The following is a 137,816-nucleotide window of genomic DNA, read 5'->3' as shown; positions in this document are numbered from 1 at the left end:
TGACGGACGACATCGTTTTGTAGGATGTGACCGCAATGGCTGTCCAAAAGCTGATCAGGAACAACGAAGCTGAATGGGAACGTATATTGCACGCCTTTGAGAGCAATTCGTGGCACAGGTAACATGTTTTCATCGACTGGCTGGTTCATTTTGAGGAACACACGACGGACCTCGCTCCTGGCGGTGCCCATGGTGGGACCTGTGTTTTCGGTCCATACTCGAACATTCCCTAAAAAAAAAAAAACAAGATCAGTTTCCAAATGCTTATTTCATAAAATAAACAACAGTCGATCCAAGTTGTAGGGACATCTGCAGACACTTTTTTTTTTTGGGAAAGAAAAGTGGGAATCTGACAGGGTAAAAGACTGCTGCCTAGCTGTAGCGAGGATTCGACGGGTAGACTAAGAAAACCCCCAGGGTTCTAATACGATAGACGAGAAACATACCTTCGAAAGTGATGTAAATGTCATCGAATCGGACATCGTGCTGCGGTACGATTGTGACATCTCCTTCAATTGTATCCCGGGTGGTGAAAGAGTAGGGGATCGTTTGGCCCTCCCGTTCACCCTTGAGGGTGATGGTGATGTGTGGTTTTTGGGGGAGAAGGCCTGCCCGAACCGAGTTCAGGGTATGCTGCGCCGTCGAAATGGACGAACTGTAGCGGATAGAATTATGGTCGCTCATGATGAATGATTTAATATCAGAACGGAAAAAAAGGGAGCGATGAAGACGGTGGAGATGATGATGAAAGAAGAGAAGATGAATACGAAATTACTATTAATATGAGAGGAAGGAGGAGCAGCCCGATCGTCTTTTATGTAGACGTCAGCCGTATATAACGAGATATGCCCAAGAGCCTACACCCAATACTAGTCCAAGGCCCAAGCTGGCTTGGCCCAACCGGCGATGCTTTATATAAAGGAAATGCTATCAAGATAGCAACGAGGAAGTGTCACACGCTACACTTCCACAAGACCTTAGACGAAAAAGCAGTCCCAATATCTGGCTCCTTTGAGGTCTTGGGAGCTTCGGGATACGTCGATGCAGTGCGCAGTGCAGTGACAAGCCCTTGGTGCAGGGGGATCTGCTTTTACTCCACCCCACTCCACTGGTCTCTTTTATTTATTTTTTATTTTTTCCTTCTCCTCACAGGAGCTGCAAGCGTCAAGGTCCAGGTTCGATGGGGGAACCCCTCCACTTGATCCGTTCCAACGGAGGGGGGAAAAAAAAGATAGGTCCGGTAATGTGAGGAGCTAATGCTATGTAGCTAGTGTCTTCGTCAAACGGGTGCGCAGTGCTTAGCTGGATATCGGCACGGCAGGTCGTAGGTCCGGCGACAGTATGCTTCCGGGTTAATTTTGTCACGTTCCTCTCCTCTTGAAACTGGCTATTTTGATAATAGTGGCGTCAAATGTGCGGTATTTATTCGTATACGAATGCTGTCTCTTCTAAGAAAGTCTTTCTGTAGATGTTTCTTATGGTGGTTGTGTAGATAGATGCTTGGTCGCAGTTCGGGTAATTGAATATATACGTATACGAAGCTGCATGCAATTGCTGGACACAATAGGCTGGATGGATTAAATGGATAAAAATAATAATAATCCTGGAGATCGAGAGCAAAATGTCTTCTAGAAGGCAAGCTATTAGAAAGAAGCAAGCAGTTAATCAATAAATCACTTAAGTAAGTAAGTAATTGCTGTGATCTTGAGATCTTTGTGTGATGCTATGAATTGGACCTCATTGGGACGTTCAGGATGTCCCCAGGCTTTTATACAAACCTGCGATTAAAACCTGTAAATTGCGATCCGACTCATGATTCACACTCATATTGACAATTTGCGGACGCCGGATATCACATAATCCGTAGTGTTACTAATGCAAATACACTACATACTCTACGGAGTAGATCGTTAGCCCCCGCAGCGCTGTCGCAATGGAGGCTTAATCTCAAAGGGGTTTGCGCGGGTGTGTGGGGACAGCCTGGTGAAGGATCTATGCAAGCATTCAAGGTGTGAAACTACATAGTAAAGGTAAAGGTAAAGAAGCAAAACTTCCTAGCCGTTGTCCATGTCCCAGATTCCTCAAAAAAGCATCAAAGTTAAGTTAGGGCCCGATACGGTGGACGGCAAAAGGAAAAAGCATGCGCATGGTGGTCATGTCATCCCTCCGGCTAAAGCTTTGTTTGTTCATTGAAAGAAACCCAAGGGAACGGCGTCGACAAAAAAGCTAAGATCATGAAACTAACGAAGCTAATGCGAATCTAGGGAGCTCTCGTTAAAACTACCCTGATTACAAAGATTCTTCCTGACTCATCAAAGGGAAAACCGCTCCATGCTTTGATCGTACATAGTCGATGTGGAGAATAGTCTATATCGATATCACAAGCTTTGATCCTACTATGTAAGTACAGACTTAGGTCCATACACCCTCAAGTAAACATGCATGATAACTCATGACGCCTCCACCAATCGTTTGGATCTATAACGTTAAAGGATAGAAGAGTGCCTCTTCTACTATGTAAAGTCGCCAGATATCTTCAAATAATCGCAATTCACTATGCTCTTTATTGCACTGAAATGGCGCTTGATTTATCAGCATTTATGCGGAGCCGTGCTGGCTTGGCTTTTGAAAACGACCGGCAGGGAAGGGAATTCATATCCCTTTACAGTAATCAGCCCTAGCACGTTAACCCGTAGCCATTCGGTTCCACGACGCCGCTAATGCATCTGGGGAGCTGGCTAGTTTCTGAGACCTTGTTGGTCAATTTGCTGTCGCATGTTCATTTTTCTCGTTAAACTTGTTAAAAAAATTTAGGGCGCATTTTGACATTTTGACCAAAAATTTAGCGTCGTTTTCGCATTCGAACCGGGATACTCGTGACTCGAACTCGAACTTGCACCTCCAAAGCAAAGGTTTAGATACCTCGATCGAGTTAAATTAGTAAACCACTGTGCTTACGAAAGCATAACGCTGAACGCAATCGTGCCTGCGGATTTCGAGTGAATATCATTTTCAAACCTGGCGTCATGGGCATATTCCCACGAGGATGAACCTTGGTCGAATTCGAACCGCGGAATTCAGTGGCCAAGGGTCAAATCGAGTCGAGTCAAGTCAATAACTGCCAGGAAATGACATAATCTGATCTGGGTTTGCACAGATCAGCGAGCGTTTTCGAATGGAAAAGGATGCACTTGCATTTAGCTGTCTAGTTCATCAATATCTGATAGAGATGCCGTTAGGGGATCATTTGTACGTAATCGCCTAGCCATTTGTAATTGGATCAGATAAATTATAAACTGTAACATACATCTTCTTATCTTTTGAACTTTAGACTCGGGTGAATATCGAACTTTGATGAATTGTCTTAGCTTTGGATGTCGTCGTCTTTGTGTTGACATGTCGTTCATTCCATTCTGCCGACTCGCCTAACTTGCCATCTGATCCTTCACCAATTGCAAAATTAAAGCTTCATCACCGATTCGAGCCCAGAAGCCCGAAGAATATAAAAAATGGAAAATGAAAATGAAAATTAAAATTTCAATGAGAAAAACTCGCTACGCCCTGCAGGACCGCTGTCGTCGGTTCTACTAGTTTCCAGACCCATCTCATGCAAGTCGAATCCACATCGATGGGCTCCCGGAATACACATTGGTGCCGTCGGCATGATTGCGGAGTGCACTCTTCATGCTCAAAAAGCTTTCGCCATTAAACATCGCCTGGACATCGAAGACCCACTTAGCTGAATATTTTATTTTATTTTTTTAAGCTTCGGTCGCATTAGCTCGGAAAGCGTATATAAAAAGATTTCCGTATAGTAAGTAACCATGACTCAAAGTAGTAACGATGCCTGTTATTTTACAAAATTCCGTGAAATTTTTCCCGGGAAGGAATTCCTACCCTTCGACTTCGACTTCGATTTCTCGCACAAGCCCGAACGAAACTCCGTTAAGCTTTCCCTGCGTCTGTCCAGTGAACATTGATGCTTTCAGGCACATGGTCACCTCGATTGTGAACCCCGGCTTGGGCGGGAAGCAAAGCACAAACCACCCCTAGTCCGATATCGCCATGCGCCCAGCTAGCGTTGGGTCTTTTCTACTACCACTTGCCTCTAAAGATCTAATCCTTCACGTAAAAATATCCACTATCTCAACTTTTAGGTAAAACCTCGTCTCAGAAACTCAAGCCACGAACGACGGAGATGTTTGGTGGAGTGAGAATTTTATATTAATTAACGGGAAGGGGCCCGGTGTTAAGGGTCTCCATTTCCAAGGGGCGGCTGTATGCACGCCTTACCTGTTGTCAAATTCGCGGATGTGGGTATTCTCCATGCGGAATTTCTATTATATAAAACACTGCGGACTTTGAGACCACCGGTTTTTCCGACGCGGAGCGCTGGACATCGTACATCCCATGATCCAGCTATATTTATTTCCAGGGATTTTTCTTTTTAACCCATCTTTTTTTTTAAAGGAACTCGTACGATTTTTAACCTAACTTTTGAAAGACACCAAGAATTAATTCTTCTTGGGCGACGGCAAGGAGATACGGATGTATACGAGTACGAAAGGAGAAAGGGGAGGCGACGATAATATACCGAAAAACTTAACTCATTTGACACATCCACAGTGCACAGTATCCGGAGCCCGACAATTTGGATTAACTACGATGCTCTCCCGAAACTGATTCAGAATCTCCAAAGAGAAAATGGAGCTCACCAGCTCAGAATTAATTGTATCATCAATTTTTAAAAAATTATTCTATTTTATTTATTTTTTTCCCGAAAATATACACCTATCCAAAGAACCTCTGTGACCTTATCACCACCATACAAAAATGGCGATATCCTACAATTCTTTTTATTCTGAGAACATTCAGCAATTCAGCCTTGCTCAAGTGATTATACACAATCGATCCTAATAATACACATATATACTCTGAAGCATTGACTGTGGTGGTAGCTAGTACAAGCTAGGAAACTTAACTGAATGCCCACTAATACCGCATTTAAAATTCTAGAATCTACCATACTACATATCCCAAGCTCAAGCAAACTCCGAAGACGCCGTATATATCCTTTTATCTAAAGAAGGGCTTCGTGGTATTCTTAAAGCAAACTTTGAACGAACTTGGCACTATAGTACTATAATATCGATCGATCCGTAGAAGCTCGATACGAAAGACTCATGGAAGAACCAAGTCCGAGTCAGTAATCTTATCTGTGTAGCGACAGAGAATCTAGATATCTTGGATCTTCGATATAGAGACTTTTCAATCGGCCTTCATAATAACCCTTCTAGGTTAATAAGATCCTAGGATATTCTTCCTTTTTGATATGTCTCAAAATATAAAATCTAGGGGTGTCCAAGTCTATGGGTGTCCATTCTATCATTGACCCACATGAATTACGCTTCACCAACCTGATACAAAGCCTCTCTCCAAGCCCGGCACTAGGCCCGAAGAACAGCGAAATATAATCGCGGGCCGTTTAGATAGATCTGATATCGGTTGCTAAACTTGTTTCCTTGCTTCGCTTGGTCCGGGGAACTACATTTTACGTAACTACGTTTTCGCTTCTGTGTAAGCTAGCTCGTATATATTGGCGTATAAATGCCTTTTTTAAAATTTTGGGACGGTAATTTTAACATGCGATACAATCTGATTGACCGAAAAAGATCTTAACATTGGATCAATGACAAAGGGAAAAGAAATTAACTGCAGTGCCTCGCAAACCGCAACATGAATTACTGGAGCCTGGTAAGGTAGATGTAACCTTGTAACCAAATTCGTGTTTATAGTTCTGTCACTCATTCATATTAAATGCTAATCAGAGGTAGTTTTATACGTTCGACGTGCGTATGTACAAAACATTTAGTATATTAAATACAAAGATCTTCGAACATGTGGAAGGACTTCTGCTAAAATCCTTACCATTCTTTTTTGCCATTCTAAGTATATTCTTGAAGCCTGAGCTTCGAACTCCGAAATTATGTTTGTTATCATAATGATCCAAGGGTATGAAATAGTCCGATCCCAGCCCCACATGGGCTGGAGTGATTGGCCCCAATCTAGAGTGTTGAATATATATCTGGCCCGGAGGCCGTAATTCTTTTGTAATATCTTTCGTTTAGAAAGTTACAATCCAATACTCATAAACAAGCGATAGGGTGGTAGTAATCACTTCCCGGATACTTTTTCCGCAGAGGAGTACCGATTTGTTCGGTAGAACCCTGTGAATTGATGGTGATGGTGTTCTTCGAAATACCTGTTGATATATGGCCGTGTAATGCAGTGTGAATATCATGACGATAAAGTAAACTACTTTTTCGTTATGTTATGGTGGAGCATTATTTCGGCGAAATATAGTTATGATGATAGATTGGGGTGGTCTATCATCAAAAACTAGTATTTTAGTAGTGTACATTATAGTCATGGCTACAAAGCAAACTGCTTTGCCACTATGTCGGTACTTCTGCGGTATATGTTTCTGAGAACAAAATGATCTATTTTGCTATCTTCCCCCTGAGGGGAGTTGGCTATACAGCATAACGTGCTGGGGAACCTCCCAACACGTTGACACATATATTTATGGTTGGTCAGTCTGGACTATTAGCTAAGACCACTTTTAGGGTCTTGCTATACTTCTTTTATTTCGCTTGTTATGGGTAAGCGAGTATAAATATTTGTGAGGGGTTATATCCTCTGGTGGAATAGGGTGTGGTATGGTGATGTGGGTGCTCAAGCCATATTATGCTGTTGATAATTAATAGTTATATTAGGAAGTATACCACCACGAATTTCCTCATTATCAGCCTTGGGTAGTAGTATTATGGTATGTACATACATACTTCGATGGAGAGGAAAAGAAGTATATGCTGTTATTTTACGTATTGCAGTGCACTTCGTTGAAGCTGATAAGGAGGAAATACGGTGGTATACTTCCTTACATAACTATTAACAACCATCATATAGCAGGTAATATTGCTGTTGTTTTGTAAACACACATATTGGTGGACCATGGTATGACCTAAGCCGGTTGTAGTATCTCGTCGTATTATTGATTTATGGGAATGATAGACCATAGAGAATAGGAAGAATCTGTATGCAGTATATGTATATGGTAGTTGAATTGCCGTTGTAAAGCTTGGAGTGGGGTGATATATGATGATGCTTCTAAGTGAGGATGCATCGATGGTAGCTGAAGGTTGATAGAACACGGGGAAAGCTGTGGATGTTTAAATAGTCCCAACTTCAGAAAAGGGAAAATAATATCTCCGCCTTTGCCTTTTACTTTAAAAGGTTTAGGTTCCATAGCTAACGTGCATTTCCAATAATTCTTTTTCTTATCTTTGAGCTCATTTGACCACATAACCTCAAAACCCTTAAAAAAGCGTGTTGTGTGTGGGAGAACTATACTGTTACACAAAAAGTTGCCTGTGTAACACAGGATTGACAGGGGAAAAACTTCGAATGTATCGAGATTCCCTCGTTCCGCACCGATGAGTTCTTTTGTAACACACTGGCTTTAGAAAACGGAAGTCGATAGTCGATATGTACACGCGCAAAACAGTTTCCTCTCGATATCAAGTCAGATTTTTCATTTGTAAGGCTGCACGAATCAAATCTAGTCTCTAGTATACATATCGGAAGTCAACTCGAGCTCACACCGCAATCATAAGTTGTATGGGGGTATCTAAATTATATTCTAAGCTTCCGTAGTACCCCATCACAAACCCGATGGGAAACAATCATTGGATATCATAAAAGACAGGTAGTGTTAAACTACACTTTATAAACCCTTCCCTCAATACGCCAGAGCAATGACAGACTGTTTAAAACAAATGAAATGAAAATGCAAAAGAAAGGAAGGGAAGGGAATGGAAGAAAATGAAGAAAGCAGTAGGAGGAGACACGCTAAACTAACAATTGTTTGTGCATGTCGGGAATCCAAGAATCAAAGAGCAGCCAAGTATATGGTATGACACGATCGAAAGGATTAAACCCCTCTGAAAAGAAGAACGCCTGTTCAGAATGCTCTAAGTGTCAAAACAAATTGATGAAGTAAAAGGCAGAAAAGAGGTTAGCATTAAACCAAAAACATATAAAAGAAAGTCACCTAGTCGTCGAGTAGGCTAATGATCTCAGGCATCTCCTTCTTAATTTTCGTTTTCACAACTTCAGGGGGGTCATGAGGCCTCCACATCCCATCAGAGCGTATAATAACGCTTTTCGCATTTGAGTATTGTCCGCCTGCTTGGACTTCCCTTAATTTGGAAACGGTATCTTTCATGAACCCGTCGACTATGATTGTCGCAGGGGTACACTCGCAGCTGCAGATTGGACACTTCCACGAATCCGGCACCGAGAACCCAGATGGGAATTTTGTTCGGCTAGTGAGGTATCCCTTGAGATCAAAGCAATCAAGATGCTGGCAATATTTGCCGCGGACAGGAACATCGATGAGTTGCTGAGACATGGGGCAGGTGACTGATACAGTCACAGTGTCTTCTTCGACAACGGATATATCGTCATCATTTGCGATGGCGTCAGCAGCTTTTTTCAGGCGCTTGATGATAAGCTCTTTAGCCTCACTAGAGGATAAGCTTTGGGTTTGTGTGATCAAATGGAACAGTGTATTGTAGTCTGCCACCTCAACTTCTTCCACAGCGGCGTAATATGAAGTTCCGTCAACCGGTGCGTTTTCCATCATCGCGATTTGAATGGTGTTCTCCCCATGGTCAAGCCGATCCGTAAGATCGGTTGTACAGTCTTTGCCCCAATTTCTTTTCCGTCGAAAATGTAGCCTACGCTTTTTAGCCAATTCCCTTTCTTGTGGTGTATTGTTTGGAAAGCCTGGGGTCGATTTATCATTCAACTCGGCAAAGATAGATACCGGCCAACAAGTCTCTTGACTCCTCCAAGCAGAAAAGTTTTCAGCCTTGGTGAGCTGTGTAAGATCCTGCTTTGAAGCCACACAACGCAGTCGGTATAGTTTGGACCAGTTTCGAACTGGGCGGATATTGGGAGCAGCACCCTCGACACGATTAACTTTGGGGTATGATTTGCTCAATGGATTTTCAATTAAGAAAGAGAGTTGTTGCATCCTAGCTGAGACTTTGATAACAGGGGTAACGCATCTCCTAAAATAGGTAAAGTATTCTGAAGTATCCCCTTCGGGCTTCTGAAGGTCTGCAGGTAGATATCTCCATTCTTGTATCAACTTCCAACCGGGAACTTTGCCACCCCAGTCTGTCGTAAAAATTTGAAGTGGTGTGCGCTGTGCAGGCCCAGCATCGCCGCTGGAAGAACTCTTTCTAGGAGGCAAAATTTGGGGGACTCTTCGCATAGATTGAACATGTGGTTGCTGTGGCTGTCTGGGAGCCGATGTTACTTGGTTTTGTTGCGGTTGGTGTTGGGCGGATTTGGCATGTTGCATCAACATTTGTGACAATGATACGCTGATAGTTCTTTGTAGAGACGGCGAGAGGATACCCGCGGACGCAATTAGACTGTGAGATGGACACGAGAGCTTGTTGGAGTCGCAATAGTTGTACAAAGTGTCAAATATTGGCCGAATATCCTGGAGCAGCTTGAGTGCCGCCATCATATCATCGTTGAACCCCTGAACCTTCACTCTTGCCATGCCAAGATCCATAGGGATTTGAACAAAAATGTCTAACGCTCGGGTCGAGAGGCTAGAGTTTGCAAACAAGAGTTGGGAGAGTAACTCCAAACCAAGCTTGCTACGGGGATCGTTCCAATTGAATGGATATTTGTTTTTCAGTATTGGGTGGTCAGCGTAGCAGAACAGTAAATGCAAAGCGACGAACAAATCGTCACCCTGCTTGAGAGCACCTTCAAGTAGGCTCGCTCTGAGACTATCATTTGGTTTCCATGGTTCTGTACCCGGTTGGGCCATGAGAAAGTGAAGCTTTTCAACAAACGCGTAGCTCCACGGAGATTTTGTGCGGTCATTTACAGAAGCTGAAACAACAGGCAATTGCTGTTGGGTCCGTGGTCGTGTTTGTGGGGCCTGCGCCGCTGAGTTTTGGGATGGCAGGAATTGGGTAGCCTGTTGTGGATAGTTTGTGGCAACAGGGGAGGATTGAGGCCAAGACTGGGGCGAGTGAGCTGCAGGCGTTGGGTTTTGTGCATAAAAATCCGCGTCCTGAGATGATGGGCTACGAAAATGACCAATCGACAGCATTGATTGGTGGTGGTGGTGGTGTTGGCTGTGGGGCTGGGGTGGTGGAAGCATTGTGTTAGCTGGAATAGCTCCGTGGTGTGATTGTACAGGATGTTGCTTCTCCACTGGAGATGCTGACACACGATGGTGGATTGGAGAACAGGGAGCTGATGAGACTGGGGATTGAGGGGGGTAAGCTGGCACCGAAGGCGTGCGCCGACGCAAGATATCAGAAACTAGCTCATGTGTTGATTGTACAGAGCTTTGATTAATCTGGCGCCGGATTGTGTCTAGAGCACGACTAAGCTTCGAATATCGCATCACCAGGGCTTTCTCAGGAGCTGTCAATTGCGAGTCCTTAATTTGCTGGCCCAATCTCTGAAGCTCGCCCAGTAAGAGGTTATGGTCCTCAATGGTAGGCTTCCTTAGGTCCACCCGGTGCATTTTGCACGAGCCATCAGACAGGTATTTTGGCAAATCAATGGTAGTAACCTCTGGCATCTGTGGCGAGGCTACTGGAGACGGCATAGCTGAGCTTGGGTGCGCTGACCTTAGCCCGAGGTTATCAACCCCGTTAAGAACCGTAGCGCTGACTGGTGAGGTTGACGGTGGGGGTGTAATGTTTTGCATGTAGGCGGTAGCAATGGCCGTCTGCAACGTTGGTCGCATGCGAGGCGCCGGCGCCGGCTGCTCTACACTTGAAGCTCGGGAATATAACGCTGCTCTCGGAATTCCTCCAGTCAAAGCCCTCGTCTCGACTACAGGACTTGCTCTACTCTCAGCTATACTGCTTGGAGAGTTTGTAAAATCTGGTTGTCTAACTGTTATTGGGGTAGGAACTGGAGAGGGGAGGGGAGGGGGTGGAGAATTTTCTGTGACTTGTGGCCAGGGTAATAGATTTATAGACAGGGTATTTTCCTGAGCAGAACGCGAAGTCGTCGGCAAATTTGTCATTGATATAGGATTTGAAGGCGGGTTAATAGGCGGCTGTTGCTCGATTCCCAAAACTGACGTCCGCGGCGGAGCGCTCTGCTCTTCAAGCTGAGTATCAGGAATAGTTATGACAACAGATTCAGCTGTAGGTTGATTCGGCGCAGGAGATTTCTGTGGAACGGGTGGCGACACAGCGGCGCAGGAAGCCTCTGCTTGAGGTTTTCGCTCTAAGTTCGACATCTTTGAAGGCGTCGTTTTGACTCTCTTTGGTGGGGGGGCTTTCGGGCCGTATGAAGAATTTCCTTCGGCTCCTTGTTGCATCCATGAATGTCGTCTGCCCCCCATAAACATAGAAACAGTATTATTAACATTTGCAAGACTTTAAAGAGTCCGGGGTTGTATGTTAGCGAAAAATTCAAGTAAATAGTATGCAGTCAGGGTTTGTTGGTGTGGGTAGCCAATACATACTCGATATCTACTTTTGAGCTCGAGATCGAGCTCTTACGTTTTAAAGATGGCGAGGTAAGGGAAGGACGTCCCGGGCCCGCTGATATAGAGGTATCAATTCGTACTCCCTGGTTGGTACTTGTAGGTTCAATGTCTTTGCATGCGCCGTGGGACGGCCGATCCGATTCAATTGTTGCCATTGTTTCTTCGGGCATGAAGGTCTTATTGGCACGAAGAATCGGGTAGAAATAGTGATATAAAATTTTTGGTAGACGATAGAACCCGACTTCCCGTCTGCATTGAGAGAGCAGAAAAACAAGCCTTTTTCTAGAGAGAAAAATGAACCAAATTGATGTAGCCAGGGAGTTCCCGTGAGGAGGAGGAGGAGGGGATAGTGAGACTTTGATATATGGGAACAGCTTTTCCAGCTACCCAGTTCACAGGTCTTATTCGCGGAGAGTAATTAATAAAGGGGGGGTCTTAAGCCCAACCCAGGGTTTGTCTGAAAAGAAATATATTAGCATCGGGGTTATCTTTGGTACGTCTTGGTACACTGAGTTCTCAAGGCCTCAAATGTTATTCGGAGGACGTCGTCTCGATCGCCAACAACGACTTCACTGGAGAAAGGAGGACGTTCACTTGGCTGTCAAAACAACTTGTGGGCCTTTGGTCTTTCTTCGCTTCGAGAAAAACGGTTAAGTGGTGCGTTATAGGGCTTAGAGCACACCGTTATAATCCGGAGACGACAGGCTCTTTCTCGCATGTACACCAAAAGAACCAATTGCAAGACGGTAAAGCGCGCTGGCGTGCATGATATTATGACGTGCACGTGTGGATAACACTAACTCAAGCTGGTAAACCAAAACAACTATCACATATAAATAGTGTGGGAGTACTTGCGAAGTCCCCAGTGTGCAGAGCCAGGAGCACCCTGGAGGACCTTGAGAATACTTCTCCCAAGCCCTTCAGAAGGCACCAGACTAAACTGTACAGAGTATTGCACACGAAATGGAAACAAACCAAAAAAAAAAAAAAAAATTTCACATAGAAGATGGCCGCTTTAAGTGTCACAAGCGAGCGGATCGATCGATCAAGATCCAGTCAAGACAAGACACGACAGAGCCTTATGCACTGTGCAATAAACTGATATTGCTTGGTAGCATCCGAGAACCCGATTGTGAAAAGCCACAAAATCCTGCAGCAAAGAAGTAATGCTAAGGAAATGAATCCGAAGATATATATATATACCAAACAACGACGCTGAGAGAACAACAAACGGACTTACATTTATGTGATTCGTCTTGAGCAGAGTTTTCAACAATTCTCCGCCAGGCTTCGGGGTTGACGGTCTCTAGGAATATGTACCTAGTGGAGATGTAGCATCTCGTACCGAGGCAGGTATCCAGGTACTAACAAAAATTAAATACCGAGGGTGAAACGGGAATTAGCAATTGAATATTGGAATATAATGCGACCATACGAATCATCAAAATGAATGGTAGAACATAGTGGGTAAAGGGATCCATACGGAAAGTCCAATATATATTGAACGCCAATTCCAACGGTTCAAGGAGGAAGGAGAAGACTAATCGAATGCTTGCTTAGATCGTGGCTCGAAGGTAGAAATAATATATTCCCACGTATTCGTCTAGAGATCCTGAAGCTTTTCGAATGCCGCTTGGTTGGGTATTGAGTATTCTTAATCCTGGACTTTATGTTGTTTGTCCCAAATTGGTTCATGAAATTACAGTGACGGGTGCCAAACACTGCATTAAATTCGGAAGAGCACAGATACTGTCGTAATTTTTGTTGATATGGTCTAGTCCGGTTCCGATGTAGAACAATCGACATGCAGACACGAAGACGAAGAAGCGCTATGGAGGAGGTGGTTGAAATCGAAATATCCAGAGTATCTTGTATTTTGGGTCTTGGTAGGCAGCTGTTGGGTTTTATAGATGAGCTCAGGCAGCCAGCTCCTCCAGCTCTGCGTGCACGCAGGTGAATGGGAAGAGTCAGTCCCGATGAGGAGGAGGAGGAGGAGGAGGAGGAGAAGGAGGAAGATCGATATCGATATCGATAGCAGAGCTAGAAGGAAAAAAGTTTTTTTTTCCTCTCTCGTCAAAGGCTTTCGGATCTAAGGCTGAGCTCCCAAAATAATTGCAGCGCAATCTTCTAATAGTCTCCAAGTTTGTTGATTGTGTTGGATCTGATTCAATTTCAAACTTTTGAGCCTCGTTCGACTTGCTTAAGCGAGTAGGAGCTTGCAAGCTTGTGTCTCGCAAGCAGCCAAACGGATATATATAATAGGGAGTTAAGCCAGGTCAGGTCAGGTCAGGTCTAACTAGAATGGTGATGACGATGACGATGACGGTGATGGTGATGATAAGTCAGTAGCGTATCGTATGTCGTTGGATAATTGGATAATTGGATAATTGATGGTATAAAATAATATAACGAAAAAAAAAAAAAAAAAAAAAAGGAACTTTGGTTATATTAGTATCGATATCTCCGTAGCACTTCCCTTCCTCCTAGTTGGGTAGGTACCATGGACCAAGTACTAGTATAAGTCAGTACTTAGGTAGTATAGTATAGTATAGTATAAGATACTAAACCTATCTATCGTATATCAGTATATATATATACCTAAGTATCGGTATAGTATTCAGCAAGCAAGCAGTTTCCCGTACTACCGTGAATAACGAACGATACGTGCTTCAGAGGTATGTATTATTAAGAAGTGGCGGTTGACAACCTTATATATTTTCAGGTGTCTTTTTTTAACTCGTCTTTCTCTTTTCTTTCCTTTTTCCTTCGTCTGTTCACCACCTTTTGATTATACATTCAGTCAATATGTAAGTTCCTTTTCTTTTCTTTCTTCTTCTTCTTCCCGAATATCAGCTGTGTCACACACCTACTAGTCCATCGAGGACTCTGTATGTAAGTACAGACATAAACGGGTTAGTTAAAGTTGGTTCAAATTGAAATAAACAGAACAGGGTGAGAAAAACAAAACTGGAAAGGAAGAAAGAAGAAAAAAGGAAAAAACGGGAAAAAAAGAAGAAGAAGAAGAAAATAAAATCTATAACTTTCCAACGTTCATTTTATTTACTACTCTTCAAAGCAGTTAGCTGTTGTTCGTGCTTCGAGGCTAGTTGTTGGATCAGGCATAATTCGACTCGGGACAAGTCAAGCTGCACCAAAATCACCAACCTTCATATCCAACTAATGCTTCAATCCTTGTCCGCCAACATTTCAATCCGTTCACAGACGCTTCTTTGTCGACTCTACGTTTGTCACTCGACCAGAATCTGAGAAAGCAATACTTATTAATGGATCGGTACAGATCCTGTCCATGCTGGCTCCCTTCCCGCCCCCTGCCACAAATCTGTTTGCTTTTGCGGCAAAAATCCCTCATACAAATCCCAATGTTTGCTGCTGTTATTTGTCTGGGCCTTTACAATTCTGGCGAGGTTCACATGACGGACCCACAGGATGCATGAATGTCGCGAGCAGTAATTCCGGGAAACCTTTAAAAGGCCCAAATCCCCCACTATTTTTTGCTAAGCATGCAACTGTGATAAAATGAAAGCTGCACAACAGTCGAAATCCGACCTATCAGATCTCTCCTTATACAAAAGTTCCCGAACCTCTCAAGCCCCAGGACTTGCCTCATTCCCACAAAAAGTACTTTCATGACAAGCAAGCAAGTACTTATATATATATTCGTCTGTATTGGCAAGAAATGTTGTCAACCAACCGTAGTATTCGTTAGTCTTGAACACATCGTAATTTATATGTCTGTACCACATATTCGAGAGAGAGACATAATCAGTGAGAAGGCGTTCGGGGAGACGGGTTGGCTTGTTCAATACGCCCCATAGATCTGCATTCTGCATTCCCTATATGCATCGCGATATCTTTCTTCCATCCCATATAACAAACCCCATTTTGTGACATCCTTTTTGCGCATATGTAGATTAGACCACTTTGCTTCGAATATCTACACTAAGCATGTAGATTGAGATCCATAGTCAAAAAAATCAGAGTGGATATAACTATCACGGGATTGGATGCGCATCTGTCGTGGCGTTCGCAAAAAATATTCCTATTCGGCAACAGATGTCGAAGGAGCTCTGTAGATGTTTCCGCGCCACCGCCGCTAGCCATGCAAATCCTGTAGATTCGGGTAAGTACCAGGATTGTGATAAGATAGCCTTCCTATCCCACCTTCAGTCAAAGCTTCCAGAAGAAATAGCTGCGTTCAGAAGGTGCCGCCACAAAACCAATCTGCCCGCATTCGCAACAGGAGGGGCAACTTATATCGATAATAGGCATGCGGAGCCAAACATCGTGATGCTGGTACACACTCTCCGAATCTTCGGATAAGTACCAGTTCTTTAGGACCAGACCTCGTTAGATTGTAGGGTTCGCTTCAGATGGTCACCGCATACTTTCGAAATGGGGCGGCTGGAAAAGAAGCTTCATGGTGGACCCCTAGGCCCTTAGAGAATGCTTCGATATAGCTTCGACGAAGTACGTAGTAGTACCGCGCAGTATAACAAGCCGTATCCACAAGTGTCCAGAATTTACCTAACCATTTGTCTAGAAGCGTTCAAAAATTGGAGGATCTCTAGAACTGGTTCGGTTTGGAACCAAAGCCACAGCCAAATCTTCCGTCGCAATAAGGTTTGCGCGATGTTTCTGTAGTCGAAAACTAACTTCTGTCGATTTGCTCATTGCTGCCGTCGTAGTACCCGAGGCCTGCAATATATCGATCTGACTTGACGTTTTACAATCAACAATCTTGATGCCAATATCACATGTTCAACCTTGAGGCTTTTAACCCTTTAGCCTCTTGGTGGAGTGAAGGGCCTAGTTAGTCTGCCAACAACTGTGTTCTTTGTTAGTAACCGCCACCGTATAGCACTACTACGAATCCGTCCTGAATAGGATTTCCGAGTCAAGAACCATCAAGTTCATGTCATGATCGGAGCCACAGCGACGCAAGTTCCAAAATTCAAAGACCCTCATCGATTTTTCCCACCGAGTCGCATCGGCATAGAAGCCTCTCGCAACGGCGCCGTAGTCCCGCTTTACCCACCCAAGCGAGATTGGACTTGGTTGTTTCTATCAAACTCGCTTCGCATCCATAAGCCCAAAACAGCTGGCTCTCCGCTCCGCAATCCTTACAGATTAACAACATTGTGTCGGGCGAAAACCAACAGTAACAGCTTTCTTCCTTGTGTCGATACGCGCGCCCTTCGTCGTTCCCAGAGGTCCCGCTTCTCGCGTTTTGTCGACAGATAGGAATAGGACCACGTAGCCCGTGGTCGCCCGCCGCCGCCGGCAATTTGTGCGCGATCTGGATTGAACCCAAAAAACACCCCGGAAGGGCACCTCCCTCCCTTGCTAGATAATGGCCGATCACCAAGTCGTCGACTATCTCCGGGTCCTGCACGATTTCGATGCTCGGTCGCCGGATGAGCTGACGCTTAAGAAGAATTCTAAGATCGAATTGTTGGAGCGAGATGAAGAGTACAACGATGGGTGGTATTTGGTATGTAGCCTCCGTATATCAAAATGGTTCCCCCGAATTGGGGCGTCCCCGCCAACAACATTACCCATTGCGGCCATTCTGGTTGGTTTGCGATGCCTTGGCTGCAACCGCCGTTGGTTTGCGATTTCCCTAGAGCGTCGTAGATATACCTAGTTAGATGAAATACTTTATTTGCTGATCAGTGTTAATAACAGGGGCGAGATCCGGAGAGTGGAAAGGTTGGACTGTTCCCACAAGGTGTGTTCCATTCGACGTCTTCTATAACCACAGCCCGGGAGGCCAGCAGCAACAATGGCAAGAAGATCTTCAATAGATTTCGAAGCTCTGAGAGTGAAAATCCGACAAAACATCTTATTTGGCGCTAACAATAGGCGTTCGTCTGCAGTCTACACGGCACAATGGCCACCAGAGTCAGCATTTTCACAACCAACAATCCTAGGTATGCATATATTGCGCCTGACCTCTAGTATCAAATTTCTATAACCAAGGCTAACAGCCTAGCAGAGAACCAGGTAGCGCCTGATAGTGATGTCGCTCCCCCGCCAGCATACTCGTCGGCGCCCTCGGAGCCGAAGCAGGAGATTCCAAAGAGGCTTTCGGTCACACCAAGCGAGCTGACTTTGGATGAGGCGGGAAAATATGGTGGATCTGCAAAGGATGTCACAGCCGAAACCCCACCGCTGGCTTTAGAAAACAATGTGGACAAACGGCGCGTTTCAGAGGATTTCAAGAGAGAACACCCGCAGATACAGAAGCTGAGTCGCAGCCCGGTGGTTGAAGACACGTTGAGCGACATAGAGGAGGCACTATCGGAAATTCGTACGGCACCCCGTTCCGTGGGGACACATGCTCAGAAGAACAAGCAGCCACCTCCGATCATGGAAACCCCGGAGGCTCACGCGCCTACAGAGCAAGATTTCGACGACTCTGCTTCGGATTATTCGAGAAGCGCCTTTGATAATGAAAGCTCTTTGTCTCTGGCGATTGCGAATCAGCCATCTGTCAGTGGCTATCTTGAGCCTTCCAGCCGGGCAACCTATACTGGGCGATCTCGGGAATCGATACAACGACAAAGTGATCACCCACTGCAGTATTCTCAGCAATTTGAACCGGAGTCTTCTTCAGATGAGGATGGGGATATAATAGATCCGGTATACTCGGCGGAGGAAATCCGCTGTTGGACGCCAGCCCAAGTTTCTGCCTACTTTCAGGAGCAACATTTGCCGCTGAGTATTTGCGATAAGTTCGAGGAGCAGGAGATTAACGGGGCTATCGTCCTTCAGCTCGAGATGGCTCACCTCAAAGAACTTGAACTTGGTAGCTTTGGAAAGCGGTTTGAAGTTTGGAAGGAGATTGAGAAGCTTCAGTCAATAGTGAAGAGTGCTGGGGGATCAATTAGTGAAGCTGCCAAAGAGAAGAAGGCTCGCAATAGGAGTAGCAGTACACCAGCTGGGGTCCTTCCTAGGCTACCTAGCCTCCACAATCGTCCACCTGCCCGAGGAGGCTCTTTAGCAGTACCGTCGACGCATATAGAAGAAGCGATATATGATCCGATGAATCCCATACGAGGTGAGACCTTAGTATCTTTTGTCTTTTCTTTTCCACCACTACATACAACCTGGCTCGTCAGATAGACGGCCCAGAGAAGGAAGCTTGGAGCACAGGCGCTAACCACCTTGTAGAGAGCCCTACAACCATGAGCCCATCCAGTCCTGGGCCAGTACCACCGCCGAAGTCTGATGTTGGATCCGGTAAGTTAGCAATACCAATGCCCTCGCAAAGCTGGAAGATTGGGCTATACTAACTTTGATAAAGCCGTTCATAGCGACGGACGGTCTATATCGACGGCCTCGATGGAACGGGCCTCGAGTAGTGGAGGACAGCAGCCCCAACGGGTACCCGGAGTTCATGGACGGGACCCGTCATTCGACCGGGCCTGGACGTTGAAAGGCCACAAGGCCAACGAGAGCTCTGCCAGCGGCAGGAGCAGATATACAGGTGATAGTGGCTTCGCATCGCAATCGTCATCGAGTGTATTTGCCAACGAGAGTCGTTCTTATCATAATGCAGGTGCCAGTGAAGATGGAGGCAAACGGGACCGTAATGTGCTGCACAAGAGAGCCGGCAGCTCCGGCAGCCACGGCCATCATGTCGTTCATAGCAAGAAGTCCAGCTACACCGAGGAGCAGCGGAGCCGCTCAGGTAACAACACTCCAACGTCCACTCCGTCCTCACCTCTACCGTATCCTCCTAACCCACCTCCACCTCATCCACCATCACCATCACCATCCCTGCGAGGTGTCGTCTCTAAGCAGACTTTCCCTGTTTCCGAGAGGTCGTACGAGACGGTACATCTCGCGAATGCTTATCCATACGCTCAAGCACCTAGACCATTTTCCCGAGAAAGCATTAACCAATCCTTCGTTCCTTCAGGATATTCTTCACCATCACCGGCTTCAATTGTCTACCATAATACCGTCAAAGGGCGGAAACGAAGCACTAGCGAAACCCAGATCGCGTCACTGGACAGCCGGGCCAGAGAAAGCCTTGCTGCATCTGTTATGCCAGGTGGCAAGCCTCTCAGTGTCGAAAGACCCCCACCTGTTGAGGAGAAGCACGTCCCTCCAAGTATCCAAACAAAAGCCGGACATCCTCATAGATCCATCTCTGACGGAGCAGAAAAAGCAATGTCGATGTCTCCGATGTCCCAGGATACAAATTCAACTTTGATGTCGCCGAATGGTAGTGAACATTCAGCTTCCATTAAGATTACAATTGATGCCCCTGAGAGGAAATCGGACGAGTCAAAGCAACGAAACGGTAGTAGTGGGAAGGACAAGAAACTTCGGAGCGTCGCCTCTGCATCTGGAATCAGGCAGAAGTCTAAGAAGCAACTCACGAGTGCTTACCTCGAAGGACTCAAGGAAGTCAAACCTGCCGATGCTGCCAAGGACGCGGATTTCAGTGGCTGGATGAAGAAGCGCGGCAGTAGCGCTGTCGTAGCCTCGTGGAAGACTAGGTTCTTCGTCCTTAAAGGCCGACGTCTTTCATACTTCTATTCGATGGATGATATAAAGGAACGGGGCTTGATAGACATCACTTCTCACCGCGTTCTTCCTGCCTCCGACGACAGACTCGTCTCCCTCCATGCGTCAGTTGCAGCAATAACATCGTCACCCTCCCACGCTTCTTCAGCGACACCTGGTAACGGCCAATCCGGGCCCAATCTTCCTCCGACACCACCATCAAAGGGTGGCTGGTTTACCTTCAAGCTCGTCCCCCCGCAGCCAGGGGCAGCTAAGGGAGTCATGTTTACCCCTCCCAAACTTCACTATTTCGCTACTGATTCGAAACAAATCGGACGAGAATGGATGGCTGCTTTCATGAAGGCAACTATCGACAGAGACGAAACCGCACCGGTCATTAGCACCTTCTCCGCTAATACTATTAGTTTGGCGAAGGCGCGGGCTATGAGAGCGCGGCCTCCAGGCTTTGGTGATAACAGCACCGATCCCGAACCTTCCCCAGCTCTCGGTCTTCCGATCATGAGCTCCCAAGGTAGCTTTAATGATTCTATCGAGTCTGCTCTCGCGGAACGACACCTCATCGATGACGATGCTGCCAATGCGGCCGATGATGAGCGATAGCCGCCATCTGAATCTAGATGCTAGGGCGATTTTCTTCTTTACTTCTTGCTACTTTCTTTCTTTCTTCTTTCGATTCATGGTCCATACTTCAGTCTCTACTATGACCTTTAATGCTTCCCCATTCTTTTGCCTTCTCAGCTTAGCCCTTTCTTTACCTACTTGGTTTATTGAACCGTTAACTCTGGGCATTTCTCGCGTAGTAATTGTCCCGATTTTCTCCATTACACTACATCATGTTTGTTTGCACAATTACCTTCAGTGCAATTCGTTTTCCATACAGAAACCCTCTTTGCAAATACTAGCCGTTTTTGTCTTTTTATTCTCCTTGTCCTTTTGTGACAATTCAGGTCCGCCTGAAGAAGATGTCGGTTTTTTCTTCTGTGGAGGAATCTTGAGCTTTTGCCTTTCTTACTACAACATAAATTACGGGAGATGTACGATAGCTTGGTACGAGGAGAGAAGGGGATGATATTCACACCGAAACACAATTCATGAATTACAATCCCATAATTTTAATTACATCGGGAGATTTTGTGTGAAAGCATACCCTAAAGGTTAAGGTTCACAGAGGTCTTCGACTTCCAAAATGCTTGTACGTACAGATAGGTATAGTTTTACCAAAGACCATGCGCATGAGGCTCACCTTGACTGGCCGTGAAGGTATTATCCAACCCATTAACATATCTCATCTTCTCCGGCCTGACCACCTCTTTCAAATCCTTCCCTAAACCCTTCAAGTCCAATGCCAAAACATTTACACTCAAGATTTCGCCGATATTATTGACTGGGATGTTCCCGACGATAAAGAGGTTAGTACTGCATGTTTTGCAGAAGAAGTGGCGGCCCCACTCTTCGCCCTTCTTACACTCCCCGCGGTGATAAGCTGGAGAGTAGTAAGTTAGCTCCGGGGGGAAGAGCGAGGTGTCGGTAGTGTTTGCGTATCTGGCGACTACTGGTTCGCCAGAAGGGGTATTGGTAACTGAGATATCGCCGGGTTTGAGCATCGTACCGAGCCTGGAACGGTCAGGAATGTACAATTGCAGTTGATCATGAGGTTATAGACAATAGCAAGCCACTTACTTCCCAGTGGCGGTACAGATCGTGCCTATGTTCAGCGGAATTAGAAACCACAAGTTGAAGATCAGATCACATTTATACGCTATGGACGAGCAAGCTGGTATCGGACATACAGTTGCACCTTCCAACCTTGCCTAGATCCACATTATTGGCCTTGAATTTGATTGCCCCGCAGTGGCAAGAGCCATTGATCTCATAGCTCTCAGATGGTGTTTCAGGGGCGGCGGACATTGTGTAGTCAATAGAAATAATTAACAAGCTCAAATTAATCGAAAGAAGAGTCTAGTCGAAGAGCACGATAGAGTCAAGAGTTGGTGATGTTGGATATTATGTAATAGTGCGTTGTATGGGGAAAACACAAAGAGCATTCGCGTTCAAGCTGCTTGGGTGCCTTGGTTTATATACCTGAGTACTGCGTAAGTAAGCTGTTCTAGACTAGATAAGCACCTAAATGAAAGACAAAGGATCACCAGACACATATCTAGGAAAGACCCCTCGTTTGGGGCGGAGCGAATCAAATTCCAGCCTCGAAGCAGGCGGAGAAATCCTAAAATGCCACAGTGCTTAAAGGGTTTATCAACATTATCGTGCAGCGGGTTAGCCTGCAGTCCCAACAAATAAGCCAGCACTGTAATTGCTCTAGATCGGCGAAAGTTGCAGCTTTCCCAAGAGCTAGCACACATGGAATGCATGTAAAGTTCCTTGATCTGGGTTACCGTGCTATGTAAGTAAGCATGTACAGTCATAAACTAGTCGGAGACGCTTGCCTCTGCCCTGTCATAAACCCGAGCTAGGCCGCGCCCCAGAAACGCGAAGTCCAGTGACTTGGGTCCATTACCCCACCGGGAGTTCTAAAACCCACAAACAAATATCAAGATGTCACAGGTCCGAGCGTATGGCCTTGATAATCTAATTGTTGGGCCTTTGTTAGTGTCATCTCGTCTCAGGGGTCTGCGTACAACGTCCCACAAATTGATCCTGTGAAGGCTCCTCAGAGTTCCGAGACCCGTCCTCACTTGAGCGAGATGCCTGCTTTTGGCCAATGTGACTAATCTGGCGGACTACTGCAGACGGCAAAGACCTTCATGGGTACGGCCTGTTGCAATCTTTACCCCAACACGGTTTTGTAGCCAACCGTCCGTTTCACGTTTGTAAAAGGCAAGGTTTTCGATTCGGGGTATCATCGAACCTGAATTCGCACCGTCTCCAGAGCTCTGGTCAGCATCCAAAACCTTTCGTCACGAGCGCTGCGTTTTGCCCCAGTCGACGTTTAAAAACTGGTTGTTTGTCCAGCAGCGCTCAAAGTTAAGCCCTCGCGTTGATTAGCGCTGCAAGCGCGAATTGGATCCTCCTGTATGCCTCTTTATTTGGCCAGCCCACTGATCCAGATCTCGCTGGACCTCGCCTCATATCTGCATAAGCCCGGCCAATCGAATCGTGGCTTTAACTTGTCCGACATCATCTACGGCCGGCTGCGGCTTAAAAGTACCTCGAGTCCACTTCGTTTGCCTTCCGAGTCGATTTCCATACCCTTCCCTCCCGAACCGACTAGCACCAACAGCCGATAGAATATCTTCCGTCTAATCAGGTCGTAGAATATTCGGTGAAAGTTCGAGTTAGGCTGCCATAGGCTGGCTGGTAGCCGGCGTGGATATACTATCCTTAGTGGGGCATTTAGTGTAACCTTCCCAGCTATTAAAACGGCAGCTCGCCCCTCACCAGCAAGATGAGCCAGGCACGAGGCTTTAGGATGCCGGGACAATATCCAGGATTATCGTCAGACAATAGCGACGGCGAGGCTTTTTATAGTGGAGAGAGCGACAGCCCCAGCCGTCGTACTCTGGAGGTGATTCAAACGGAACTAAGGTAAGATAGCAATCATATCAGCCTTGTCTTCTCGGGCCGGTATCACGAGATTCGCAAGACGGAGAGGATGGACGGCCGGAAGAAGGAAGAAGGAATGGGTGTATACATATAGCTACTCTCGGTTGTAGGTATCCAGTCCCGCGGCCTGGAATGGATGAGTGATGGATGTTGTAAGGCAGGACAAGGGAAAGGAGATGGAGAAGGGGAGGAGCCTAAGGTTGGCGTCACGGCAGCTCCAGCGTGTCCCCGTCTCGCGATAGCTGGGGCTTGATTGCGCTGGCTTCATAGCCCCTCTACCTGCTACCCAACCCAGAAGAACCTGCCTCCCACTTCCACCTTCGAGATTCATCTCATCTCCATCTTCATTATTTCCCCTCCATCAATCAACCTGGCGTCCATCAATTCCTCTTCTATCAACCTCACTCATCCAGCATCAACTGTTCTCACCTAGAATATCACTAATTATCTTTATCCCTCTACAGTCAAAAAACAGCGTTACTCGAGTGTCTCCCACAGGAAGATACAAACCCCTACGATTTCGATATTCTCCAAGCCCAAATCCTGAGTTTACAGGAAGAATTTAAAAGATTGGCCATGGATCAACATGATGCTAAAATGGCCGAGCTTCTCCAGGCCTACAATTCCGGCAGTGAAACGTACTCTGCAGTAGATGGCACTCCTGAATTAGGTTCACATCGGTTCAATGCCACATCATCTCGACAGGACACTACTAGGAAGAGGACATATTCTCAACTTGATCGGTCAACTCAGGATAATGAGCTTGAAAATCTTAGACGTCTCGCAGGACCTTCCCATGACTCCCCAGCTCCATCTTTTCTGTACGCGCCTTCTGCTTCATTCATGCCGATGAACCCGACTGGCCTGGGTGACGTCCAGAACGTAGATACGGTTAACAACAGCATGTACCTGCCTACAACCCAAATTTCCGGTTCTAGTAACCACCGCGGAGTATCACGACAGTCACAAATAACTAGGTATGATTGCTTTGGTTTTCAAATATTTATTGATATTTCTTTCATTCGATTGTTTTCATTAACCTAGGCTGTGTAGTGACGAAAGGCTCGCTCACTTTCTTCAACAACAAGAAGTTATTGATCTTACTGGTGATGACGACGACTATGATCCTGCTACCCTATCAACAGCCTATAATCAATTCGCGCCCAGCCAGTACGCAAGAGCCGGGCGAAGTTCGAAAAACACAACTATACCCCGAAATCTACAGCTTACCAACTCTATCCCAAAAGTCGAGCCCGAAATAGGAAACGCTAACTCTGGGGGGCTCGCGGACTGGTCATTTTATAATGAAGACCAAGACCTCATGGTCCAAAACGAACGGATCCCGCTGTTCAACGTACCCGGGCTAGGAGTATCTGATGACCCTATCGTCCTTGGCGATGACAATGATGAAAGCTACGGAGACCAAGGGTTCATGGTCCCGCCTTACGGACTTCCACATCTAAACGCGCAGCGTTTTGGTCTAGCATTCCCTCCAAGATACTTTTCCCATACCTCATTTCCAAACTTCTCCCGAAATTCTGATCCTGACATACTCTATAACGATATCAGGCATCGAGCGAGGGATGAGCAAGAGGACGTAAAAAAGCTTCTTGAGCACTTGTCAGATGACGCCGAGAATAAACGCCCGAGTGACCGCTTACAAACTCCACCAGAACTAGCAATAAAACTGATGGAGCATCAGAAAATTGGCCTCACATGGCTTGTAAAGCAAGAAGAGAGCAGCAATAAGGGCGGTATCCTCGCTGATGACATGGGTCTTGGGAAGACCATTCAAGCAATTGCATTGATCATTCATCGAAAAAGCAGCAACCCACACCACAAAACTACCCTAATCGTCTGTCCCGTTGCCCTGATGGCTCAATGGCAACGAGAAATCCAGCTCAAAGTTAAAGCCCGGCATGCTCTATCAACTTATATCTACCACGGTACCCAGCCAAAAAGATACAAAAACTTCAATGCCTTGAAGGAATTCGATGGTAAGCTACTAGAAATATGAAATAGCAGGCTACTGGCTAACCATCGTAAAAATATAGTCGTTCTAACTTCCTACGGAACGATTGCCGGAGAATTCAAGAAAAAGCAGGCCTGGATGGCTGAGAAACGGGTCAGATTCCCCGCGAATGAATTCCCTTTCTTGTCAAGTGAAAGCACTTGGTACCGGTAAGGATCCAACATCATTATATCACAAAGCTAGCTTTTGAACTGACTTGAAATTCCCATAGCGTTATACTTGACGAGAGCCAACGTAATCCCGAATCCTAAACCCCATAAAGCGTGTTGGAGCTAATTAAGATAAACTAGATATAAAAAATCATAGGACGTTAGCTAGCCGAGCCTGTACCGATCTTATGGCAACATACCGATTATGTCTCAGCGGAACCCCCATGCAGAATAACATTGATGACCTTTTTGGTGCGGTTCGATTTCTTCACCTAGCCAGGTACCGCGAATTCCGAGCTTGGAATACGGATTTCGGATCTAAGATTAGGCTTGGGAGGAGTTTTGCAGCGGACGCTATGCAAAGATTGCAAGCACTCATCAAGGCAGTAATGCTAAGACGGAAAAAGGATTCTCTGATCGATGGGGCACCTTTACTTGTCCTTCCACCAAAAAGCATTGAACTGGTCCATCCAGTTTTCAACGAAGACGAACAAGAAATCTATAACGCCGTCGAGCAGAAAGTTCAGTTGCGCTTCAATAGGTACATTGAAAACGGCTCGGTACTTCGGAATTACACGTACGTTCTCTTGCTCTTACTTCGGCTTCGCCAAGTTTGCTGCCACCCAAAGATGATCAAGGATCTCTCCGTAAAGGTCACGGATGAAGAGAAGGAGCTACAAGCCAGGTTGATCAGCCAGCTGGGCCCCGGTGTTGTTGAAAGGTTGAAGGCGGACCCTGTTGTCAGCTGTCCAGTCTGCTTAGACAGTCCCGAGAAGATGAAACTGGTATCCCCTTGTGGGCATTGTTTCTGCGAAGATTGTTTGACAAACCATATCAACCTATTAGTAGCGAACGGTGAGGATGTCAATCGACTAACTTGTCCATTTTGTCGTGGGCCTCTTCTTAACCCGTCCAATTTGATTGATTGGCAGGTATTTAAAGAAATACATTTACCAGAGGAAAATGGAATAGAGCAAGAATTGGAAGGTATAGGAAATCAACTTGATAATGTCCTCGGAGGCCAACTTTCAAGTGATTCGGATTCAGATTCGGATTCGGATTCGGACGCAGACTCGGAATTTGACTCTGACGACGAGGGATCTGATCTTGGGGGGTTTATTGTTTCAGATGGCGAAGTCGATTCAAACACAGATAGTGATGCTTCAAGCCGTGCCGGAGAAATCAGGTCACGCTTTAGCCCAGTCCCCCCCGCGAGAGTCAAGCGAGAGCCTGGGCCTTCTCGCCAGAATGGTTTTAAGAAGGAAGAAGTAGAAGACGACTTCGCCCTAACCCAAAACTCCACAGCACCTTCTAACTCAGGGTTTAAATCCGAAGATGACCTCCCTGATGATATATGGGAAGAATTCAAGGTAAATAATCAGGTAAAGGAAGAAAATGATGGAAATGATGGAAATGGACCCCATTCTATCAAAGGCAAAGCCGCAGACATTAAATTGAAGTTTGAGAAAGATAAAAAGAAGAAACCTTCAGGGAAACACAAAGATAGAGGGAAGAAACCGGGCTCGAAGAAAACCCAGAAATCAAAAAAAGCGAAGGGAAAGCAGAAGAAGAAGAAGGAGAAGCGAGTACTAAACCTTAGTGATAAAAGAGCGCTAGCTGTCCGAAACAAAAAAGCTCGTAAGAAGTACTTCCGCGAACTTGCAAAGGACTGGCATTCGAGTACCAAGATTGAGAAGGTCAGAGAGATCCTCAAAAACATTCGAGAGTAAGTCTGATAAGATAAAGACCTCTTGATTTTATTTAATCTAACATGTCTAGCAGGAACGATCCCTCAGAGAAAACAATCATATTCTCCTCTTTTACTTCGTTCCTTGATTTGCTTTCCATCCCGCTAGATCGGGAGGACAAATACAATTTCGAGAGATACGACGGATCTATGACTGCCAAAGACCGTAACGACGCCGTTCTCAATTTTACAGAAAACCCTGATATCACGGTAATGCTTGTTTCATTAAAAGCCGGAAACTCGGGTCTTAACCTCACAGTCGCCTCACACGTCATTATCATTGAGTTAGTTACCCTAATTCCCACATCTCCTTCAAAAACACGCTAATTTTAATTGCGCCTTCAGTCCATGGTGGAATCCATACGTAGAAGAACAAGCGATTGATCGTGCCCACCGAATTGGCCAAGGGCGCCCAGTCTTTGTCCATCGATTGATCATTGAAAATACTGTCGAAGACAGAATTCTCACGCTTCAGGAGCAGAAACGGGAGATAATATCTGCCGCAATGGATGAAGATGCGATCAAAGGACTCAACAGGCTTAGCGTTAATGACCTCATGTATCTTTTCACCGGATCTCGCAACCGGTAAATCCCCGAGCGCAATAATGCTTCGAGCACCAACTACAGTAGCGACTTTTTACGGCCCTTCTGCTCTCCCTTTTCTTACTCGCTTTCTTTTCCTAAACTATTCCCCACCCCTAGACCTAGATTCTAGTGTTGAAATTGTTAAGCATTATCTTTCCGTAGCCATCTTCAGACACTCGAATCCTGTACACACATTATTCCTTGTCGCTTTCTATGGAGTTGGTTGATGTTTATCCTTCTATCTCGTAACTTTCATATATACACATGTATTCGACGGGTTGCACAGGCGTTCAAGGCGAGACAAAATATCCAAACTATTTTAACTATTATTCGACTCGCTAACCCCCAGAATCATGTTAATCTTCAGGTCAATGTATTTTCGGTTGTTGCGTATCTCTTTAGTTATCCATTCCATAGACTTTCGGTGCTTTATATTGCTAGAATTCATTACAGATGGTTGAATAAAATAGGAATTCCTCGAGTTCCCATGTGGTAGTAAGCTAAACTTCTGGGTTATTCATGGCAGTGCGGCTAATACTACTCTTGGAATTCTCTCATTCGAGCATTTCGACCTGCCAAGCCGGAAACTATAAGATTTAGCCATGAAAGTCATGAATACAGATAGATACTCACTTCCATGGAGGTGTCTTTAGACCAAGTAGTCTGGTGGAGCTCTAGACCAAGCCATGGCGCCAGCACCTATTTTGTCTAATCTAGACTAAAGTGAAATCACTAGCATACGAAAAAATCGGGACTTATTATAACACGACACCGTATCCTATATAGATTACGCGCCGTTTGGTGGGGTCTGGTAGATGTGTATAAGCCGAAGGATACAAGGATTATAATTTATGCTGGTTGGTACAAGTATTGATCTAAAGCAAGATCTCAACAACAAAGATATATAAAAATTCAAGACAATAGATTTTAGATATCTCTAGACCTTGATAGTTCCGAGCTACTCTAGTAGCAACATTGATGTCTTTCTTTCTAACAAAGTTTCATGCACATAAATACAGATCGTGCATATGCATGGTCATGAAGCTATGGTTCTAGAGCGTATTCCTGTGGAAACGAATATGTATTAGATCATGTGGTATATATGTACATAAGTAAGTATATATGCATATTTTTTTATTTTTTTTTGTTTTGACATTATCAGCTACGCGCAGGATGGAATAATAGAACTTCCATCAATCCTGTCTTGAATTGAGCTCACATAGCAGCTACTGCTAAGCTAATCCCATGCACGTTTCGCACCATGTTATATATTCCGTTGTATAACTACTGCAATTATAGAAATTTGATTCATTTACAAGTATCTCTCGATGCATTTATTAAAGCTTTTGCCTGGCTGGAAGTGTAACAACATATGGGAAAACCCCTTTAACTTGATCCTAACTCCAATAGATACAATGATGCAGTTCGCCAAATGTCAATCTCAAACATGCATAAAGCAGCCCTACCAACTCTAACATGCTAATGTAACGAAGCGAGGAGTGGTAGAAGCCGCTACCCGAACGTCCGGGCAAAACCTCGTAAACTCGATCGGATTGTCCCTAAATGTTGGTTGGAAATGGAGAGGTTAATGGTAAATATATAGCGGTATATAATGGAGAACTTCGGGTAGAAACTCGTTTTCTCCTTTCGTATTAGCGTCCATAAATGGCCCGAGTCTCAAGTTATTGTGAAGTAGTCCTTGTTTAGCGCGGATTATGTGAGCTTCCCCAGTTGATATGTTTATACATGCCATATGTTGGATTTTGCCGTTTAATCCGTGTTGTGGAGGTCGATCCTAACATAGCTAACGAAGGGGCCGAGGACACCCTGTCGATGGGAGGAAACGGGAGATATTCGTGCAGGAGATTGCGTATAGGATTTTGGTTTACTAGGTTCGTTCCCTTCTTCTTCTTTCCTTTTTTTATTCGATTCCCGACTTGTTCGCTTTCCTTCCTCCAATGGTGATATATTACCCCCAACAGCATAAGCAACCAACCTTAATTCCCACTTTATGCACCTCTTCAATATGCTAGATTGCCTGTTCTCGGATTTCTAATAGATTAGTATCATTCGAGAGTGAACTTATACGGGGGAACTTCACGTTTGTGCGACCGCCTTGGCTCAAAACGAGGGACTTTTCCTATTGGTTCGATCGCACACTTTCTAACATGTGCTGTAGCGCAGCACGAGGTAGGAGTGACAGCTGCATGGTAACCGCCTGTTGTGGGTCGCACGCTTGAGTTACACAGAGCTCTTATAACAAGAGATGTTTACTGGGATGAAACCCGGGGGGCCTTTCTCCCTCATGCACTCGGCGAGGAAGTTCTCTGTTTCTGAATCATGTCGCTGGAACACCTAGGATTTTGATACATGGATGCGTGTATTATATGAAGTAGTAATATATACTGAATTTGTAATTTTTATCACCAGTTTTTCTTATCTATTCTGATGCGCAAAACTGGCCGGGTGTCTCTTAGTCCCCACACACCTCAACGTTGATTAAATACATGGCGCTTCTAATATAGTAGGGGAAAATTCAAAGTGGGGGTATTGTAAAAAGAAGAAGAAGAAAGAACGGGGAGGAGAGATGCGGCATTGGCAAATTGTCCACCGTGAGGATTGATAAAAAAGATATTGTAGTTGCAAAAAAAGAACAAAGCCCAAGATAGAAGGATTTCGCTTATAACACCGTGATATGATCGAAGATATAGACATGACCGTGAAATAGCAAGTAACGAACAGAAAGACCACTAAACAGATATCAAAGGGAAGACGTCACATAAATCCCAAGGATTTTTTTAATTTTAGAAATGTTCTTTCCAGAACGAAAACTGGACGGTCTCGCTGGACACGGATCTGCAAGCCAACTTGACAGACCGAGCTGCTACATTTGGACCGCAGAAGTAGACTCCAACCTTGGTCTTGATGCTGTGGTCTAGACCGCTGATATAACTTTGGTCGAGGATTCCGTCTCTCATCGCACCGAATAGGCGCTTGAAATCCGGACGACCGAAATTTGTTCGAGAGCGGAGTTCAGTCAATGGATCAAGCTCAGCACCAACAGAGTTGAGGACGATATTCTGGGCAGTGTCGATGTCAAGCTTCGCGGTGAGGTAGATGTGAATGCGCAAGAAATCGGCATCGGCAGAGAAACCGGCTGTTTGCGATTGGCGTTCAAGGGAGGAGAGAAGAGTGTGGAACCATTCAAATGAGGAAACCTCCTTGCAGACCCAGATGAATTCGACACGACGGAGACGAGTTGGTGGGTTTGGACCTTGACGCTTATGCCAGATACTCTTGAGGATGGACGCCCATGGGGTGACACCGATACCGGTACCGATCAGAACAGCAATTTCATTTTCAAATACATCTTCTGCTGGAGCTCCGTATGGTCCGTCAATGCGTAGAGCTGGCATTTGTGCACCGTTTCTGAGGGCGATTTCAAACATTGCGGTAGGATCCATATTGGCGAGTTCCATGGCCTTGGAGTTCTTACCGGCGCCGAGAACCTCACCGAGATCAGTAGTGAAGTCACCAACTTGGCGAACGTGTACTGAGATATATGGGTCGGATGGGCAAGAAGTAATGGTGAAAGGATGCCATTGGAAGCGGGAAATGGATGGAACGTTGAGGAAGAGCCATTGGCCAGCCTTGTATTTCATCGATGGCTTCTTAAACTGGATTTCAATGGCGTTGTATGGATGTCTGATAACCTTGGTGATTTGAGTCTCCCTACGAGCTCTAATCATGCGATAGACACGCTCGATGAAGTAGATGACACCTGGAGCCAATGTGAATCTCCAAGACTGATAACCGATGCAGTGGTCCCAGAAACGTTTTCCAGCGAATGGAGAGATGGGTGTTTTCGTGTCGGTATCTCGCACGAAACAGCCGGTGGCGTGGGTGTACAATCCAATGAAGAAGATGAGGGCCAAGTGATGGGTGTACCAGAAGACTTCGAAGGACTGATTACGAATCTTGTGGTGGGCGGTGGTGTACATCAAGAGCATGCACAACAGCATAACATGGCCCGTGATACCACCAGCATCACCGTAATGGATTTGCAAAGCGGTGAGGGGTCTAGCTTGGAGTTTCTCGACATTGAAGAAGCTACCATCGATATGTATGTTAGTCAAGTATTCCGGATGTTTAATTCATACGACTAGAGACTTGTCACTCACTTGACGTAATGTGCGGTGGTATGGACAATAGTGAAGAAGAGCATGCTGTATGCAACTTGTCTATGAAACCATTGCGATTCATCCAGAGGCAACCATCTAATCTTGGGTCTCACGACACGCAAGATGGTCCTGCACATGGGGAGCAATATCAGACCGCAATCATAGGCGAGAACCAAACCGGCACCACGAGAAATCCAGACGGAGTACTTGAGACCGTTGAGAAGAGACAGACGAGGATCCTGGGCTTGTTTGATCCTGCAAATTCACATCCAGGTTAGTATTTCACACTTTGAGTACCACAAAAAGAAGCGAGAATTGGAATTGGAGTTGGAATTGGATTGCTTACCATCCGTATGCAAAGAGGCCCCAATGCGAGCCATACCAGAATATCCAAAAGAACAGCCTCCTACTCAGGATTTCCCGATGAAATCTCGACTCTTGTTTATCTGCTGCCATTTTTGCGGTATATATCGGCGTATAACCCAAACGACAATTGAATAAAGTATTAAGTGTGCCTGAGGACGTTAATTCCGTTGACCAGCAACAGACGTTATATACTCCCACAAATTGTTTAATAAGGAGAAGAAAGAAGGCGGGGATTCGAGAGATTCAGGCAAAGGAAGGTGAGAGTGATTGCAAGATCTCCGGCTCCTCGAGAGTGTATCGTGGATTCTTGATATAATAAATCCAAACGGAACACGACGTACACAACGGAAAACGTCCACAAACTTCGTTAACTACTCTAGAAAAGAAAAGGACAAAAAATGGACGTGCCGGGGGGAGACGTGCTTGTTAAAGCTAAAGACTGGCTGGTTGGACGGCGGGGTGGGAAAAAGGAAGATAGCTGCCCTGGTCGCCCAAATAACGCTAAGGAAAGAATGTATTAGACAAGAACACGATGGGATATTTGCTCCGAAGGCAAGAGGTCCAGAGAGAGAATTGAATGGAAAGGAACGTGGAAGGCACAGCCCGGGCCCTTGTAAATCAACTAGCAGACAGCTGCAGAGCGTATGCAAGTTGTCGAATCGAAAATTGGCCAGTGTGGAGGGAAAAGAGAGAAAAAAAAGAGCCACAAGCTCGGCTTCTCTTGTGGAGACTGCCTGGAAGATAAGTGAATTGCAGCCAGCCAGCAGCCAGCCAGCGCTAAATGGCGGGATGCCATTTGGTGTGTTTGGTTGGCCCCAAGTCACGGACCCACTGGGGCGGTTCGAAACCTTGGCCAGACGCTCTGTGCATGAGGACTACCCCGGGCGAGACACTGAATCTTCAACGTAAAGGCTTCTTCGACCCAATTCGGTAAGTCCGTCCACAATTCTGCGCTGCTTTAGGCGTGATGATGGCATTTTACGATCTTGCTCCATTGACCATGTTGACCATATTATCCCTTTGATAAGTTTGTAGGGGTCGGTCAGCCTTTTCGGTGATGTTCGCTTAGGTCAGGGACCCGACTTCGAAGCTTCAAAGTTTGGCGTCGGAAACATGTTTGGTATATATTTGTTTCTTGTCTCTGAACCTGCAAACGAAACGCTGCCTGAAAGCAATTTTGAATGCTGAATCCTGTCCTTCGGTTTGATCCGTTCTGCGAATCTGTCAGCGAGCCGTCAGCCGTAACAGCTCCCTTGAGAAACGAAACGCTGTCTGATAGAGAATGGACATCTCGATCGATCGATCCTGGCTTCTGGAATACATGCAGTAACCGCTCGCTCGGTCTCCTGTTGATGAAAGATTGATTGCATTTCGATGCTTCCGGTAAGCGCTCGAGTTGCACACGCACATGCCTTACACTTATCGATTCAGAAGTCCGTGTGCAGTCGAAATTCAGGAAAACCTCGTATTCTATTCCTTTGGGGCTGCGAGATGTCTAAACTCAGCGAACGTGATTTGTTGAAGCTATTGGCACACGGCACAGCGTAGCAAATGGGCATTTGCCAGATGGGTCCTTCAAGAATGAATAGTCACGGGATGCCAACGTGATCCCGCTCGACGTGACTCGACCTGCATATCCCGGGCGGATGGGACGAAGTAATAATAACAGTTTGCTAATCTTCACGATCCCATCTCAACTTTGATTCGATTAAACTTCAACGAAGATGTCTTGATTGATTTCGACTGGTCGAACTGCGCTGTGCCGGATTACGAACAGTCTTTAGCGAGTTCCCCTGTGGATCCCATGCATTAGCAAACATAAGAATCTGGTGTTTCCGGGCGGGGCGACCAAGGTGTGGCAATCGAAGACCAAGAAGGTTCTATTTTAAGCGCTGCGGCTTGCATATATCTCGCATACAACCAATCAGACAGTCGGGGAGCTTGTTCGTCGACGGCCTCCCACCCAGGAACCAAGATCCATCCACAGGAACGTCCCAATTTTTCAACAAATAACGTTGCCAGCAAGTCCGAGTGGACTAATCAAATCCCATCGAAATTTGTAATTTGCGCGATCGAATTGGTCTTGTATGTACTATGCAAGGCTCTGCTCGGGCAGACATACTATATACTCCTGTGCCAACCGAGCTCCTTTGGTCTGGATCTTTTCATGGCGACAAGGGCGCCGGAACCTTTCGAATGGCTCTTGCAAGGTGGCGCCCCCAGCTTAGCGATCACTAACCTTAAATCACTCTCCTGAGAAATCGCGATCTTTATTCTCCTAAACCAGATATTGCAAATAAAGTGCGAACCAAGCCTTTTGGGAGGACGCATCGATCCATACATACATTGCGCAGACACACCGTCCTTGCAGCTGCTGGGTTTGCATTATTGCTTCTTTCCCCCATACTGGGCGCGAATAACGAAGGAGAGATATGGAAGATCAAAGGAAAAAGGGGGGAAAACACCAATTCATGCAAACCTGGGGTGCAGATTGGTCGAAAATATATTAATAACATCGAGACATTGTATTCGCTTTCATCGACCTCTGACGAATGCAACAAGTATCCGCACAACGAAATAGAACAATCTGACGAGAGTCATGCTAATATCAAATGATCATGGAGTCGGAATGCAATGATTGTCAGCCCACCGCCTCGTCCTACGCCTCTGGCGGACGGGATAGACGCCGTTGAGGACAAAGGCTGTTAATATTTCCGACTGATATAGGCCATACGGGGTTCGTTTGGACGGCTGAACGCTCCCTTGACCGACATCTGCGCAAAACTGTGGGTCCCAAGGTCTTAGATCTCGGCTTGTGCAAACTTTTCATAATATAGCTGTTATCAAATTTATTATAACTGGGTCGACGGGATCTGGGCGTCGATAGCCACTCTTACTTGGAAGGTTTGGCAGTCTTGAGGGCCATATTGTTTCTTGCGGATATTGGGATGGCTATCTTCGACCGTCCCTGTTTCTGATAGAAGGAAGCCGCCCCCCGGCCAGTTATGGAGTGGAGTGAATCTTATTACTAACGGCCAATACTATTTCATGATAGTGGGAACAACAAGGGGAAGATAATGATGTCAATCAGATTCAGCGTGAGGAAACGAGTGCATACATGTGGAACGGCGGGTTCAGTGTGATAATTTTGCTCTCGTTGTGAACTGGAAGAGGGCTGTGAATGTTTCCCGCCCCGTGAAACGACGTACCTTCTCCAAACAAGTCTTGCACCAGATCACGTTTCGCCAAAGCACAAAAATACAGAAGAAGATTGACGGCCGCAAGAGCGAGAGAAAAAAGAAGAAGAGAAACGACGAAAGGTACCGAACACATGGCAATGGCATGAGGGCAGTAATTGACGAGAAGAAACAAAAACTGATACATACCGTACGGTGTAGATGCTTGGCAAGGTCAGAACTACTATGTGCTTACACACATGCAGCATACATACGAGATGATATCTGCACGAGTAATGGCACGATTGCAAATTTACAAATGATTTCTCGGCAGCGTCAAAGCCGAACAGGTGTCCGGACCGGTCGATTATCCACAAATTCCTCTGCCATGAACATCGGCATCACCACCATGCGGGTTGCAAGTGGAGCCCATATGGGCCATCCGTTGAGCCATCGAGCCTTAACGAGGTAGCCCTCGATAAAACACCAATGGAAACAACAGGAAACTCCAGCTGTCTCTGAGAAGAGGGCGGACCCTTGCAGGCACACCGATCTCTGTTCAGGGAATGGCTGGACGGTGACCCCTCCCCACGATCCATGTCTTACCCCCTGCTCCGGCCAATGAGACCGACCCAAAGCACCAAGAGTATGTCGCAGGCCTGTCAAGCGCTTAAACGTGCACTACCACTGGCAGAATCATTCTGCAAGCCATCATGAGAATATAACTAATATCACATTTCTCCACCTTTCAGTGTCCGTCTGTCTGTTTTTCTCTCTGCTCAAGACCGGTTCTTTCTTTCTTTTAGCCAATTCCTTTCATAGTCTTGTCTGGCACGGACAGATCAGGTAGAAGAGCTTGCTCTCCCTGATATTCTTTCATTCTTTTAAATCTTCGACATTGTTTTATTACACCTTTTTTATTTTTTTTATTTTTTTAAACTCGCCAACCTTCTTTCTATCTTGCTTTCAACTTCTTTCCCACACCACACTGCATATCTTCTCGTGTGCCTTGCTTCTCCAAGACCTTGGTGGCGCAAAAGTCTCTCATCGTTTGCTCAACAGGTTAGTGTCTACCACATGTGCATGCCACCTTTTTTAGTTTACCAGTTCTGTGCACGAAATGTATCCCCACCAAGCGCCGGGTGGTTGGAATCTGAAGGGTATCGAGATTGGTCAACCTTTCGTGGCCCGGGTTCCTCCCCGCCCAAAACAGACTAACGTCGGCGGCTGCTCGACGGTCACGATTGATGCCCAGGCCCCACTCCAGCGCGCCCATCGGCCCAATTTCTCAAAGCTATGTCTTTACCCATTCGCTTCGTACCTGCACTGTGCAAATTCCCGGCGACTAGGGTCGATGCTTTCCTTTTTCTTCTTTGGCCCCTTCCCTTCTGCCTTTTTCTTTATTTTTGGGAGCACTTACATATAACCGTCCAACTTCCTGCAAGTTGATCGTTCTTATGTTGCTTCTTGCTCCTTGTGACATGCTTCCCTTTCCACAGCCCTGTTCAAGTTGAGCATTTGTTAAAAAAAGTTACATATTGTTCAATCTTACACATCCATCTTTTATCCAACAATTATAACCGGACCCAACCGTCATTTAAAGCTGTTTGGGGTTTCGATCATTATTCTAAAGCCTTTTTTATTTTGTTGGAACAGGTATTTTCTATATTTCGTCCGGAACGATATAGAGCTGGGGCCACCGTTCGAGTCAGTTTCGCCTTGTCAACACCCTACGACTATCTCGACTCGGGAAGCATATTTCCACGACCAAGTACAGTCACCGTACATACAAGAATAAAAACCTCCGAATCCAAAGTTATCCTTAAAGAATATCGAAAAGAAATCAAAAGGAGAGAAAAATAGAACATATATATATACATTCAAAATGGGCAAGCTCATCAAGAACCATCTTGCTCGATTGATCGTTATGACCGCTGCTGCCTGTAAGTTACACAAACCTTCAATTGATTACCGAAGGCTTACTAACAATTGCAAAATATAGACCAAATTGCAGCTGGTGTCCACGGCTACTTCTGGCCCAAGATCTTTTGGGACATGTGGACAACGACATTGAACCCGCTGGTTACACCTGCACCGATCTTGCAGACTCTCAATGTTGTCGCAGGTCTCTTCATGCTAGCATGGGAATATCCTTTCCCATTGCTCGTTCCAGGAACTGCTTTCCACCGCAGCATTGTCGCCCGTCTCGTCGCTTTGCCAATCGTTACCTTGATCGCTGTCTTATTATATCAAGGAACGAATCCAGCACTATACTATATCGTTGGAGCTGGTGTCTATCTATGGGCATTGAATGAAGGAGAGGTAAGCTATGCCCCCCCCTTTTTTTTAAAAAAAACATTGTAACCTCAAATAGAATGCTGACATAAATCTATAGGTCGTCTGCATGCCATGGAAAGTACCCACGAGAGGGAAGAGCCAGGGAGGCAGCAGAGCATAAGCTCTCGACGCCTCGCACGCTTTTTCGACACGAATTCGCTTCTTCACTTTCGTTAAAACATCTCTATAATCCTTGGGACTTTTGCTTTTACCAACGGCGTACCTGGAGACCGGGCGGTTTCTATAAAATATTGGGCAGCGATATTACATTTTGTTTTCCGATTACATGACGATTCTTCTTCTTCTTTTTTTTTCTCGATAAACTTTCGCAGCATCTCTACTACGGCTATGGGTGCGGCACTCATTTCGAAGCGACTAGAGAGGGATTTCTATTTTACCCTCCGTCTTGGATTGCAGATGGACTCCACCATTGTGCATTTGGTGGCGTAATCTTCCTTTGCACATCTCGCACTTCAGACCAGATCATTCGGATTGGGATTATTTTTGTATAGGGCCCTTTTGCTGTTGCATGATACCACATTTTTCTTTTGATATTTCTTTTCTACAACGAGAGTTCACCCGGGTCTACAAGACCTTTGGCCCTCTTACGTGTTCTATTTTGCATTGTTGATTCTTTGACGTTTAGCGGTTTATGCTTTTCGATTTCTGCATTTACTTTGTCTCCTTATTCCTACGGAACCATATTTGTTCTGGCCAATTCCCCACTCCAACCACCACTACTCACTTTATGTGTATAATCCTTCCTTCTCCGCTGCTTGCCGGTATACCGCTACCGGGAGGTGGGAAATAAGAATGACAAATGTCCGGTAGGCTGCCGAAGGGTATATCCCGAGGCAAGCCCACAGACTTGAAGACCAAAAAACAAAATATTTCATTCGTTCCTATCGTGATCCTATCATAAGGTGTAACAAATTAGGTGACAAGTATAGTGAATCCATATTTCTTCAGACATCCTATCATTGGCACACATATATAAAAGCAGGTACATATAGTTCAGTCGGAGTCGTATCGTAACAGGGACGGTTTCAAAGTCGTTCACGCGTACCTGGAAGAGAACAAATGCCTTGGCGGGCAAGGCTACGCTATCTACGTATGATTTGGAGACAGTGTCTGTATGATATTGAAACCATCGTTTCGAAACTTGAAGTCTTCAGTTTATTCTTTTTTTTTTTTTTTCCCCCATAAGACAATTATACATGTACATACGATACAAATGATAAGTGGAATTTGAAGGCATGTCATGACCATGCATAATCAAGATTTGGTGTTGGAGGGGCATTCTGGCTGTGCCACACTTGCCTTTCAAGTGCTTCGCCACAATTTGTATAACGTACATGCACATGAAGCGAACTGTAACTGTTGCTTGTCCCAGCACTCTGCATCTCATTCATTCATCATCGACTTCATCGAGTTCGCTGCCAAAGTTGCCTGTTCCTTTTGGCGCCAGGTATCATACCTTCATCCTCTTCGCGTCTCTTGATACATCTACCTACTAGCTAGATAGCACTAACCTCCGTTCTATTTCCAGCTACAACATCCTGAACATAGCAATACCCATATTCAATCATGTCCTCCTCAGAAACCCCAAAGGATGCCCCTCCCCCGGAGCAACCAGCTCCCGTCGAATCCTCGTCCTCCGTGGCTGCTGCTGATGAATCTAAAGAGGAAGAAATATCGTTTACTGTCAAGTCTATTGCCGACAATAAAATTCCCATAACTGTGAACCGCTTCATCTCTGTCGCGGACTTGAAACAAAAACTCGCAGAACCCTCTTCCATCCCCGCCGACCGCCAGAGACTAATCTACTCCGGCCGCGTGCTAAAAGACGACCAAACTCTTGACAACTACAAGATCCAAAATGGCCATACCGTTCACCTTGTCAAAGGTGCTGCTTCTACAGCCTCGGCGGCTCGAGGGGCCGTAGGTGGCAGCAGCGCGTCTACCAGCGGCGCCGGAGCAGCAGGAGGATCAACCGGAACTAGTGGAGCTACAAATCCGCCTCAGCAACTGCCTAGTATGGCAGCGGGAACAGGAATGAACCCGCTTTCTAGATACGCAAACCATATACCGTTGCCTTCTGCTGATATGTTTGGACCCGATGGTGGGGTGAGTGGGGCTCCCATGATTTTGCCGCCGAATATCTATTCACGTACATTTGCTTTCGCATCTGCATCTGCATTATATATCTCGATCCTATTGTTTATAGAAACCATTTAATGCTAACTTTGTCTTTTTTTGTCTACAGATGGGACCACCACCGAACCCTGAAGTAAGCACATATTCCTGTCGCATAGGCGTATTTATGCGGCACAGCGGGGTTTCCCCCCCCAGCTCACACCTAAATTTAACAACCCATCCCAGCTAACCGCAAAAATACTAAATCTAGCAAATGCTTTCCATGATGGAACAACCCGAAGTTCGCGCCTCCATGAATGCTCTACTCCAAAACCCAGCTCTCCTAGAATCACTAATACAGTCAAATCCAATGCTCCAATCCATGGGCCCCGAAGTCAGAAACATGATGCAGTCTGAAGAGTTTAGACGGATGATGACCGACCCTGCTATCTTTAGACAGATGACACAAATGCAACGTATGCTTGGTGTAGGCCCATTTGGAGGCGGGTTGGGAGGTGCTGGTGGCGCAGGTGCATTCCCAGCGCCTGGAGTGACCGATCAGACACCGGCTGAACAGCAGAATCAACAGCAGCAGGCAGGCAATGAAACAACGGGAACAGGTGCGGCAGGTGCTCCACCAATTAATCCCTTCGCTGCGCTCTTCAACCCCTTCGGTGCTGCTACACAGACACCCCGAGCTCCATCCGGAGCTGGATCACCAGGAAGCCCCCCACCAAACCCGTTCATGCTTTTCAACCCCGCAATCTTTGGTCAACAGCAGCCGCCTGCTGGTCAGACGCAAACACAAACACCGGGGTCAGGTGGTGAACAAACTGGCGCCGCACCTACAGGTGGAGCAGCAGCAGGAAGTCAACAGCAACCGCCGAATCCGTTCAATCCTTTCCTACCACCTGGTGGTGGTGGTGGTGCGGGGATGGATCTAAATCAATTACAAAACATGATGCAGCTCCTAGGTATGGGGCCCGGAGGTGCTGGCGGCCTTGGTGGCTTTGGAGCTCCAGCTACGCCTGTTGATAACAGGCCGCCGGAGGAAAGATATGCAGAGCAGTTGAGACAGGTTCGTTCTTCCTTATATCCAATACTATGAAGTATTCGAAGGATGGAAATGCTGATACGAACATACACTACGTGTGTGATATAGTTGAACGACATGGGCTTTTTTGACTTTGACAGAAACGTTGCGGCACTTAGAAGGAGTGGTGGTAGTGTCCAGGGTGCTATCGAGTACTTGCTGTCGGGGCCGTAGCCAGCTGATAGGAGTTTGCATTAACTAGTCGTTGTTTTCCTTGGACTTATTATCGTCATATCTAAATTCCTTTTTGAACGGGATGCGGAACTACCTGCTACTGCGAAGGTATCACATCACATTCCTTTCTGTACTTCTTTCTACATTTTGTCTTTCGTTTTTTTTTTTTTTTTTTTTTTTTTTTTTTTGTGTGCCGGGGTTTTTCTTCCATTCGTGCTATGATTCTTAAGATCGCGGAATTCAGTTATCTTCTTCTTCCTGAATAGGGGACAGACGGAAAGAAACAATTGTGTATTATCATTTCTATCATTAATGATGGCATCTAAAGTACTTGGCCTCATCTTCTCCGCCCGTTAGTATTTGTTCAGATCGATCAAGATATGAAAATATTTTTGAAGATGATACTTATTTTCTTATGGTTTCCAATAATCAGTACATACCTAGGTATCATGCATATGTCGAACTAGATCAAGGTCAGCTGTCGTCATGTCACTAATTTGGTAGGAAGGTGATTCAGAATTTAACTTTTAATCACACATATGTAAGTAATTATGGATTCAGGGTTTCCTGGCCTTGGGAGTTTAATTGGATCTAAAAGGGATTCAAGCAAACTAATTAACAGAACATAACCCGGCTAGCAAGCCTAGTTCAAACGTTCCCAGGATATATTGAACTCAAGCACCAGGTCTAGCACGTGTAACGTACTTTTAAGTATCTACAGGGTGCAGTCAAGTATATATACCTTACCAGAATATAAAGTATCCAGAAATTGGTATTGTAATTTGATGTACAATTAAATTTGTATTTGACCGGCCTCAACCGGCCCTCCTTCATGAAAAAATAAAGTAAAATAAAATAAAATAAAATATTTGTCTTTTTGGCTGCCTCATTACATTAAAAACTCTAACTCCCCTAGCCCCGCTCTAAAAGTCCCCCGAAAAGGATATAAATACATATATTTATGGGTTTATAAAAAATAAAACATAAAAAACATAAAAAAAATAAAAATTGAGCAAAGAAAGAGAAGAAGAAGAAAAAGTCTCCGAATAAGTATGATGTTTAGAGGGAGTCTAAGACTAGAGGCTAACTCTTAAGCTTATTCATAGTGTGCATGAAGAGTGGGAAATAGAAAAAGTGGTCAGGTGTCGAAAGAAAAGTAAAGGAATCATCATCAATCTAGGATATCTCTTTTTCAACGTTGATTGGATGGAAGCATGAGTGTCTTAAGTTGGCTAAGAGGTAAGCTACCTGGTCTTGGGGGAGCTAGGTAGCTAGGTAGCTAGAGCTTTGGAGCTATGGCTAGCTGCCTGCAAAATTATAGCTAGGATCGAGACGAGATTTTAGTCTCAACGCTAGGGAGGAGGAAGAAGAAGAAGAAGAAGAAAGGGACCTCAAGCTTTGAAAGAAAGAAAGGAAGAAGAAAGGAAGGGAAAGAGGAAAGGGAAAAAATCGTTTGAAAGAGAAGACGGAAGATGATGTACAATCGAAAAGTACAAGTAAGTATTAAGCACTTAAGTAGGCAGAAGAAGGAACAGAAAGGGAAGAAGAAGAAAAAAAAGATATGGGGTATTGTCCGTCTTTGACCGGTTCAAGCCAGCTAAAAAATCTTTGTTAAAATCCAAATATAAGGACCCACAGATACAAAACGCCCAGTGAACGCCGCCAAAAAAAAAAAAAAAGGACTTGGAAAATACGTAAGTTAAACCACCGCACCGATTTGGAAGACCGAGGAAGAGACAAAGGTAAATGAAGTATAGAGTGTCAATGTATGATAATGTTACAAAGGAAATTGATAGAGTTTATCAGGTGTCCAGCGGTTGGGTCGTAGATAGTATACTTATATCAAGTATAAAAATGAAGGTTATGATGAGAAGAACTGTGGTGGCACTTAAGCCAAGAGAATCGTAATCACTAGGGGTTTAGGAAATTGTCTCTGTGCTCAGCCTGAGAAGCGGAATTGGTTGGGGAGGGTGATTGACGTCGATGTTCAGTTTGTCGCCGGCGAGAGAAGTTCAATGGGCGTATATTCGCAGCCATAAGACGTGTAGTGTCTAAAATGATAGGGGCTTCCAGGGAGCGTCGTTTGGCAATGAGCTTTAATGGCGTGGAGGCAGCGCTCGCCAGCGATGTGAAGAATGACAAATCATCGTCATCATCCGAGAGTGCCTGAGCTAAAGCTGTATGGTCAATCGGACTCTCTACCACGATCTTTGGCGGCTTCGCCATCAGCAAACTGCTTTTTGACTTCCGACCTCTTCCTGGGAGGAGAATACTGGTTCGACTCCTCTTCGGTCTTTTGCACTGGCCTGGCAGAAGGAATGGTGGGACCTACTCAGCCAATACTTCTGCCAAAGATTCTTCATCGACGGGAGTCGCAAGAACGATGGGTGCGGACTTCCTAGGCATCAGACTAGTTGGTGGTTTAAGAAGTTTCTTCGATGGTGAAACGGAAATGTTTTTGATCGAGCTAGCGGCGGATTTGGTAGATCCTTCCGCGCCATTATCGCTAATGGTAGTGATGCTGCTATCATCGGTCACTTCAACGTGACGGGCCAGGCTCGATGATGCGGATTCTGGGGCTTTAGATCCAGACCCAAATCTATTCCAAAACCAAGAGCCGACCCCACGCTGTGGTTTTGGCGGTGTTGGTGGAGTTTTGGGCGCATTTGAAGAAAGAAGAAGGCGCGTGTATGTTTGCGAGCTGTACCTGGCTGGTGTATTCTGAGCTGTCGCAGGAGTTATAACTGCCTGCAGCGCATTGAATGCATTTGAGGTTGAGGTAATAGAGATTGGGGCTTTTTCTCCTTTTGGTGTGCCAAATATGTCAATAGGCTCTGTTTCGGGAGCAAGAAGAGATTCGTGTGAAGCTGAACGAACAAGTCGCCTACCGGGGATAGTAGTAGCTAGGAATGGAGAAGGCATGCTAAGTTCGAAGGCATCAGGGACATCTCCTTCCTCCTCTTCCTCTTCCTCTTCCTCCTCCTCGTTCTGTGGGGTAGAATCGATTTCGAACTGGGGTAAATCCCCAGAATCTTGCAAGGCAGGCTCGCTTTCTTCAGCAGGAGAAAGATCCCCTACTGATTCGCCCATTGACTCAACAGGTGGGTGAACGTCTTGAAATTCCTCTTCGCTCAAGACAGAGAAAGGTGGCGGGTTGAAGCTCGAATGGTTTCTCCCATGCCCTCGCCTCTTTTCGACATTAATTGGACTGATAGGCATTCCTGCCCCCATCGACCCTGCACTAGTGGGCCTTGATTCGTCGACATTAAAACTAGGGTCGAAAATTGAAGAGTCTCGATATGTTGACGGGGCGGTTTCTGAGATGACCGTATTTGGGACTGACGAATTTCGAGTATGTCCACCAAAAGCACTGGTCTGAACGGATGATCGTTTTGATGGAGTAGTTTGCTCAAAGGCAGCCCAAGCGGGAGGTAAAGGACTCGAAGATGGTGGATTCCTCGCTTGCGGAGCCTTAACCCTCCTCTTAACCTTACGTATGCTTCCCTTTTCCTTTGGTGTTAGTACGTGATGGTGGTGATGGACGTGCAGTTCCTGTGAAAGCCTCCCATAACCATCGAATTCGTACGAAAGCGGCGATCGCCCAAGTTCGTTTGGTTCCGGCCGCTGTGTAAGCAGAACTTGTTCCCTCAAAGCGCCAATCTCATCCTGGGCAATCATCAACATCTGACGCAATTCAGTCGTCCCAGCTTGTAATTGTTGGTTATCCTGAAGAATCTCCTTCATGAAATTCGATATAGCCGCGCCCTCCATCTTGTCGGCCGGGAAGTGGAGGCCCCTTATCGATTTTCTGGAAGCTATCTTGTTGGCTAACTTCTGTGTCTTGATTTTCTCCTGCATATACTCGGATTCCAATTTATTGTATTCATCCTGCAGGTCCTCGACCTGCCTCTCGGCCTTCTGCCACCTTACAGCAGCATTTCGTTCATCTTCCAGAGTTATGGAGAGGTTCCTCCTAAGGTCATCCTGTTCTGTCTCAAGGACAGTAAGTTGGGCTTCAAGGATTTCGGCACGGGCGGCCCTGGCGCTAACACGGTCAAGTTCTGCCCTGGTATCATCAAGGTCGGCTGTAAGTTCCCTAAGCCTAGAGTCGGCCTGTGTGACGGATTCGTTCAAGGTTTCTAATGACTGTTGGGTTTGTCGGACAACACATTCCGAGGGGTCAGCCCATTTCTGCACGATATTATCACACAACGGTCGAGGAATGTGACCACAACAGGCGTCGTTGAAGCCGTTGAAAGTGAGTTTGAGAGAGGGGAGAGATGAAAAGTGAGGGTTTGATAGGGAGAACTATGGTACTTACATTTAAAAGATCCCGGTTCTTTTCTATACTCGATGTATTCTGTACTTCTAACTGCTTGTTCAATTCTTCGAGTCTGTTGATTTTCGAAGCCATGTCGGACCGAATCCTTTCGGCGTCATCAGCTTGGCGTAGGAGAGCCTGGAAAATCAGTGAAGGCATGTCAGTGCCGCCGGTCTTGTTTAAGTTTGCATCTCGCAGTGGTATCCCAGCGAACTCATCGCGATGTCATAATCATAGTGAAAGAGTCTCTTCGTTGTGATCTCCTTCTGGATTTGACAACAACATTAAAGGGTTAAAGAATTTTTTTTTTTACAAATAAGAAGATGCTAGTGAATATACCCCGCGGCCCACGGCCAATCCATGGTAGAAGTTAATTTCAGAGTGCGGACTGGAAAAAAAAAAAAGGCGTCAAGTTTAGCCTGGGATGATGAAGTAAACAAGGAGATAACGGCAAATTAGCTTGCCAAAATAACGGAAGGTGGGCTGGACAGCAGAAGAAGTGGGTTTGATGGGCCAAAAAAAAACGATATTAAAAGGCCAATTGCGACCGCGCACCGTTGGAGGATTTTGACAGTCGATTGGAAAGGAGGGAGGGTTTCGACGTCAGAGGAAATTTGCTTTCAAGACTAAGCTTGACAGATTGTCATTGTAAAATTGGTGGGAGATTTGGCAGAAGCTATGCGAGATATTCAGGAACCAGGAGCCGCATGCGGCCTAGCGACCAGGCTGGAGCTGGCCAAGTACCAAGCTGGTATAGAAAATATGTGATGGGACGAGGCGACCTGCATTTGCAGATGCTCTCAAACATGCATGGTCCTATGCTCTTGTTCCTCTCAAGCCGATCGATATCCCCGTCGATAGCCATGTTCATTGGCAGGACGGTGCAGGGCATCATCCAATCGAAACCCCTTTAAGGCTGCTTCGAACCTTCTGCCGCCATCGACTTGGGCTAGTCCCGTCGGACAAACGAAAACCCCGACAAGCATCACCGGCCGGGAAGCTGTGTGCTGTGCTGTGTGCTGTGCTGTGTGCTATGTGCTGTTTGCTGTGCAATTTGTGCTGTGAACTGTGACCTGGGCTGTGGACTGATCAATTGATTGATTGATTGACCGAGTGATTGAGCTCGTCATTGCTGCGACAATGCACAGGAAATTAAACAAGCCCTTCGCCCGCTGCCACAAAAAGGGCAGGACATTCGCACAGCAATTTTCCTCCTGCCAAGGGGACGAGCTCAAAGGAAGCAGAAATTTCCAATTGGAACAAGGCGAACATGCAAATACAAAAAAATCAAATGAAAAACAAAATAACGGGAGGAGTTGTCAACGGGGGGGGGAAAAAAAAAAAAAAAGAAAAAAAAAAAAGAGAGAGAGGAGAGATGTCGCCGAAACATGTGGGAGGGTATGCATAATGTCGAGCACCTCGGGAATGTTGTTTGTCCAAGTTGATGCAAAACTTGTACATGTACGAAGCATGTATGTCAGGATGTAGGTATTTGCTCACCTGTCCAAGCTGTGCAGCGGTCTGCAAGTTCTCTTCCAATTCGGACAGCACCGAGATGTTCTTCACCCTCGCCTCGCAGGTCTTCTGGCCGCAACAACAGTGAACTTCGTGCGCCGGACTATGACTCCTTTCACCACCGTCTGCTGTGGACGCAGGACCGCTACCCCGACCGTCAAAGGATGAAGCTACTGTTGGTGTATTATACGTCGAAGGGTATTGCCTTTCACGGTCCAAGAGTTTGTTCCTTGTGTATTCGGTGATAGCGTCCAGACTGGTTCGGTCGTTGAAGGTGCGAGAGTGTAAGATTCTCCGAGGACCGATGGGTGATGACATGACGGTTTCAAAATAGGTTCCTTAATATTTGTCGGTGTGTACAACCACTCGGTCGTCCGTCCGTAGGGACAAGATTTCCTCGATGTCGGACAAGATGGTTTTATTCGTTTCCTGTGGGTGTACCCCGATATTAAACTCGGTATCACCTGAGGTTTTTGCCGGGTGGGTTCTTATAAGGATCGATCTGATCTCTGATCTCTGCTTCTCGAGTTTCCAGGTGTGTCTGTGTCCGTGTCTGTGTCTGTGTGTAGCGTGGGCGGTTATAGTTTAAGTGCGGAGCTATAGCTCGACTTTGTATCGATAGCTACCTGCTACTTAAGCTTCCTAGCTGAGTTCAAGCTACTCCGTTACAAGGCCCAGCGATTTGGTCTTGCGACAGTCAAGTACAGTACAAGACAGTACGGTACTTGTCGATCCGAAGTTTGGAGATGTCGTAATCTCGCAGGAGAATTAAGTCCACGCGTGTTCGTCGACGGGCTTTGAGGAGTTCGCCCACAGCAAACGTTAAACTGTCTACGGAATGTCTTTTTTTTTCAAAAGAAAAAAAAAAGAGAAAAGGGTGATGAGTTAGAAGTTTGAGTTTTTTTTTTTTTTTTTTACCTTTCCCCCTTGTGTGAAGCTCAAGCTCCGTGAAAGTCAAGTAACCCTGGAGCTTCTGATGTTTTTCCAGAATGGCTGGTGGATCAGGCTGGCTAGGATGAAGGGGGATTAGCTTGAACGGAAAGACAGAGTGATGATTTGGCGCGTTCGGTAAGAAGCTAAAACCGGCCGGTACTTTGGGCCCATACTACGTACTGACTGACATACATAAATTACTCCATCTCGGACATTTAAGCAGCGGGACATACATATGTACTTATTATACTCCCCTATCACATATTACTCAGCACTCAAATATTCATCATGTATATGCATGGACGGTGAGTACATACATAAGTAGGTAAGTACACTATGTAAAGGAGCAAGGGGGAAGACGATGGGATTCACGATGGTTCCGGTGCGGTTGCAGTACTGTACACCGCACTGCACTGCAGGCTGCGTCATCCAACCGTCGATGACTTCCATTGGATGGGATGCATCTGGAATGGGATATGTGATGGTTCACATGCACTGCGTCCGAACCAAAGACGGCCGCTTGCAGGCCAGCGACCGTTCGAACTAGTCTCGTCGTGGGCCTTCTATGCACGATCGAATTCAGACGAAACATCTTCCTACTGGCTGGGACCCTCTTTACATAAGAATTGTGTTGTGCGGTGTCATGTCGTATCACATGTGCCGTCGTCGATTAGAAAGAAAGAAAGTTAACTTTCGTTCGACACTTCTTTCTTTTAGCCTCATTTTTGTTCAGGGTCCAGGACGTACTAGTACATGTGTGTACATACTTACATCTACGGGACATACACGTGTACTTACCTAAGAAGAAGAAGGAGGAGGAGGAGGAGGAGAAGAAGCTAAGGAGCTAGGTAAGTAGCCCCACAGTCCACAGTCTAAGTATATACACAATACATAATGTGCCCTGTAGTATGGTAAGAATCGTTTTGGATTGTTACATTTGTGAAGCAAACTTCACTATCACGTCCAAGTATGTATGTAGTTAGCTCCTGAAATCGGATCACAAAACAGCCACGTAGTTTATCACATTCGCGGTTCACGAACAAATTTCGGATCCCAGCAGTAGCCGAACAATAATCCGGACAGTTAAAAAAAAAATTGCGCTTTGTGAGGCCTATTTGGGCTTGCGGCTGCTGTGAAAACGAAAATTCACTGGTCGAAAAAAAAAAGATTGCGGCGTTCCCCGTCCATTAAAGTCTTCATGCACGTTTATCGGGATTGGAAGCGGGTCCATGCTATGCCTAAGGCGTTGGTCACCCTCGAGCTCCGTTTCATGATTTATTGCGATCTCTCCTTTTCCTTGCCCTCCTCCTCCTTCTTCTTTTTTCCCCTTCAGCCCTACAATTGTGTGATATTATGGTAAGATATCAGAATCCATGTTGGTGTTATATAGGTACTATGTAAAGGGTAAGTAAGTACCTATATCCAATACAGAATGGATATACGCTTTTGGACCTCGTCATAACTGCAATTGCAAAGAAGTCAAGTATAAAGTATTTATTTACTCGCATACAAATTATATACTAAACTTACTATGTGAATACTAACTTACTTCTCATCATCTTCACCCTGATGCATGTATCTTCCACGTTCGTATATATGAACGGTGACACAAGTCAGCCTCTGGCATTAAGCTTAAATTTGGACCCCAGTCAGGGTAGACTGATGAAGATGAACTAGATAATTACCTACATTACACTAGCTGACAGGCCCTCGAGATGGAGGGCCAAAGCCGCAAAAATGCCTTCCCAGTCGCCTGTCCTTAATTTCGCTTGTTGAAGACCTGCCAGTCCCTTTCACAAAGTTAAAGTTCACGGCCGATGTCTGAGGCTTATACGTATTGGTACTCTGTATGGTTTACAGGTTGATCCTGCGATAACGTGACCCTGACCTCCAAATCCCATAAAGTTCCGCTTCGCCTCCCTTCCCGGACTGGGTTTCGATCACTGCGGAATCTTGTTTTTTCTTCCAAGACCTCATCCATAGCAGAGACTTGCATACCTGGTAAGGCAGCACAGCATTTGCATCGGCGCTGACGCGAATAAGCCGACCGACATTCGTTACTTGTACTTCTACTTGGACAATTTGCCAGTTCATCGACCAGGACGTTATACACTACGACCCACCGAGGGAGTAAGCAATAACATTATCCTCTTCGTGCTTCACTTCTTGACCCTCCTTACGGACATTCCGTTGACGTCTCATTCGATCCACGTCTCATTCGATTATCACACCTTCCTTGTTCTCTCTGTTCTTCCTCTCTCTCTCTTTGTTTCCTTCATTCTTTCATTCGCTTTACCCGCCAATCCGTTCAATTCGCATTTTATTTTTTTATTTTATTTTTTTTGGCTCAGCCCCCGTTAGCGACATTTTCTCTTGGGACTTCAGATCTGGTAGACGATTAGAAATAAAATCCCTTGAAAAGTAAAAACATTCCCAAAAGGATACCAACTTTTCCCAATTCTACGACGCCGACCTTGAACCTCGTGAGTGTTCTATTCGTTAGTGTAAGTCCAGAATGTTTCTTTTGAGTTCAGCCCTGCAGTGCAGTTCCACTATGAACAGGGTGTGTCCATATGTGCTGTCGAGTCCCACAAAAATGCATCGCCACTGGCTGTCTACTAAGGTGCACACCTCTTCTCCCCTTCGCCCCCGGCCTGGACTCATGAATGACTTCATCATCAGTGGTTTGTCAGTTCTGCCTTGCCCAAATCTTGCAGTTTATACATCTCTTTTAGATATAAGGCTGCATCTGTCTTCTTCCACGTTTCTTCCATTTCCTTCAGCCTTCCAGCGCGATAACTTTTTTGTTTTAATTTCATTCGTCTAAAGAGTCGCCCATCGGAACATAATCAATTTCGAGTTCCAACACATCTCATTAATATTCTTGCATAGGGTAATAACGACCATCGACCTCTACAACTATACACTTTCACCGTACAAACAGCGGCTGTCATCAGTAGCAGCCTTCAGTGACAATTCAAAATGAAGTACACAACAGTGCTCCAAGCAGCTGCAACAACAGCTCTTTTCACAGCCGGTGTTTCCGCCATTAGCCCTGTCGCTAGGGCGATCGCTCACCTCCAGCCTCTCGAGAACGCTGAAGATGTTGCCAACAGAATACATTTCAAGGAGAGGAGGGCGATTAAGCACGTCAAACCACTCGAAGACGCAGAGGCCGTTTCTCAAAGGCTTACATTCGACAAGCGATCTGTCCTAGAGAGCGCTATCAAACATACTGCACCTCTTGCAAATGCCGAGGACGTCTCGCAAAGAATAACATTCGAAAGGAGACATGACGCCGTCGCAAGACCGATCGAACAATTTAAACACCTAGAAAAGAGGAAAGGTGGCGGCGGTGGTGGAAGGGGGGGTGGCGGTGGTGGTGGTGGTGGAAAGTCTTCTTCTGGAGGTAAGAGCTCTTCCGGAGGAAAATCTAAAACTTCATCTGGTGGCAAGTCGTCTTCCGGCGGTAAGTCGTCTGGCGGCTCGTCCTGGTACAAATCGTCATCAGGATCAGGTAGTAAAACTTCAAAAGGTAGCAAATCTAGTTCCTCAGGAAGCAAAAGTAGCAATAGTAAAGGCTACAAGACCTACGGTGGCCGATACGGCGGTGGTTCGTCTACTGGGTATGTCCTTCATTCATATGCATTATCAACATCTTTTAATTCTAACACGAAATCAAAAATCGTAGATACAAGTCAGGCGGCAGATCCCCCCTAGGGTTGACTCCGTTCCTCCTCCCGCTCGCCGCAATTGCTTTGATTTTCCCTGGTCTCTGGCTTTACGCTGTTTACAGCTACCACTACAATACTCTCTACCAGTACTACAATAATTCCCTCCAGGCCATCCAGTCTATTCCAGTCCAGTGTCTGTGCATGCAGTACTCCGATTGCGCTTGCGATGACAACGGTAATACCACTTTCATTGACGAGCTCGTCGCCCTCAACCAATCGAACACCACAAGATTTGCTGTCGTCGACGGTGTCTGGACTCTGCTCATCAACGGTACTGTCGAAAATGGAACTGGTCCCGCGGCAGGAGAGACTGTAGGCGCGGGTTCCCATCTCAATGCCCTCGGCTACCTCTGGATGGTCGGCTTCACCTTCTATATGGTCTATACCATGTAACGGCTCCTAGGGTCTTTCCAGCCTTATTCGCCTACTACCCCTAAATAAAATCAAGCAAAAATCCCAAAAAAATAAACATATTACCGCCCTTTCCAGGGGGGCTAATAGCTCGGTGCGCACTTCTCTTTTCATTCTTCGCTGCTTCGATTCCAATACCCTTTTCACGGGTATCTTCGTTGCCGTTCTTTTTTTTTATTTCAATTCTATTAGCTGTTCAGCGTTATAACTTTTACTCCGCACTATATTTTATCATTCACCCAGTGGGCCTTTCTTCGTCGAGTACTCCGCTTCTTTGATAGCGTGTATGATATCATTCGGCTTATGTCTTTCTTTCCTTTTTCTTTCTTCCTTTACGAATTCAAAAACCAATCTTTCTCTGAAGGAACGAACGGGCGTTTTAGGGGTTATATTTTTTTTATTATTATTTCAGCACACATACGATGTTACATCACCACTTTATTTAGATCTACTACATTCTTACTTCTCCTTTCTATCTATGAAGAGACATGGAGCAGAATTATACGGAATTTTTATTTTATAATTACAAAACCCTACAATGTCCCGCCTTCACATCAACGTTACCTCTTCCTTAACTTAGGCGTGAAGCGACACAGGCAATGTTGAATCCAAATTTGAGGCCCAGACACACGTAAACCAATGATATAAGAACCCCATCGATATCAGATTCCAACGGAAAAAAAACTTAGCTAAAACATCATGATATCATCAACTATCTCGGTTTAGCTCGTTGTATTCAGTTTAGTTACCCCCCTGTATATGATGTCGCAGAATTTAAGCTTAAATCAATGAGATTCCACACACAAGTTAGTTTTTTTAACTTCAGCCCTGTGTTATCTTGCGCTCCAAAACCCCCGGCCCTGCAAGCGATACTGCCAAGGTGATGACGACGACTTTTTTTTCCCCCCTCTTCGTTGTGCCTTCTCTCTGCATAAAAGGTGGTCCGTGTTGCACTTCTTTCTTTTTCTTCTTCTCTTCCCTTTCGTTAACTGCATGCAAGGGCTTCTGTGTGTTCTCACACATACCATTGGGTCTAACCAGCTGCACTGCAGACTTTGGTGGTTTTGGGCACACACAAAGGAGGCTTGTTAAATCTGTTGGATTTGTTGGATTCAACGCAGGCCGAACTAAACTGAAACACTCGATTTGTATTTGACCAAGTGAGACTATATAGACTATCCGGCTTTAAACTGTGTCGTTAGTGGCGTTATGTATTCAGATACGGAAATCTGTATATATCAAACTACTTTGTGAAAAAGACGGGATGAGACGGATATAATATAGGATATCACCTAGCTGAAATTGGTATTTACTCCCTCTCATTTTGAATGTTTTATTTGGATAAGAGATCTCGAGAGAAGAAGCGTCTAGCTGGATCCGAGGAAAATGAAAATAAGGCCAAATATGTGTGAACTCGTAAAGAATAATATCAATCTTCTTCTTAGGTCAGAACATGCAAGCTTCCATGAAGTCTCCCGGGTTCTTAATCAGCGATTGTAGTTTCCAGGCGGTACTGCCGTCATCAAAAGGCGATTACTAGTACTATTTAGTTATTCCTTTACAGTTTATAAATAAAGCTATCGTTTATAATTTGCAAACTATACCCTCCGGAAATTGTATTCCGAAAAACATATCGTAGAGCGTAAAACTATCACGAGCACTAGGATATATATGGTTCCCCACCATATATATACTAGCATAGAATGCTACCTTTCTGGTGGTTTGAGCCGCAGCGAGCCGCTGTGATAATTAAAATATTAATATTTTAATATTGAACGAAACTTGTCTTTTGCGGTTTTTAACGAACTCGCATGTTACACAAAACCCGATTGTGCTAAGATAGGATACTCGAGGCATTGTCGTATGAGCTTTTGAGCTTTCGTCTACTATCGGTTTGATAGAACTTCCTAATCAATACTCCTCGTCGCAGGCTTTTGCGGTATGCTACGGAAGATATGTTAGGCTAATTGGAAGGTATTTCGAGGGGTACCTACCGTACTCACGTCTTGGAAACTCAGACCACTTAGGGACCTTTATTTCCATTTATTATGTATGTGGGACACACTTCCAAAAACCAGTGCCGGGTTAGAATGCCGTGTTGAAATGGTACCTTCACCCCAGACGAGGTGATGATATGCATGCCAGAAACTCTAACGGGTTAGGTAGGTAGAAGGCCGCATGCATGAGAGGCGGGTTTGTGACATTTTGACAAGCGACAACGCGATCCGGAGCAACCTGTCGACTCGGATCCATTCCTAAGCTTCATTTTTGTTCGCGTAGGTTAGAAAGCAGTTATTTAGCCAAGTGTAATTATATTGCTTAGAAAAATCCAGCAACTTGTCTTCCTTTATCAGTTCGGAAGCTGGTAAAATAGTAAAATACTAACTTTTAGTATAAAACTCAGGGTTTCGGGGCTTTTCACGTAGTTTGTTTATAGCTAGCTGTATATGGTGTGACGTCTCGGGTCGGAAAGGAAACCGGACTCCCCGATTTGAACACTATTACAATTCCCGGTTTTCAAGCTCCCGGAGGGACAGAATTGGATTTCGAAATATACTGCGGCTATTCGCTTTTCTTTTCGGTTCGCGTGTGGCGTGCAGCTGCAGATAATGCATATATGCAATTGTAATCATCTCCTTCTCGGTACTTCTGGAATCGCAATCGGAGCACTCGGGTGTCAGCTTTTTAGACATAATCGCCTAGTGTCCAAACCATAATGCTTAAGTTGTAGGTACTTGATGGTTTATCGGTTTATTATTAATTCGAGGTTCAAAATTCCGTTTTTGGTAAGAGATGTCATAACGTTATGGTTGTAAAGTTACACGAAGTAATATTTTCGTAGTTGGTACGTAGTCAATTTGCTCAAGATTCCTTTAGATTTAAAAAGTTGCTAAATATATTTACAAAGATAAATGATTTTCTAGCCTGCGGTTTCCTAGAGATGGAAAATAAGCCTCCAAGATGCCTCTAGATACTAGATTGAGGAATTTGCCCGTTATCATGACCAATATCTGTTCACTAACCCCATTATGCAAGTAGGAAGTCCAACTTACCCGTCGGGAGTGTGGAAGATCTTTCTGACTATAGAGCCAACTTCAAGATGTCATATGTCTGGACCAAGTCGGAGAGATATCCTAGATCAGATATGTCTATTTAAGGGCCATGGATTCTCACGAAGGATCTTCTTCTATCCTCACCACCAGCATCGCTTCTAAAGTTCTCAGCAGTTCTTCGGAATAGCAGTCTCTCCTTCATTGAATCTCTGGTTCTAAACCACAGTCTCTCATTTATCACAGCAATATCTATATTCCGAGCTTGACCCTCCGGGCAGCTTACGACCTTCATTGATCCCATCATATATCATCTGCCAAATATCTTTGACAAGTAAACACTCTTTTTCAACGATGTACTTCGTCATAAACACCCCAATACTCTTAGCGTTATTCCAAGCGGTCCTCGCGCTCCCTGGTGCTGCGGCGGCGGGAACATGCGACATCAAATCTGCAGCTTCAGGTGACATTCCAAAGGGTAGCGAAGGCGGTAGCCTTACCCTTGAAGTCCGCGCCGGCGCCGGCGCCTATAAATGTTCGCTTGATGAAACCGGTAGCGGGAATAGCTGGGCGAAGCAATTGACCGCTGCCCGTATCAACGGTAGTTTGACCGTTAGTCTTCCTAAAGACCTCGACTGCAACGGAAAATTTAAGAACTCCGACGATCTTTGCATCATCAGATGCGAGAATAGTAGTGATCCAACGGATACCATCTGCAATATCTTTGAGCAGGTAAACAACGATGATAAAGACGACGGGGATGATGGCAACGGTGGGGCAGAGAAGAAGATTAAGAAGCGCGAGCCAGAACCGGAACCAAAGAAGAAGAAGAAGAAGAGTAAGAAGGGAGGAAGGAGGAACGGGAACAATAGGAATAACAATGAGATGAATTTCTCAATGGATAGTCTGAATGTTTCAGAAGATAAGGGGAATGGAGCGTCTGTTCCGAAAACCGGTCGTAGGAACGGCAACAACAGGAATAACAATGGCATGAATTTCGCCATGGATGACGTGAAGATCGGGGAAGTGGATGACGATCTTAAAAGGCTTGCCAAGCGCGGTGATGAAGGAGAGAATGGAGTTATTGATACCACGAAGGACTCTCCTGAGCTTGAGAAGCGTGGAGCTGGTAAAAAGAAGAATAGGAAGCCAGTGGCGGCAAAGAAGGCGAAAAAGAATGGAGTCAAGAAGGCGTCAGCGAAGAAGAAGAAGAAGGGGAAGAAAGCCACCAAAAAGGTAACAAAAGGACGCAAAAATGGCAACAATAGGAATAACAATGAGCTTAACTTCGCTATGGATGATCTGGATGTTGAGGAAGAGGGTGGCGATGAGGAGGAAGAGGAGGAGGAAGAAGAGGAGGAAGAAGAGGGAGGCGACGAAGAAACCGAAACCAAGAGACTTGCAAAACGCTTCCCACAATACCCCCAAGTCCCAGAGGGTCTTAGCAAACGCTCTATGGATCTTGAACCGCGGGATCCAAAGAAGAAGAGCAAGAAGAAGAAGGGTGGCAGAAGGCCTCGCGTTCGCAAAATCAACAAGAAGAAAAACTCTGCGAATGGTGCCAAAACTGGCAGCCAGAATATCAGCTTGAGCATCACTCCAGCCGAAACCGCTCCTGAAGAAGAGACTCCTATTGATGAAGGGGAGGAGCCCGTGGAAGAAGAAGAAGAAGAATTGAAAAAGCGTTCCATCAACCTCGAACCTAGGGACCCGAAGAAGAGGAAGGGGCGTAGGGTTCGTAAGAATAAAAAGGTAAACACCGCGAATGGCGCAAAAACAGGAAGCCAGACAATCAGTTTGAATATTGGACCCGCCTCAGAGGAAGCGACAACCGCCGATGTAGAAAAGCGTTCGATCGAGCCAAGGGACCCGAAGAAAAAGGGCAGAGCTAGAGTCCGCAAGAACAAAAAGGTGAACAAAGTAAATGCGGCAAAGACTGGGAGCCAAACCATTGATATAAAAGTAACTTCACCTGCGCCTGCGGCGAAAAACACATCAACTACCAAAACCAAGACCAAGGCGAAGAAAACATCTAAAAATCCCAAGACTCCTTCCAAGCCATCTACCCCCAAAGGCGAGGAGCCAGAGGAGGAGGAAGAGGAAGGGGAGGAGGAAGAGGGGGAGGAAGAGGAAGAGGTTGTTCAGCCAAAGACTCAGCCAAAACCCTCAAAGCCAACCACCAGTACTCCGAAGGCCGACCCCCCAAAGGAAGAGCCCCAATTGGAAGAGCCAGAGGAAACAGAACCCAAGGAGGAAGAACCTAAAGCAGAAACTCCGAAGGAAGAAAGCCCAGTTACATATAAGCTTCGATTCCACAGAAGCTAGGCGCTACTTAGTCCTTGCATCGATATCACTGACCCGAAGAACATTTTAAACTCAACAATATCTCCGCCACGTTCGGCGCCTCTCGATATCGCCAAATGAATTCCCGAACCCGACAGTTTTACGAATTTCCTACACCTGATTGCGACATCGCAATGTTGTTATAGATTAGTCTGATGTTCGAAGTTAAGTATTGGTTTTTGAGTTTGGCTTTTGGTATCCAATGTATTTAGCATCAAATTGAAGAAACCCCAGTCTGAAAAATTATCGTGTCAAGGAAAATATCCTTGAACCTTGTAGTTCCATACCTTAGCTTAACTCAGCTCGCTTGCGCTTGTAATCGTGATGAATTGATATCGATATCTTTCGAGAAGTCCGCTCAGCTCATCAGATTGCGCTTTGAAATCCGAAAGTGGGGATATATTATAAATACTTAAGTACTTATATATACTTAGGTACCTACTTCTTAGTCTTTTATTAAAACGCTTTGGACATACCTACTTATATATAGCTATAGCTATATAGTCAGCTGATCAGTCTAGTCCAACTTTAAGCTTTGTACGTGTACATTCCTACGCTAAATGGGCATCTGGGAGGTATTCTGGCAGTGCAATTTGATCTAGATGATCAGAGCGAATACTTCCTAAGACTTGGTCTCAGAATACCCAGGTGCAAGTGGCATCTTTGTTCGAGTACTTCGATAATATTAGAGCGATAGCTAGACTAGATATCATCTAAATTAGCTTAGCTGTAGAGGCAATCATCCCAGTCCTTGTGATGTTGCACAGCGTTCGCTTATGTCAGTACCCAACACTACACAACGCATATCAACATATATCCGGGATTCGGTACTGCAACGTAGACCTAATTACAGAGCATTGGTCTCAATTTAATCCCGACGGCTTTTTGGGCCCGAAGGTGATCCCTTCAACTAGCCCTATGGAAATATGGTTTGCTTCTATTGTAAGCCTTAGCTCACAGCGATCAGTATTATCATGGTTTAGAGGGATGCATGGGGTAGTATCGGGTACTTGTTACCCCAAGGTAGAAAAACGGGGTGTTCTTTCCATATTCGGCAACCTATTGGATCTCTCTATAATTTGAAGTATAAACATAATATTAGCAGTGGCTACTGAGGATTGGTAGCATATAATATTGAAAGGTGGAAGCAGTTAAAGCTGTAGTATTTACATATATGTATATTAATACTTATTTACACTATAACTACACCTAGAGAGGTTATCATAAAACGACGAAGTCATCGATCGTCTTCAAGAACATATTTAAAGATCTTCTACCACTTTTTCCCAAGCCTCCGCGGTCCGATATTTCGACGTGCAGATGAAAATGGGGGCGTAGATCTCGATCTTCTATAAGCTCAATATAATCCTAATATTTTGTTAGACTTGGCTGTGAGATATTGAAGGGAGAGTACAAAGGTTACCCTAAAAGCATTAAGTGTCTGCAAATCACCGATACCCAGCTGATAGTCGGTGGCTCTTAGAATTGCGGTGTGCGGAATACTGGACAGCCATCTAGCGATTTCGGCCGTACCTGCAGATTCTAAGCAGACGTTGTTCTTAATCCCGTGGAACCCCCCCCCCCCCAAGACCGTTTCTCCCTCAGATATCCCCATGCAGTAATACAGTTTAAAAATTATATTCAAATTCGTGCCTTATCTTTCGGATAGTGATAGCATGTAGGTATACTAGACATAACACGATGCCCACCTAAACGTGGGCTAGGTTTATCACAATTTGAGTCTGACACGTCCCAACCAGAATAACTTTCTCCTCCCCTGGACGTTGTTGTAGCTTCATCGGGACAATCTACGTATCTACTCTGTACTTCAGACCACAATTGGTTACGAGGCTGACTTCAGACCTAGATGCGGTCTCGTCAACCAGACAACACACGGGTCCACCCTGGATGCCACAGCTACTAAAATACCACCTGGGTTCTGCGTTGTCATGGTTTCCCCAGATCTTGGCATAAATTAAATGCTGGCTCGGTTGGTCACAAGGCCGTACAAGATGTGGATTGCATTGCATTGGCCTTGGGTCGGGCGACACACAAGTACGAAGCAAAGCCCATATGATTCATGATGAACTCAGTTAGTTAGCTGAAGCTTGAAGTAATAACTGCCTTGAATACACTCAAATCACTTTTTTCTGCTCCGTAGTATACCGTTCCCATTCCCGGTGTACTGAGAAGATAAAAACCTGTAGGCCTCACCCTTGTCATGCGTGACGCTTTAAATACAGCAGCCATGCAACAATGCTGTGACGTCAGTGTCGACGTTCCGGGGGTGTGTCTAGCCTCTTCCAGGAACGGGCCCCGATCGACGCGGAAGAAAGAGATGGGGGGACAACTGAGGACATACGACATCATTGTTACTCCGCGCCTGGGTGTGGGGACCCTTTAAATACACCTTCAGCCCCCCCTCCTTCCTGACTACAACTTCCTTCTTACTCTTCCTCACTGAACACACAAGTACCCTCCTAATCATAATCATCCTCATACATCTTGAATCAACTTCTAAATTAACTTCAAATTTTTATTTTTAAACTTCTTTTTAAAAAGCCTTTACTTTCAAAATGCGCGGATCCGACAAAGTCAGCAAGGTCTACCTTCAAAAGAACAATGAGGACTTCATCGTTCTCGTTGAAGACAAAGAATCCCTGAACAAGTGGAAGGGTGACACTAGTGTCCCATTGACCGACGTTATTAACGGGTTCAAGGTCTTCACTACTCATCGGTATATATCCCATACGCGGTTCTAAACGGGGGTTTCCAAGAAAATATTATGACCCATATATGCTAATCAGTTCCATGTGGACATGTCTAGACAAGGAGCTCAGGGCGTTCTGGACTCCGCTTCAAATGCCATCCTTGACGCTTCGTTCGGAACACACAAAGTCGACGACATCATTCCTGTTATTCTAAGAGAAGGACAGTTGCAGGTCACCAGCGGTGTATGTACTATTCGCTACCCCCTGCATTGCATCGTCAAAACCATCAAGAAGCTAATACCATTCTCTTACAGGGCCAGGACCGTTTTTCCTCCACAAACGATTCGAAGGGTGGCATGGCAAATCACAGATAAACAAAAAATCTACGATCTTGTCTTTTTCTTCTTTGGCTGTGAGCAAGGGATTATTGTTATATTTTTTTTCATGTTCTCAATAGTAGGGAAATCGAACGCTGGGAAATAAGAAACGGAGCATTGCTGCCTGTATTGTCTTTTCAGCCTTCGAAGGGTTTGTATTACAAATAGCGACACAATAGGCTCGCTTGCTATCCCATATTTATGGAATAGCCACAATCACAATATAAAACGGAAGGCCCAACCGCCCTTCCTATCAGCCTACTCTTATGGATTCGAACTAAGACCATGCTACTAACTTGCACCGTGATCGTATACCGCATCATATTTGCCTATCCTGCATAGTATACATGCGTAAAAGAGCCCCTCGCGTCACGCCTTCAATCAAAAATGGATAGATCAAAAGAGCAGTAAAAAAGAATTAAAGCTTGCGTATAGCTGTAAAAGATTATAGCATCAAACTTCCCTAACTAGCACGCGGAGGTAAAAGCGCCATGCATGATCATATTTAATATAATCCTGAGCTGAATTCCATTCTACCTTCCACCTCTAAAAGCTTGTGAAGCAAAGAAATCGTTCATATCTTGCCCTCCGAGACCGTTGTTTGACATACTCGCGTCCCGCACAGTTCGTGCTGCGTCGATCTTGCCTTGCTACAAAATTATTAGCAGCCGCACAGTATTTATACGAGAGAGAGAGAGAGAAAATCTTACCAAGGTGTTCGAACGAACATCAATTTCTTGAAGAGCTCCGAGATGGTTGTTCAAAATCTTAACAATCGTTGCAAGCTATAATCACAAAATTTAGCGACGTCCAGTCCGGGTTGTGTAGTATGAAACGCGGTTTACTCACGGGATCCTCTGCACTACTAGTCTTGTTGATCGTGCTTGTCGCGTTGTTTATGTCTGTAATGATACTTCCTAAACCTTTGCTCATAATGTCGAGCTGTTTATCCAACTTCTCTGCCAACAAGTAGGACTTCTCTCTTTCTTGATCAGCGGGTTGCATTCCTTCGGGCCCACCGATTTGTGTCTGGAAGATATCGTCAACTTGTTTCTCGTATAATTCGAGAGCAACTGCGAGTTCCTCTTGCTGCCCGACGACATAGTCGAGAGCCTTGTTGATGTCCTCTTGCTTCTTGGTGGCTTTGAGAGTCTCGGTATGCAATTCCACAAGCTTTTCGCCGTTCATTACAAGCATGCGGTCCCAACTCGCAATCTCAGTAGCCTGTTTGTTGAACTCTGTTGTGTATTTGTCAAGGTCTGAAGTCCAACGGGTGATAAGTTCGTCTAGAGACTTGTTCTTTAAACGGGAAGCCGGTTGAACTGAAGTAGACCCGGTAGGCTGGGCTGAGGGAGCTGTAGTTGTAGGAATAGCGGAGGGTTTGCTTGCGTCTGCTGCTGCTGGGGTAGCCGTGGTAGTTGGGCCCGGCTTTGTTCCGAACAACCCCGGTGCAGCGGTAGCAGATGCGGATACGGGAGTAGCACTTGTGGTTGATGTCGGGGCAGCCGAAGCTGCCGTACTGGATGGCCCCGCTCCGAATAGGCCGCCACCGGCTGCTGGAGTAGTAGTTGATGGTGTGGCTGGCTTGTCAGTTGGTTTGGAACTGAAAAATGAAGGGGCCGGGGCTGTATTAGTTGATGGTGTAGTAACAGAACCAGTTGTAGTGGTTGTAGTCGCTGGTGCTGTGGTTCCAAATAGTGAGCTAGGCTGGGCAGATGTCGAGGTAGGAGCCGTAGCTCCTCCAAAAAGGCCCGGAGTTGAAGGTTTTGTGGGGGGGGCCGTATTTGATCCTCCAAAGAGGCCACCGGCACCCGTTTGCCCAGATGAAACAGCTCCAGTGCTAAATAAACCGCTGGCACTCGGTTTAGCGGTAGGTGCTGTACCAGAGCCGAATAAACCCGTAACTGATGCGGCAGACTTTTGGGCGTCATTAGTTATCGCCGCTGTAGTGGCTGCCGCTTGCGTAGTAGCAGTTGCTGGATTGCTAAACAAGCTGGCCTTCGGTGGTTCCGTCGTCGCCGTCGCCGTCGGCCCCGCCGCCGTGGTTCCGAACATCCCACCAGGCTTTGTCTCCGTGGTAGGTGTACCTGCAGCGGGGGTAAGAGTAGGTTTAGTTGAATCTAGACCAAAGAACCCACCAGCGCTCGCTGGTTTCGTTGCCTCTGTCGGCTTAGACCCGAAAAGGGTGTTAGGGGTAGCAGTTCCCGACGCTGCAGGAGGTTGTGACCCAAAGAAGCCGCCAGCACCGAAGAGATTTGAAGCCGCTGGGGTAGCAGTACCTGATGCAGCCGGAGTGGTGGGCTTTGCGCCGCCGAATGTCGCTGGGCCTGCCGATCCAAACATGGATGGTTTGGAAGCATCGCTAGTCGCATTAGCAGCTGACTGCGATCCAAACAGTGAGCTACCACCTGGTGTAACAGTCCCGGACGACCCAGTGCTAAACAAATTGCTCGCGGTAGATGTAGCCGAATTTTGTTTTTGCCCTGTGCCAAAAAGATTTGTGTTTGAAGTATTTCCAAACATATTTGATGCTGCCGGTGCCGGTGCCGGTTTGGTCGAGTCGGTAGGAGCAGCTCCAGTAGAGGCTCCGAACATACTGCCACCTAGATTCATCGGCGGCGGGGCAGCGGGAGTGGTCGATGTTCCAAACATATTGCTCTGCACTCCTCCAAACAGCTTATTTGGGGCTGGTGTCGTAGATCCGAAAATATTCGAAGGGGCCGTGTTCGATGGGGTCGGTGTAGCGGAGCCTGGAGGCGTAGCAACCTGCGTAGATCCGAAACTGAAGCCAGAAGTTGCGGTGGACTTTGGTGCAGTGCCAGATGTGCCGCCAAATAGTGAGGAGCCAGTTCCAGTTGGAGTGCTCGCACCAGGAGTATTGGTCGATGCCCCAAGTGTAGTATTTGTAGACTTTCCAAATATGCTACCAGTACCGACAGTAGGTGCTCCACTCCCAAAGAGATTGCCTCCGCTCGTTGTAGTACTTTGTGATGGAGTATTTTGGCCAAAAAGACTGGCACCCGATTGACCACTGCTCGCAGGTGTGCCAAAGAGATTATTTCCCGAGGAGGTTCCAGTATTGGCGCTACCGAAAAAAGCCCCTGAGCCAGCGCCGCCCCCAAATATGCTGCCTGGACCTTGATTGCCGGACATTTTATTGGAATTACGAAACGCGTAGATCAACCGTACAAAGGAATTTAGATTGCGGCGGGCTGGGCAGCTAGAGGTGCTGCACGTATCCGAGACAGCGGCAGTGTCGCGGGCTAAAGATCGGTGTTCTTGGTTGGCCTTTGATATCCTAGATTCTTTCAATAGCAGCGCAATCGGTAGAGGGATGGTGGGAATGGAGAAGGCGAAGTCGGTGATCGGGTTGCGATGTGGTTGGAGTTGAGGTTGAAGTTGACTAGGATCTAACGAGCGCCTGAACGCGACTCTAAAATGTCACACGCCAACACCATTGACATCAAAGAGCGCTAGAGCATCTACATGCTACGTATGATGTTACTCAGCATGTGCAGCCAGATAGCAGTGCAGTATGCAATATTAATACGGGCATGGATTTTAACGCGGATATTGAGAGCTTCAGTACCCCAATGAAACTTCTAGCATTATCTTAAACTAATAATATATAGGCTTTGGCTCAAACACCGGAGGAGTTACGCTGTACCGATACGCACCAATACATCTGCTGCCATCAGTACAAATGCTGCGACATCAAGACAACCAATGCAACTATATCATAAAATTTCAACCATTCAATGGAATTTTGGAACTCTCATGCTATTTATTTGGAGCCGGCAGGTCTATCTTGCCTTCTCTTCGCTAGTACTCTCCCAAGAGCGTCCCTCATTTCGGGTTCGGACTCTATTCTTCGTTCCACCAGCCAGTCCGCCATCTGCATTTTTAGATTCCTGTCAATGCTTCCATCTTGTCGAACAAACGGCGCAATCTCCATATCAGCAGCAGCCTTAGCTTCGTTTTTGATGGCTGCCGCCTGTGCCATTAATCTGTCCAAATGATCCGAATACGTAGTCTCCGACCACTTCATCCTCCTTTCCTGGAACAACGGTGCCAGCTGAGATATCCCAATGATAGCCGATAGCAGAATTTGTTGTGCCAGTGCAACCTGTTCAAAGGGCAGAAGAGTTCGCTGAGTGAAGAAGTAAATAATCCGAGTAGACACCAGAAAATATGGCCGTGTTACTGAGGCGTAGTCGAAAAAAAACATGCACGCTAGGGATAAGAACCGCCACTGTGAAACACAAGAGCTGTTAGATATAATCATCATAAGGACTTCGAATTTGCATTTTTGGGCCCATACATATTTCCCGAACTCCAGTACACCCAGTACCCCGAGAACCACAAGCACAATGAAACTACCGGTATAATTCGGCAGCTTAGCCCATGCAGCATGTGCAACAAAGTCGTACCGAGTTTTGCATAGAGCCCAATCTGGAAGTGTCATCGCAGGGCCCAATCTCTCATACGCAAATCTCTTAACTGGATCCAGTAGAACGTCATATGCGATTTTGTATTGTACGAAGATGTGCTCCGCGCCCGGCCCGGCCTTGTCTGGATGATATTTTACCGTTCTAAGAATGATATTAGGTGCAAGGTCTCTTAGACAAAACCAAATGAAATTTAACATACGCCTTCCGAAATCCTCTCTTAATCAACTTCTCATCCGCATTTGCTGGTACACCCAACATTTCGTAAAACGTTGGATGACCTACGATGCCTGTCCAGCATTCATAAATGGTAAAAGCCAAATACGTTGCAATGACAAAGCAGTATATGTATTTGCGATCTCGCATGTAGCGCGGGCTACCAGGTTGTGGCATAGGGTCACCAGCACGGGTGAAGAGGCGGTAGAGGAAGGACTGGACCCAGCCAGTTACTAACTACTTTGAAGGCGCACATGTTAGGCCTCAAAATTCTAAAACAAAGTAGATGTGACTTCGTGAAATTTACGCACGTTAGGAAGGAAGGCCCATCCTATGAAGGAGCCGATGGGTCCAATGTTGTACGACGACGCTCCTGCCGCGGCCGCCATGGTTGAATGGTTTGGAATGCTATAGGGCGCGAATCGAACCGAACCGAACGAACGAACTAACGAACAAAAGTAAGTAGTACTGATAGTGGATACAGTATGCCAACATTGGCCTGACGTCGGCTTGGTTAGAACATGTGTTGTTTTCATCAACACCTGTTTGATTTCTCAAACATTCTCTATTTGGCCCCAATCTTATCTCTGCCCTTATCGGTCACATGACCCAGAGCTATTCCAAAGCAGAAAAGCAGTCCTTTCTGTGCGGTTTACTGATTCGAGGTTTCTTGGCGCTTTGAAGCCGCCCCAGCAAATTTGTCGAACCGGAAACGCAAAGAGAATATTGGTCATTCGACATCCAACCTTCAGTGAACCCCATCGACATCTACCTCCTCCCTTTCCGACAATCCACGACGAGCATTTTTCCCATCGTCCCCTTAATCCAACATGGCTGATTCCGTCACAGTATGTCGTTTCCCGCTCCTACGGATCTCTTTCGACGGCGCGAGATGGAGTTGGTTTTATCGGTTTAGATTCTAACGATGGATGAATGGTTAGGTCCGAACCCGCAAGTTCTTGCGAAACCCTCTCCTCCAGAGGAAGCAGATGGTCGTGTAGGTTACCCTATTTGTTTTTAATCTCTCTCCGATATATACGAATGGATATCTTCGGGGAATATGGGCATAAGGCTAGTCGACAGAAGCTTGGGGCAAGACAAATGGGAGGGATTGTGCTAGAACGGACACGACTCGAGGGGGGCATAGAGTATTCAGAGGACCATTCGACATGAATCTAGCCACTATGCTGCCAAAAATTCCATCAAGAATCGAATATTCGATAAAATAATCGAGAGGTCCAAGAGCAACAGCCGCTAATATTAACCTCTCTTCGCTCAGTGACATTCTGCACCCTGGTCTCCCAAACATCTCCAAGTCCGACCTCCGTGAAAAGCTCGGCAAGCTCTACAAGGCCGACGCTGGCACTGTCTCTGTCTTCGGTCTACGAACACAGTATGGTGGTGGCAAGACTACCGGATTCGCCCTCATCTACGACTCGCTAGATGCGTTGAAGAAATTCGAGCCCCACTACAGACTTGTCCGATACGAGTACGCCACCAAGATCGAAAAGGCCAGCAGACAGCAACGTAAGCTCAGATTTCAGACCCATAATACCGTCGTACGAACCTTCGATGTTAACAAATTCTATAGGCAAACAGCGAAAGAACAGAATGAAGGAGGTCCGAGGAACAGCGAAGACCAAGGCTGCCTCCAAGGACAAGAAGAAGAAATAAACGTTTCATTTCCTCTTGTTCTTTCGTTCGCTTTATTGTTGCTTTCCGCTTTTTTATATACACCTTTTTATTACGGCGAATTGATCTGGACTCTTTTTCCCTCACTTCGGGGTTCCTTTTTATCCACGGGACGGAATGAAAAAACGTCGGTTTTTCTCGAATTGTGTTATATAATATGCCACGATAACGTCCCTCTCATAATTACGATGGAGCAAAGTTTCCTTTGTTTCCTCGTCGTTTTCCTCATCGGTTACCAACCTTCCCGTCATCCCCATTCATCCTCTAAGGGGCGGATTCCTTCATCCCATTATTCAATGCTTCATCTATGACTATCCTCATCCCTTCACGTCCTGTGTATATCACCTTACGATCAAAACCTCTTATAATTGAGGATCTCAAAATAATGCTGATATTTCCCGAACGGGTTTCATACCCTTGGCCCAATATGAGGCTGCGTAGATTGTTCTTTATTGTATGTACAAAGGCATTGTAGGGTTTTATCCCCAATGGATGGTGTATATCCGTATCGGGGTATCACTTCCATAATACCAAAGCTGTCGACCAGATTCGCCAATATCTTGCACTTTGAAGTTGAGTCCCGCAGAAGATAGCTCTGTATCAAATTCACGGAGCGTGTCTTCATTCCGTACCGTCGCCGATATGATGGCTTTGGCACCTGTGTCCTGATTCGCCACAAGCAACTTCTTTAGAGTTAATACTAGATCCGAGAGGTCTCTAGTATCATATGTAATGTCGCCGCCAATGACCAAATCCCAGGGTTCTGTGTATACCGTAGAGTCTTTTTGGGACCCCCCCCAAAGCAACTGAGAAGCAGATACAACGTTTCGGCAGTAGTTGTGATCTATGTTTCTACGGATAGCTTCGCAAACCCTTTCGTCTCCATCGGTCGCCAAGACACGTTTGGCGCCCAGTTTGGAGAGTAGAATCGATGTGAAAGCTGTCCCCGCACCGAGTTCCAAGATCCTACACTGCGGGATTGGCTTTGAGATCGGTGATGGTGTGAAAAGGAAGAATTCGCCGAGTGCTAGGGCGGCTTCCCAAGTTCTCGAGCCAGTATGCCCATCAGCCGAAAGCACTGATTTCCGTTCAGATATGACGACTTGTACCTCTCCATCCTTCTCATCATCCTCTTGAGATAGAGACTGATTTGGAGGCAGAAGGTAAGTTATAAAAGTAGGCTTTGTAGCATCGGAAGGCGAGTCAGGTTTTGACATGAGATTGGAGTAGAGTGTTAGAATGGAATCGTGAAGTTCCTTGACATTCAACCCCCCGATTGCATCAGCACCAGTCGTCCACCATGATCACCCGTGGCAAGATGGGAAACTATGGAATATAAGACATACTTCATCCTCTGCTAGATTACTTTCCAAACAAGCAATAAGAAACTTGAGGAACCGTCTAGTATATGCATCGGCTGGCCGGTATGCTGTTGCATCTTTGCTAAGGATTGTGTTGAAGAGGTGGTCCTGGAAGCCCCAATCCACTTTCCCCACAGGCACGAGACCATCGAATGCGATGCTTCCTGCAGGCACGGATTGGAGATACAGCCGCTTCAGCTTGAAGATGCTGTTATGATTCGCAGAAATGTTATTTTGCTGTACACCCATTTTTTCTTCTCGAGCTCCCGGTGCTTCTCGGTCTCCTGGATCCTGTTAGCCGCTTGTGAACAATTGGTATTCATGCGGGGTCTGCAGGCCGAGCATTTGATGCCTGGAGTGAACGTTTGGTTTCCAGCCGGGGTTCGAAATCCAAAGTTCAAGGCTGTCTAAATTTTAATTTGTTTATATCAACGCCCCAGCCCGCCCAGTCAACTCAACTCAACGCGACCTATCTAACCAGGTCCTGGCTTCGCTCTTACCTACCTCGCGCCTATTTGACTCTACCAGGCCTTCCTCCCTTACCCTTCACGCCTTCTTCACGGCTACTATTTACCCGAGGAATGCTCTTGGTTTTTCTTACTTTACTTTACTGACTTATCTAACACCTCATCAACGCCATCGATCTACCTTTCTGAACCCCACCACTCCTCGACAATGCGCCGGGCACGCCTGCGCATCGACCGGGAAGGTCTCGCCCCGGTTCATATAATATGGCCTTTACAGCCTGCCATTGAACAAAATCCGCGATATTCCGTGTATGACCTCCTCAAGGACGTTAACAAAGCCTTCCCACTCGAAGATGGTGCTTCTGGTCTTGAAGACTATACTGTCGAGATTGCTGGATGTGATTTAGTCCATTACATGCCCATTGCTCATCTAGTCGGCGATAAGGATGACATAACGTAGGTTGCTCCCTTGAGAACTAGAGTAGCATATTTACTAACGTTAGCTAGAATACGACCTCTAACTGCTACAGAAATACGCGAACGTCGGAAAGGTGGCAGGAGGCAAATTAGTAGCATTGGAAGGGTGCTTCTCGACGGTGTCGCGCCTGGGAGACTCTTTGTGGATCCTGCACGAGACCGCCCACTAATCACGGGAAGCGATCGTCCTGTAAAGCGACGTAAAATTTCTAATACCTTTACGGATGATGACAGTAGCGGTCAAGACATCGATACATGGAAGCCTATTACTACATCTGGGAGACGAAGGGCACTAAGGTCGGCCTCCGGTATTAAGAGTGTTCACTTCGAGAACGGTGAAGAAGACCAAGAGGAGGAGATCGATCACTCTTCGGCTATGATTCTGGCACCTGTGGCTCAAGAAGGGGACGACGACAATGAAGAAGACGGGGATTTTGATCCAGATGGAAATGAAGACGAGGACCAAAGTGACGATGAAAATGATGACGACGAAGACAACGAGGACGAGGACGAAGGCGAGAGCGAAGATGGTGGGAGAGAAGAAGGAGCTTTTAGCTCTGATGAGGATGAGGATGAGGGTGCTGAATCCGAGGGGGATGAAGATCAAGATGAATTTGCTGCGGCGGCCGATCTTGACAAGGTACTCAAGAGACTCTATAGAGGAGGGAAAGAATCTCAGGAGGAACAAGAGGGAACTGATTCTAGTGATGCTGCTGCTGCTGCTGATGATGATGATGACAGCGATGACAGCGACGGCGGCGAAGAGGATAGTAGCAACAGCTCGGATTCATCGATTTCTTCCGACTCGGATGAAGAAGAGGAACCCAGATTCACTAAAGCCAGCAAAGTCAAATTGAAGAACAGTATCAACCAAAAAGAGCTTTCGGATAGCTCTTCAGAGGGCTCTAGCGAATCTGACGACTCCGACGACTCTGGTGGCGACTCTTTTCAAGATTCAGATTCTGGAAGTTCATCTGATTCGAGCTCCGATTCTAGCTCAGACGACGACGATGATGATGACTCTGGAGAAGAAGGGAAGAAGGAAACCAAAAGGGAAAATCAGTCAAATAAATTAAAAAGAAAAGAAAGGTCCGCAGAAGCCGAAAAGCCAGAGGAGGTTTCATCGAAAATCGTTATCAGCTCTCCCAAACCCCCCGGAGACCTACCACCGATAGTTACGACAAAAAAGCCTTCAGCCGCCCGAAATCTACTAGCAACTACCACCAGAACCCCGCTACCACCTTCAGTGACAGTTACAGAAGCTTCCCCAAACATACCGCCAGTAACAGTAACAGCAAACCCTCCTTTTAAGGGGACTTCTAACACGAGGTCCCGGAACCAAAGGAGAAAGGACAGCAAGCGTTTGGAACAGCTTATCCGAGAGGGTCATCTACCAGCCGGATCAACAAAAGAGGATTTGCACAGATACCGGGAAAGGGAAAACGAGGACAATGGAGAGGTTCCAACTATTAAGTCCGGGGTTGCAAGTGATGTGGATGTTGTGCTTCAGACCCAAAGCAATACTATTCAACCAAACGGCTCTCAAGATAGTAGAAACTTGTCTCCTAAATACACGCCCATGGAACCTCTAGAAGTTGTCATTGAGGAATCAAATGTTTCGCTTGGTGCCCCAAATATTTCAGTTCAGGGTTCAGAGTCTTCGAAACACTCTCAAGTTGACGAGTCCCCGCCATTGCTGGCCGATGCCAACAGACGCCGTCCCGGTGTATCAGATGCAACGAAGCGAACGTTACTGGGTAGCCTTGGCTTGAAACTACCGCGAAACCAAGCAGAAGACGAAAAGCAAAGAGAAGACTGGAAAAGAAAAAATGCTAAACTCGTTGGAAATAAGAGCAAAGGTTTCTTAGATTCGATGGCGGGCAAGGAGGGAGTCCACTCGCGGTTCGACGAGGATGGCAAGGTTGCTATGGAAGTCCCAGCTACACAAATAGTCCCAGACGAAAACGCATGGAAGCAAAAAATCCAACTCTCCGCCGTAGAATGCGATGAAGACTATATTAATGAGGAGGGCCAAAAAACACTTATACCATCCTTTCCATTTGACCCAAGGCAGTTTTGGGCAGGGCAAGATGAGACGAACTTCGGCAAAAAAATCAAAAAATAAGAAAAAGAAGGGTAAAAAGAATAAGCATAAACAGCCTGAAGAAGAAGCCTACCAAGAAGAGGAATGGAACCCAAATTTCTATGACGATTCTTCTATGCAAGTCGATTCTGCACAACGGCCAGGACAAGTCGAGCGAAGCACGCAGGGCGCGGACGAGGCAGTCGATGATATGCCACCTATCCCCAAGAACCTCTCAGATTATCCGGCGATCAAGCAACCAGTTTTGCCGGAGTCTATTCTAGTTTTCAGAAAGCTTGTTTTTGATGCTAACAACAACTATGCGACCAGCTACAAGCAGGTTACCGCTAAAGTTCTGGCGATTGAGGGCTCTAACATCATATATCAGCTCGCGAAGAGAGATTGTCCGAAAGCAATCTACGATGAAGAAACAGGCGAGAGAGTTTTTGGGAGGTTCCATATGCCAGGAACGGAGGACACTGAAGGCATCGAGGAGCTAGAACTTGGGTTGATGTATGAAGGGAGGGTGATCAAGGAGGGTGTTGTAGCGACTGAGGATTCTGAGGCTCTACTGGCGGAAGAGGAAAAAGAAATTGACCGGGTTCCAGAAACAATTCTGGAGGGTGTGAATATGACCAAGGTATGATTTCATGAAGAAAGAAAAGATGTACATTCCTTATTATCTTCTACAGCGTGTGCTTTTTCTAATCAAGTCACAAATCATCCTTTTCTTGTACCCAGGATAATATCAAGGCCCAAACTATTTCACAAAATCAAAGCGACGATGTCATTATGCTGGAAGCCGAGGTTGCCCCAGCCCTCGTGATCCCCAACGATTCTATTCAATCTTCAAGTTTTCTTGAACCACCGTTCCAAACGAACGGTTCAGATGGCAATATCGACACCGACGACGATATGGATGATATTCAGGAGGACGAAGATCCTGTCCCAGAAAGAAAAAAGCTGGAAGAGGGTCATACTGTGCGTAGCCGGGCTTTACACGCCCAACCTATCGCCAACGTGGAGGATCAACAGCTAGATTCAAGTGCGGAAGCCCATAGATACGAAGATGCACCGTCCCAAGACATGATATCACCAAACGATCTTGTTCCAAAGAAAGGTCCCTCAGAGGTGCTGGAAACAGAATCGCAAGCTTCGACAGCAGAATCTGAGGAGCCAGTTGTTCAAGTCCCTGGGACACCAAGTTCGGGTGCACCTGGATCACCGGTCCAAGACACAAGTATTCAGCATTGGGACCTATCAGTAGACATCTCTGCCCTGGACCCTAGTGATGCTGCGATTGTTGAGAAGATGATAAAGGTAAAAGAAGAGTGCCCCGAAGACCCTGATCTGCTTAGGGAAGCCTTAAGGCCTTTCCATCACCCCCCGGAAACCCAAGACGAAGTCAACGTAAGCGTTGATATTTCACCACCCGTTTCACCAATTATCAAAAAGGAACGCCTGAGTACACAAGAAGCCCTAGGATCTCCAGTCACCCCCCTTAAGGATATCACCGGACGTTCAACAAATGGCGACAATGTCGAATATAGCGAAGAACCTCTGGAAGCGGATGATGGCGATGGCAAAGATAATCTCACTCTCGGATCTGGATCTGGAAACCTTGGTAACGAAACATCACCTTCCGCTGCCGGCGACTTTGCTCCATTGAAGTCTGACAGTGCGTTTAAGCGGCGGCCAAAAGTCGGTGCTCTATATCGTAGGAAGCCACCGAGCCTGGAGCGCAAGGAGGCCAAGGAGGTCAAGGAGGCCGTTAAAGAAGAATACGACGACAACGACGATTTTGTCATTCCTTCTACTATGCCAGAGCGGTCCCTCGCCAGTGGCCGAACAGCCCTCAGTGGAAGAGCCAGCAGTGCAAGTACCACATCATCAAGAGAAACGTCCAAAAAGAAAGAACCCGAGTATATCACAATCCTAAGTGACGAAGAAGAAGAAAGGTATGGCTCAAGACCAAGTCTTGGAATTATGGGGGGCGCGGTTTCCACCAGGCGTGGGAAGGTTAAGTTGAAGCCAACCCTCCTGAAAAGGCCGGGCTCAATGGGGGGTTCTCAAGGATTCAGCTCGCAGCGGTCTTCCTCCTCGCAACCCTGAATGTCTTTACTGTGTATAATCAGCTGCCTTCGGGCCCTCCACCTCTACTAACACTTTAAATTTAATGTTACCTAGGTAATATCTCCCCTGTACTTTTCTCCGCTGTGTACCATTATAGCCTTGTTTGCCTTGCAGTTATAAGTCCGGGTTTCTCTGCTTTTGGCGTTCTTCCTTTTCTTCTACTCCTACTTCTTCCTTTGTTACCTCGTTCATATTGGGGTGGTTGGCGTTTCGGGTCTCTCGTTTTTCTTATTTTTCCCCAAATCCAAGTACTGAGCGCTTGGTACCGAACTCGAGGCGAGCTCAATGTATACTACAGGCCTGTTCTATTTGTGAGCAGCGGGGTATAATACTATAATAATATACAAATGGGGTACAGCAGTCTAACTAACCCCAGTAGGTCTATGTACAAAAAACTGATGGATGCCAATTCTCTAGATTGTATGTTCTAGTTTTGATTGAGGTAACTGCTGGAGTACTTGAGGAGGTACCCAGCTCAGACGAGTCCACGGGTGCATACCCTCACTATCGGGGCTGGTATATGAAGTTTTTTATATGCCCTTGAAAAAAACTCTGGCTACCTCTTCGGCTTATCCCCGCTATTACTAACGGGTTGCACCTTCTCGTACTCTTCCCGTAATTTCGCCGACATTTCAAAGTCCAATGCTCGTTCTCGTTTCAGACGTTGACGTTCTTCATCGCGAACGACGCCCTGGTGCATCGCCTCACGCTCGGTGACTTGTGTATTATGAACGGCGACAACGATGAGGCCCGTAACGGCGGTGACGAGGCCGAGGGTTAATTTGGAGGCCCGTGACATCCTTCTTCGAGAGATTCGTGGAGAGAAGAAGAACAGAAGCGTTTTTGAAAATAACAATAACAATAGCAATGATAAAAAAAGTATTAGAATAAATTCTTTAAATACTTTGCTATTGGTTAGATAGGGAGTTTATAGGGATGGGATGTCCTTTGTAAGAACCTAGGGCTTTATGTTAGTGAATCTGTTCGTTCAGAAAGAAGACGAGGGAGACAATGGCATACTATAAACTCATCTCCGGCGTCTAGGGTTTGAAGCCAGGAATTATGAACTTAGATGTCGTCCAAGAGAAAATTCGCCGCCGTTGGCCGTGTCGTCTGCAAGCCCAGCAAGCAAGGATTGAATGTTTCTGGTCGGGATTGCCTTAGCGTGGGACTCGCATGACGACGAGGGGCAGCTCGACTTGGGCTCGTCAAACCGAACCCAAACGTACCAAACCTCCATTATCCATAGCTTCCCTTTCCCACCAACCCCCAAAGATCCCGAAACCGCCGGCCGATTACCACATTATCCCCGAACCTCGACCTTCTTCGTAAGCAAATATGGTAGGATACTTAAGTCCCTCCCATTCCCGAGATGCGCTGTTTGAATGGAACGAGATAGCTAATACCAGGTGATAATAAAACCCCAATAGTCGGCGCAAAACTCCCAGGGCAAGTCTTAAAACAGTCCGCGTATGATGACGTCGACAAATGGTTTTTGATTTGGATATCTAACGGTGGACCGGCTCTTTAAAAATTGGTATTATATAGGGATACAAACCCTTCTGAATGCTGAACAAGAGGCTCAGAAGATCGTACAGAAGGGTGAGTTGGCTTTTGATAATTTCGTTCATTGTGGGGAGCCCGTGCTGACATATCATCTTCTTTCTACGACGGCTAGCTCGAGCTTGTACGTGTATCTTTGGACATGACTATCTCTGATTCCTCCGCTCCAGTTCCTGTTCCCTAACTCCTATCTCCAACTTTATCATAGACCGAGTCCAACGCGTCAAGGATGCCCGTGCGGAAGCCCAGAAGGAGATAGAAGAATACCGCCAAAAGAAAGAAGAAGAATTCCAAAAATTCGAGGCAGAGGTATATATATAAAAGACCCTCGGCCCCCAGATTCAAGTTCTACGGAAACTCCGAGAACCTAACTTGTATATCTCAAAACATTCAGCATACCGGAATAAACGCACAAGCGGAAAAAGACGCAGAGAAGGAAATCGAAGGCAAGCTAAAAGAAATCGAGGAGGCGGGAAAGAAGAGTAGAGCACAGGTGATAGAAGATTTGATCAAGGCGGTTACAACGGTGGAACCGAAACCACATATCAACAGCAAGCACAAATAGGCGAGGATATTGGGCTTTAGTTTTCGAGATATGGTTATCTAGATCAGGGTATAATTGAACCCAAGTTTATTGCGGCGGTGGCGGTGGTAGAGGAAGAGGAGGCGCTTGTTTTGTCTCTTTTGTAACTTTGCTATCTTGTTTAGCGGAATGCATTATATCATTTTTCTTCCCCTTCTTTCTTTTGAAAGCCGTATCAAATATTGATACCTGCTCGAACAGTTGTATTCTATACATCAAGTTCAACGTAAGGCTAGCGGTACGTATATATATCCCCAAGTATGTATTGGAGCACGAGAGTTATCTGTGGAAAGGCCTAAATACATATATATCTATTCGAAAAAAAAGGTAGTGACTGCCAATAGATCAGCTATATCTTGGTCTCGTTCCCAGGATATCTTATTATAATTAATTCACAGATAACAGATACGTATTATTCCGTAGTATCCATCTGACAGAGTATATAAATTAAGTTGTCTTCGCATCGACAGCCCGAATGGAATCAATTTCCACGGGCTCCGGTGAACCAGGCTCTACGGCTGACTCCAACCGAGTAGACTCAACATTGCCACTCGCCTTCGAGGTAGAGGTCTTCTCATCGCTGGAGCCAGAGCTAGAGCCGGGAAGGGCGTCCAAGGCAACGTCACCTGGTTTAACCCTATCCGAAGGCTTTACATAGCTCCAAGGCAAATCGTCCTTCGTAATCTTTCCGCCTGTATACCAGATCTAGAATAGGTAATTAGTACATTATGACCTAGGCACCACTGAAGAAGGAGAGAAGAGGGGTGGTTACTTACGGTCACAAACGACGTCAAGAGACATAAAAATCCAAACAGTAACACCATGCTATTCCACCCGATAGCTTTATTCAAGAATCCACCCAACAAAGGTCCTACGACGGACCCAAGTGACCAGGCAATGTTGAACAATGCATAGGCTTGTGCAAATGCTCCTTTCTCCCCAAAGATACCAGGCGACTCCTTTTCGAACTCGACAACACTGATACTAATTTCGCTCATAGCACCGGGCATAGATGCTGAAATCACAAACCCGATACAAAAGAGGAGGGCGCAGAGTAAGGCTATATGTCCAGCTACCGGCCTTTGTGGAAGACGGAGAAGAATGAACAGTGGAAGACAGACGAAGAACGCAGTGACGACGAGCCATCTTGGACCGTACTTGTCTGATATTTTACCGCATAATGGGGCAACCAGCGTTGGGATAATGATTGCAAGAAAAATCAAACCAGCAGCCGTAGAGTTAAAGTGAAAGACGTACTTGACACGAAGGGGGAGGACTGCGTCGAAAGCTGTGAAGATGGAGCCAAGCATAACGGTGATGAAAAGTGAGTTAAGGGTACGGGGCGATTTAAGTAGGAGAATGATAGCAGGAACTCGAGACTCCTTGCGAAGCACAGTGGCGGCATCTCGATTTTTGAGCATTGCCTCGCGGATGTTTTCTTGTGGATTAGCTTTCTTATCTTCAGGTTTCTGGTCTTCGAGGTTGGCGCCGTCTGCATCTGGTGCTGAAGGTTCGGGCATCCACTGTTTTGCAGCGGCTTTCTCGATAACTAGTAGTCGCATGATGATATCGAACCCTATCTATATATGCAGATTCATTAGTCATAATGCACAATCCATAGTCACCCTGGTATTCACGGAGTTCCTGTGAGGACGAACCACAGCGAATGCCAAAATAAAGACGGCAGTATATCCGGCCTTGTCATAAATGACACCACCCAAAAGAGGTCCCAAGCTAGATCCCGCAGTCAAACCAATGGATACAAAGCCCATAGACTGGGCCTGCTCATTCGCTGGAACCGTATCAATTACTAGTGCGAGACCAACCACCCAAATGCATCCTCCCGACATCCCCCTGTTTATATTAAATATGCGTTAATGAAGTCCCAGTTATAATTTAAACGACCCTACCACGCTCTGAAGATGTTTTTAGGGGAGAACATACTGAATTAATCGAGCTACGACCAAAACCGGGATACTGTTCCCTACAAGGAACATGGCCGTAGAGGCTGCGAGTAGTATTAACCCCCATAACTAAGATTTTTATTTTTTATTTAGCACGAATCTCTAAGAGACCGAGAGATCTAGGATTTATCAAATGGAGAGAGAAAATAATATACTTACGAACGGTGACCTACGATACTTCGTATGATCTATCATATAGAACCATACTTAGAATCTGATAACGAACTGCATTCACCTCGACGAACGTGCGTTGGTCACATGCACATTCTCATTATCACTAACCTGCGATGTACCCAAATATGGCTAGATGTACACAGTTAAACAATTAGCATATATTGGATCGATATCTGAGATTACAAAACTACGATGTTATCAAGGTTAGAAAAAGTGATATTGATACTCACGAGAAGCGACTAGCAATCCGGCCCCATAAACTGCCAACATGATTGAAATCCATCCTTGTACCGAATCTTCTGTAACCCTCGCTCGTGAAACTAGCGCGAACGGTCTGACATTAGATCCCGAGCCACACTGGTTAGCCTCACATCCTAAAGTCGTCCCGTGGAGATCTTCGCTGAGACAGTGTACAAAGAGCCGCGCCCTGTTCTTGCACCACCCAAAACAAAGCGTGTATTTTTTTTCATCTCATGGGAATTCGAAAAAAAAAAAAAAAAAGTCTGGGGTAACACTAACAGTACTGGCACAACAATTGAGTAAAGAAGGATATCAACGAAGATGCCGAAAGAGACTGTCGCGATTATGAACTCCTTGCTGGATCGCCAGTTCAGCCATATCGGTCGACTTTTGCTCTTTCCGGTAAAGAAGCCCAAGATCCGAGACGCTGGCATGTTGTCGACCTAACACTAACCAGTAACGAAAGGGAAGAGAGTAGGTATATAAGAAAAGGGTATATTAAGAATAAGAATATATCCTATAAGAATCCTGAATCCATTATCAAGAGACGAGCAAAAAAAACTGTCGGGAAACTGAGAAAATTTATATACTTTCGTTCTCACGAAAGAAAAAAAAACAGCATCAGGAGAAAGGAAAGAAAAAGAGAGAGAAAAAGCTAAAGAGGCTCCCAAAGCTTGTGAAGCTTGAACCCAACGTTTCTAGCCGGGGCCAAGGTTTTCCCGGTCAATCGGCGGGTGCGCAGCTCCATAGTGAGAGAGAGCCAAGTCTGCTCAATAATCACAATGCAATGAGCGAGAAAAACCAGACCCATAGTGGGTCCAGATCTCGACGTCCTTTTTGGAAGTGATTCCGTAATCAGTACAACGTACTTTCGAGTCATTCACGCTCGGGTTGGTGCGATCGATGGAATCAAGCGAGCTCGACATACGCCACGACCCAATGCATGTGTGCAGGGCCCGGGCCCGCGGTCTATACGCAGTTTTCCTCGGTGCCGAATGATCGGGATATCTCCCAGTCCTCTATTAGGTAATAACTTAGATGTTAGCAAACTCTGTAGTAGCACCTCGTAACCCTTTCCATTCGGGCAAGATCCTGGTTCTGATCGAATCGATTGCCGTATTCAATCGAGGCAAGCCGACATGTGGAGAGGTTGTTCTCAGATTCGATTATCCTACCTCAAAATCTCACCCTCCAATTCAATTATCATGTTGTACAGTTGCTCGTAAGCGTTAACATTACTGGATCGATTGCTGGAATCGATTATCCCAGCTGTGAATTTAATGGCGAATGGGGAACAAGCTTGAACCCAATTCAAGGATATAAATCCAACAGAGGTCAACGCAATCGGTCACTTAAGCTAGCTCTAGAAACAAGCTGGATCATCTGGGCTTGATAAAATCTATATCAGCCAAGCTGACCTTCAAGACAAAGGTTTGGGAACCTATATATGTCAGGGGCAGAGTTGTTTACAAGTCTGGAAAGGTGCCCGTGCATGTCGCCGAAACCTCTTGCATGACCAAATCACTTGGGAAGGGACAACACGCGGAGCAATTCAACATGGGATCCCTAACAAATCAATGTCTCGAGTGCCTGTCATGGAAAATGGAGAGTTGAATGTGAAGGGACTGGCTTCAAATTTTGTAAAAAAAAAAATAATAATAATAATAAAAAGATTTATTGTTATAGTGATAATGATAATCGTCGAATGCAGCCTGCTGACCCTCTTTATTTGCCTATACATGGCATGCCCTTAACCTTACACCGATATCCACGCAAGCTGAGCAAAAACTCCTTTACTCGCCACGCCTCTCATGTATTTATGTGCGCTGCGATGCAAAATAGCGAAAACGTAAGCAACCTGCATGATCACCATGTGCACGAACAACGGGGACCGATAAATCAGGCCTACCGCCAGTGGCGCCTTCATCGGGGTTTACAATCTCAGAAACGGGCCCGAATTCTCGCCCTGCAGCAGCTGCCACTCCCTTCCACCTTCTGGGACCTGGATAATTCTGACACCCCTGTCACCCGCAAACTTGACGAGATCACTAGAGACCCTGTCAATACCATTCATAATAACTTCTTTGAGGCTTTCGCGGCTCTTGCCGTTCGATATCAACTGGTAGACTCCAGATCCATTGACAGAAGTTGATGAGAAATTCAGCTTTCTCAAACAAGGTAAATCGTACAATGCCTGCACGGACCGATTAGTGTATTCGTAATCTCCTTCGACGGAGAGTTCTTCAAGCCCTTCGAGTGATTTATGCCCCAAATAGTTTTCGAGCACGTCCTCAAATCTAATATTATTCGCCCAACCGATTCGGAGATGGGTTAACTGATTCTCGTATGGCGGGACGAGGTCAAGCAAAACCTCTTTTGGTAAATTCGACTTGGTCACGTTGAGCATCTCCAACCTTGGTAGTGTCTCTTGGTTTTCAGCCGTATTCTGGCCCGCAAATGTCGTACACGCGACGTCTAAGACCTTGAGGGATGATGGATAACGTATGTCTCCCGAAGTGATGCCCGAATTCCGGCAGACGAAGATTTCCAACTTCTCTAGGCTCGTCATGTCTAGCCTCCCCCCGCTAATTTGTATTTTGTTCAGTTGAAGTTCTTGTAAATTTGGTAGAAATCCCACCAGACTTTCCTACCCCCACCCACAAATATGAGCATATGGTCTCTCGACTCAAGCATAAAGTTTATCCAAATGGTCCTAGGGAATGGAACCTACCATTTCAACCAACCTTCTCACCGACGCAGATTCAAGGTCTGCAAAGTTCACCAATAACCTCTTCAGAGTCGTGCAGGCTTCCTTCTTCCCAAAGCTTAACGCCTGTGCCCTCTTAGTAGGTCCTAGATACAGACATTCTAGATGTTCTAACGGTACCTCGGGATGAAGGATTCCGTCTAGTGTCGTAAACGGAATTTGGCAATGCAATATCAGAGTCTTTAAACTCCTCGTCAGCTGCATTGCCCTCGTTAACGTACTACCCAGCAGCCCATCCATGACCTTCATATACTCTAAATCTTTACAAATGCTAACCATATCAATCAATGTCGTATCGTTATAGTTGTGAATCCGATTCAAGATTGCTTTTGTAAGTGTATACTTTGACTTGTTGATACACGTTTTGAGCGCAGTTTTGCTGATGGGTTTTCGTGCACGAGAGAAATCTAGCGTAGTCCAAAATCGAGCATTACTCGATATTACTCTTTGCCAGGTCTTCGACACTCTTTGCATTGCGACGATATTCTGAAAGGGGAGATAGCCGAGGACCATTTCAAGAAGTTCAAGTGGAAGGACTTGCATCGGGTCATAAACCTTCTTAGCAGCAGCTCTCATGACCTTATTGTGTTTTTCCTGCGCCTTTTCGAGTATTTCCTTCAGACGTGGGAGTTGCGGATCGGATGGTTCGGCGTGCTTGATCCCAAGTTTGTATACTTCGATAGCGAGATCGGCTTTGTCAAGACGATGGAGTACTTTGCCGGCTCGAAGGTAACCCTATGTTTCGACGGTATACCTTTAGCTTCCTTTTAAATCGTGGCCAACCCTTCTGATATACTATTATGTACCTTCGGATTCGTCTTTTCCTGTCCCATCATGGTCTTTGCATCTTTTAGTGCTAGCTTTAATTTCTCGGTCTTATCGTACAGTGCTGCCCGTGTATCCAGAAGTCCCATGAGTATCGGCGGCTGCATGTTGATAGCCTATAACGGACGAATTATTAAGCGTCCCAAGAATGAGGTAACTGGGCTTAGAAGTATCATGTACCTCCGTTAATTTATCGATTGCGCCGTTGAAATTGCGCTTCCGGATAGCTGCTGTAGCTTCCGCTTGGAGCTTTTCAGCTGCGGCGAGCTGGACGTTTGAAGATTCGAATTTCATGGGTAAAGGAAGGGTTTAAATTTGTGTATCTTGTTTCGGAGGAAAATCTATGGCTTGGTTGATTTTTGATATCGATATGGACAACAGCCGTATATCTTTTATTCGATTCACTGTAGGTCGTGGTGTCTGATGAAGGGACTAGCTAGTTTAGGTTGGAAGGAGCGATGCAATTGTGTTTGTGTTTCGTTGAAGCGGTCAGGAAGACGTGACGGAATAGGCGTCTTGCCTGCGCGCAATTGCTTTAAAACACCACAGCATGCGGCGTACTACAGCTTGGCGGCCCCAGTTTATTCTTCAGACCATTGACAGTGACCGTCACACTCTTGTAAGTAAAAATCACTCCAATTAGGCTCGTTATAAATTAAAGAACCAGATTATTTACAAAATCATACAACTCTAGAAACGCCCCTGATGACTACTCCGACAATGTACCTTTTGGGAAATACTTTCGACTAGATATACGTTTGGAGAAAATCAAATATTAAGATGGAAAGAGTTTACCTATGAACAGGAAATAATTGCAGAGGTGCCTTTCGTTAAGAAAACATTGATACCCCGCCATGCAAAAGCTCAGTAACGGTTGGAAGATTCTGAAATAAAAAACCCGGAAAGAAAAAGGGGTTAATCAATGGATTGCAAAAAGGCTAGATGTACGTGGGATAGAAACAATGTTGCGTACAATGAGCAATGAAGGCTGTTTCTTTGACATTTACGAAGGCTGTACAGAAAGAAAAAGACAACGACATCTTCGAGGAGCGTAAATGCGAGGTATACCCATTTTAGAAGACGGAGAAAAGCAGTTTTAGAGGAGTTAACGGTTAAAAGGATGAAGGGAATGAAGTACCTGTGGGGGGACTACATGTCCTCCCCTGCAGCAAAACAAAGAAGTTAAAATATAGATATTAATGACAAAAACAGTCCCTAACGTAATGTAACGGTAAAAGAACGAAGAAAGAAACGACAGACTCCGGGAGCAGTGAGAATAGAAACCCATACATCAAACCATAAACATTATACGGTAAAATTTCAAAGTCTCGAAAGGTATAAACATGCACCAGGAAGGATGTTCAAGAAAAGAGGGCCAATTAAGTGAGTGGAGTAAGGTGCATTTACTGGGAGTAGACGCTCAAATATGGGCGTCCGTCGGCTTCCATTCGATCGGCAACAGAGGCGTCATTTGTAGCAGACATTTGGTTCAATTTGTCTACTCCGAGGATCTCAGTGGGAAGAACCGGGTTCTGGATGGCACCGGGCATTCCGGCTGGCGCAGGTGCACCATCTGCCCCTTCAGCGCCTTCGGGCCTCTCGGAATGGACGGTGTACGCATTGGGACTACATTATCATAAGGTTTCCACGGTTAGCTTTCCATGTCCAGACAGATACAAGGGAGAGGGTTGTTCCGGCTACGTGGGTTTTCGAGTTCAGCGGTGTGTAGAGACATATACATCAAATCGCGCAGTTTTGTCACAAATGCCCTTCGTGCGGATCCAGTGGGGTTTAAGAAAAGAATACGGTTAAGAGATAGAGAGCGAAGAAGTTTCCATTCTGATATACCTTTTCATGTAACAGGTGGATATCTTTGATATATGCCATGATTGGAAGAAAAGAAAGGGAAATTTTTTGAAAAGGTTGGGGACAGAAAGATAGAAGACAAGAAAGAAAAAAAAAAAGGAAAGGCAGCAGAAATCCCGGAAAAACTAGCAAAGGGGCAAAATTGTAACAGAGGAAACAGTATCATAAGCACCCATAATTTTTTGTAGAGCACCCCGTTTATAAAAAGAAACGAATCAGACAAGAAGCGGTCGTCTTTGGTATGGAAACTGCATGCATCGACCACCCAATCCAAGAGCCCACTAACGGAAAAGCAGAAAGCTTTTGGTCGCAGAGACAAAATAACAGAAAGAGACTCGAACCACCAGTGGATATTAGGAGTGTATCAGCAGCAGCGTCCTGTCTGCGGGTCCTCTTTCAAAGAAAGAACTGAGTTGTCCGTAGGAAACAGTAAGTGACTTTTGGGAACTTGTTCCCGGTTGCATCATAATCGAAGGATTTCATAATCGACCCGTAAAAGAGATGAAAGTGAATTTTTGTGGTGCCAGAACATTTGAACTCCGTTGGTTTTCCAGAAAACAGTGCACAAGGAAAGGAGCAAAGCAACATCCACAACGAAGAAAGAATAAAGTGAGGGGGATAACATTGGAATGCGAAAGGAAAAAAGAGGGGGAGGGGGGAGGGGTAGGAATCCATCAGGGCATAAAGGGAAGAAGAACAAAAGCGCGGAGTGATGAACAAAGGAAATACGATAGTAGGAGGAAAGGAAAGGAAAGGAGAGGAAAGGAAAAAAAACAACACCGTGAACGCAGAAAACAAATTTAGAAACCCACGTAGCCTGTAGTTGGGATTTGATTTAACGAGACAAGTCGGAAAGGGCGTTTACTTTAGTGGAGCGTATGGTCCGAATGGGTGTTGAGGAGCCATTCCCATGGATGGGTAGACGGGTGGTGGGGGAGCTGGGCGATACGGAGTGCCGGCGGGTCCAGAGTTGTTTTGGCTGCGGCCCCAGGAGAGTCTGACACGAGAGTTGCCGATTGGGTATCCCTGCATTTGGTTGATAGCCATTTCTGCCGCATGTCGCTGAACGAACTGAACGAAGCCGCATCCCTTGCCTGGTGGAATCTTAACGTAGGTGATCTCGCCGAATCCCTGGAAGAATGAACGGAGTTCATCCTCGGTGACGTAGCCGGAAAGTCCACCGACGAAGACAGTAGTGTTGTTGGGATCTGTGAATTGGTTCATTGGCTGAGGAGCGCCGTAGTACCCCATGGTTGGGGCACCCATGGTGTACATTCCCATTTGGGGAGCCATACCTCCCATGCCCTGCTGCATCATGCCCTGATTTCCACCCTTGTTCTTCGGGGTTGCGGTAGAGATACGCATAGGTCGGTTTCCGCAGTAGACGCCTTGCATCTCGGTGAGAGCGCGCTGCTGGTCCATCTCATCGGCGAATCGGACAAATCCATAACCGCGGGACATGCCGCTGATAGGATCAGTCATAATCTTGGCAGACTTGCAAGATTGGAATCGGCCCTGGAAGAGGGAAACGAGAACGAACTCGTTAACTTCTGGGCCGAGATCGCCGACGAAGATTGAGTATTCAGGACCACGGTCATCTCTGCAATCGCGCTCGTTAGAATATTTACCATACACGCAACCAGTTGGAGGTGTAGGGAAGGGAGGGAGAAATATCATACCTCCTATCGGCAAGGCCACCGCCTGAAGCCCAGTTGAGCTTGAATGGGCGGTTGCTGTTGGGGATCTGAGTACCGTTCAAAGCTAAAGCTTTAGCAGCAGCCTGTGGGCTGGTGAAATCAACGAAACAGTATCCGGCGCTACTATACAAGTCTGGTTAGATCGCACATCGTTTATCAAACAAACAAATAAAAATTTTATATCGGATATGTATATAAGTATGGTAGTCTCACCCGTTGAACTTATCGCGGATCATCTTGACATTGACTTGCTCACCGAGACTGTACCAGACACTTCGGATGAAGTTCTCATCAATCCATGGCTCAAGTTCACCCATCCTATAAATTGAAGAAAAAAATGAGGGAAATAGATGATATTTTAGTATAAGTTCCTATAGATAGAATAGACAATGTCATGGATATGGGCAGATATACGCACCAGAGAGTGGTCTTGGCATCATTGCCATTGGCGCCGTTAGCGGACCCATTGCCGTTGAATGGGGCTGGGGACTGGCTTGGGGGCTGTCCGGGGTTGGCGGCTTGATTTTGACCTTGTTGGTTGGTCCCTCCGGGGGAGGTAGAGCCTCCCTGTTGATCGTACTGTGAATATTGGAAAGACATGATGGTAGCGGTGGTTGCTGAAAGACTACTTTTCTACGAAAACGAAAAGAGTGGAAGAGTAAACCGTGTCGGAAAGTCCGTTTCTAAAACGTTGCAAGAGATGATGACTAGATGTGAGAAAAAAAAGAAAAAAAAAGGAAGAAAAAGAAAAAGTGTTAGGATCCGCAGAGTTTTCCCCAAAAATTTCCATTGTGGGAAGAGGGCTAAAAATCTTTTTTTTTTTTTTTTTTTTTTTTTTGTCATGCCGGCAGAAGAGAACCGGCAGACGGCTCCAAAGAATAAAGGGAAGCGAAGGGGAGGGAAGGTGGTGGAAACGGGAATGAAAATCGAGATAAATAAAAACAGCGGGAGTCGGCGGGACTTACAGTGTTTAATACTGGAAAACGGAAAAGAGATAGGAATCCGAAGAACAGCAAGATAACTCCGTGTAAATGATGTCGAGAGAGAAGAGAGAATTCTTGATTGCAGAAGAGAGAAAAAATTCAATCCCAAGGACTCGACGCCAAGTTGCAGCAGAAACAACAAGAGACGGAAGGATGAACTTTTGTCTATTATCGGGGTTCCTACGACGAGAGTGACGACGAGGGCGGAAAAAAAGCTGACGATGGTTAGAAACCGAAGAAGCCGATCGGGAGAAATACGTGCGAACAGAAATGCGACGAACGATAAACGACGAAGCAAGAAAGCAGAACGGGAAGCAAAGAAGGAGAAAAAAAGCGTGGATGGTTGACGGGAGAGTCTATTAGATTCGGTGGCGGGGAAGAAGGAAGAGGGAAGAAGGTGGGATGTGGGAAGATGGAAATTTAAAGGTGGGCAAAGGTGGGCAAAGGTGGGCAAGCAAAGGTGGGCGGGCGGGTTTGCTTGATGGGAAGCGATAAGCCCGCAGATGACGGACGGTAACGCAACAACGTAAGACGACGTCCTTTGACCGACAGAAAAAAATAAAAATAAAAATAAATAAAATAAAACAAAATAGGATTGTGGAATAACAAAGAACAAACTTAATAAATATAAATATAGAAATAAATATAAGTATAAGTATAAGTCTAAGTCTACTTAAGTAAGTATGTATAAATGGGTGGAGGGGAAGAAGGGTAGAGGATCATCGGGGTATAATGAAATATTTCGAAAAGGTATGCGCGCCCACACACGCACACAGCAATAAACCAGAGGAAGATATTACGAAGAATGCAAGGGCAACAACAATAACACCGAGCAGGAATGAAAGTGGTAGGTAGGATATAATACGACGGCGCAAGACAGGATGGGATGGGATGGGATGGGATGGGAGACGAGGATGAGGATGATACGAAGATGGTGGGAATGAAACGAGGGTATGTTTGGTACGTACGGTGACAGACACTAAGACGGTAACAGTGATGAGGCTGATGAAGAAGACGAGAAAGATGAGGAAGATGAGAAATATGAGGATTTAAGAAGAAGAAGAAGAAGAAGAAGACAAAGAAGAGATGATGGGTGGTGCAAGGTGGTAACGGCGATGGGCAGGGACGAGAACACGAACAGGAAGAGGGTAGGGAAACGGGGAGGAAGAAAAAAAAAAAAAGAAACCACACACACCCACACACACTTTCCTTCTCGAAAGATGAGGGTGGTAGAGGGAAGAAAGAAAGGTAGCTCAGCTCTTAATGTTAAGCCGGACGGGAGGAATAGGAATAGAATAGTGTATAAATGATGGTAGGTACATATGTATTTGTATCTGTAGTATGCGAGCAAGTACGTACCCGAGTATATAACTACTAGTATTGAAACACCTGGGAAGCAGCCCGGAGGAAGGAAAGAATCAAATTGCGGGAATTTGAATTCGAGGGAAACAAGAGGAGGCGATGAAAAAGAATAATCAATTCGTGATACTATCGATTTTTTTTTTTTAAAAAAAAAAGGCAAAGAAAGAAAAAAGTCGCAAGACGTCGATGCAAAATTGACTTTCTTTCTCGGATATAGCTGAGAAGTAGGCGAACAGGAGGAAAAGAGAAGAGGAGGGAGTGGGAAAGGGAGAAAGAGGGAAAGGAGGAAGAGGAAGAGGAAATCCGGTGGTTCTGTCTATCTGGATTTGTCTGTCCGTCTGTCTATCTGCCAGTACCGTACTGTTCTACCGTCGGTTTTGTCTGTTCGTCGATGTAATCTTCACCACACCCAAATCCAACTATGTTTTTTTCTCTCTTATGTTTATTACATTTGCACCAAAAAAAAACAGTCAGTGTCCCACATAATACGCCTACAGAACAATGGGGAAATATTGATATAGTGTATACAGATGATATTATGATACGGTAATTTTGTATCATAATTTAGTTTCAACAAGATCAGGCCAGTTTATAATTTAAATTTCTCGTTGTATATTTATTCGGTCCGATCTACGGGAACCTGCTACGACAGTTTCCATAAACCGGTCTCCCCTTAAGCTTCCCCTTAAGTTTCCCCCGGGTGAATATCGCACGGCAAGGTACCTAACATATAATCCACATATAGGTATCTAGGGAGGTAGTATATAGGTAGGCAAGTACCTGGGTACCTCTCCTACCTATGTGCACACTAATACACACAGTACTGATCCCGGCCTAGACATCGGCCTTCGATCATCATCTTGCTCGTCTATATACCTACTTATATACCAGGTAGAACTAATGTCCTGAAAGTAGGTACCTAAGTAAGTAGGTATTCGTATGCATCCTGCAAACTCACGCAGATGGCATCCCCTGTCCCCTCTTCTGCCCTGCCGGAAAGACCTGTTCTTTCCTGTCAATTCCCCTTCTATTTTTTCAGTCTCGCGCCAAAAACTGAAAAAAAAAAAAAAAAAAACTAAAAAAAAAACTTATCGATAGGCGTCATAGCGGGGATATATTCCTAGCCCTACACCCACCACATGTGCATTACCAAAAAAATCCCTCCCTGGTTTTTTTTTTTCAGTCCGTCGTTGACGAGCTCAACTGTACTGGCCAGTAGTTAGCGTCCTCGTTAGTTTTACCTGTGCCAAGAACACTAATGATGCCTCGCTAGTTGACGGGCACTGGGTCCTTCAGCTGGTGTGATGACCTTACCACATAGGTGCTGCCGATTAACATCGGGATCTCCTGCGTGTGCAGCATGCCATCAACCACAATCCATAGGTAATATCAAGCTTTTTAATATTGAAACATGCCCAATGCGCAAGAGCCATACCGTTTTTTGAGCCTCCAGCTCCTCTTTTTCTGTGATAAACGAAATCGCTCGAATCATCACCCATACCCTTCCGCGAAAAAGCTAGTCCGTGTGGCGAAGTTTTGCGCCAGCTGCTGTCCGGTATTTTCGGCAGGAAGTAAAAATAAGGTTGAGTAAGTTTTTTTTTTTTTTTTTTTCCCTTTCTAACCCCCTTAGGACGCCTCTCAGGATTTCACATGAAATTCCGAGAAAAGGAAAGGAAGGGGAAAAAAACAACCCTGTTTGTGAAGAGGTACGTGTATGCACATAGAATCGAGGACGCTCAATCAGATATGGCTATATAGATGTATCCCTAAATCTGATGACAATAACCATGCGAAAAAGAAAAAAGAAAGAAAAAAAAAAAAGGCACTTGTTTATGAGACTAACAGCAACAATCGATTAGAGGAATATAACAAGGTTAGGATCAACAGGCATTTCAGGATTGTGCCTAACATGCCTTGTTCGTCTGTGTGCGAAAGGGTCGGCAGTGCCGACAAGGAATCGGGCTTTCAGAAAGTGCGCTGCTACATGTACTTATATGTACTCAAGTCAGTATGTATGCTGTAGACAGGCTTCTGCTGTCATGTACATGTACTGTATCGCCACCCTGAACTTGGGCTACCACAGCCAATAACCAGAGCAGGGTTTTTACAACTCTGCGCCTGCGACACATATGCACAAATCAGCTTGACATGAGGCCTAGCCGGATAGTTACATACATACCTTTTCATATACCAATTCGTATGAAACCCCTGCATTCCTGAAATTTCAAAGGTAGGAAATACATTCCTAGAGGGAAACTGCAACACAGGAACTAGCAAGTGAGAACCGGCCTCTTGATATTGTAATATTGATTCTTGGCTGGTTCCATGATTCCTAACGTACTAGTCCTTCGTAAAATACCTATTATAGAGCTGAGAATTATCGAATGGGTTCTTAGTGCCCTAGAAGTTCAACGAAGCAAGCTTTTAAGGATAGAATCACAGGGTCTGATTCAACTCTCTGGTGCTAGTAGCCATGGGCGGCAACTTTAGCTCTATACTGCCACCCTGTACTTCTCCATCCTTAGGATTCTCTAAGGGAATTATATTAGTACATGTGCACCATCTTTCATCATTTTATAGTCGTTTAGCCGACCAAAACCTACCAACAAGGTATTGAATGCGACACAAATCCTGATATGGAATAAATTCACGGTAGTATTCTCGTGTGGTCTTGTATGGACATTTCCCGAAAGTGACGTTTGATGATGAGGGTTGCTGAGGATCACCTTTATAGACGGTGCTGGCTAGGAGCTTTTTTGTAAAGCGGAGGGAAGATGACTTCGACCTAGGAGTTTGTGTCTTCCTTGATGATGGGGTTAAAAGTTGCTGATTGGACCCATGTTGTGTCTTGTTGGTTGGAGAAGATGAAACCGGCGAGCTGGAGGTAATAGCTGGCAAAATTCTGTCAGCATTCGAGTTCGAGACCGAACAGCATCAGAGCCGTTCTAAACTAGTTTAGTTTTAGGTACCTACTAGGGATGTTGGAGTTGGAGTTGGTACTTCTTCGGGCGCGTCGGAAGGAGTATGGACTGTCCCTTCCGTTGGAGGCCTCGGAAATAGAAACCTGCCAGAACCGCCATGAGCCTATGGACTTAAAATTTTGTCACGGGTTGGCCATACCTTGATTGGTAACGCGTTAGGAGCGGACGTTATAGAGCCTTCGGCATCAACATGTACACGCTTCACCTTCTTACCTGAATGGATTTCCTCCATTATCTTGATAGAGCTCTCATTGTTCGTAGAAGGTTTGAAAGGTTTGGCTTCTCTTTCCAATTTCTTCTCCAGCTCTTCCAGCTCTTTCTTGAATCTTTCATATGCCCGACGCTCCACCCCCAATCTATAGACATCATTCTCCATCCATTTTCTTTTCCAAGCGTACAGCTTTGTCTTCGGATTGATAGCCCTATCCACCCTGATCAGATTTTGATGTTCTTTTCTCCAGATATATCCCGTAAACCCTTTCCTATCCAAAGTGCTGCTCTCATACTTCCCATGGTAAGGACCCATCCTCACCATCTTCGACATAGCCTTGGTAGCATCAAGGCAAAGGAAATCACTAATTCTTCCCACTGTAACGAGAATATTCAGCACGGACTCCCTCAGCCCTTCGGACGGGTTTGTAGGAACGGTGAAGAACAGCGGGGTTTCTCTGGCATCACCACATCTTTGGCCTACGAACTCAATACCAACGGGCAGACCGTTAGGTTTGATTCTTGTGTGGCTGATGTATCCGATATCAATGATTTGACCATTACACGATAGTTCGATACGGAGGTCCAGGAATTCTTCTTCACCCTCGGGAAGATCCATATCATGCATAACATGTTGAGTCCATACCATGAAGTGGACTTGTAATGGTTCGCCGGGTTTGGCGACAATCTTCGAGTATTCTGTATGGATGTGGTTGCAATCGTAGGCAGGTAACATTAGCCCATCTGCCATGTACTTATGCATCTCGGTTCTGATTTCTTCGGGAAGAGCGATTGCAGGTGCCTCTCGAGGGTTCTGGCTCGAATCGCCTTTATCGAATTCTGGGAGGGCTGGGAGAGGGTAGGATGTGATATAGGTGCGTAACCCGTCTCCATGAAATTCCGGCATTGTCTTTCTTTCTTTCTTTCTTTGCCTCTTTCAAGAATACGCTGTGAAGAGACACAAGATTCTAGGTGAACATGTAGTTAGAATGGGTTTTGTGTGAGCTATGATGATGATGCTTCTCCGACTTAGTGGTGATCACTAAGGGCTATGTCCTGGATAATCATAGATATGTCGAAGTTCTAAAGCTTTGATGCAATCGAATAAAAGATGATGTTGATTTTTGATTTTGTATTAACTAGACGGTCAAGAACAAGAGAAGGGAGAGTGATAAAGTGATAAATAGAATCCGTATTCAGGAGCATAAGGAAGACGGAAGGTGAAGACGTTTGGTTTCAAGAAGATATCGATGGAGGCAGCAATTGAAGCTTGACTTCAACGTCTCAGCACTACAGTCACAAAGGCGTTGTTTTTGTGGTAATCTTAGGTCCGAACAACGACACACCAACACAATCTAGCTTCACGAGAGATGCATACTGTACATTTGTATACCGGAATCCTTCGGGCTTCGAATACACTTCGTATCCCCAACCCGCCAAGATCATATTCCATGTCTTTAACCCCCCCGTTATACTTTGATTCACAATTCCCTGAAGTTTCGATAATCTATAGCAATGACTCAACAAGGTGGTTTCATCCCACCATCGACTTACCTCCCCTCCCCCGCCCCCTCCAACTATTCTTCAACCGCATTTCGTAGTTCCAACGTGCTCCCAACCCAGCGCTCCACGCCCCTAAAATCTGGTTCAAAACGTGAATCAGCATTAAGGAATTATCTTGATGATGCGTTACTACAAATATCACGGAAATTTACCAAAAAGTTCCCAACTGATGAAGAAAAATCCGAAGCTGCTACCGCAAATAGTAGGATATCTACGATTGGTGGCGAAGCTCTCATATTGGGGTATAGCGATGTAGAACCTCTTATCGAGGACTTGGAGAAGTTAATAGGGTTGGTATGGGTCAGTGGAACAGGTATGTCAATCCCGTACCCAGAGGGATCCCCCCCACATTTTCGATATCTTCGATTTATCGAATTATCCAATGTACGAGTTGTAACTTATTCGTTGCGGGTATTATCTGAAAGCCTCCCTCCAAACACCTTATTTGTTACAAATTGCTGGGAGTTTATTGGATTATCTCCCTCCATTCCCACCACGCCCTGTACCAACATTCCGTCTCTTCAATAAACTTGACTTAGCGTTTCATACGTTGTTATCAGACTACCGCATGTCGATCACAGAAAAGGTACGATTAAACAGCATCGTCAAAGTTTCAAGGGCAATGGTGGTACGATTAATGGAAGGGCATGATTTTTTTGGTGAAACTGGAGAGAGCGATAGGATTAAGGAGGAGCCAGACGAGGACGAGGAGCCAGACGAGGACGAGGATGAGGATGAGGATGAGGATAATTTTGGCGAAAACATGGAAGTTGATGAGAAAACCGAGGGCGAGGCTTCGAGGTTACAAAGGAACTATGGTTACCAAACAAAGAAGGAGGTCGATCGAACAGAACGTATCCTGGAAGAGGAAAAGGAAGAGGGTGAATGGGAAATCGAAGTCGCTAGAGTTTATAGCAGGGTTTTAGAAGACCTCGGAGAAGAAATAGGAGGCGACCCAATAGGGATAGTTGTCGACAACTAAGTTAGGCCTATAATTTCAAAATTCACACAAGCTCCGGAGCCGGAAAGTCTCGGTCTAGGGGCGCCGTTCAGGCCACGGCAGTGGAGCTGGATTGTAAAATTCACATCTATTAATATATTCGTGCTTATCGGTTTATCATTGAATTGAGAAGGGGTTCCGGTCCGAGGAGGGGATAAAGGAAAAAGGCCTAGTGTCAAGAAGGTTCTGGATTTCCTGTTTAAGCTTATGTATAAAAAAAAAATAGAGACTGGATCCCTCCGAAAGCTGGTCTGGTTGCAAAATGGTGACCTCTAAGACAGACTAGTACGACAGTTCTACCTAAAGAATAGAATGCTATTTACATAACAGAGTTTAAAACGAATTTTCGAAAGGAGGGGTATTCCGATATGAATTTCTTTTGACGCCTACCTGCTATGCTTTCATGAAGAATGGCACAAAAAAAGAAAGAAGAAAAGGAAGAGGAGGAAGAAAAATGTCATATCGTACACTGGGACGAGGAGAGTAGCAAGAACCAGAAGAGGCCAGGGTTCAATGCAATGAAAGCGAGTCCGAAATCACCTAAAACGCCACCTTATTCGAGAGCTGACTGTCCAGCAAGAGAGCGATGAGGCTGACTTTTCCTACGGTACAATATTTAGAAAAGAAAAAGGATGGTATCAAGATGTAGATCAAGCGCGTAGTTCAAAATCACTGTCGCCTATTAGCTCCACCTTGATACCATACTGTTTCTGAGCCAAATATTGAACCGTAAGAAAAGTCACCCTCATCGCTTCCTTACTCGCAGTTTTCTGCCCAAATATATTCTTTAAGGGGCCGACGTTGGTTTCCTGGTCACCGTGGTCAAGAGTAACATAAACATTGTACATCCCGGGTTTCCCTTCTACTGGTTCCAATTTTCTCTGAGGTGCTTTAAACCCCAAGAGAGCACATGCTTCTATAAAAACCCAGAAGCAAAAGGTTAGCAAATGACGCAAAATTCAACCTAGGGGGCAAAATCAAAGAGCCACTTACCAGTAGCAATCTCTCCAATAGTTTTATCAGTTGTGTTTATTTGAACCACAGACCCAGGGGCCAAGACACGGCCTGACTTCCCGGACTTCCCTTTCATCTTGATAATTTTCGGATTTTCGTCTGCAATCCATTGCAGGGCTTCCTCGGCTGCCTTATTACGAGCAGACGTTTTGTTTTGATGCTGAGGTGTGCCACTACCGAATGTCTTCTCACCATTGATATCAATAGTGATTTGACAGCCAAAAAAATATGGCGGCTTGCTATTGCTTGTGTCTAGAACATGGGGCCTAGGAAGCGCATTTTGGGAGCAGTACCCTGTGACCGAAGTGAGGTATTAGCAAGTGACGCGTAATGGGAACCAAAGCGCAAATAAAGTGTAGCCATACTATTAAGTTCGCCCATAGGGCTCTCTCCCTTTGTCTTGCCAGGCCCAACAACGATATGTTCTGGCTGAACAGGTATCTCCTTGAGCTTCTGTAGCGCAATATTTGCAACAAATTCCTTTGCAGCTTTTTTAGAAGGGAATAATTTTGGAGTATCCTTTGTATCATCTCCTTTCCGGTCATAGTCTGGTTCAATCGGGATAGGGAACCCTTTCAGTTGGAGAGATACGGTGAACTGCTGCTGATGTGGTTCGCCAAACGTAAATTTTTCAACGGGGTGATTAGGACAGTGACCCTGTATGTATTCGTATAAATCGGAGACATAACTCGTTGTAGTTCTTTCTCCAACCACTCTCGTAGGGTCTTTTGGGTCTTGTATGACCGAAGCAGGCACAGAGCTGAAGGTTGGCGGAGGGATATTTCTCGCCGGAGGTTTTGGATTCTTGGGAGGCACGATAGGGTCATTTTCTAGATATTGCCCGACGGGTTTTAAATGCACCGTGAAAGGAATACCTCCAATATCTGCGAAGAAATCGGCTTTCAGGTGCGACGATGACGGGGCCCCCATCATGTGTGGCGGTTTTAAAAACTGCTGCGACATGTGCGAATAGGCAGGAGGAGAGTCAATGGCCATTTCGTCATTTATCTCGCGTTTTATCGATATGTGGTCCTCCATCGTTATTTTAGACTTTTTTTTTTTTTCCGCTGATCGAATCAGCAAGCCCCCTAGAAGATGTGCCCCTTCGGCGGGGGCGGGTCGGAGAACTCTTGATGTATGTATCCGATGTCTGCCAGATGAACGGACTACAGATAGATGGGAGCGAAAGAGCAGGCAGTTAGTTATTTAGAGTGGCCAAGGCTCAGGATGTTGTTTTGGTGGCGAACCCAAGGGTATCGTCAGAAGGACTCTTAGAGCTACTTTGAATGACTGGGTGTTAGTAGTTGTTGCATTTTCAATATGGGCGGGCAAGATTTGGAGAATCCCAGCACAAGACCAACCAACAAACCATGCATATGGGAGAACAAACCAAAGGATGGGGAAGAGGATGGCGTTCTCGTTGGGTCTTAAAAATCCTAGCTTACGCTTTGAAAATGACGACCTTTCTTTGACAACGACCAAGCTACCTCTGATGAGCTAAACCGTAAGCGACGAGGGGCCGGTTATAGATCGATCTTGAATCCAGCAGACAGGTACAGGTTGAGGGTCACAAGGCAGGCCAAGCGGAAGAGGCACAGTTCATGCTAAAGTATTAGTGTGAGGCGGGTGGATTTCGAAGTATGAGGGCTCTTTGGAAGGATATGGAAGACCGCGGATCCGATATATATCAAATGGGCTCAGGCTGTGCCGTGCGATCAGATCAGGTCGGGTCCTGCCAACGCCCTTTTAACGTTTACTTGTATGTTCATTAATCTTCAAGTTTATATGTTGCCTGATAAGTTGAAGTGCTTAAATACTGGTAGTTCGAATATGTGTTTTCGGTGCTGTCAAACACCCTTTCTCGGCGGACGGGTGTCCACTTCAATTTATGCAGCTTCCCTGCTCGGGGGAACAACCGAAGGATTCTTCAACCCAGCTGTGGCAACTAGGTACGTAAGACACCATGACTACATAGTACGAACTGCGATTCTGCACCCTGAATGGCTAGGCCGTCATGATTGGCGCGACGCGATGTAATAGTAAAATGCCTCTTTGTTAAAGGTATTAATTCAACCTCACGTGTCCGAATTCATCCATGATCAGATCTTGGTGTTAAAGTGTAGCTCATGGTACCTAGAGGATTCTGCCGTTGCATTGGTGGCACAAAAAACCCCGGCCTCAGACTGCCCACGCCCGTACACGAACTAACATGCAGGGCCTCTGCCCTCCATACAATAAGATCGGACAGCTCGATTTAAACGCTCCTAAATAAAAAAATGTGTGGAAAAAGAAAAAAGGCTGTCGGCTCAGACGTGAATAAAAATGCTTAACCGCATGTGCAAGGGAGTCAACGAAAGCTAGAAGTTTGAGGGAATCTATCGTGAACCAAAGAAAACATGAGTACAATCGCAATAGATATCAATATCTAGCTGAGGGCCCTTCAGGGTCAGCGATTCCTCCGTTACTAATGATGTATGTTGCCTCGCGTTCCGGACAATCGGGACTGTCCTGAATCTGTCCAAAAAATATCCTAATTAGTATAATTCAGGTCACCATCCCAGCACTTTCGTCTACGCCTACCTTAGCGACTCGTTCTTCTCCGCGGCCTTTGCGCTATAAGATAAATTAAACATCCAATATCAGTAATCCAAATCATAGTATATATAAATTGGGTTTACGACGTGAACGTTCTCAATTATCATCAACATACTAGTAAAACTCGGGTAGCGCTGGCATGAGCCAGGACATGTCCACCTATCGCCCTGTTAGTCATGGCCCGGTCTGTTCCATTTCTGGACAGGATGCAGGGTTGCACTTGCCAACTATTATTTCGGGCAAAAATTTAGAGAATCAGTTCCTAATCTGTTATCGAGTAATGTTGCCTGAAAACAGATTTCAAACCCAACTCACCTGGCTTGCGTCTGCACGATGAACGTTCGAGTTAGATTAAGTGTCATCCATTCATATTGGTATTAGTGTAATATAAACTTACCCGTCTGCGCCTGCAAACAGTGCGCTGGCTCCTGGGTCGCTCTGGACCTGATTGGTCTATAGAACACCTATTAATGCCTGAAAATCACCCTGCCATGTTGTCTCACTGATTTACCATATAAACTGCAATGTTGAACTCTTCTGCCATAGTAGTCAGACGAGCTAACATCTGCCCAAGCTTTTGCTGACGCTCAGAGAGCTCGCCACGTCCACTGTAATCGACGCGGAAACAGGCCATTATGGAGTCGACGACAAGAAGGCGGTATTCACCCGAGGCAAACGGCTCCGCAAGTTTTTGGATCAGCTCCATTTGGACCTCGCTGTTGACTGCACGAGCGTAAAGAATATTTTCAAGACAAGCGTCACCATCGACCCCAAACCGTTCAGAAATTGCTCGGATTCTATCAATTAGGTTAGTAACATCTAGAAGGAAAATATTTGTTTAAAACACCTACCTATCAGGTCGAAACGTCCCCTCGGTATCCACGTATGCAGCCTAAAAGCCAATCATCATTACACAAGCCCAGGGCAATGTATCCAAGTCAATCCATTTGGGAGCGTTACCTTTCCTGCTGCCCCGCCCATGTCCTAACGATCACCTTATTAACATAAATGCACCCTGCCACACCACATAGGAGAGCGCCTAACCTTTGGTAGTTGGCAGGTAACGCAGAGCGTGTGTCCCATCTGAGTTTTCCCGCAGCGAAATTCCCCAAAAACCTGTGTGACACAAACATATTAGCTTTATGAAACCGTAAGTGAGGTTGTGTAGTATGATAAAGGCCCGAACCTCAGAAATACTCATGGTGGTAAAGCCGCCTCCAAGGATGGCATCGAGATTTTTGCTGCCGGTGGAGATACGAATGACACGCTTACGTTGTTGGCCATATTCAGAAGCAGTAACGAAAGTTGATCCGGATGGGTTTATTTTTGAAACGGCGTCCTTAATCTTGTCGACTTTAATCTGTAGTTTTAGATATTAGTATGGACAAGCCTCAATACCTTCCAGTTTGAGATAGCGGTACCTCACTGAGACCCTTGATCTTTCCAAGAGTCTTTCTCATAGCGGAATGAACAGACTGGCAGAAGTTTAGCTTTTATCGGGATTAGAAACTGGGTGTAGAGCTGTACAGCGACAGTCCAGTAGCCGGCGGCTCTGAGTTTTGCAATATCTGCAGCTCCAATGCCTATCTCAATAATATTAGCACAAATTTACAGTTTTCAAATGACACATAGTCCGTGCGAACCATGGTTCTGGAGTTGGTCGATGTCGATGATCATAGAGTCCTGTTTCCTCCTTGGTTAGTCAATCATAATCCAAGGACTGGGTCATACAGGTCATACCTCGTCGGAATCGAAATCGTCGTCTCCATGATTTGATGTCGGCATACTGGAATTCTTCACTATCTATCCGCTTGATAGGTATGTACTAATCACAGCTGGCCAAGAGACCAATGCTAGCCTAACGTTAACAAAACCATGTCAACAGCCTGGCCGGGTAAAAGTCTCACGGGTATCTGGAACTTAACGCAGAAAGACGGATTTATACCTAGAATATCGGTATAGATATGTACGGGAGTGTCCAGGAAGAATAATAATTAAAAGGTGAATGTGACGAAGGTATAAACGTTAGGGAGTCGAATCAATCAATCGATCGAACCTCGAATAATATTCGGGAGGTTTTATTATTTCCCATGTCCATGTCTATTTCACAACAAGGTTTTGTGTTGTTTTCTATGACCTGACTGCAGCCGCTTACCAGGCGTAGTTACGAGGCCTGTCACAAAGCTGGGTTGCGAAACTGGCTTGATTCAATAACATGTACTTAGCTATCTAAGTACTAATATAAATCATTGAATCTTAGGCTCGCGCTAGGCCTTCCGGAGAGTTTAATATTTGAATACTCTCTATGGAGAAGTAATCTAGTTCTTGGGGTAGGTTCGTTTGGCTTTCTACGTATTCACAGCAGGGATTTAGTTCCATAGGGACCCGTCTCATTATAGTTCTGAAATTCACTATTTTTGTTCGTGATTTGTTTAGGGTATATCCGGCCCTGTTACCAATTTGATCTAGGGAGCATAGAAAAGGAAAGAACAAAACATGATGGGCCTAGTCCATCGAAGCATAAGGTCTTTGTAGTAACTGTTGAGAGGAAACAATATTACAGAAAGCCCTTGGTTCTTGAACTAGAATACTTTTTGATAAAGGGCAAGTATTCTGGAATAAGAAACGTACCGAAGGAGAACGCAGCTCGATCGTCGGGAGGTCAAAGACGGGGGTACGTCGTTAAACTAAGGAACTAAAAGAAATTGGTAGGAACAATAAATTCTGAAGGTTGAGGGGGCAGTGTTGTATCTAAGTAAAGTAGCAAGGAAAAAGGCCATGGAGAGGGGTCGTTAAGTTAATGGCGTTTATTCGTATAGAGACAATTGATAATGAACCGTCGAAACTGGATCAAAGAGCCAGTGCAACAAATGCAGCTAGGGAAAGTCCAGTTGACAAGGACTATAAGAACAATGCTATCGATGTGCAACTAAATCACAAAACTATCTCATCGCTCTAACCTACTGGTCAGCGACGCTAAGTAGTTTGAGCTGGAGCAACTGGGGTTGGGGTTGCGTCCGTGGCGTTGGTGGTAGCGGTGGTGGCAGTGGCAGTGGTACCGGCGTTGTCGTTGCTAGTAGTCGCATTCTGGGGACAGTCCCGGCTCTGGAGAAGGTAGGAGGTGAGAATAGCACCTAATTTATGTTTGATTCTCGTCAGGTTTACTTACGATGTGTCCGGCTTCACCGCAACGATAGCAAGTTTTCCCAGCAGTATTCAATGGTCCGCCATTAGGAGCAGTACAATCTCGGCTGATGTGGCCCAACTTTCCACAGGCATAACACTTCATAGCTTGAGCCTGGCAGTCTCGAGCATAATGATTCGGCCCACCACACTTGTAGCAAGTCGCTGGCCTTGGTGCGGATGCGTATCCTCGCATGTTGTTGCGTCCATTGAACCCACCACCCTGGAACCTTTGGTTTCCGGGACAGTTACGGGCGAGATGGCCAGGCTGGCCGCACGAGTAGCATCGACCGCTGGTAGCCCCGCCGTTGATACGAAGGGTTGGGCAGTCCGCCTGAACGTGACCGAGTCCCTGGCAATGGTAGCACTGCTTGGCTGTGAAGGAGATAACGTTAGTATTTATGGTATCTATCCTCCTATATTTTGGCCAGCCTAGAAACTTGACTAGTTTGACGAATAGCTGGGGCCATACTCTCAGTAGTTCTTGGATGCGGACAAGCGTTAGACTCGTGTCCTGAATAATTAAGTTAGTCCGGTGTTGTGAGATTGGTTAGTTGGATATGTCTAGGTACCCGGTTGCTTGCCTTAAAAAGTTTCAAAAAAAAAGAAGTAGAAATAAATAATCAGCAACTATGATAGAACAAGCTGGAAACTCTTGAGGATTGTACTCACAGTTATAGCAGAGTCTCTCTGCAGAGGAGCAGACCTAAGGAAAAGGAGGAGTTAACAAGGCGGACTATCGACGTTAACCCATCGAGTGATGGGAATAAGATGCACCGGCGACTTACTTCAGCAAAATGCCCAATAGACCCGCATCTACGACACGACACTCAACATCAGAATTCAGCTACCCCCTCATACTTTGGCGTAACTTGATCTGACCAGATTACACATGGCAAAGAGACGCATGATAATCGAGGAATAGATCGAACGAGAAAGACGGATGGTCCTAGGCTCACTTGTAGCATGCTTTTCGCGATAGGGACGTCATATTGTCGGTTTGGTAATGCAATAAGGAATCGTTGGTAATATAATCCCTGACAAGGACCACTGGAGAGAGGCGTCTTGGAGAGACTAAAGGCGTTAGATCTTGAAACCAAAAATTGTTCGACATCTCCCATCCGATGTAGCTTGAAGTTGGTGCATGTAACGAGCATCTAGTCTACAGAGGAACTAGCATAGCGTCCCAAACAGGTTGTGAAATCAAGCTAGTGGACTCGGATCGATGGGCTTTAGAGGAGGTACTTACTAAAAGACCTGATCGGCGAGCAAAAGGATGCACCTAAATTATCCATATGAGTCCGTTAATAACGTGGCTATAGCCCGGCAAACAAGCTGGAGGACAAGAAGACGACGACGAACAGGTAACAAGTGGGATGTATATACTGCTAGTAACGTTATAGGCAGTATTTCCGCAGGCCCAGGAAGTGCTGATAATGGATGGGTACTGTGGTTTCAGGGAAAAGGTGTTAGGGAAGATAAGATGGGATCGAAGCAGGAGAGAGAGAGAGGGTTGTTTTGTGGCCAGGATGTGAATATAAATTTCTCGCAACGAAGCCAGCGACGTAATACGGTAAAAGAGAATGAAGAACAACAGACAAAACTTTCAGATTACCACGGTCAGATGGAACAAACAAAGCCACCGACAAAGCAACGAAGCCAATGGCGATGATTATGTGATAATGCTTGATAATAGGTCCTCCAACGGGCCAATCTGCTAGCCTTTCGGTCTGCTAGTGATTATTCAGCGGTTTGGTGCACGGCTCTCACAAGTTATGAAGAGTTATAAAGCAGACCGAATCGAATGTCGAACCAGCCCGCCTCCTCTTCTTCTATACTTGCTAATTGTCTGCTTCTTTTTTTTTTATACATATAAAGAAAGAAAGAAAGGAAGGAAGGAAGGAAGACCGAGCATCACACCAGGTCGTATTAAATCGTCATCCTTTCTGCAGGTACCGTTTTTATACGAGATTCGAGCTCCAAGCAAAACGTTGAAACAACCCAAGGGGGACAGATCCTCTGTTGTGGAATGGCGGGAGCCAGCCGGGAGCCGGAATGTCTCGAAACGTACCTCGAAGCGATGCAATTCTGGTACCGACTGCGACGACGACGTTGCAATTGGTCATGCAACGATGACCGTAGTGAACTTCAAGAAACCTGCTCTTCCCAAGCAATATTCGCTGCCACTCTTTCGATTCCGGCTTTCCCTCGAATAACACCACGACTACCTCTTCTTCTTTCAACTAGACTTCGACTTCAACGACGGCTTCGACGGCTTCGACGACTTCAACAGCTCAGCTTCAACTACCAACCCGCTCCCGAACACTCGAAAGGAAGGGAAGAGAGAAAAGAAAAAAGAGAATAAGGAAAGAAACCCGTGCCTATTCGATCGGATACCCAACGGAATAAAAGAAGAGAAAGAGAAGAAAGAGAGTTTAACCCGGGTGCGACAGACAACCCTTTTAGCACCTTTTTTTCCTGTCCCCTAGCCACTAGGCCGATTTTTTTTTTATTCGAACGAACCAACTTCCCGAAAAATTTTGGAGCACGTTGATTTAAACAAAAAAGCTAAAATTCTCAAGAGGCAAAAAGGAAAAGGGAAAAAAAACAAAACAAAAAAAGTTACTTAAAAAACGTGGACAGGAGAGAAAAAAGTATCTGGTGGACACGTTATTATGAACCTCGTTCGAAACTGTGCATGTCATATCATCTATCTTCTTTCGAAAACAATACGTTCGAAGTGTCCCGCTTTTCCTTGTCTGGAAATCTTGCTCTTAAACCTGCCTAGGAACGACACGGTACCCTTCCAAATACGACATGCCAAAAGGAACCAGTCTCTCTCTCTCTTTGTTTTTTTCAAAAAAACGATCTGGATGGCCTGTCTTGTACACATACGTACATACGTACATACATACATGACATACATCGACTATGTACAGAGGTACTAGCATATCTTTTTATTCCGTTCGTGCAGGAACTGCTTGCTCACATCGTGTCCGTTTCCCACTCACTCCCTTGTTCAAGAGAGGGGCAATGCCTACAATACATGCCCAGCTATGAGGCAATGGGGGGCTGTCAGAAATCCCGTAAATGTTCAGATATGTAAAGGAAACAATGTTCACATCGGGGTGGTGCCCCCCATTCTCTCTGGGTCCTGAACAGCAAGACAAATCACTGCTGGCAAGATGGACGAGGGACAGGACACGAACCATACAGCCAAAGTAGGTGCTTGCATGGGCCATGGTAATAGTGGCCCCCGCTCCTCATCGACATTATGCTTAACCTGGCCTGCAAAACCATCATGTGCCTTTAATATAACCTGGCCGTGATATTTGGACTAGCGACAATTGGCAAGGTCCAAGAAGAAAAGAAAAAAGGTCTTGAAAGAGAAGAGCCCATCATTACCGAACCAATCTATCCGTTTTGAACTCGAGTGTGATCTGGGACATCGTCATCCTGCTTCCAATTTCTTTTCCATAGATAATTTTATATTCAAGAAGAAAAAAAGACGAATGATGTTGACCCAACTTCTCATGCAATTGATGTGAGATATATATATCGTTGAACCGCTTATATATTTGTGTCTTACTATTGACAACCCCAGCCCTTTCCCAGCGTATGCAACGCGCTGGGCCATGGGAAGGATAGGGTGTTTAGCCATGAGGCTGTAGCGGCAACATCCAAAAAAAAAAAAAGAAGAAGAAGAAGAAGGAGAAGAATAATAATAGGAACAACAAAAAGAAGAACAAGACGAAGAAGCATGGAAGGAAAGAAACGAAGAAAAGGTTGTCGGTTCAATCCCGACCTATCTTGTCATTCCCTTCTCGGTTAAAGCGTTTGGGAGAGATTGTCAAGAAAAGAAAATATATCGACCGAGGGAGGGGAAAAGACCCAGCGGAGGACCTCGTTCGCGAAGACGCCCATGCGAGCTCTTCCTGTCGAAAACGGTTTCCGCTAATAGCAGCCCTCAGTAATGTACTTACATACATACGTCTGTGGGCATCTCGGATCAACTCAAATCTCATCCTGCAAAAAGCGGGTCATGGCAAGAGTAGTCGTGCAGCTGCATATGAACAAGCGCCTGAGCAAAACGAAAGGAACAGGGGCCAAAGGGCCGGAGCCAGCCTACGACAAGCCCGGGACGTTTACCTTCAGCCCTCTCAATTGCAATCCCGAACCCCCCCTTGTGCTTGAATTCTACATCAACCGGTAGCTACATTTGCTATGTGTCCGTTCCTACGCAAGATTTTGAACAAATTGCAATCAACCTGCAGACTTGAGCTCGTTCGCATCAGGCCGGCCAGTACTGGTCAGCATGCAGTCTCAAGCGCCAGAGGAAAGAGCACATGATTATTCTTTGAATCCAGTCTCCAATGGAGAACCAAAACCCACCCCTTGAGACCAGCATTTAACCTCGTCAATCAAAATAAGGAAAGAAAAGAAAACATCATAACCAAGTATCCACCAAAAGGCACAGGAAGTCTGTAATGTGCATTAGTAGATGCATACCATCGGCACCTTTCGTCTGAACTCGAACAGCTAATAGAGAAGAAAACTTACTATTTTTTACCCCTCGCCTGCCGTTTCTTTTTTTCTATCGATATCAAAAAACACATCGTGCAGTCGTCGCTTACCCTTGTTCGACCTGTCCAGTCCCCAGCTAACAACGACTTTGAACTCCAGGTTACTGTTCCCTTCGCCTCCGACTGATAAGATGCAGGCTTCAATGGGATTGCCTAATTCTCGTGACACAAGCTGTTATGTGCGGAGAGGTGTGGAGTGGTCGTGGTGGTCGTGGTGGCCGTAGCTTAGTGGTTGTAGTCATTTCAGATTCGATTCCGCGACAACCTAACTAATAATCCAACCGCGAATTGCCCTAGTAGTTCCCTTTGTTTTCTGCCTTTTTTTTTTTTTTTTAAAAAAAATTATTTATTCTTATTATTCTATATATAAGTCAGTAGTACCTTTATATTTATGAGAGAGAGAAAGGAATAGCGAAACCATGTCGAAAGCTGCATGCAGCTGGTGGGTTTTAAGGTTAGATATCAAAATCAGGCGAGTTGTGCCGAATTTCACCACAATGGTCCGACTCTATTCGGGGCTGGGGTTAAGAAAGGAGATCTGAGCGGGCTCGATCATGAAGGGTAAAGCCCTGGCCATACTCGTTACAGATCTATGAGATAGTTGAATAGCTGCTTCTGACCTAGTCATTCCGGACAAGTTGCCCGACTTCCTTGGGGCTTTGAATTAGATATATTCGCTGGCAGCTGGTCAGTTTGCCAAGTGGGGTAGATGCTGATACTTGTTGAACGACGTGTGTAGGTAACTGCTAGGCTGAGGCTAGGTGTTGTAAATGGAAAGCCACAGCTCACAGGAAGCTTAGAGAAAGACCTTGAGGCTTCATAGGTAGTTCAAAGGCGGGGTCTTTTTGCCATGCACACGGTGGATGTATGTAGGTACTTAGGTATGTATGTGCTTACATTCTGCAAGTATCTTTTAGGCACATAGGAGGGTGCTTACCTGCGAGCTTAAGCTTCTGGGCAAACTGGGGGCTTGCAACCTTTTATATAAAATAGATCTTAGGTTGCGATCTACCTAGTACCGTTAGTACTTTCGGCCGCCAAAGATTGTTTAATTCCTTCATGAAGGGCCCGGAATTTTACTGAGCCTAGTTCAGGAATGTTCCATACGTACCTGTAATATGCTCAGATATAGACCAGATAAAAAAGTGCTAATATAATACGTATATACTGCATGCAAGGTGGAGGTATACTAGGTAAGCATATCTGATCTGGTCTTTATAGCTTATGCCAATCGATTTTGGTTGTCCCTTTAAAGGGTTGAGCGGAACCATTTGTTAATATTAAGTAGCATGTTACCCGCCACTGACTATATAAATTCTACGATCATCCTTTTAACCACGTTGAAACTCCCACTAATTGACTACGACTCAAATTGCATCCTAAGCTGATCGATATAAAGTTAAAAGTTGCAGAGAGTTTCTGCTGGTATGTATAGGTATCCATACACGTATTGTGGTTCTAGTCCTGTATATATTATAACGCTTCGGCACGCGACTGATGTTTCAGGAGCGCTGAACCCAATGTCTTTTTCACCTTTATTTTTATTAACTCATTTTTTTCTCCTTCTGGATATCTGTATAACTTCTTGAAGTTAAGAATTGATTTCTCACTTTATAAGCCGCATTGCATAAAGGGTGAAAAACTGATGAGGACCTTCGGCAGAAGCTAGGAGTAAAAGCAGGGTTACTAGTAGAAAAGTAGAAAATAAGAACTTGAGGAAACAAGTATCAATTCCGGTTGCTAGGGGAGCTATAAAAATCGAGTGGAGACAAAAGGGAAAAAAAAAAAAAAAAGCTGTTCGACAGGAAGAATATACGATAAAAGCACTTCCATAGTCCTCAAGTTCTTACTTGTCGACCTTTGGTTCCCGTTTGAAGACTGGTGTAATATTTTATTTTTTGGTCTTTCGCCATTTTCATTGTTCGGGAAACCAATGTGAACAAGCTAGTTCGACGAACTTAATGCTATCGAGGTGTCTCTCTATGACCAAACAAAAAGTATTATATTTCCCTTCTAATCCTTGCCAGCGGTCTCCGTCTCGGCCGGTGGGGCATCGGCCATCGTTGTTTCCTTTCCGTCGGCGGGGGCCTGTTCGGCTTCTGCTTCGGAAGAGGTCCAGAGGGTCTGTTTCAAATGACGAGTTAGGTTCTGATAACAAAATGTTCCGGTTGCCTGAGATAAGGATTATATCTTACCAGATTATCACGGAGAAGCTGCATGATCAATGTGGAATCCTTGTAGCTCTCCTCACTAAGGGTGTCAAGTTCTATTATTGATATGCTGGGTTAGTTATTGTCGGGAGATCGAACGGGTAGATGAAATACGCACCCGCAATAGCATCATCAAAGGCCTGCTTCGCAAGATGGCAAGCTTGATCCGGGGAGTTCAGGATCTCGTAATAGAAGACAGAGAAGTTCAGGGCAAGACCGAGTCGGATTGGGTGAGTTGGAGCCAAATCGCTCTGGGCAACCTCAGTAGCATTCTTGTAAGCCTCGAGAGACTTATCGGCAGACTCCTTGCGCTTGTCACCAAGGGCAAACTCGGCGAGGTAACGATGGTAGTCACCCTTCCTGTCAAGTCGGCATGGTTAGAGAAATCGATCGATAAAAATCGCCTTCAAGAAGAAAGGAAAGAAAAAAAAAGAGGACATACATCTTGTGATAAAAGACCTTGCTCTCACCGCTCTGGGCACTAGGAATGAGGTGCTTGTCGAGGACCTCCAAGATATCCTCACAAATCTTGGCAAGTTCAGCCTCGATCTTGACACGATACTCCTTAATGAGTTTAACTTGAGCCTCGTTGCCCTTCGAGTCTTCTTTTTGTTCAATGGAGGTGACGATTCTCCACGAGGCTCGGCGGGCGCCAATGACGTTCTTGTAAGCAACGGAGAGAAGATTTCGCTCTTCGACGGTCAACTCGGTATTGGAGGAAGCGACAGTCTTCATGTTCTCAACCATCTCTAGATGACGGGGTCAGTGCGGTTGAACTCGGTTTATATATATATACACACACACGTATAATCTGCCATCTTCCGTGCCTCGGTTGCTCATACGAGTACAGATTCAATCGAAATCAATTGGGATGGAATGAAATACCTTCATAGCGCTCGGCTTGCTCCGCAAGCTTGGCCAAATAAACAGCGTCTTCGTGACCCATTTTTGATTATTCGGTAGGAAATTTAATGGAAAGGGGGTTTCTAGATCAAGAAAACGGTCTGAATTAGCCATGCCCCCCGTAAATTATAAAATATATCGCCTCGGGCGTATGTGTTGATGTGATGAATAAAGCATGCAAGAATCCTGCCATGGCCGACCAGCTGTCCCGGGGGAGCCGTAGGGGGTCTCATCGGACGATATGTACGAGATTCGCGCCTTTGGAGCTCCCCAAGACCCAATTTAGCAAAAGGTATAGCCAGAGTACAGAGACAACGGCGGCCAGGAAGTTGAAATGATGGGGAAATGACTAAACGAGCATCGGTATCGATAGAAGCTTTGAGCTACCTCGTGTCGCGAGCCTTGGTAGACACCAACAAATCCTCCGAAGGGACAAACAACTCGATATTCAGCCGTGAAATACCTAATTTCGACGAGAGAAGATGTATATTTGCTCGTATTTGGCGTTGTTTCTGGTTGCTTCTTGTCTTTTCTTCTTCTTTTTTTTTTAAGGATGAGGGCGAAGAGACGAGCAGAAAGGAGGGGTAGCAGCAGAGCAGGGAAAAACTCGACGACCCTCGCTTGAGTTGGCTCGCTCGTGTAAAATGATGTAACCAGGCAGACTCTCACCTTTAAATTGATTTGAGGGAAGCTTGTTCGTGGATATGAAAAGTAGTTGGGATGGTCGGCTTAGTTTACTGGACAATATTTGAAGGAGAATGAATGCGGTTAGCGATGGCGATTGTTGGGAGGGAGGAGAGGGAAAGGTAGAAGTTTGAGAGAGGATGGGGATTTAGATTGGGATTTTGGCTTTGGTCCGCTGGGCTGTACCAAGAAAGGGCGATTTACACAGCGGAAAAGCGGAGCAGCGCTAGGGAACTGGGAAAATTATGAAGGAGAGAAAAGAAGGATAGAAAGGGAAAAAAGTATATAGAGGATAAACTGTGGGTTTAGTTACCTGAAGAAGCTATTGAATATCAGAAGAAGACAGGGTTTCTAAGAGATATTAGAGAGTGAGAGGAAGAAAGGAGGAAGAGGAGGAGGTAAGAGGTAGGGTAGGTAAGTAGGTAGGAAGTAGGAAGTAGTATAGTTTGGGTTGTTAGGAGGTGGTAGATAAAGTTAAGTATTTGGGTTAAGTGGTTACTATAGTGTAAGGAGTACGGCCTTACCTATTGATAAGGAATAAGTACTACTTACTTAGTAATAGGAGGTACTTACTTAAGTAGTTGTGTACTTGTTGCAGTGAGGTGAAGTGATGGTGTTCTGGCTGCTGGCTGGTATGAGAGGGAAGGGGGAAGAAAAGAAGGAGAGGGAGCGTGGCAGGCAGGCAAGCTAACAACACTCAGGCAGGGCCAGGCGGGGCGGCACAATACAAAGTGGGGGATGCAATATGTACTCCTTAAATAAGTACTTACTTAGTAACCCCTAGGTACTCCTGGTTATAAAATAAACACCACTTGAGTGACAGTATCGTCATTACACAAAATTCAAGCCTTATACAAACTCGAAACCATACAAGTTAACTCCTGTACTTTATTCAAGTATCTAGACCCCCGCCGTGTTTCAGGGCTTGCTAAAGGTACCCCATGGGCCCAGACACCCAAGTACACCCTTGGGCCTATAGATATACCATGATTCTTGCGTTCGATGTGATATATGTCGTGTAACCGATATCCAGTTTGAGATAATCTTCCTACTATGTAACCGCTGCCATACAGAGAAGCAGGACAATAACTAGCCTACCTGGCACCTGAGTATCTTTCTATGAATGCACGGATCCATCAACCCGTGCACGTGTTTAAGTACCTACCTAGTCCCCCCTTGGGTGGTTATAATTGATTTTTATTGTGAATTTGGCATTGATGTTGAGGACAGTACCTAAGTACTTACTTAGGTACTTGCCTCCTTCTTTAGGTACGTACTACCACCTGGAGGGTAAAATGACCATGGAGGTCTCGAGATGGATCCTTATAGCGTAAACAACAGCCTCGTATGTGTATCATGTGTATGCGCGCCTACGCCTCCGTCTAGCTCTACATCATTAAGTTGATATCACGATCTTCTCTAGCTTCTCCAGCTCATATAGGCCTATATGTTGATTCCTTAAGATAGTTTTTGATATGTAACTTGGCAATGGGGACATGAACTTTCGTCATCGTACTTATTACCCAGCCTCTGATTGGTTCCTCCGTACGATGTCCTGATTATTATTTTATATACCCTAAGCACCTAATGTTAGGACATGACACGACTCTAAAGGGCTTTATGAGGTAAGTGCCTACCTGCCTTCTATTTTATTTTTATTTTTTTTGGCCTTAATATAAGCCGTCCTCCCTTGTTTTTCCAGTTGAACAGATAAAACCCTAGAAATATAAGGGAGCACTTCGGTACTGACTTGCATAGTAACATAGTAGCATTTGATATACCTTGTAATATCCTCTGTGAATGGTTACCGGCGAACCACGTGAGACCACCTAATTAGTATGTAGCTGACGCTGCAAGGCCGGACACCGACGGCGAGTGGATGTGACGGTGGTCAAAAGTGGCGTTATCATCCCACCATGCAGACGGCTTTTGCTTTGTGTTGCCCCACTCTCTGTGGCTAAACATGCAAAAAACCTTCTGACGTCTTGTTTACAGCTTTCCCTTCGGACGTCCGGTACAAACACACTACCACACAGTTTAGTCCACCACACGCTTTTTTATATATAAAACCCCGAATATCTCTCCAATCATCTTTCAATCAATTCAGACCCCGCAAACAACTATCCAAAATGACTCTACGAACCGTTCTCACTAGGACCGTCGTCAGACTCCCACGAGTTACCGCTTTCCGCCCCTCGGCTTCTCTCATCATGAACAGAGGATACAGCGCGGGAGATACCGGTGGCATCCGATACGGAGGTAGGTACCTTGGTTTCGGATTACTATTCAACCTTTTATGGTCGGTCGCTAATGATAATATTTCCAATTGATAGGAGAGCAAGCTGGGTAAGTCTCATCTTTTTGTTTCTCTCGGAAGAAAGAATTGGTTATTTCCGATATCTAACCAGTCATCATATTATTAAAGAGACTCCTTCACACGCCGTGAGAAGGCCCAGGAGGACTTTTTCATCAAACAGCGTGAGAAGGAAAGACTCTCAAAGCTCAGAGAAAAATTAGCCGCCCAGAGGAAGCACCTAGACGACCTTGAGGAAGATATGTGAGTTTCTCATTCTAACCTTCTCGGGTTATCACATCCTAGGCGCCGAGATTTGTTGCTGATTTTTATCACTCGGATCCGAAAATTTAGCAAGGAATTGGAGAAGCATGCCGGTGGCGAGCACAATTAGACTCCTCTTCCGAAGAATCGGCATTAAAATGCATTTTGACCCAAACAAGATGCAGTTGGGACCCGTTTTCGCTAGCATGATGAATCATTCTTTTATGTGTGAAAATGAAAATCATAACTTTCAATTGTTCGATTGTGCATATTCAGGAGGGATGTCAACTAAAGGGAAGGAGGGACAAATCATTCTCCCCTCGTAGGATGTTGTTCATGGAATCCGCAAATATATCCCGCTTTAATTGCTTATTTACTTCACCGGTGCACCCGAATGGACACCATTCTCGAGATTTACACACCGTAGGTTCGCAGTATTCTCTACGCCTTCAAGTATACACATGTCACTTAGCTCTAAAGTAAAATTTAATTGGAAAATTAAATCATTGGTTATATACATCGACTCAATAGCTACCTTCTGGCTTTGCCTATTATTCGGTATGTTAGTGTTATGGCGAAACAAGGAAATGGATAGGAGATATATACCAGGAGAGCGCCTTTTCCTCCCAGGGCTTTTTCTAACCCATTATGTGGAAATTCTCTGGGAACTGCTGGCTTATCCGGATAGAACGAATAGATTGCACCGCAAAGCCCAAAGGCCGCTAGTACGAAGCAGGAGAACGATATGGCTGCTTGCTTTGGTGTGGCAACGGTGTATTCGTAAAGTGTGAAAATTCCGAGAACATCTTCATCTTCGTGGACCTACTCCACATATAACGTGAGCGTCTACATTGGATAGATGGTTGTTTCGAAACTATTGGGTTATACCGGTTCGCCGAAGTTTCTTCTCTCTTGTGGATCCCACCATTTCTCGTATGGATCTCTGAACTGACGTTTTAGTGGAGGTGGCTGAGTAAGGGAGTAGCCGTCATTCTGTTGGATTGATTGGTGTCCAATTAGCATGATCTGTAGATGTATACGGTGGCCTTCATATATCGGGAGAGATGATATCGAGAAGGAGGGGAGTAGTCGGGGATAGGAAGGAAGGCTGGTACCATCCCCGGATCATCGATTTCGGGATTGCCTGTAAGAAGTCTCGGAACGGGCTCCGGTTGTGGTGCAGCGGTAGAGGCATAGCATCTCTGGCGGGGAATCTGGGAGAGGATTGGTCGGACGAGCCGCAGTCGCGAAGTACCGGCGGCAATGGATCTGATGGGAAGCATGGTGACGACTGACAAGAGAGAAATTAGCATCGAAGTTTAGGACAGATGTAGGAAAGTCACAGGCTGGAGATACGCACCTATTTAGGCACCGACTTCCTCGCGGGGGGAGGGACAATGGTGTCGATGTTTCCTAGTGTACAGGTACAGGACGGTTTCATGTAAGTAGGTATAATTATATCAGGTTGTGTTGGGAATGAGGTGAGGTCAGAAGCAGGCCAAGACTTCCTCCTCCGTCGCCGCCGAAAGGCGCTGTGTTGTTTGCGAGATCACTTCGTAAGGAAATTTTATATCATTTTATTCCTTCTCGGCAAACCCCCCAAAAACACTAAACTCTAACCTCAACCGTCCAACCCGAATCACAGCGTCTTCTATCTTCACCAGCCGATATCTCATCAACTACGCGGTTCTAGCAGACGCGAATAAGCTATCTTGGAAGCTTAGAATCTCAGCTTCAATTTGACCAACTATCAGAAGCTTCTCGAATAATTTGGGTGGTCTGGGACGGGTAAACCGCAGAGACCACCCCAGCAACAAGCCTGCTGTTATGACGCCTGACGACTCCAATCCCGATCCCGAAACCCCTCAAAATGACAGTATGTCTTTCAAACGGCCCGGAGCAACTTGCAGAATCCTCCGTGATCAATTGGTGCCATGCTGAGCAATAGTCTTTTCAGGAAACGGCCACTTACCCGCTACCCGCAGTAGCTCGAGAACGACTAAGTCCTTGCAGGTCGATACCGAGACCGCCCAGAATCTTAATTCGAACTCTACCCTGAGCAACGAGATCCTCCAACTTCTGAATCCGTCTAAAAAACGAAAGTTGAATGGGCCCCCGTCGCCACCATGGAAATCGGCCGCTGCCCAAACTCCCTCCAGCTTCATCGACGGCACGGGCAGGAAGAGATCAATGAGAACCATGCCGCCACCGCCTACTCCTGTCACTCCGGTAAAGGGGGGTCGACTTACAAGGTCTGCTGCAGCACAAATATCACCAGATTCCTCTACTACGAGCAGTCGCACTAAAACTAAAGAATACAGACCTGGGACCCGGACATCACCTAGGTCAAAACAACAGCACACGCCTATAACCGCCGCCCCAAAATCTCAGACTCGGGGTAGCGCTAAATCAACTGCTACCACTTCATCGTCTCGTAGCCCGGTAGTTACAAAATCCAACCAAACCCGACAAAGTATCTATGTTCGAGCCAATCCGAAGCAACCCCCTCAAAACTCATCGAGCCCGAAAAAGACCCGAAATGCAATCCGTCTTTCAACAGTTCCTAGAAGGCGAAGTGGAAGGCTTGCGGTGGCTGAGGAGCATGCTGAAGATGAGGATGAAGATGTTGAAATGGAAGATGAACCCCATGACTTTGTCGAGGGGACTTTTGATGATTCTAAGAGGATATCGTGGCGACTCAAGTTTAGTCGTAAGGTTAAGCCACCTCTTTTCTGTAACATTATGAACATGCCCAACCCTCGCAAGTTCTCGTCCCTTAGAGAGTATCTCGATGCCGAAGATAACGACCCGGACTACCTCAAACAGATGCAGGACGGAGCCATCGCTGAAGCTGTCAAACGGATCAAGCTCGAAGAAGCCTATGAAAACGATTCGCTGCGCCCGGAGAATCTTCAATTTGCTTTGCCCCAGGTTGTACCTTTGCCAGAGCGTTTGAAACCGCAATGGGGACACCAAGATCACTTTGTTAATCATGCCCTCCGCTTCAGTAAACTCTTGAAGAGGGAACGTATGCAACATATCAAGGATGCCAAAGCAATCGCTAAAGATGCTGCTGAAGCCGCACGAAAAAGACGCCCAAAAACCCGTGAAGAAATCGAACACGAGCAGAGAAATCTTAGCATCAAGAGATACAAAGAAGTTGTAGCTGGTTTCAAAGTCAAATTGAAGTTCACAGAGAAGGTATGTAGTGCCTCGAAGTTCTATTGTCACTAATAATGTTAACCTCTTTTCCCCACAGGCTGCTCAGGACATCAGAAGGGAGCAGTATCTCGAAGCAACCCGCCTAGCTGGTCGAGAAACCCTAAAAAAGATGCTTCAACACTCCAGCAAGCTCCTAGATGCACGTATAAAAACTCGTGACGGCATTCCTGAAGATCTTGACGAAATTGATGACGAGCTGAATGCCAACGAAACGGAGGACTTAGTACCTAGTGATGACTTTGATGAAATCGCGAGCGAAAATGAGAGCGAAGCATCTGAGGACGCATCAAACATGTCTGGTTCGGATTCGTTGGACGAAGGAAGCGGAGTAGACGATGATTGTGACGACAAGCTCAGCCCTGAGGAGCTGCGACGAAAGTATGCCGGTTTGACCGAAATCGAGAGTGACAATGGTTCTGGGGAGGATGACACGGATGTATCGATGTCCATGGACGACATGGGAGGGGATAAGGGCTTCAGCGATACAAATGGATTTGGTGACAATAATCTACGTTGGTTAGGAGATCAAGATGATGGAAGTGACGAGGATGTTCCGATGGATAGTGAAGATGAAGAAGAAGTAGAGGAAGAGGAAGAGCCTGATACTGAGGAAGGGGGAAGCGACCGATACGAAGAATACTACGATGGAGAGGATGATGACGATGACGATGACGACGATGCTGAGGATGGTCTGTTTGGCTTCTTTTCAAAGGATGAAGTTGATAGGATTCGGCACAGGAGTGCCGAGGCCTCAAAACGCTCTCAGGGTCTTGATGGTGTGAATGATGAAGATGAAGATCTTGAAGAAGTGGACATGGTGCCAGTTAATGTGGAAGAAGAACAGGACACCGACAACCTTTCTGATGCAGACACTGGCGTCCATCTAGATGAAGCGGAGCATTCGGAAAACAAACACCACCCCCATTCTAGTGATGACTCAAGTGTCGCTAAGACTGGTATATCCGAAGTTAGCAGCGTTACTACTCCAGCATCTATTGGCAACATTGGGGACCACAAAGAACCCAAGACACCAATTTCGACTCTACTCAGGGGCACCTTGCGTGAGTATCAACATTTCGGTTTGGACTGGCTTGTCAACCTTTACAACAATGGCACAAATGGAATACTGGCTGATGAGATGGGCCTTGGTAAAACAATACAAACAATTGCTCTTCTATCCCATCTAGCTACCGATCGCGGAGTATGGGGCCCGCACCTTGTGGTTGTACCAACCAGTGTTATTCTCAATTGGGAAATGGAATTCAAGAAATGGGCACCGGGATTTAAGATTATGACCTATTACGGTAGTCGTGAGGAACGACAGGAAAAACGTAAAGGTTGGATGAACTTAAGTGCTTGGGATGTATGTATTACCTCCTATCAACTCGTTGTTCAGGATGTTCAAACATTCAAACGAAGACCATGGCATTATCTCATCCTCGACGAAGCACACAATATCAAAAACTTCAGATCTCAAAGATGGCAGACTCTCCTAAACTTCAAAGCACAAGCACGCCTTCTATTAACCGGTACCCCACTGCAGAACAACCTAATCGAACTGTGGTCACTTCTTTACTTCCTTATGCCCTCCGGCAACAATATGTCCGCTGCTATGCCCGCTGGGTTTACAGATCTCAGAGAGTTCCAACAGTGGTTTTCTCGCCCTGTCGACCAACTCATCGAAGGGGGACGAGAAGGTATGGATGAAGAATCAAAGGAGAGCATCAGGAAGCTACATACGATATTACGACCTTTTCTTTTAAGGCGTTTGAAGAAAGACGTGGAGAAGCAAATGCCCGAGAAGCATGAACACATTGTTTGGTGTCGGCTTTCCAAACGCCAAAGGTTTTTGTACGACGATTTCATGTCTCGATCACAAACGCGGGAGACGCTCACAAACGGCAATTATCTTTCAATTATTAATTGTTTGATGCAACTGCGGAAGGTGTGCAACCACCCTGACCTGTTTGAGACCCGCCCCATCATTACATCATTTGCAATGGGTCGCTCAGTCATCGCCGATTTTGAAATCAACGAACTCCTTGTGCGTCGCAAGTTCCTGCAGGGTGGTACCTTTGATACAGTTAACTTTGACACGCTTAACCTCAACATCATCAGTGCCGAATCGGAATCACGTATCTTCACAGACACTACAAGCAAACTAATCGCACAGAAGGTGATCAAGGATCGTCTTCATGATCTCGAGCAAGAAATTATTCCTGGTCTCCAGCCTGACTTCTCATCCTCTAAGGCCCTCAACAACTACATCTTGAATCGCAACAAAATCTGCAAATTCGAAAAGGTGAAACAGACAGCTTACTTGAATGCCCTGCGATGCCGTAGGAAACCAATTTATGGGACTGATCTACGCCAGGCCTGTAATATTGGCGCATTTCCTCAGTTCACCTCCCAACTTCCAGAGAACCGCAAAAGACGCCTCGAGTGGTTGTCAGGCGAAGTTTGTGTTTTGAAAAACATTACCGCTACGATAGGCCGTCGCGCGGATGAATTCGATACCATCATTCAGAAGTTCGGCTGTGTTACACCGGCTGTCGTTGCTTCTGACATGCCCTTCATAACGGTAACGCCTGCCGGTCAGGAAATTCTACGTCTTGTCAAGGCCAAAAAACTGGAAGATCCTTTTCATAGAGCCCGAAACCGTCTCTCCATTGCCTTCCCCGACAAGCGCCTTTTGCAGTATGACTGTGGCAAGCTCCAGAAATTAGATGCTTTGCTCAGGCATCTACAGGATGGTGGGCATCGGGCCCTAATTTTCACGCAGATGACAAAGGTTTTGGATATCCTTGAGGAATTTTTGAACATCCACGGCCATAGATACCTAAGGTTGGATGGCGCCACTAAAGTCGAACAACGTCAGATTTTAACAGAGAGGTTCAACAACGATAATCGTATCCTGGTATTTATTCTATCGTCTCGCTCTGGCGGATTGGGTCTCAACTTGACGGGAGCCGACTCAGTTATTTTCTACGATCTCGACTGGAATCCCGCCATGGACAAGCAATGCCAGGACCGATGCCACAGAATTGGGCAAACCCGTGATGTCCACATTTACCGCTTCGTTTCAGAATTCACAATCGAGTCTAACATTCTGCGCAAGTCAAATCAAAAGCAAATGCTTGACGATGTTGTTATTCAAGAAGGAGAATTTACGGTTGACAAGTTTAATCGGTTGACAGTTGCTGATTTGTTCGGGGATGATGCGAAGAAATTTGGGCTCGAATCGATTGGCGGGAAGACGATCGGATCGACTACAGGCAATATGAACAAAGCCCTGGAGGAAGTTGAAGACGCTGATGACGTCGTAGCCGCTAAGGCGGCTTCGAAGGAAGCAGTTGAGAATCTTGATAGAGATGATTTTGGACGTGAAGATGGGCAGAAATCGGGAGCAGGGTCGGGAGTTGTTATTGATGAGATAGCCAATAATACTGGAACGCCACGAAACTCGGAGCATGCAAGTACGCCAGCGGCAGCTCCAACCCCGGTCGAAAACGAAGATGTTGAAGAGAACCAGGTGGAAGAGGGGGGCAACTCTAGCACGGTTGATGACTATCTTGTTCGACTCTGGGTCTGGGAATTGCGTGATACGCCCGTCTTCATACCGGACAAGAACAAGAAGAGGAAGGCAAAGAAGGCGAAACCACCATAGACACTTTTTTTTTCGAAAACCTTTTGACTTTTCGTGTTCATACTCTTTTCATTTACTTGTTTCTCGGTGTTATAACGGTCCTCTCGGAGCTTTTACTTGGTAATTTTTCTTTTTTTTTTCTTCTATTTTTTTTCCTTTTGAACATTCACTCTACACAAAAATATGAAACAGGGAAGCTAATGGCATGCATATACACATTACACACGGTTTTCCGAAGGCCTGTAGCTTAATTGGAACCAGTTAATTATGTGTTCCTCCCTTCTACCCTGGGTTCTGTAGCTTCAACAAGTGTATTACTAGCGCATTTATATTCCTTTTTATCACGTTCTCGGCGTCGACAAAAAGAGGGGACAAAATTGGTTTAATTTTAAGCTCTTTTATCATTATAAATTTTCTTGGGATAATTTGGCCGTGCATGCAAAATAAATCAGTCAGAGCGAAGGGAAGGGCTACTTAGCGATCGAATACAGCGGCACCTACCGCGGTCTTTGCGGGGAAAGGGTCTCGATGTTAGACCCGCCGACAGGTTGACTAATATTAATACCAATGTGTTTGTCGAAGCTGGAGGATCGGGGGTGATTGAGGTGCAGCGCAATGACGTAGATGGCTATTCTGGGCTGTATTCTCGCGTAGGTGACAGGCCTTCACACTGCACATTCCAGCGCATCTCCGAACAGAATCCTAGTTAGAAGACTTGATAGTTAAGCTTCTCTCCCTTCTTTTTCATTTTTTTTTAACTTTCTTCTTCTTTCCTCCCCCCCCTTTTAACGAAAAGATACCTATGACTATATAAGTACTTAGATTATGCAAATAGGCAAAATAAACGTGGGATCGGTACGGGAGGCTGAAACTATATTTGAGGGATTGGGAAGGAAAAGCAGATATTGACTTGGTTTGGAGCGGCATCTTTTCCGGGTAGGTTTGCATGGCGATCCACATCAGGTGGCACACTGTCTGAGCTCGAGGAATGGCACAGGATGTATACTCGGCCCAGCACTCGGTCAGAGACCCTGATTGACCGGCTTCTCCCTTTGTCCAATTGCCGCCGAAATGATATTTGAAGGGAAGACAATTGTGAAATCGATTGGGTCCGGGCTTGCTCCGAACTAGGGGATGTCTCTGATGATGGGTCAGGAAGGAACAACCACTCTTGAAAAAAAAAAAAATCTGTCGAGGGTAGGCAGCTGGCCGGCCGGCGGGGAAAAAACCAAAAAAACTGCGCGGATGCATATCTACGCCCATGCATGTGGTTTTTGGTGGTATTCCCTGTAGATTACCAATCGGTGGACAATAGACGACGCCTTTTTGAGGTTGGGCTTGCATAGAACGTTTTGATCCCGTTTGTACCTAGATGGAGAGTCCCGTTGAGATCGATCCTAATAGATTGGTCTACAATTTCCATTCAAAAACTCAAGAGGATGCCGCATCTCTGATCGAGACAGACCATTGAGGCGTGTACTGGCACGGGACATCGTCCTACCCTCTGAAATCTAAAAGCTCGCCGGCATCGTTTCATCCGATACTAAGCCTGGGCCCAAACTAGCTAGAAAAATTGAATAGTGCCTGTTGGATGTGTAGTATCTGTTGGTCGGGCGCCACCAGATCTAATTCCAACGTCCAAGGCGTTAGCTCGGGCTCAGGACTTATAGCACTTACTTACTTTACGAAGGATATGGATTTTAAGGGTTTCAAACAGCTTGCACACATCAACGGCGCTCAAAGGTCTATTCTTGCGTACACCAACTCTCCGACTCGGTTAGGTCCAGTCCGACTCACTAGGTAGTTAGCTGCGGTGGTATGGGTAGGTCAAGGTTAAGGTTAAGATCAAGTTGTACTTATTGGTACCCGAGTACCTCGAGGTAAAGGTAGGTCATAGGCAGGTTGCAGCTATATTCCGCTAAACTCATACCCCTGGACTTCTTTTCTGATAGCAGGCCTCCCCGCCCCCCGTCACCCCCCTCCTCTACCTGCTCTACCTCCTCTACCTCCTATACCTCCTATATCTCCCATATCTCCCATACTTCCTCCCCTTCTCCTTCCCTCCTCCTCCTCTCCTCCTCCTCATCCTCCTGCTGTTGCTGCTGCTGCTATCGCTGCTATCACTACATGCTCGTCCTCTATTCTTCAGATAGGTTCCTCTTTGGCAGTTACATTATACCATACCATCCTCTTCGCAACTACTTAAGTACCTATTACTCCGATCCTACTACTGCCGAAGTTTCACAATAAGTACTTCAGTAAAAGTACATAAATATGGGATAACTGTTCTTGGAAATATATTATCGAGACAACAAAGCTGCAGCTGCATGACAGCAGGCCGGTAGCACGAAAGACCTTTTCTTTTCCCAGATCCTGTGCTCAAAACAGGGCGGCCCACCTAACGATCAAGGAATACCCCCACTGCATCAACCGACCCGACGATATTTTAATACTTCAGGCGATATTGATATAACATCCAAATTTAAAGGAGAAAGGTCTTTAGGAAAGCTACCGTCCGGATTTCCATTTTAAATCCTTATTTCTTAGTTATAAGGAATTCATCTATATACCGACTACCTAGGGTATACAAAAAAAAAGAGAGAGAGAGAGAGAGAGAGAGAGAGAGAGATCATATCATAACCAGGTGAAAACAGCAATCCTTTATTCTTTCCCCGTCTCAATTTCCGCATACATGCGATTTCCCAGTACATGCCAATACTTTCCTCTTTCCCTCTGCCTTGTGATATCAATTTCTAGCATTAGCTAGTTCGCTGGTACATACATACGCTCGATCCCAGTTGCCCCCTTGCTTTTGGGTCTAGAGCTCTAGTTTAGTTCGACGGACCCTTCTTTGCTTGAAACCACAGAGCACATCACACATATCATACATTACATTAGTACATATCACCCAGCCTAAAGTCGTGCTGGCCAATCTTCTCCATTTCCCTCTGCGTTTTCCCTCCTCCTAACTACTCATCCGTCTGGGACCAAGCATTCAAAATATCCCGAAAGAGGCAAACTCGAAGAGTCGAGAACAGCTCATCACGGTTCTTTTTTTTATTTTTTATTTTTTAATTTTTTTTAACTCTGCTACTCCCCTCCTCGGCCCCCCCCTTTCATTTTCACCCTTCTTCAAGCTCTCCTCCTTCGAAGGCTGTGTGATCGACTGTGTGCACCCTTTCACATCTGGAGTAAGTGGTACTTTGATATTATTTCCCCGTTAGCTAGGCGTGTTTGGAGCACATCTGCCTCAGCTGGGCGGAGATCACGGGAACTAACTGGAGAAGTCGAAGAGGGTTTGAATTGCGGAGGGGGCTCCCGTCAGCATCTTCACTGTTGTGGCTGCTGGACCTGGCCCGCCTCATCTTTGCCTGCCCTTTCCGCTTCAGTTCACGGTCACTGCCAGCGTACCAGTCTCACCCTTCCTCTCTCACCCTTCCTCGACGTCATTCTGAAACCCGAGGGAAAGGTTATTCCTCGTTTCCATGTATTGGCCCAATCGAGCACTCTGATCCACATTGGAACTCTGCTGTGTACCTGGGCTCTAGTTTGACGAAATATTCCCTTTTGGCTCCAGAAAGACTGTTAGTTCCGATTTAATTGTCTGAATGGTCTTCCTGTAATACTTTTTTTTTCTCTTCCCCTCCATTCGGGATAAAATTCTTTTTCCTCTATCCATCACACTTCTCGCTTGATAAACGGAGGGGTGACTTGACCTTGCCAGACCATTCGTTTCATGATAGCACATAACCCGTTCTTTGTCGCCTTATCCGATAACCTCGTTCATCCTCAACTCCCTGCCTTGACGGCAGCTACTCTTCTTTCTTGAAAGTTCCTTTTATATACTTATATATCTTCCACCTATACCTTAAGACTTTGTTATACTGTTTGTCGGCCAGATCGCTGCGTTCTGCGGCTAGTACAATATAGATTATAATATTCAATACTAACGGTTAATGACAACACCAGAACCCAACTTCAACGTCCAACCCCCATTTGAGTACCTTTCATCACCCTGCTCCTCTCCGTTCTCATCCTCTCCCTCACATACTTCCATCTCGCCCGGAATCCAGCATCGCTCTTAAATCCCGAAAGGGTTTTCTATATTAACATAACCCCCCAAAGTAAACCATATTAGCCATTTCGGAAATAAGAGTGTCAGAGAACGGAACAGAGGCGTTTCCCTCCACTTCCCCTCACCCAGCATCCGCTCTGGAGGAACCGCCCCACAAAAGACTCAAGATGTCGGTTTCTCCGGATACCGTCGCCGCAACCACAAGGCTGCTGGCATCACTCGCTTCAGGGGGCGCATTAGCACCGCTGGCCAAGGCAAAGCTTCCGGGCGAGGATACTGAAGAGAAAAGAGCTCTTGAGAAGGAAATATTCGCCCTAGCAAATCGGATACGATTGCTCGAGCTCAAAGCATCGGCTGTGAACCCAAATCTCTTCCCGGAAACACCAAATGATGGCCCACCGCCCATGCTAGCCACGCCAGACAATAACGATACTAGTACAACTACAACTACAACTGCAGCTGCGACTGCGACTGCGACTGCAACTACTAGCAACTGTATTAACGACGGAATCCTATCTACTGCTCAAGTACCGCCCACCAGCAATGCTAAGCCTATCAATATTGAGCCTGATTTGGAGGTGCTCAAACAACATGTCAAAGCTCAAGAGGGCGAAATTCAGAGTCATGGGAAGAATGTGGAGGTTTTGGTAGAAGAGATCAACCAACACCAGCATGCTTTGCAGAATGTAAATCAGGAGTACAGCAGGGTTGAGATGTTGGAGAAAGAGCTCAGAAAAAGCCAGAGGGCAAACTTGGCCTTCCAGAAGGCGTTGAGGGAGATTGGTGAAATCGTGACAGCCGGTACGGTCGTTCAGGCCCCTCTTTTAGTCCCGGTGCACAGCTGACATGAGACTATACGTGAATAGTCGCTAGAGGTGACCTCACGAAAAAAGTCACGGTTCACGACGTGGAGATGGACAAAGAAATCGAGATTTTCAAAGGTACTATCAATAACATGACGGACCAGCTGCAGACATTCGCCAGCGAGGTATCTCGCGTCGCTAGAGAGGTCGGAACAGAGGGCCGATTAGGAGGTCAAGCCAGTGTCAATGGAGTTGAAGGCACTTGGCGTGAATTAACTGATAACGGTGTGTTCTCAATAGTCCTCAAGGCATTCCCAACGTTAAGAAACTAATGAACGGTATAGTCAACACTATGGCTTCCAACCTTACCTCGCAAGTGCGAGAAATCGCTGAAGTCACCTCTGCAGTCGCCAACGGTGACCTGTCGAGGAAGATCCACGTCCATGCTCAAGGTGAAATATTAATGCTTCAGCAAACAATCAACACCATGGTGGAGCAACTAGGAAGATTCGCGCTAGAAGTCACGAGAGTGTCGAGAGAAGTTGGTATTGAAGGAATACTAGGTGGTCAAGCAGAAATCGAGGGAGTTAAGGGTACATGGAGGGAGTTGACAGACAATGTCAATGCTATGGCCGCAAATCTTACTGAACAAGTCCGAAACATTGGTAGGTGAACACTGAAGAAGCTCTACGACTTGTGTAAACTAATTCGAGCTAGCTACCGTCACAACCGCCGTTGCGAAAGGTGACCTCAGCCGAAAGGTCAGTGCCAGCTGCAGGGGCGAAATATTACAACTCAAGGAGACCATCAACAAGATGGTGGATCGTCTTCAGAACTTCGCTAGCGAAGTCACAAAGGTCGCCCGTGAGGTCGGAACTGAAGGCCAGCTTGGTGGCCAAGCGAATGTGGACGATGTGGAGGGAACTTGGAAGTCTCTCACCGAAAGTGTTAACGGCATGGCTACCAACCTTACGCTCCAAGTCAGAAATATTGCATCCGTTACAACCGCTGTCGCTGAAGGCAACCTTAGTCTTAAGATTGACGTGCCTGCCGAAGGCGAAATCTTACAACTGAAAAATACCATCAACAAGATGGTAGAAAGATTGCAAAACTTTGCAACCCAAGTCACCAAGGTAGCCCGTGAAGTCGGAACCGATGGTATACTTGGCGGCCAAGCTAGGGTGCAAGATGTGGAGGGTGTCTGGAAAGATCTCACTGATAATGTGAACGTCATGGCTAATAACCTTACGACTCAAGTGAGAAGTATTGCAGACGTGACAACTGCTGTGGCGCAGGGTGATCTCAGCAGGAAGATTACAGTTCACGCACAGGGTGAAGTGTTAGCTCTCAAATCCACTATCAATAAGATGGTGGATCGTCTCGAAGTGTTCTCTCGAGAAGTGAAGCGAGTCGCCCGTGATGTAAGTTGCAGAAAAATAGTTGTGGGTCACTCTCTTCAAATACTAACAAAGCCATTTAGGTTGGTATTGATGGTAAACTCGGCGTACAAGCTGAAGTCAATGATGTCGATGGATTGTGGAAAGAAATTACGACGAATGTGAATATCATGGCGACCAACTTAACGTCCCAAGTGCGAGCCTTTGCTCAAATCACCGCCGCTGCTACTGATGGAGACTTTACGAGGTTTATCACCGTCGAGGCCTCCGGAGAAATGGATGCTCTCAAGACCAAGATCAACCAGATGGTGTTCAATCTCAGAGATAGTATCCAGAAGAACACCGCTGCCAGGGAAGCCGCTGAATTGGCCAACAGAACCAAGTCTGAATTTCTCGCCAACATGTCTCACGAAATCCGAACACCCATGAATGGTATCATTGGCATGACTCAACTTACTCTCGACACCGATCTTACTCAGTTCCAACGAGAAATGTTGAACATTGTCCACAATCTTGCTAATAGTTTGTTGACAATTATTGATGACATTTTGGATATCTCGAAAATCGAAGCCAATCGTATGGTTATGGAAGAGATACCATTCTCTCTCCGAGGAACCGTCTTTAATGCGCTGAAGACCTTGGCTGTTAAGGCCAACGAACGATTCCTAGATCTTGTTTACAATGTCGATAATGTGGTTCCAGACCATGTCGTTGGCGACTCCTTCCGTCTTCGTCAAGTTATCCTCAACCTCGTTGGAAACGCGATCAAATTCACCGAGAGTGGAGAGATTACCTTGAGCATTAAGCCCGCTGACCAAGGACGTTGCAAAGAAAACGAGTACTGCTTCGAGTTCTCCGTGGCAGATACTGGCATCGGTATCCAAGCCGACAAATTGGATCTTATCTTCGATACATTTTGTCAGGCTGATGGTTCCACGACAAGGAAGTTTGGCGGCACCGGGCTTGGTCTTTCGATTTCTAAGCGCCTTGTTAATCTCATGGGTGGAGACGTATGGGTAAAGAGTCAATACGGCGTCGGAAGCACGTTCTACTTCACCGTGGTCGTTAAACTAGCAGAGACCGATCTTACTCTCATCCGACCACAATTGGCACCTTACAAGGGACACCAAGTTCTCTTCATTGATGACGTGGGTGACCAGTCCGGCATTGCCATTGCCGACATGCTCAGGCAACTCGAGCTCGTTCCTATTGTAGTCAAGAGTGCGGAAGAAGCCCCGAGAGCAGATCACCCACTATATCCTGCTAAGAATGGTATTGCATACGATGTCATCATTGTCGATTCGATGTCGATGGCACTTAAGCTTCGAACTTTCGACCACTTCAAATATATCCCACTGGTTTTGTTATCCCCAGTGATACATGTCAGTCTGAAATCGACCCTCGATCTCGGTATAACATCATACATGACGGTCCCATGCCTCCCGATCGACTTGGGTAATGGAATGATACCAGCTTTAGAAGGAAGGGCCGCACCTTCGATATCCGAAAACTCGAAATCGTTAAACTTACTGTTGGCTGAGGATAACGTAGTGAACCAAAAGCTCGCTGTCAAAATTCTTGAGAAATATCACCATACAGTCGAGGTTGTTGAGAACGGTCTACAGGCCGTAGACGCTGTCCAAAAAAAGCGATACGACTGTGTGTTGATGGATGTCCAGATGCCGGTGATGGGTGGATTTGAGGCAACGGCTAAAATCCGTGAATATGAACGGGACTTCGGCCTACCCCGAACTCCAATCGTGGCTCTCACTGCCCATGCCATGTTGGGCGATAGAGAGAAATGCATCCAGGCGCAAATGGATGAGTATCTTTCCAAGCCACTCAAGCAAAACCAACTCATCCAGACTATATCGAAGTGCGCGGCTTTGGGCGGTACCCTGCTAGAGCGTGGTGTTACTAAGTCAGATGATAGGAGGGTTGTCGCTAGTCTTACTCGGCCGCCGTACGACAGCAGGTCGATGACCTCGAATGCGTCTGTTATGAGGCCGGAGGCGAGCGCCAGCTCGAGTGCCATGTCGCCGACAACACTGACACCTGAAGAAGCAATGGAGAGCAGGGTAAGTCGACCCCCGGCCACGAAGAAGACCGGGTTAAATAATCTATCGAGGCGCTAACATGTAGGCAAACCCGATCCACTAGCCGATATTTAGATCTAACAGCTCTTGAACAGAAATTAAAGCTAAAAGCAGAAGAGGGGAGAAAACAAAAAAAGAATAATTTGTAATTCTTAGACCTTATTTTCCTGTTTTTCTTCTCCTTCTTCCTCTTCTCCTCCTCTTTATAACTGCTCATGCAGCGTGTTCTGCATGTTCTTTCTGTTATGTGCAGGCTGAAGGACCGGAGGGCAATATTTGGTAGGCCTCATAATCGCTTGCGCGACACGAAAGGAGGTATATTTCCGATTCATGAGGAGCGCATTCTAGAAACCCTTTTTTGCCTACTTTGCCTCTTGATGTTTCTTCGCTTCTTTTCTTGTTCCTTCTTCTCTCTTTTCTTCCTTCGGTATTGGGTTTCCGGGTTTTCGGACGGGGTTTGATCAAAGATGGACGGCATACGAATATTGACACTGCTACTATATTCATTCACATCATTTTTTTTCCTTTCGTTTTTCTTCGTTTTTTTGTTAGTTTCCCTTTGTCGGTCCCGTTTTATTTCTGTGTATCATGGACCTGTTACTCTTTTTTGTTATACTATCCTTCCGAATCCTGCCTCTTTTCGTCCGAGTTTCGTGATGGGGAGATAAGGTTATAAGAGTTAGGGTCCCTTTAAATCTTTCAGCCTGGTCTCCACCCTTCCTTTTAGTATAGCCTTGAGCCTGAGACTATATACAGGAGCTTTATGCGTTCTTTCTACATTTCCTTACTTTGAATTTCAGGATTTTTGGTTGTTGATTAAACTTTAAATCATCATCATCATCATCATCACCACCATCATTTTCATCATTACTCTATCCTTCCAACATGTAAGTCGAGAGTGATCATGAGCAAAAAAGAGTGAGGGCAAAGGAAAGAGGCAACATCCACGATTCTAAAAGACAGCGTTGCAATGCGATCAATCGAAAAAGTTCTCCAGCTTGATCAATTCCGATTTGTGTAGCCAGTTCATGTACATTTATATGTACTTATGTACCATGCATCAATATCTTGTGCAAATTAACCAGCTACGTAACATCATTGATATACTTCCGGGAAGAAGAAAAAAGTAAATTTAAAAAAGGAGAGGCCACAGTGCAGCGTCTAGAACTGCCGCTTTGAAGCATGAGGGCGATCAAGAACCGAATGCATCATCGAAAACCCCCTCTTTTCAACCCAACATTTGCAAGTACATGTACCTAATATCCATAGACAAAGTAAGTACTTGCTTATGATGCATTTCCAAGTTGTCGCCAGGAATGTTCGGCAATGCCAGCTGAGAGGGCAAATATAAATAGCACAAGGAGACCAATCCCTTTTGGCGGCAGGCACACGCCTCCGCCGCTAGCCAATAATTAAGTAATCAAGTAAGGAGCTTGAGTAATACCTACAAAGCAAGCACTTCTATTGTTGCCTGGGCGTATGTAAGTACCTAGGTAGCTGGCACGTAGGTACATAAGCAACCCTGAGAACCCCGCAAAAGAGTCTGGATTCGAAGAAATCCCTTTACACTCTCTAGTTTCACTCCTCTAGCTGAGCTACATTACATTACATACACTAGATAGGTACCTGCTTACTTAGAATCCAGGCTTCAATTGATCGAAGCTGCAATTCACAGCTAACGTTGCCATTGAGCTTCAGATTCCAATCCAGATCTACATATTACCACCTTCCTCCTCTCTTCCTCCTATACTTCCCATTTCTTTGCCAGCCCCCCGCTTCACACAATGGCAGGAATCATCGACTCAACTCTCAAAGCTCTTCACCTCAAAGACTCCACCGTTCCGCCTTCCGATGAGGCAGTCTCTGATCTTAAAGGCAAATACTCTGCTGCCGGTCAACCCCATGTCTTCAACTTCTACGACTCTCTCTCCAATTCCGACAAACTTGCATTTTTTAATCAATTGTCCGACATAAACCCAGCACGCACCTCCGAACTCGCCGAAAAGGCCCTAAACCCCGCCAAAACTTCCAATGACGATGTAAAACCTGACTTCGAGCCTCTACCCACCCAAGCTCGTGCTTCGACATTGGATTCTTCTAAGGATGATCTAGGCAAGTGGTACAATGAAGGCCTCGAATTGATTGCCAGCAATAGAGTGGGCGTGATCTTGATGGCTGGAGGACAAGGGACCCGATTAGGCTCCAGCGATCCTAAGGGCTGCTATGACATCGGCCTCCCATCGAGGAAGAGCCTTTTTCAAATCCAAGCCGAGAGAATATCGAAAATTCAAAGCCTAGCAGACAAATACAAAGGCGTGAAGAAAGGTGTCAAAATCGCACAGATTCCATGGTACATCATGACTTCCGGGCCTACAAGGAAACCAACAGAAGAATACTTTGTAAAAAACGATTACTTCGGATTGGAGAAGAATCAGGTCGTATTCTTCGAACAAGGCGTGCTACCTTGTATTTCCAATGATGGGAAGATCATTTTGGAGTCTAGGTCGAAGGTTGCAGTTGCACCCGATGGCAACGGAGGTATATACGCCGCGCTGGATAAATCTGGTATCCTTAAGGACCTCGAGACCCGGGGTATCGAGCACGTACATGCGTACTGCGTTGACAACTGCCTTGTCAAGGTCGCCGACCCAGTGTTTATCGGCTTCAGTGCCCTCAAGGGCGTTTCGATCGCCACCAAAGTTGTCAGGAAACGTAATGCGAAGGAGTCAGTCGGACTTATCCTCCTGAAGAATGGGAAGCCTGACGTTGTCGAATACTCCGAAATCGATACAGAGATGACCGAAGAGTTGGACCCTGAGAATAAAGAGCTGCTCAAGTTCCGAGCCGCAAATATTGTGAACCACTACTACTCCACTGAGTTCCTCAATACGATTCCAGAGTGGTCCAATAACCTCCCACATCACATAGCACGAAAAAAGATCCCCTACTTAGATACTGAAACCGGGGAGCAGGTTAAGCCTGAGAAGCCAAACGGGATCAAGCTCGAACAATTCGTGTTTGACGTTTTCCCATTGCTGGCTCTAGATAAGTTTGCATGTTTGGAGGTAGCTAGAGAGGATGAGTTCTCACCACTAAAAAACGCAAGGGGTGCCGGCGAGGATGACCCGGATACTAGCAGGAGGGATATTATGACCCAAGGAAAGAAGTGGGTCCAAGCCGCCGGTGCACAGGTCTTAAGTGAGGATGCAGACAAAGATGGAATTGAAGTCTCTCCACTATTGAGCTATGTAAGTTGACATTATTTACTTCCTTAAGCTGCCATTTAGACGCTAACACAAATTAATTTAAGGGCGGGGAGGGTCTGGAGTTCTTGAGTGGTAAAACCATCAAAGGGCCCGCATTGATCGTTCAGCCGGATGAAGCCCAGGAGTGAGCGCGAATTGGTAGCGACTGTCGCAGCTAACTATTAGTCAATTATTACGCAGCTTAAGGTTGTTTTTCTTTCTTTCTTTTTCTCTTTTCTTTGTGGAATAAAACCGGGTTCTTTGGTATCTTGGGAGGGGAAATTCGCTCTGAAATCTATAAAACATGCTTTAGTATATAATACAAGAGAAAAAATAGGAAAGATTCTTGTAAAGGTCCACCCGTCCTGCACACAAGTATAATTGAATATAGTAGATGTATCATACGAGATCATTCGGTTTTCCCTTCTCGTTTCCGCTTTTTCTTCTCTTTTTTCTCCTTTCGCCGCCTTCTCGACTCCTCGTCATCTGAATCCTTGCCGTAGAGTTGTGTGATCCGTCTTTTCGGGGCCTCTGTGGTTGCCGCATGCTCAGGCTCGCTCTCAATGATTTCCGGTACATCCTCGTCTCTGAAGCTCCCTTCCAACGACAGCATACCCCCTTCGGCCTTTACAGCCGTGACTACAAATTTCCGAAGCCCTTCTACCTCATTCCCTTCCGAATCAAACCACCTTCCCATAGCTTTCGTCAAACCCTCGATCGGATCCGTCCCACCAACCGGCTTCTGCTTCTCCCTCCTCCCTCTTCCGACATTTGAATAAGGATCATTCTCTGCCTCAATAACCAAACTGGCATCGTCTTCCTTTGCCGCTACAAACTTCCAATCTTGCGGAATCCCTGCCTGCGTCACTGAAACGCTGAAAACATTCCCATACAACATCCCTAGGTGACTAGGCGACACATTGTTCACGTACCCTTCAAGCACCATACCCACTGTTGGCTTCCACAGCACGAATTCCACAAGACACCATACGAAAGCAAACGGTGATTCTCCTAATATTTTTGCAGCGGGCGACTGGAATCGTAGGTTTTGGTGAAGGAGAATGACGCCATCAAGAGTGCTGTCGTATTTAAATACAAGGGGGTCAAGGTGATCGCGTTGGATACCAGTCTGTGGCGTTGCGGAATAAGCTGGTGAGATGGAGAGATAGCGGGAAGCGGTGGTAAGGGCATATGGGGAAGATATTTCCGCAGATTTGAGGGTTCGTGAAGAATGATCCACGGTTTGTTGTAAGGACGGCATTGGAGGGTCTATATTGCTGCTTCGGGGGGCGGACTTTTCTACTGAAGGAGCTTCGGATAAGTCTCCTAGTTTACGCTTTTTATTCGTTCGCTCGGATTTATCTGTTCGTTCGGCGTCTTTTATCTTGTGCTTTTTGTGCGATTTTTCATACGATGTCGAGGCGGCTTCAGCCATTGCCCTTCCTCAGCGGCTTCAAGAATATCCGCAGACGATATAGAAATTAGCCTAGTTCGACAAAGTGGCACTAGCGGTAGGAGATGCGACTGTTGATTTGGTAAAGGCTTTGCGGCCTAAGCGGTGCCTTTTATAATATTAACGAGTGACGGGGTTTGAAGCTGGGATTGGATGTTGAGGTTGAGGTTTGAAATCGGAATCTTGGTGATGCAGCAAAAAAAATTAAGCGACGGAGCCTAGCAACACAGGGTCGTCCCTAATATCCAACAAGGGCTGAATGTCTGTATGTCACGTGATAAATTTCGAAGCCAGAATGTATGCGGGCTGCCTTAGGCACCATCTGCGGAGCTTGTGGGATGTGTCTAGAAATGTGCGGTGGCATCCGGGCATTCGATTAAACCAAAAATAAAGACATTTTGTGCAAAAATGGTTATTGCGGGACCGATTAAGCACAAAAGGTGATATCATGATATCATGATCTGTTAAAGCGCAGCAATTTTAAACTGCCAACACAAGACTCACTCAACAGGACTATGGGTATACGCACGGTTCTAGACCGTAAGCATTAAAAGGAATCCCTATAAATATACCGCGTGTGCCTGAGTTCAAACCTTAGTATTGATTGTGAAAGGCGGGGCCTAGTTTACTTATCACCAGCAGTATAAAAAGCGAAAGAAGGGGTGTGAGGGGAAATACCTAAAAAAAAAGAATAAAAGTAAAAATTACATGAACAGGCTAATCATGACCGTGGTACAATTATGCATAATGCAAAGCCAAACGAGCGCGAACACATGCACTTAGTTTTCATCAGAAAAGGCTTTAAAAAAAATACGAACCCCGACGGCCAAAAAAAGCTCCCATAGCCCCTCCCAAAACGCCACCAGCAAGTACCTCAAGTGTCCTTTCATTCCTCAGAGCCAGGCCGTTCTAGAGCAATGTTCATCAATGTCTCAGATCCAAAGGAAAATGGAAAAAAAAATGAAATAATAAGAAAGAAGATGAGAAGAGCAAAGGATTGTGGGGATATGTATGCCGCGTAAGACCTATCCTGTGATGGGACAAGAACGGAAGAACCAAACCCCGAAATCGTTATCAAGGAGAATAGCAGAAAATGGCACCCTGTTCCCATTCTATCTCCTCCCAAGGCCACCCATCCCGCTAGCGGTCATCCTCCCGGCGCCAGCATTGATACTCTGGGCTACTATGGCTTCTGCTGCCCTTTGCGCCGCGATCCTCTCCTTTTGCTGAGATCTAGCCCGCAAGTACCCTGCAGCATCGGCCCTCATCCGTAGTATTCTCAAAATCATGTCGTCACTGGCTTCCGCCTGCGCCTCCTTCCTCTTCTCTTCCTTCGCCTTCCGCATCGTTCCCAAATTTCGATTCATCAGCACAGACTTCGACCGTTTGGCCATCGGAACCCCTAAAAGAAGAGCGCCAGACCCCGGGGGCCCTAAGTTTAAGCTTTTCTGTTTCTCTGCTGCCCTTGCGGCATTTTGCGCAGCAATACGTTCGGAAGTACGTATTAGATTCTCTGAAGAGTCGAAGTAGAAAAAACCAAGAGACTGTAGGTCGTGGTACTTCGGCGATTTTAGGACGTCAACAGGAACACCGGTAGATTGGCCTTGTTCATCTGGGGCATTGAAAAATTCAAATAAAAACTAAAGAAATTCTTAGCATTCTTCACGCTTTTTCGATGAACAGGACAGTCGCATACCTTCAACCATTTGAAAACAACATCAAGCTCCTGGTTAGAGAGTGGCTTTTGGTTCGACGGTTTGTCGGACAACGGTGGCACCATTAGAGCCTCGATTGTAGCAAGAACCTCTTTCCAAAGCTTGGCCATCACATTAATTAAGGCTTCGTGGGTCAGAGTCTTGTCCAAAATTTCAAAGTTTTCGTTAAAATATGTGAACAATGGGGTCAGGGCATTAGCAACATCGTCGTCGGTTGGTCCTGCTTTGATAACGGACTGTGGGCGATTTGATCCGAATCCTGTTCGACTAAAATAATTCGACACCGAAGCTATAGAGATACCCGGGTTTAAGATAGATTTGAGGGCTTGCTTCGATAAGCAGTGTTTAATGAACGGCGCGCACTGCGAAGCATCAGTAATGATGGCATATTTTAGACGCCGTGGATTATATATTTACCTTATCCGTAATTTGCCGAGCCATCTCGCGCTCAGTGCGCTTAAGCGTTCTGAAAGTTCGGCCAAAGTAAAATTGGATGTCATCCCGTTCCCCTTCCATGCTAATCTTGAGCAAGAGCCGCCCTTGTGTATCAAGGTCCAGCCAGTATTCCTAGGCATAAGGCATTAGCTGCAAAACCCAATTTACACGCGTCGGTGTGAGAGTTACCCTTGGCTCATAATCTCCAAAATATGAAGGGTCAAGCTTGATTGGTGCCCTCCCAACATAATCATGTTCCCCGACAGTGTCGTGATCCCAAATAGTTGCAGTAAGCAGTACCGGTCCCCCCGTAGTGATTTCGACGGTTTCATCGAACCGGGGGTTGAGGGTGGAGTACATAACTCTCGTTTTCGCCAATCGTTTGTGGTACTCGTCTCCCAGGACAACATACGGATCACTCAATCCGTTGATATCACACGCCTTGAGATCCTCGGCTTCGACTATCTTGATTGTAAAGAGGTACTTATTGGACGATTGTTTCTTCGGTTGATAAACGGGGGTGTTTTTAGCAATAATTGCAGCACACCGGTCAATGTTTATTGATTTTTCAACCAAATCAAGCTGGAGAATTGCGTATTCGACGTTATTGAATTTCACACAGGTCTAGATGGCAGCATTAGTCTAGATACTTCAAGATATTGGTGGTGTATCTTACCTCGGGCAAGAAGTTGAATGGTTCAACTTTCTCCTTACTATTGAAATAAGCAAGTAACTTTTCCTTTTGGGTTTTATTTCGAGCTGCCTCTTGCTCTGGCGTTACACGGTCCATTTCTTGGGTGAACAAACTCTCGACTCTCTCGCAATAGTGCATCAACCCTGTGCCTATTGACTTAGATAGCGCGGTGAAGAACTTAGCCTCTTGGTATTCGTCAGCCCAGTTCAAATCCTTGAGCGCTTTAATATTCTGTATAAAAGACCGGAACACATCTTCAACTGATACCGAGTGTCGATCATTTGCCATCGTTCCATTCTCCGATTTGACCTTAAATTCCTCCCCTTTCAATGCATTGTCGACCCACTCAAGGATTTTAACGTCTATGTTACTTAGCCACCTCCACACAAAATCCTGGATCATCTGTTCGATGTCGAATGGAAACGGATTCCTAAAACGTTAGACAGGTTAGTAAGATTATTACCCCCCACCCCCTTTGATAGGTGGATTAAAATGTCACTAACTTGATAACTTGGTCATAAATATCCCTGACTTCAATTAGGCCTTGGTACATGTCAAAAGCATCCTGGATATCGAGCTCTTCTCCTTTTTCTTCTGACGAACGGAATATCCCTTTGATAATGTTCTCTGCGTCCTCCGCAAACGCCGGGAATATACCTTCAATCGTAAGGAAATCGATTTTGACTTTCCTAAATAATGGATTGGCAATCAGTAATCAAACACCACTTAGACTACTAGGCGTATTACTACCCAAGGATTGGCTCGGGGAACTTCTTCGAAAGCCGTTTTATCAAGCCAATAATCTTCTTCCCAAGCTCGACGATATGGTACATATCCCATTCTTCCCTGTTCTCGGGGATATCCTTTGTGAATCCTGAGTATACTTCTTCTGCACGAACTTTGAGACCATCCTTCACAGAACCGATGAAAGTATCTAAATCTTTCCCTGCCGAGAAGAGCGGGTTCGGGTAGAGATGGTTCGTCAATATGTACATGTATTCGTCGAGAGAAGGCGGTTTGAGATCGAAACATTGCATAACGGCATGGTAGAGCTCCCTCAGGATGTTATCGTAGAAGGAGGATAGGTTTTTCCGTTGAAGTATTTGCTGGGGTAATCGTTAACAAGCGTTATCAACCTTCGCCTAGGGGAAACCTACATCCGGAATAGTCCATTGTTCCCAAGGGGTGACAACAGCCCCCTTGATGTATTCAAAGGCTTTATCTACTGTGTCAAGATCCGCCCTTGATTCCGCATACATTTCTCGAACGAGTCCAAGAACCATAATGCTTTTAGTGAAGGCAGGTATTCGCCAACGAACAGAGCAGGCATCTATCAGTGAAAGCTCTTCGAAGGACAACACTGGGGGTAAAAGTTCGTCGCTCTCGCCCTCCGCGGCAGGCCCGGCATGGTTATCAAAGCACATCTTCAGGAGAACGCGGAAATACTCCTTTGGATTCGGTGGAATAAAAGTGAATATCCCTTCTGCGCCATCTGTATGTGATTGAAATCCATTCACCTGGTCTCCGTTGATGTCAATGCTAGCAAGGCCGGGGTTGGCCGTTACCATAGCCTCTTGCATCAGAGGAATATACTCCAGCTCCCCAGCTTTCCAGGCTTCGTAGCCTTCGTCTGTATCGAAGTCATCGGCTGTCAGCGTAGCTTTAGCACCGGCGTGAATCCTAGCTCCATAAAGTTTGAGCTCTTTCATAGCAATGGTATCACTCCAAGCCTGGCGGTTCCTATTGATGTCATTTTGGGCCTGGGTCAATGAAATGCGAAATATTCTTGCGACAGTCTGTACGTAGGGCATTTCTCGAACATCGTATGATAACGGTACTTCTTCGGTAATCTGGGCTGGCGGCTGGGCTGTGTTTTGCGCGTCCACTAAGTTCTTGTCATGCGCGAGCATCCCCGACTCGAGAGTTGATAATTTATTTACGAGTTCGGAGTGCCCAGATGCCCATCCATTATCCTTTAAACACAATACTATCAACCGAATGAACAGTGCGACATGGCGATCGACCAGTAGGCCGACATTTTCCTTTGTTACGCCTACCAGCCCGCCAGAGTGTACAGCTAGCTGAAGTTCATTCGTAGCCCGAGAGATGAAGAGCAAAATCATATCCTCTGCTCTTCGACTTTTGTGCAAGACCTTCCTTCTCTCTGGGTCGATAAGTTGATTTAGGAACACTGCAAAAGTACGCTTGACTAGTGGATCCTTATATTCTTTCCCTGGCTCCCTACCAATGATTGTCCCTTCTAGCCTTCGCTGGAAGACGGTGACGAAATCAACTTTTGGTAATTTTGCAGACTTAGATCCACTCGAAAATTCCGCCAGAAGGGCACCCGCGGAACTAGAGTAGGCGGAGGCAGGTTTGGGGGCCGGTTGGGTGACAGCCACTCGCTTGCGCGGCTGGAGGAGATAATTAAGGAAGCCAATCCGCAGAGCATGGCTATAAACGTGTTCGGGGGTGGCCTGGTGGCCGGCCACACGACGAGCACTCACGATGGAGGCATGGCTGTTCTGCCGGTTTTGGGGGTAATAAGCGGCATTTTCGGGTTGGGCATAGTACCCCGCAGCATCTTGGGTCGACCATCGCTGCGCCATGGTGACCGAGATCGCCTTATGGCAGGCTGATGGTGGACAGTAAGGAGCGTTCGGATCTGGAGAAGAGGTTGTCGTCGCTGGTCAGTAATTTGGTCATATCAAGAGAGCAAAAAAACACGGGGTTGACTTCATGACGGGATGATGATATCAATGATCGGTTCATATGGGGAATCTTACATCGCTAAATGAGCTGGCCCGTAGCAGAAAGGGTAGGAACTCAAAAAACCGAAGGATTCAGACGGTAAGAATACGTGCTTGTAAGCGTCGACAGAATGGCAGACAGGTAGTCTGGTAGAGCTAATAGCAAACGTCAATATTCAGGTTTGGCCGCAGAAGTCGGCTGTGCATGTGGTGTCGGGGAAGCCAGCAAGCCAGTCCAGAAAGGAATGTTGTTTGTTGTTCAGCTGCCAAATTGGAAGCACAAGCCAACTCGCCCACGAAAAAGCCTTCGTTAGCTTAGCTTAGATGGTTACCATCATGCATCACGCTGTGAATTAAACCCAGTGTGAGGACTGAGTAAGCAAAGCACATACCTCGTACCTATAAAAAAATCACGCTGGGACGCGGACGGCTATCGTTAATTACTCACCCAGTAATGCAATATTACTATATAAGTATATACCTAGGTACTAAGTACTCAAGTAGGAACCTACTTAGCTTAGGTAGTGCATTTACATGTATGCTACTACCAATATAACCATTGTACCTAAGTACTTACTTACCTAGTACTTGTATGGTATGCAGAGCTGCAGAGCAATCGATATAATACAAATCATCATCATAACCTAATCAAGAGGTTAGCTACGAGGCTGACCAAGAGTCATGAGTTCAGCCCTCAAATAATGAACAACAACAACGACAACGACAACGACAACAACAACCCATTTCACGAAAAAAGCTCATGAATTCAAAATACCTGCGAACATTGGAACGTCTAGACGTC

At 45.7% G+C, this 137,816-nt stretch overlaps 36 protein-coding genes across 36 annotated transcripts in view; 15 read left to right on the top strand and 21 right to left on the bottom strand.

Annotated features, from left to right (window-relative positions):
* The window catches only part of AOL_s00193g74 (uncharacterized protein), a gene marked incomplete at both ends in the record, with an annotated part of 1,768 nt that extends 1,084 nt beyond the window's left edge, over positions 1-684 (bottom strand). Inside the window, 2 exons of the mRNA XM_011128685.1 lie at positions 1-229; positions 447-684. The exon at positions 1-229 is cut by the window's left edge and continues 1,084 nt beyond it. Coding sequence (XP_011126987.1) covers positions 1-229; positions 447-684 — 467 coding nt within the window. The remainder of the gene's footprint in view (positions 230-446) is intronic.
* A 7,429-nt stretch (positions 685-8,113) lies between these two features.
* AOL_s00193g73 (uncharacterized protein) lies at positions 8,114-11,763 on the bottom strand (the record flags this gene model as incomplete). The annotated part of the gene is made up of 2 exons (XM_011128684.1): positions 8,114-11,495; positions 11,585-11,763. The coding sequence occupies 2 exons, from the start codon at positions 11,761-11,763 to the stop codon at positions 8,114-8,116; spliced, it is 3,561 nt and encodes a 1,186-aa protein (XP_011126986.1).
* A 5,216-nt stretch (positions 11,764-16,979) lies between these two features.
* AOL_s00193g72 (uncharacterized protein) lies at positions 16,980-20,767 on the top strand (the record flags this gene model as incomplete). The annotated part of the gene is made up of 6 exons (XM_011128683.1): positions 16,980-17,120; positions 17,315-17,450; positions 17,506-17,559; positions 17,625-18,689; positions 18,803-18,871; positions 18,936-20,767. The coding sequence occupies 6 exons, from the start codon at positions 16,980-16,982 to the stop codon at positions 20,765-20,767; spliced, it is 3,297 nt and encodes a 1,098-aa protein (XP_011126985.1).
* Positions 20,768-21,381: 614 nt separating this feature from the next.
* AOL_s00193g71 (uncharacterized protein) lies at positions 21,382-22,075 on the bottom strand (the record flags this gene model as incomplete). Its single annotated transcript, XM_011128682.1, has 3 exons — positions 21,382-21,781; positions 21,848-21,872; positions 21,958-22,075. 3 exons carry the CDS (start codon positions 22,073-22,075, stop codon positions 21,382-21,384), a joined length of 543 nt encoding a protein of 180 aa, XP_011126984.1.
* A 1,495-nt stretch (positions 22,076-23,570) lies between these two features.
* AOL_s00193g70 (uncharacterized protein) lies at positions 23,571-28,245 on the top strand (the record flags this gene model as incomplete). The annotated part of the gene is made up of 7 exons (XM_011128681.1): positions 23,571-23,710; positions 24,193-24,705; positions 24,782-25,725; positions 25,783-25,909; positions 26,067-27,635; positions 27,692-27,940; positions 28,002-28,245. The coding sequence occupies 7 exons, from the start codon at positions 23,571-23,573 to the stop codon at positions 28,243-28,245; spliced, it is 3,786 nt and encodes a 1,261-aa protein (XP_011126983.1).
* A 2,800-nt stretch (positions 28,246-31,045) lies between these two features.
* Positions 31,046-32,878, bottom strand: AOL_s00193g69 (uncharacterized protein; the record flags this gene model as incomplete). Its single annotated transcript, XM_011128680.1, has 3 exons — positions 31,046-32,351; positions 32,423-32,677; positions 32,769-32,878. The coding sequence occupies 3 exons, from the start codon at positions 32,876-32,878 to the stop codon at positions 31,046-31,048; spliced, it is 1,671 nt and encodes a 556-aa protein (XP_011126982.1).
* Positions 32,879-37,849: 4,971 nt separating this feature from the next.
* AOL_s00193g68 (uncharacterized protein) lies at positions 37,850-38,422 on the top strand (the record flags this gene model as incomplete). The annotated part of the gene is made up of 3 exons (XM_011128679.1): positions 37,850-37,907; positions 37,967-38,286; positions 38,360-38,422. The coding sequence occupies 3 exons, from the start codon at positions 37,850-37,852 to the stop codon at positions 38,420-38,422; spliced, it is 441 nt and encodes a 146-aa protein (XP_011126981.1).
* Positions 38,423-39,888: 1,466 nt separating this feature from the next.
* AOL_s00193g67 (uncharacterized protein) lies at positions 39,889-41,704 on the top strand (the record flags this gene model as incomplete). The annotated part of the gene is made up of 4 exons (XM_011128678.1): positions 39,889-40,428; positions 40,568-40,591; positions 40,709-41,515; positions 41,600-41,704. The coding sequence occupies 4 exons, from the start codon at positions 39,889-39,891 to the stop codon at positions 41,702-41,704; spliced, it is 1,476 nt and encodes a 491-aa protein (XP_011126980.1).
* Positions 41,705-43,615: 1,911 nt separating this feature from the next.
* Positions 43,616-43,930, bottom strand: AOL_s00193g66 (uncharacterized protein; the record flags this gene model as incomplete). Its single annotated transcript, XM_011128677.1, has 1 exon — positions 43,616-43,930. The coding sequence occupies one exon, from the start codon at positions 43,928-43,930 to the stop codon at positions 43,616-43,618; it is 315 nt and encodes a 104-aa protein (XP_011126979.1).
* Positions 43,931-44,032: 102 nt separating this feature from the next.
* On the bottom strand, positions 44,033-47,858 carry AOL_s00193g65 (uncharacterized protein; the record flags this gene model as incomplete). The annotated part of the gene is made up of 3 exons (XM_011128676.1): positions 44,033-45,895; positions 46,026-46,163; positions 47,526-47,858. 3 exons carry the CDS (start codon positions 47,856-47,858, stop codon positions 44,033-44,035), a joined length of 2,334 nt encoding a protein of 777 aa, XP_011126978.1.
* A 3,597-nt stretch (positions 47,859-51,455) lies between these two features.
* AOL_s00193g64 (uncharacterized protein) lies at positions 51,456-52,600 on the top strand (the record flags this gene model as incomplete). The annotated part of the gene is made up of 2 exons (XM_011128675.1): positions 51,456-52,099; positions 52,165-52,600. 2 exons carry the CDS (start codon positions 51,456-51,458, stop codon positions 52,598-52,600), a joined length of 1,080 nt encoding a protein of 359 aa, XP_011126977.1.
* A 3,422-nt stretch (positions 52,601-56,022) lies between these two features.
* AOL_s00193g63 (uncharacterized protein) lies at positions 56,023-57,993 on the top strand (the record flags this gene model as incomplete). The annotated part of the gene is made up of 1 exon (XM_011128674.1): positions 56,023-57,993. One exon carries the CDS (start codon positions 56,023-56,025, stop codon positions 57,991-57,993), a length of 1,971 nt encoding a protein of 656 aa, XP_011126976.1.
* A 2,594-nt stretch (positions 57,994-60,587) lies between these two features.
* On the top strand, positions 60,588-61,205 carry AOL_s00193g62 (uncharacterized protein; the record flags this gene model as incomplete). Its single annotated transcript, XM_011128673.1, has 2 exons — positions 60,588-60,748; positions 60,839-61,205. The coding sequence occupies 2 exons, from the start codon at positions 60,588-60,590 to the stop codon at positions 61,203-61,205; spliced, it is 528 nt and encodes a 175-aa protein (XP_011126975.1).
* Positions 61,206-61,632: 427 nt separating this feature from the next.
* On the bottom strand, positions 61,633-64,252 carry AOL_s00193g61 (uncharacterized protein; the record flags this gene model as incomplete). The annotated part of the gene is made up of 3 exons (XM_011128672.1): positions 61,633-61,749; positions 61,810-61,884; positions 61,949-64,252. The coding sequence occupies 3 exons, from the start codon at positions 64,250-64,252 to the stop codon at positions 61,633-61,635; spliced, it is 2,496 nt and encodes an 831-aa protein (XP_011126974.1).
* A 631-nt stretch (positions 64,253-64,883) lies between these two features.
* On the bottom strand, positions 64,884-66,152 carry AOL_s00193g60 (uncharacterized protein; the record flags this gene model as incomplete). The annotated part of the gene is made up of 4 exons (XM_011128671.1): positions 64,884-65,351; positions 65,421-65,691; positions 65,750-66,000; positions 66,075-66,152. 4 exons carry the CDS (start codon positions 66,150-66,152, stop codon positions 64,884-64,886), a joined length of 1,068 nt encoding a protein of 355 aa, XP_011126973.1.
* Positions 66,153-66,593: 441 nt separating this feature from the next.
* AOL_s00193g59 (uncharacterized protein) lies at positions 66,594-67,437 on the top strand (the record flags this gene model as incomplete). The annotated part of the gene is made up of 4 exons (XM_011128670.1): positions 66,594-66,611; positions 66,705-66,760; positions 67,043-67,290; positions 67,355-67,437. 4 exons carry the CDS (start codon positions 66,594-66,596, stop codon positions 67,435-67,437), a joined length of 405 nt encoding a protein of 134 aa, XP_011126972.1.
* A 497-nt stretch (positions 67,438-67,934) lies between these two features.
* On the bottom strand, positions 67,935-69,065 carry AOL_s00193g58 (uncharacterized protein; the record flags this gene model as incomplete). The annotated part of the gene is made up of 2 exons (XM_011128669.1): positions 67,935-68,711; positions 68,802-69,065. 2 exons carry the CDS (start codon positions 69,063-69,065, stop codon positions 67,935-67,937), a joined length of 1,041 nt encoding a protein of 346 aa, XP_011126971.1.
* Positions 69,066-69,491: 426 nt separating this feature from the next.
* On the top strand, positions 69,492-73,955 carry AOL_s00193g57 (uncharacterized protein; the record flags this gene model as incomplete). The annotated part of the gene is made up of 4 exons (XM_011128668.1): positions 69,492-69,739; positions 69,791-71,756; positions 71,845-72,483; positions 72,585-73,955. 4 exons carry the CDS (start codon positions 69,492-69,494, stop codon positions 73,953-73,955), a joined length of 4,224 nt encoding a protein of 1,407 aa, XP_011126970.1.
* Positions 73,956-74,532: 577 nt separating this feature from the next.
* AOL_s00193g56 (uncharacterized protein) lies at positions 74,533-74,775 on the bottom strand (the record flags this gene model as incomplete). Its single annotated transcript, XM_011128667.1, has 1 exon — positions 74,533-74,775. One exon carries the CDS (start codon positions 74,773-74,775, stop codon positions 74,533-74,535), a length of 243 nt encoding a protein of 80 aa, XP_011126969.1.
* A 340-nt stretch (positions 74,776-75,115) lies between these two features.
* On the top strand, positions 75,116-76,104 carry AOL_s00193g55 (uncharacterized protein; the record flags this gene model as incomplete). Its single annotated transcript, XM_011128666.1, has 4 exons — positions 75,116-75,317; positions 75,525-75,578; positions 75,748-75,848; positions 75,934-76,104. The coding sequence occupies 4 exons, from the start codon at positions 75,116-75,118 to the stop codon at positions 76,102-76,104; spliced, it is 528 nt and encodes a 175-aa protein (XP_011126968.1).
* A 465-nt stretch (positions 76,105-76,569) lies between these two features.
* AOL_s00193g54 (uncharacterized protein) lies at positions 76,570-78,530 on the bottom strand (the record flags this gene model as incomplete). The annotated part of the gene is made up of 7 exons (XM_011128665.1): positions 76,570-76,827; positions 76,899-77,702; positions 77,781-77,976; positions 78,067-78,155; positions 78,246-78,274; positions 78,369-78,389; positions 78,491-78,530. The coding sequence occupies 7 exons, from the start codon at positions 78,528-78,530 to the stop codon at positions 76,570-76,572; spliced, it is 1,437 nt and encodes a 478-aa protein (XP_011126967.1).
* A 1,903-nt stretch (positions 78,531-80,433) lies between these two features.
* AOL_s00193g53 (uncharacterized protein) lies at positions 80,434-82,386 on the bottom strand (the record flags this gene model as incomplete). Its single annotated transcript, XM_011128664.1, has 5 exons — positions 80,434-81,147; positions 81,232-81,407; positions 81,489-82,002; positions 82,074-82,208; positions 82,273-82,386. The coding sequence occupies 5 exons, from the start codon at positions 82,384-82,386 to the stop codon at positions 80,434-80,436; spliced, it is 1,653 nt and encodes a 550-aa protein (XP_011126966.1).
* Positions 82,387-83,495: 1,109 nt separating this feature from the next.
* AOL_s00193g52 (uncharacterized protein) lies at positions 83,496-86,255 on the bottom strand (the record flags this gene model as incomplete). Its single annotated transcript, XM_011128663.1, has 5 exons — positions 83,496-83,718; positions 84,824-85,558; positions 85,638-85,778; positions 85,869-85,973; positions 86,074-86,255. 5 exons carry the CDS (start codon positions 86,253-86,255, stop codon positions 83,496-83,498), a joined length of 1,386 nt encoding a protein of 461 aa, XP_011126965.1.
* A 4,181-nt stretch (positions 86,256-90,436) lies between these two features.
* AOL_s00193g51 (uncharacterized protein) lies at positions 90,437-92,098 on the bottom strand (the record flags this gene model as incomplete). Its single annotated transcript, XM_011128662.1, has 4 exons — positions 90,437-90,531; positions 90,604-90,891; positions 90,974-91,064; positions 91,121-92,098. The coding sequence occupies 4 exons, from the start codon at positions 92,096-92,098 to the stop codon at positions 90,437-90,439; spliced, it is 1,452 nt and encodes a 483-aa protein (XP_011126964.1).
* A 608-nt stretch (positions 92,099-92,706) lies between these two features.
* AOL_s00193g50 (uncharacterized protein) lies at positions 92,707-93,736 on the top strand (the record flags this gene model as incomplete). The annotated part of the gene is made up of 2 exons (XM_011128661.1): positions 92,707-93,067; positions 93,180-93,736. The coding sequence occupies 2 exons, from the start codon at positions 92,707-92,709 to the stop codon at positions 93,734-93,736; spliced, it is 918 nt and encodes a 305-aa protein (XP_011126963.1).
* A 668-nt stretch (positions 93,737-94,404) lies between these two features.
* On the bottom strand, positions 94,405-95,764 carry AOL_s00193g49 (uncharacterized protein; the record flags this gene model as incomplete). Its single annotated transcript, XM_011128660.1, has 3 exons — positions 94,405-94,670; positions 94,748-95,062; positions 95,134-95,764. The coding sequence occupies 3 exons, from the start codon at positions 95,762-95,764 to the stop codon at positions 94,405-94,407; spliced, it is 1,212 nt and encodes a 403-aa protein (XP_011126962.1).
* Positions 95,765-97,186: 1,422 nt separating this feature from the next.
* AOL_s00193g48 (uncharacterized protein) lies at positions 97,187-99,148 on the bottom strand (the record flags this gene model as incomplete). The annotated part of the gene is made up of 14 exons (XM_011128659.1): positions 97,187-97,282; positions 97,349-97,381; positions 97,479-97,522; positions 97,679-97,689; positions 97,761-97,816; positions 97,875-98,160; positions 98,215-98,255; positions 98,324-98,347; positions 98,408-98,479; positions 98,550-98,723; positions 98,785-98,838; positions 98,891-98,946; positions 99,007-99,046; positions 99,104-99,148. The coding sequence occupies 14 exons, from the start codon at positions 99,146-99,148 to the stop codon at positions 97,187-97,189; spliced, it is 1,032 nt and encodes a 343-aa protein (XP_011126961.1).
* Positions 99,149-100,339: 1,191 nt separating this feature from the next.
* Positions 100,340-101,016, bottom strand: AOL_s00193g47 (uncharacterized protein; the record flags this gene model as incomplete). The annotated part of the gene is made up of 3 exons (XM_011128658.1): positions 100,340-100,468; positions 100,533-100,921; positions 100,992-101,016. 3 exons carry the CDS (start codon positions 101,014-101,016, stop codon positions 100,340-100,342), a joined length of 543 nt encoding a protein of 180 aa, XP_011126960.1.
* Positions 101,017-107,142: 6,126 nt separating this feature from the next.
* Positions 107,143-108,285, bottom strand: AOL_s00193g46 (uncharacterized protein; the record flags this gene model as incomplete). Its single annotated transcript, XM_011128657.1, has 5 exons — positions 107,143-107,253; positions 107,325-107,395; positions 107,458-107,699; positions 107,782-108,088; positions 108,225-108,285. 5 exons carry the CDS (start codon positions 108,283-108,285, stop codon positions 107,143-107,145), a joined length of 792 nt encoding a protein of 263 aa, XP_011126959.1.
* A 2,770-nt stretch (positions 108,286-111,055) lies between these two features.
* On the top strand, positions 111,056-111,613 carry AOL_s00193g45 (uncharacterized protein; the record flags this gene model as incomplete). Its single annotated transcript, XM_011128656.1, has 4 exons — positions 111,056-111,185; positions 111,260-111,272; positions 111,352-111,483; positions 111,574-111,613. 4 exons carry the CDS (start codon positions 111,056-111,058, stop codon positions 111,611-111,613), a joined length of 315 nt encoding a protein of 104 aa, XP_011126958.1.
* A 394-nt stretch (positions 111,614-112,007) lies between these two features.
* On the bottom strand, positions 112,008-112,766 carry AOL_s00193g44 (uncharacterized protein; the record flags this gene model as incomplete). The annotated part of the gene is made up of 4 exons (XM_011128655.1): positions 112,008-112,031; positions 112,090-112,305; positions 112,372-112,476; positions 112,599-112,766. The coding sequence occupies 4 exons, from the start codon at positions 112,764-112,766 to the stop codon at positions 112,008-112,010; spliced, it is 513 nt and encodes a 170-aa protein (XP_011126957.1).
* A 544-nt stretch (positions 112,767-113,310) lies between these two features.
* On the top strand, positions 113,311-118,372 carry AOL_s00193g43 (uncharacterized protein; the record flags this gene model as incomplete). The annotated part of the gene is made up of 3 exons (XM_011128654.1): positions 113,311-113,359; positions 113,441-114,684; positions 114,743-118,372. 3 exons carry the CDS (start codon positions 113,311-113,313, stop codon positions 118,370-118,372), a joined length of 4,923 nt encoding a protein of 1,640 aa, XP_011126956.1.
* A 4,221-nt stretch (positions 118,373-122,593) lies between these two features.
* Positions 122,594-126,786, top strand: AOL_s00193g42 (uncharacterized protein; the record flags this gene model as incomplete). Its single annotated transcript, XM_011128653.1, has 6 exons — positions 122,594-123,227; positions 123,293-123,514; positions 123,574-123,894; positions 123,947-124,650; positions 124,710-126,704; positions 126,769-126,786. The coding sequence occupies 6 exons, from the start codon at positions 122,594-122,596 to the stop codon at positions 126,784-126,786; spliced, it is 3,894 nt and encodes a 1,297-aa protein (XP_011126955.1).
* A 1,720-nt stretch (positions 126,787-128,506) lies between these two features.
* On the top strand, positions 128,507-130,116 carry AOL_s00193g41 (uncharacterized protein; the record flags this gene model as incomplete). Its single annotated transcript, XM_011128652.1, has 2 exons — positions 128,507-129,970; positions 130,033-130,116. 2 exons carry the CDS (start codon positions 128,507-128,509, stop codon positions 130,114-130,116), a joined length of 1,548 nt encoding a protein of 515 aa, XP_011126954.1.
* Positions 130,117-130,376: 260 nt separating this feature from the next.
* AOL_s00193g40 (uncharacterized protein) lies at positions 130,377-131,402 on the bottom strand (the record flags this gene model as incomplete). The annotated part of the gene is made up of 1 exon (XM_011128651.1): positions 130,377-131,402. One exon carries the CDS (start codon positions 131,400-131,402, stop codon positions 130,377-130,379), a length of 1,026 nt encoding a protein of 341 aa, XP_011126953.1.
* A 1,130-nt stretch (positions 131,403-132,532) lies between these two features.
* AOL_s00193g39 (uncharacterized protein) lies at positions 132,533-136,873 on the bottom strand (the record flags this gene model as incomplete). Its single annotated transcript, XM_011128650.1, has 8 exons — positions 132,533-133,060; positions 133,117-133,497; positions 133,553-133,702; positions 133,760-134,194; positions 134,247-134,694; positions 134,768-134,953; positions 135,015-135,370; positions 135,422-136,873. 8 exons carry the CDS (start codon positions 136,871-136,873, stop codon positions 132,533-132,535), a joined length of 3,936 nt encoding a protein of 1,311 aa, XP_011126952.1.
* Positions 136,874-137,816: the final 943 nt, after the last annotated feature.

Source organism: Orbilia oligospora (genome assembly GCF_000225545.1).
Source record: "Orbilia oligospora ATCC 24927 unplaced genomic scaffold scaffold00193, whole genome shotgun sequence".
Taxonomy (NCBI): Eukaryota; Fungi; Ascomycota; class Orbiliomycetes; order Orbiliales; family Orbiliaceae; genus Orbilia; species Orbilia oligospora.
The sequence above is the reverse complement of the archived record's forward strand: the minus strand, read 5'-3'. Positions and strand labels throughout refer to the sequence as shown.